The 144,179-nt window shown below is 35.5% G+C and overlaps 1 protein-coding gene across 1 annotated transcript; it reads left to right on the top strand.

Moving 5' to 3' along the window:
- The first annotated feature begins 65,195 nt into the window (after positions 1-65,195).
- LOC110646490 (non-symbiotic hemoglobin 2) lies at positions 65,196-66,799 on the top strand. Its single transcript, XM_058135206.1, has 4 exons — positions 65,196-65,312; positions 65,431-65,545; positions 65,779-65,895; positions 66,455-66,799. Exons 1-4 carry the CDS (start codon positions 65,218-65,220, stop codon positions 66,608-66,610), a joined length of 483 nt encoding a protein of 160 aa, XP_057991189.1. The 5' UTR covers positions 65,196-65,217; the 3' UTR covers positions 66,611-66,799.
- Positions 66,800-144,179: the final 77,380 nt, after the last annotated feature.

Below are 144,179 nucleotides of genomic sequence, written 5' to 3'. Positions count from 1 at the left end.
TACTCAACTTTTATTTATGAACACAATTTACAGATAATTTCATTAATATATAATCACATAAGTTCTATATATACATGATAAAATAAAAGTTAGTCACAAAATATACAAAAATACAAACACAAAATACAAAATATAGCCTAGCATCCTACCAATGCATTGTAGCTGTGAGGTGACACAGGACACTCGCAGATCTGATCCTCACCCAGACTGGGGTCTACTGGAATCACGCTCTGTATCTCCAGTACCTACAAGTAGCAAACGCAATGCTCTAAGCAATATTGCTTAGTGGTGCTAATAATAAAATAAAAAGAACTAAAAAGAGATAAACATGCAGTATATATGTTGATTTCTCATATGGATAAATTTTTGGTAAGTATTTATAGTATTATTTATTTGGTACTTTTTATATCAATAATTGATTAAAATTTATCAATATTTATTTTTTGTTGCCCAAGTAACTTATACCAGTTGACTGGACTAGATAACAGGTAAACTAGCATTGGGTACTAAGTACCTCAGGCCTTCACACCATCGGTCACAATGTGTCTCCCGGTGTGCAACTGAACAGCTAATAAGCTGTAATAAATATTAGACACAAGGCCAAGTATCATAATAAGGTCAGAATGGCTAAAAGCCATAAAATCACAGAATAATCATTTAAGCCATGAATCACAGAATGACATGATGGCATATGCAGTATTGCTAACAGAACCCTATTGGCATGTTAACCTATCCAAACCAATCACACTAGGCCTACTAGGGCATTTAACATTTTTAATTATGCAATTATTTGAAATTAAAATTTAATTGTTACTATTCATTCTATTAGTTAACTAAAATATTGACTTTTTCATAGACAATAGGTATATTGGTTCTAATATCCCCTACATACCACATTTTGCATTCTAAAATTATTAGCATTGGTTGCCAATATCATTGCAAAGCTTAGTATTGGTTATTTACAATTTTCAGATTTCAAGCACTAAGTTTACTGTTCCATTAGTCATTTGTACAGTAGGAATTTGACAAATTTCTCTTCATGAAAGTTGTTTGTTTATGTGTCTTCTTTAATTTCCTTTTTGAATCACTCCATTTGAAGTTTTCTAGCTCAAGATATGCCAATTTGAACAAGGCTGGCCGGATTGATATCTGCCCAGAGTTTCTGGGCAGAATCCCATTCTATCAGATTTGGTAGTTCAACTTTGGCTAACAATTTCATTTGGTTAAGTCTAGAATTAGAGTTTGTGTTCTACATGAAAGTTGTTATAAATTGTCTAAGCTTTTCATTGATATAAATTTCAGGTCGATTGGACCTTTCTACACTGAGTTATGACCAAATGAATGAACACTATTCATTTAATCATTTTGCCGAGGCAGAATGCGTGTCACCTGGATTTGATCAATTTTTAGGTCAGTCTATTATAGTTTTCTTGGCAGGGTTCCTTCATTAAAGTTGTCCCATTATGTATCTATTTCATGTCCAATTAGCCTTCCACCAATTGAACCTATACAACTCCAGTTATAGCTGCCCAAATCTGCTGGACTCACACCCAGTCCTGTAGGTCACACTAGGCAGCATACCTAACTTCAATTCCCATGGCACAAATCACTTCACTTCCTAATCACACATAGCCAAATGGTCACTAATTGACCATTAGAACTTCCTTTCACTGATAGATGAGCAAAATCTCAAATTGGTGCCCCAAACCTTAACTCCAACCATTTCAATTCTTCAAACACATACAATCAATGGATCAATTCATCAAATTCATATCCAATTTCATCCATCTACAACTATAATTCAATTTAATCATTGAAATCCTAATGTACCCTAAGGCTGCCAAAAATTTAAGGAGCTTAATCATGCAAATTTTGTTTAATTTCTCTCAAATTCACACTCAATTCATACTCCCAATGATGCATACACAAAGTTTAAAAGATTAATTGACACTAACCTTGAATAGAGTCACTTCTAAGCTTGCTAAACCTCACTTTTTCTTCTTCTAAATGCTGCCAAGTCTTGCTCTAGTGGTAAGAGAAATTTTTAGTGAGGGGAGGATGAGGTTTTGAGGTGAATTGGAGTGGGAAATGAAGCTTAATTAAGCTTTAATGGTGGATAGGGTTTTTGGAATGGGTTTCGGCTAGTTGGAGGTAAGGGAAGACAAAATGTTCTTTTTTTTTTTCCTGCCCAATTAACTCATTTTAAGTGGTTTATAAAGGCTTGGTTTAATATGATTGGTGGAGGCACTTTTTAATGACATAATATGATGTCATATTTCCAATATTAACTCATTTTCTTTTCTTTTCTTTTTTACTTATTTTTAATTAAATTTTTAGCATTATTTATTCATATTTTATATCATATAATTTATTTACTTAATTGGGCAAGTTGGTCAAAAATCATCTTTGAAGACGAAATGACCAAAATGCCCTCCATTTGGCTTAAGGAGCCAAAATCGTATGTACCGATTGATAAAATTCTAGAAGCATTTTCTTGGCATTCTAATGCCAGTGAAACCTCAATGACTCTTCTTTGGAGTTCTAAAAATTATTTCATGAATTTTTCCCCAGGTTTAGGGCTTCTAGCTGTGAAAACAGCAACATCCCGTTAGGTTACCCATCGCTAGGGCACTTGCTCATTTAACTTGGTTGTATTTTATTTCTAAAATTTTTCTTAGATTTTTCTTACTATTATTTGAGTTGTTTATGACTCTTCACTCTAGTCTAGATATAGTTCTAGACATTCTGGCTGTCCGGACTGACACCGGTCATCGGAACAGTAGAATGTATAAAATGACTATAATTAGGGTGTTACATTAGTACTTTCTTCGTGTATTTATTTAAACTTAAAGTGTATTACACATATCTGTGCCAAAGTAACCTATGATAGACTACAAAAACTGGATACACGGGAGTATACAAGTTAGATATCCGTATGCCTATCATGTATACATCTGTCATGTCACACACAAGGTCAGCGGGTAGGCATAAAGCCAGAAATAAAATCAGGCACAATGGCCAACGGGCAGGCGTAAAGCCTGTAGAACAATCATATTAGACATATATTGTCCATCAATGATTATTCCTATAAGCAGTACTGCAATCTGTAGTCCCTAATTGGTATACCAATCGATCCATGCTATATAAATAAGTCTAGGTATACGTTGGGCAAATTAGTATTATTAATTACTTATGATCTTATCATTTCATGTCATGCACTATTAGTGCTTTTGTCACACCTTACCTCTTTGTAAGTCATAACATGATCTCGTAGTATACTCAATGAATCACCAAACTTCGTCTACCGATAATTCATTAAATACACTATAAGGGATTTTAACCCATTTCAATTCATTTTAATTGGTAAAATAATGTTAAAGCATTATTTAAAAACCTTTAATTGGAGTTTAAATATGAAGTAAGAAATTTGGTAAATTTTGTTTTTCGCAAATTTTATAAAAATTTCGGCAGAGTGCCGTCTATAATTGGTAAAAATAATTCTTCTAACACCTGTAAAAATACTCCCAATAAATTTATTTTTCAATCTCAAACTCCAATATAGTCTCATTTCAACATAATTCAACACAATCTTAAGACAGTTTAGTAAAACTCATTATCATTTCATTTAACTTAATTTACATAAACAAGTCTCAATTTACAAAAAGAAAATCAAAAATAATATTATTACAGACTTTAATATACAACTGCTCAATTAATTACATTGATACATATGAACAAAATAATATTTACATCAACTAATTTACAAGGGTATAAAGCGATACCCGTACAAAAATCCTCAATGTAGCTCCCTTGGCAACGTAGCAGCTCACTTTGCTGCTTTGTCCTTTCCCTTATCTGCGACAGCAAATGAAAGCTATCGCTGAGTAATGATTACTCGGTGGTGCACAATAAAAATTTAAATCTATTGAATATCAAAACATACTTCCATAAACACAAATTTAAACCATTGTACAATATAATTCATAAAGTTCAAGTTAACTTTTGTAATACCATTTTGTAAAAATAATTCATAAATCACAATGTTGCCAATCCATATACAACTTAGGTCATGACACAAAATTTTCAATCAATGCCGTGTTGTACACCACGACAAAGCAATCTCAACCCCACTAATCGAAATCAATGAGGGAGGTGGCTAGCTAGCTATATGAGTACTCATCCGATCTCAACCTCAACTGGCAAGCCAGAGAGGGAGGAATATAATCGATCTCAACTCCATAAAAAGAGGAGAAACACAGTGATACTGTCATGCTAAGTATGAATCCAAACCAATTTAAAATCAAGTTATTCAAACATTTCATTCAAACATTAAATAAATTCCCATTTCAAATTTCAATTTACAAAGTGGGCAACACAGCATTTCTCAAGTCATTATTCAGTATAAATTATGTCAAAATATATTAAAATAAAATTTCTCATAGCAAAATCAAATTTGAAAAGGTATTGTACACAAACCTTGTATGAGTCGCCTCTAGGCCTTGACTCACTTTTCCTTATCTTCCTTCCCAGTCTCTTTTTCAACTAAAACACACAATTTACAGTGTTTCAGTATCATGTCTTATAATTATTCTAACAATTAATTTCATGCATACTTAATTGTACCATTAAATTTGCTTAAAATAGAATTATTTGAGTTTAGTAAATTGGGGTCACTATTCATTGCACTATTTAAGTCAAAATATTGACTTTTTCATGTTTAATAGGTATGTTGGTCCTAAATGCACTCACATACCACATTTTGAGTGTCAAATTTATTGGCATTAATTTCCATTCTAAATTCAAAGCTTCCTAAGATAAATTATAAATTTTCAGTTTTGGCTCACTGCTTTCTGCGACTCCATTGGTCTTGCTACAATGAGAGTTTGACTGAATGTCCTTCATCAAAGTTGTTCCTTATTGTGTCTAGTTTATTTTCCTTTTTGAATCACTCCATTTGGAGTTTGTAGCTCATGTTATGCCTATTTTTCTAGGGCTGGCCAGATTGGTTACAACCCAAAAGTTTTGGGCTATTCTTGGTTCTAGCAGTTTTGAGCAACTTTGGTTGATAATTTGACTTGGTTATGGGCAGAATTTGGGTTTGTATTCTTCATAAAAGTTGTAGTACCATGTCATAGCTTTCCAATGGTGTAAAAATCAGGTCATTTGGACCTTTCTATACCAAGTTATGACTATTTGAACAAGTACTGTTCATATGATCATTTCTGTACAGTGGCAGTGTGCCTAATCCGGGTTTGACCAAAATTTTCACTAACTTAAGTTCATTTTCAGGTCAAGGTTTCTACACAAAAATTTTTGCATTATGTCTTATTTTCATCTCCAACTGGCCTCACACCAATTAGAGTAGCAGAATTTTAATTTTGGTCCTTTAAGTGGACCATGGTCAGGCTATCCAGAATTGGACCCTTACCAACCAGCATTCACTTTCAATTCTCACCATTCAAACACACTCTAATTCACTCCAATTGACCAAATTGAGCCTCAATTAGGTCAATTTGCTTCAATTTCAAAAACCCCCATATTTTTTCCCAATTTCCCTAAGGTCAAGAACCCTAATTTCTCAAATGATTTAATTCATAAAATTAAAGTGTGCAATTCACATCTATATACTCAATTTAGTCTGCATACACATTTAATTCCAAAATTTTTCATCTAATCCAATCTCTCCCTAGGCTGGCCAAATTTTCATGAAGCTTCATACATGAGTAATTTCTTGATTTTCTACGCACTTCCTACTTATTTTAGTTCATTCCTATGCAATTTATTCAAAGTAAATTGGAAAGAAGAACTTACTTGTTGAGCAGAATTTTATCTCTAATTTTCCTCAAATTTCTTCAATTGTTCTCCTTCTAATCTTCCTCTTGAGGTTCAATTTGAAGTTTAAGCTATTTTTCCCAAAAAAATTATGGTAAATTTTGAGGTTTAAAAAGCTTAAATATAAGCTTTAATGGTGGAAACTATAAGAGAGGGAGAGGTGCGAGAAGGCTCACGGAACAGAAGGAAGAAGAGTAAATTTTTTTTTCTTTTAATTTCAATTTTTGTCTTTTTATGCTTTAATTATCCCCACAATTAATTAATGAGAAATTAAAATTATTTATGGGGTCATACTTAGATGACTTAATGATGTCATAAAGTTTTATCTTTAATTTCTTTTCTTTTTCTTTTCATTTCTTTTTCCATAACTTTTCAATTTATATCTAATTTTCATAAATTTAATTTCCAACAAATTAATGGATATTTAGGCCAACAGTCACCTCTAAGGGTGAATTAACCATTTTGCCCTTGCCAGTCTGATCCGATTTTCCAATAACACTATATTTCTTCCTGAACCCTGATCTAATTATTTGACCTAATTCTCAACTCTTTTCTGTGCTTTTCTCATTTCCACTAAATTTGCAATAATTCCTAGGACTGCAATGTCACAATGTCCCATACGAAATTAGAGTTACAACTGATCTCGCAGTCACTTCTCGGTGCGGTCACCCATCGCTGTGACCCCCGGCTCATTTAATTTTTTATTCTTTGTTTTCTGAATTTTCATTTCATCATCATATAGTAGCTATTTATTTTTATTCAGGGCTTTTCTATATGACTTAAACATGGTCCTAATTCTCTTAATTGTTCGGACCGACACCGGTCAACGAAATAGTGAAATGCACAGGACTATGAATGTAGGGGTGTTACAATTCTCCCTCCCTTAAAAGAAATTTCATCCTGAAATTTTACCTGGTCTTAGTCTCTGAATAGCTATGTGTGTTGTTTCCTCATATCCTTCTCGCGCTCCCAATTAGCCTCCTAGTCTGAATGATGGTTCCACAATACTTTCACTAATGTTATCTGCTTGTTTCTCAGCTGCTTCACCTCATATGCTAAAAAATCAGGAGGCTCTTCCTCATAAGTGAGGTCTAGATTTACCTCATTCTCTTCTACTGGTAGCACATGAGATGGGTCTGATTTATATCTCCTCAACATGGACACATGGAAGACATTATGTATCTTCTTTAGCTCTGGAGGTAGTGCCAATTTGTATGCCAAGGGACCCACTCTTTCCAGAACCTCATAAGGTCCAATGAAGCGAGGACTTAGTTTCCCTTTTCTACCAAACCTCACAATCCTTTTCCAAGGGGAAACTTTAAGGAATACTTATTACCCACTGCATATTCAATGTCTCTCCTCTTCAAATCAATATAGGACTTCTGTCGGTCTGATGTAGCCTTGAGTCAATCTCTGATAAGCTTAATCTTCTCCTCTGTCTGCTAAACAATCTCTGGGCCTATCAGCTTCCTTTCACCTACTTCATCCTAACACAGAGGAGTTCTGCACTTCCTGCCATACAAGGCTTCATATGGAGGCATCCCGATGCTTGATTGATAGCTGTTGTTGTAAGCAAACTCAATCAAAGGCAGATGTGTATCCCAATTACCTTCAAATTTAATCACACAAGCCCATAGCATATCCTCCAATATCTGAATGACTCTTTTAGACTGGCCATCTGTCTGTAGATGGAATGCTGTACTGAAGTTCATTCTAGTTCCTAGGGCTCTCTGAAGACTACCCCAGAATCCAGAAGTGAACCTTGGATCTCTGTCTGACACAATAGATACTGGCACCCCATGAAGTCTCACAATCTCATCAATATACAGCTTAGCCAATCTGTCCAGACTGTAGTTCATCCGTACTGGCAAAAAGTGAGCAGATTTGGTTAGTCTGTCCACTATGACCCATACTGCATCATGATTCTTTTGTGTTCTTGGAAGTCCCATTACAAAATCCATAGTTATCCTTTCTCATTTCCATTCAGGCACTGGAATGGATGTAGCAAACTAGCTGATACTTGGTGTTTTGCCTTCACTTGCTGGCAAGTTAGGTATTTAGATACATAATCAGCTATGTCTCTTTTCATACCCATCTACCAATGGTGCTCTTTAACTGTTCTATACATCTTAGTCCCACCAGGGTGCATAGTAAAAGGAGACTCATGTGGTTCCTTCATAATGATTTGTCTTAATTCAACATCATCAGGAATGCACATTCTACCCTGGTGTAGCAATAACCCATCATTATTCATAGAAAATTCAAATTTCTTGCCATTTCGAGCTTCTTTCATTAATTTCTGATATTCCTCGTGCAGCTGTTTTAATCTGATCAATCAATATTGGTTTCACTTGCCATGTAGCTACCATCTGTCCCTCATCATCAATCTCTAAACTAGAATGCAATGCTTTTAATTCATGCACCATGGACAAAGGGGAAACTCTTAAGTTAGCCATGGTTTTATGACTCAAAGCATCAGCAACCAAATTAGCTTTTCCTGGCCAGTAGTCTATCAAACAATCATAGTCTTTAATAAGCTTAAGCCATCTCCTCTGTCTCAAATTCAACTCTTTTTGTGTGCCCAGATACTTTAAGCTCTTGTGATTTGTGTAGATATAACACTTCTCCCCATACAGATAATGTCTCCAGATCTTTAGAGCGAATACCTGCAAGTTCCAAGTCATGTGTCGGGTAGTTTCTCTCATGTGGTTTCAACTAGCGTGATGCATAAGCAATGACATTCCGATCTTGCATCAGTACACAACCTAACCCTTTGTGAGAAGCATCAGTATAAACTATATATTCTTTACCCGGTGTAGGTAAAGTAAGGACTGGAGCTTCAGCCAAACATCTCTTCAATTCATCAAAACTCTGTTGACATTTATCAGTCCACTGAAATTTCACATCTTTCCAAAGTAGTTTGGTCAGTGGAGATGCCAACATAGAAAATCCCTTCACAAACCGACGGTAGTATCCAGCTAAACCAAAAAAACTACAAACTTCTGTAATATTCTTGGGTGGCTTCCAATTAAGGATAGCTTTTATCTTACTGGGATCTACCTTAATACCCTCTGCTGATACTATGTGCCAAGAAAGAAATTTCTTCTAGCCAAAATTCACACTTTGACAATTTAGCGTACAACTGTTTTTCCCTTAAAGTCTGTAGCACAATCCACAGATGTCTATCATGCTCCTCTGCACTCTTCGAATACACTAAGATGTCATCAACGAACACCATCACAAACTGATCTAAATATAGCCTGAAGATAGTGTTCATTAGGTTCATAAATGCAGCTGGACCATTGGTTAACCCAAATGGCATAACCAGAAACTCATAGTGGCCATATCGAGTTCTAAAAGCAGTTTTTAGAATGCTCTGCTCTTGCACCCTCAACTGATAATAACCCGATCTTAAGTCAATTTTAGAGAACACAGCTGCATCTTTCAACTGATCAAACAAATCATCTATGCAGGGCAGTGGGTATCTGTTCTTTATTGTCACCTTATTCAACTTTCGGTAGTTGATACACAGATAGAGAGTGCCATCTTTCTTCTTAACAAATAACACTAGCGCTCCCCAAGGTGACACACTAGGGCGGATGAAGCCCTTATCAAGCAACTCTTGCAACTGCACCTTCAACTCCTTCAATTCAGTAGGTGCCATTCTATATGGTGTAATGGAGATTGGTTCCACACTAGGTATAACCTCTATTTCAAACTGCACCTCTCTTTCCGGAGGTAATCCTGGCAATTCATCAGGAAACACATCCGAAAAGTCACATACTGTAGGGATGTCCCTCAATGCTGGACTCCTCACTTGGGTGTCTACCACATGGGCCAAGTATGCTTCACACCCCTTTCTAATCATTTTCCTAGCTAGTGCAGCTGAAATGAGATTTGATGGAAGTAGCTGCCTCTCCCCATGTATTACCACATCACTGTACTGAGGGAGACCAAAAGTGTAACTCCCTCATTGTAGCCATTCTGTACATTCTACTGTTCCAGTGATCGGTATCGGTCCGAATAGCCAGAATGTTTGAAATTATCTAGACTAGAGTGAGGAGTCATAAATAACTCAAATAATGATAAGAAAAATCTAGGAAAAATTTTATAAATAAATTACAATGAAGTTAAATGAGCCAGTGCCCTAGCGATGGGTAACCTTAATGGGAACTTGCTGTCTTCACAGCTAGAAGCCCTAAACTCAAGGGAAAAATTCATGAAATAATTTTTGGGACTTCAGAGAAGAGCCATTGAGGTTTTGATAGTATTAGAATGCCAAGAAAATGCTTAGAAAAAGTTTTAGATCGGTACAGACAATTTTAGTCTGTTAAGCAAAATGAAAGGCATTTTGGTCATTTTGTTTCATAGATGATTTTTGACCAACTTGTCCAGTTAAATAAATAATTATTATGACATAAAATATTAATAAATATTGCTAAAAATTAATTGAAAATGAATAGAAAAGAAAAGAAAAGAAAATGAAACAAAATGCAAATTATGACATCATAATGATATCATTTAAAAAGCTCCACCCAATCACCATTTGACAAACCAATTATAAGGGATAAAAATGACATAAAAATAAGATAAAAATAAAACAATTTCAGCAGCCATCTTCCCCAAAATGATGAACCAAGAGAAGAGAGAGAGAGAGAGAGAGAGAGAGAGAGAGAGAGAGAGAGAGAGAGAGAGAGACCTCTATTAAAGCTTTGATTAAGCTTGGTTCCACCCACCAAACCACCTCAAAACCCCTTCCTAGCTTCACAAAAATTTATCCCTACCACTAGAGCAAGACTTGGGCAGCAATTAAAAAAAGAAAAAGTGAGGTTTAGCAAGCTTAGAAGTGACTCCATTCAAGGTTAGTGCTACTTTCTTCCCTTTTCTCTTTACAATTGATGTTGGATATATGAATTGAGTTAGAAACTTGAAAATTTGAAAGAAAATACTTAAGGATGGGCTACTACCATTTTTGGCAGCCATGTGAAGGGTAGGGTTTTGCTTGTTTCCTTTGATCAAATTGGGTATTTAGGCAGTCCTTGATATGAATGGCATGGTTAGAACTTGATTTAGTAGTAGAAATGCAAGAATTCAAAATTTGAGAAAATTCGTGTTTTGAGCAAATTAGGGTTTGCTTGAATTGATGCTCTCTTGATGTTTAATTGTTCAATTAATGACCAATTGGTATAGTTTGGACAAGAATTTGAGTGAATTGTGCCATTAGTTAAGGAAAAGATTAAGCTGCCCTAAGTGTGCATTTTGGACCCTTTAAGTCCAGTGTACTCTTAGAGTTATAAATCAAGCTAGGTAACTCCAATTGGTGCAAGGCCAATTGGAGATTAAACTAGACACAAAATGAAACAACTTTAATGAAGGAACCTATCCCAAAAAATCAAACTAAGTGGCCCTAAAAATTGACCTAATCTGGATGGTATACATTCTACCTGGGCAAAATGACTAAATGAAAAGTATTCATTCATTTGGTCATAACTTAGCGTAGAAAGGTCCAATTGACCTGAAATTTATATCAATGAAAAGCTTAGACAATTAAGAGAAACTTTATGTAGAACACAAACTCTAATTCTGGACTTAACCAAATGAAATTATTAGCCAAAGTTGAACTACCAAAACTGGCAGAATGGGATTCTGCCCAGAAATTCTGGGTAGATACCAATCTGGCCAGCCTTGCTAAAACTAGTATATCTTGAGCTAGAAAACTCCAAATGAAATGATTCAAAAAGGAAATTAAAGAAGACATATAAAAGAACAACTTTGATTTGATTAAGAACATTTGGCAAAATTCTCGTTGTAGAATTGCCTAATGGAACAGTGAACTCTAGCACCTAAAACTGAAATTTTTGATTTATTTCCTATTGGTTTTAAGTATTGATTGGCAACCAATGCCAACACTTTTGTGAAACAAAATGTGGTAATTTCATGTGGTTAGAACTCATGTAACTATTATGTATGAGAGAGTCAATATTTTGACTCGAATAGTAAAATGAATAGTAACCTTACATGTTAAACACAAATATTCAATTAAGAGCTTTGTAATATACCCTAGTAGACCTAGTAAGATTGGTTTGGATAGGTTGGCATACCAATAGGGTTCTGATAACAGTACTGCATATGGCATCATGTCATTTTGTGATTTATGGCTTGAGTGGCCATTCTGTGATTTTATGGCTTTTAGCCTTTCTGATACTATTGTGATACTTGGCCTTGTGCCTAATATTTATTACAGCTTATTAGCTGTTCTGTTGCACACCGAGAGACACATTGTGACCGATGGTGTGACAGCCTGAGGTACTTGGTACCTAGTGCTAGTTTACCCATTTATCCAGTCCAGTCATCTAGTGTAGGTTACTTGGGAAACTGAAACAAATATTGATAAATTTTAATCAAATAATTGATATAAAAAGTATCAAATTAATAATACTACAAATAATTACCAGAAACTTGTTCGTATGAAAAATCAGCATACACTCTGCATGTTTAATTTATTTTAGCTCTTTTTATTTTTTTATTATTGGCACCACTAAGCGGTATTACTTAGCGCGTTGCTTTGGCCACGCGTAGGTACTGAAGATACGGAGAGCGATCCCAGAACATGGTTTGGCAAGGTGAGAGTTAGATCTACTAGTGTCCTATGTCACCTCTCAGCTATAGTGCATTGGTAGGATGCTAGGCTACATTTTGTATTTTGTGTTTGTATTTTTGTAAATTTTGTAATTAAACTTTTATTTTATCATGTATATTTAAAACTTATGTGATTATGTATTAATGAAATTATCTGTAAATTGTGTTCATAAATAAAAGTTGAGTATTTTATTTATGATTTGAGTATAAATATGATGTGAATTGAATGATTGGAAAGTTTGACAAATTGATGAGAATTTGTTGAGAATTGATGACATATTTGGAGTTGTGGATTTGAACAATTATTGGGAGTATCGTTTAACAGGTTCAAAAGAACTTTTTTTTTTTTAATTTAGAGCCGACACTCTGCCGAATTTTTTATAAAATTTGTGGAAATTTAAATTAATTAAATTTTCTTTTTAAGGGACTTATATATTTGAATTTTACATAAAAGTCTTTTTAATTAATACAATCAAGAATGGTAATGAAATAAGATAAAGGAAGTGGTTCGACACACTGTGTGGCATGTTTTGCTCAGCTATACTGTATACGGCTAAGGGGTGTCACAAAAAGTGACCATCTTCAGTCTACAGTCAATCATAGCGTAATGCCTGGCTAACCAATCCGTGTCCAAGATAATATCATAATCTTTGAAGGGCATTTCAATCAAATTGGACAGAAAAGTATGTCCTTGGATTACCAAAGGACAATCCTTATACACCCTATTTACCCTGACCTCCTGGCCTAATGGACTAGTCACTAGCACATCAAAGTTTATTTTTACACATGGAATAGCAGTAGAACAGATAACACTAGCACTGACATATGAATGTGTGGATTCAGGATCAAATAATACATATGCATCTTGGTCAAGGATAGAAAAAGTACCAGCTATAACATCTGATGCCTCAGCCTCCTCTCTTTGATGCATCGTGTATACCCTAGCCGGTGCACTACTCAATTCGGGCTGATTAACCGTAGCTTGACTGCCAAAGGAACTACCCCTGCCTCTGCATCTACTAACTGATGGAGAACCCCTCGGGGTAGAAGCTTGGGCTGATCCTTCTGATGTAATAGATGGTTTGGAATGGCGTGCACTGTATAGTCCTTAGCAAAGTGACCGGTCCCTCCACAGTTAAAACATGCACATATAGCTCTATAGCATACTCCACCATGTGTTCTACCACATGTCTCACATACACAGACTGATAGTGCACCTCTGGGTGTCTACTGGGTTTGCTGACTGGATCAGGGTGGTCTCTATCCAGAAGATCTACCTCTACCAAACTTACATGAGTTAGATCCTCCAAAATGCTTTCTCTTTCTTGACCCACTATTAGGAGCTTGATCACTACTCTTTCCAATTTTCTCTTTCTCTTCTAAACCCTTTTTAGGTGCCCCTTCTAATTCAATTCGTTCTAATTCCAGTGATTGAGATATCAGGTCGAAGAAATTTTCATGTTTGAATCCCACTACTTGCATCCTTAAACTAGGCTTCAAACCGGCTTCAAACATTTATACATCGATCCCTAGTGGTAGTGAGCAAATTTCCAGCATAATGACTTAATCTGGAGAAGTCTCTCTCATATTCTGTCACTGATATATTTCCTTGCTTCAACCCTAAAAATTCTTATAATTTCATGTCTATAAACGTGTTGGGGACCCATTTCTGTCGAAACTCCCTCAGAAAATATGACCATGTGAGGACTGGGGGCTCCACTAGACTGTGGGGATGGTTTTCCATCACTCATATGCATCCCCTTGTAACAGAGAGACCGAGTATTCAAACTTGAGTTCCTCTGTACAATGTAGCTCCTTGAACACTCTCTCTATCCTTTCGATCCACTGTTCTGCTTCTAGCGGATCCATAGTTTCTTTGAACTTAGTAGCCCCAAATTTCATTAGTTTTTCATATTGCCTAGATAGGGGATGTGGTTGTACTGCGGGTGCTTGAGTTTGAGCTTGTGTTGGCAAATTCCTAGCCATTTACTGAAACAGTGCAGCCATTTGCTGAGCGAACTGAGCAAAAAACTGCGGCATTGGAGGAGCTGAAGTGGCTGACCCACTCACATTCTAGAGAGCTGGGGCTTCCCCTTGTGCCTCATCCTCAACTGATTGCTCGACGAAATGATCTCCTTCTTCCATTCTGATTTCAAATGATTGATCTACTCCCTGATAATAAACACCAGGAGGTTTATCTCCATTAGTTCATATTCATGATGTAAATATCTCATATGTATCAATTAAGGACACGTGAGCAGTTGTACTTCTCAAAGGAAATATTCTAATGCATAGTCAAAAATCATTTCAAAATATGGCTCTGATACCACTAAAACATGTCACACCTTACCCCTTTGTAAGGTATAACATGATCCTATAGTATACTAAATGAATCATCAAACTTCGTCTACCGATAATTCATTAAATACACTACAAGGGATTTTAACCCATTTCAATTCATTTTAATTGGTAAAATAATGTTAAAGAATTATTTAAAAACCTTTAATTGGAGTTTAAATATGAAGTAAGAAATTTGATAAATTTTATTTTTCGCAAATTTTATAAAAATTTCAGCAGAGTACCGTCTATAATTGAGAAAAACAGTTCTTCTAATACCTGTAAAAACACTCCCAATAAATTTATTTTCCAACCTTAAACTCCAATATAGTCTCATTTCAACATAATTCAACACAATCTCAAGACAGTTTAGTAAAACTCATCATCATTTCATTTAACTTAATTTACATAAACAAGTCTCAATTTACAAAAAGAAAATAAAAAATAATATTATTACGGACTTTAATGTATAACTTCTCAATTAATTACATTGATATATATGAACAAAATAATATTTACATCAACTAATTTATAAGGGTATAAAGCGATACCCGTACAAAAATCCTCAATATAGCTCCCCTGACAACATAGTAGCTCACTTTGCTGCTTTATCCTTTCCCTTAACTGTGATAGCAAATAAAAGCTATCGCTGAGTAATGATTACTCAGTGGTACACAATAAAAATTTAAAGATATTGAATGTCAAAACATACGTCCACAAACACAAATTTAAACCATTGTATAATATAATTCATAAAGTTCAAGTCAACTTTTGTAATACCATTTTGTAAAAATAATTCATAAATCACAATATTGCCAATCCATACACAACTTAGGTCATAACACAAAATTTCCGATCAATGCTGTATTGTACATTACGACAAAGCAATCTCAACCTCACTAATTGAAATCAATGAGGGAGGCGGCTAGCTAGCTATATGAGTACTCATTCAATCTCAACCCCAACTGACAAGTCAAAGAGGGAGAAATATAATTGATCTCAACCCCGTAAAAGGAGGAGGAACACAGTGATACTGTCATGCTAGGTGTGAATCCAAACCAATTTAAAATCAAGTTATTCAAACATTTCATTCAAACATTAAATAAATTTCCATTTCAAATTTCAATTCACAAAGTGGGCAACACAGCATTTCTCAAGTCATTATTCAGCATAAATTATGTCAAAATATATTCAAATAAATTTTCTCATAGCAAAATCAAAATTGAAAAGGTATTGTGCACAAACCTTGTATAAGTAGCCTCTAGGCCTTGACTCACTTTTCCTTATCTTCCTTCCAGTCTCTTTTTCAACTGAAACACACAATTTATAGTGTTTCAGTATCATGTCTTATAATTATTCTAACAATTAATTTCATTCATACTTAATTGTACCCTTAAATTTGCTTAAAATGGAATTCTTTGAGTTTGGTAAATTAGGGTTACTATTCATTATACTATTTAAGTCAAAATGTTGACTTTTTCATGTTTAATAGGTATGTTGGTCCTAAATGCACTCACATACTACATTTTGAGTGTCAAATTTGTTGGCATTGATTACCATTCTAAATTCAAAGCTTCCTAAGAGAAATTATAAATTTTCAGTTTCGGGTCACTGTTTTCTACTGTTTCATTGGTCTTACTACAGTGGGAGTTTGGCTGAATGTCCTTCATCAAAGTTGTTCCTTATTGTGTCTAGTTTATTTTCCTTTTTGAATCACTCCATTTGAAGTTTTGTAGCTCAAGTTATGCCTATTTTTCTAGGACTGTCGGATTAGTTACAACCCAGAAATTCTGGGCAATTCTTGGTTCTAGCAGTTTTGAGCAACCAACTTTGGTTGATAATTCGACATAGTTATGGGCAGAATTTGGGCTTATTTCTTCATAAAAGTTGTAGTGCCATGTCATAGCTTTTCAATGGTGTAAAAATCAGGTCATTTGGACCTTTCTACACCAAGGTATGACCATTTGAACAAGTACTGTTCATATGGTCATTTCTGCACAGTGGCATTGTGCCTAATCCGGGTTTGACCAAATTTTTCACTAACTTAAGTTCATTTTCAGGTCAAGGTTTCTATACAAAAATTGTTGCATTATGTCTTAAATTTCATCTCCAATTGGCCTCACACCAATTGGAGTAGCAGAATTTCAATTTTGGTCCTTTAAGTGGACCATGGTCAAGCTATCCAGAATTGGACCATTCAAACACACTCTAATTCACTCCAATTGACCAAATTGAGCCTCAGTTAGGTCAATTTGCTTCAATTTCAAAGATCCCCATATTTTTCCCCAATTTCCCTAAGGTCAAGAACCCTAATTTCTCAAATGATTCAATTCATGAAATTAAAGTGTGCAATTCACATCTATATACTTAATTTAGTCTACATACACACTTAATTCCAAAATTTTTCATCCAATCCAATCTCTCCCTAGGCTGGCTGAATTTTCATGAAGCTTCATACATGAATAATTTCTTGATTTTCTATGAACTTCCTACTTATTTAAGTTTATTCCTATGCAATTTATTCAAAGTAAATTGGAAAGAAGAACTTACTTGTTAAGCAGAATTTTATCTCCAATTTTCCTCAATTTTCTTCAATTCTTCTCCTTCTAATCTTCCTTTTAAGGTTCAATTTGAAATTTAGGCTATTTTTCCCGAAAGATTTATGGTGAAATTTGAGGTTTAAAAAGCTTAAATATAAGCTTTAATGGTGGAAACTATAAGAGAGGGAGAGGTGAAAGAAGGCTCATGGCAATAGGAGGAAGAAGAGTAAATTTTTTTTCTTTTAATTTCAATTTTTGGCTTTTTATGCTTGAATTATCCCCACAATTAATTAATGAGAAATTAAAATTATTTATTGAGTCATGCTTAGATCACTTAATGATGTCATAAAGTTTTATCTTTAATTTCTTTTCTTTTTCTTTTTATTTCTTTTTCCATAACTTCTTCAATTTACATCTAATTTTCATAAATTTAATTTCCAACATATTAATGGATATTTAGGCCAACAGTCTCCTTTAAGGGTGAATTGACCATTTTGCCCCTTGCCAGTCTGATATGATTTTTCAATAACACTGTATTTCTTCCTGAACCCTGATCTAATTATTTGACCTAATTCTCAACTCTTTTCTGTGATTTTCTCATTTTCAATAACTTCGCAATAATTCCTAGGACTACGGTGTCACAATGTCCCGTACGAAATTAGAGTTACAACTAACCTCGCAGTCACTTCCCGATACGGAACCCATCGCTGTGATCCCCGGCTCATTTTTCTAAATTTTCATTTTATCATCATATAGTGGCTATTTATTTTTATTCAGAGCTTTTTTATATGACTTAAACATGGTCCTAATCCTCTTAATTGTCTGGATCGACACCGGTCATCGAAACAGTGAAATGCATAGGACTATGAATGTAGGGGTGTTATAGCTTTATAGTAGTTTCATATCAATTTATAGTGGAAAAATAGGTTCCCCCTTCATTTTAATATAACTTATACATTTAACAATTCATATAGGTAATTTACATGTCATGTATCAAATAATATCTTGAACCTTTCTTTAGGTCCAGATTTGGTATATCTTCTCCTAGCAAATTGGCCAAGATGTGGCCACTGTTTGGCTACACTTCCTTCATGGAAGTTGTCTCTATATGTATTGTCTTTGTTTTCCTTTTTGAATTATGTCATTTGGAGTTTTAGAACTCAAGTTATGGTAAAATAACCAAAACTGGTTCCTTAACTCACTCAAGTTCCAGAACCAGGTAGATTTTGGAGTCAATTTTTCCTAATTATTTGGGAATGTTAAAGCCACTTTTAGGCCTAATGTTATTTATAGAAGTTGTTATCCTATGTCTTATGATTACTCAGAATTTTGAATTATAATTTTTCAGATCTTGTAGAATTAATTATTATAAATTAACTGGCCTAGACTCAGGTACCCTATGTCTACAGATTCCAAGTTTAGGCTAGTGGCTTTGACTCCCATTTTAGGGTTCTTACACTCAAATTATGAGAAATATTTCTAAATCAAAGTAGAATCCCTATCTCTTAGGTTTCCAGAACAGTTTGTCTCATCCCATTTGGGATTTCTTAGTGGGAGATATGCTATAAATACTATTCAGGGGTCAAGTGGAGGTTTAGTCAAACTCCAGGTTTTGATGCACTAACTTTTATAACAATTTGACTTAGTTCCCTTGGGTTTTGGGTTCTGGTCAAAATATCAATATTGTAGATTTATGTCTTGTGGAAATTTTGCCACTGGTTGCATGGCATTTGGATTTTGTTAGACCAAGTTATGGCCATTTTGCTAAAACTGATCGGGTAAGCTTTAGTCTAGAATTTCTAGACAATGTTGTTCTAGATAGTTTTGTTAACCTAACTTGTGCTAACAATTTGATTTGGTTAGGGACATTTTTGGGTTTTGTGTTCTTCATGAAAGTTTTAGACCTATGTCTAAGCTTTCCAATGCCACAAAACTCATGTCATTTGGGCCTGTCTAGAGGAAGTTATGGCCAAATGAACATGTACTATTCATTCGGTTATTTTTCTGGGTTCAGGATTTGGTAGGCCAGATTGGAATAGTAATTAGGTCAAGATTTGGATAGAATTTGGGTATGGTTTCTTTATGAAAATGGAGTGTTTTGGGTCTAATTTCATCTTTAATTAGCCTCATACCAATTAGAGCCACACAATTTCAGTTATGGGTCAAAATTAAAGCTAGACTCAATGATTAAAGAAGGAGAAGTAGGGGAAAATGCACTAACCTCTTTGTAGTTCAATTCTTGACTTGTATAAACTTTAGATTTTCCTCACTTTTTAATAATCAAAACCTTCCTCTTGATGTGGGGATGAATTTTAGTGAAGGGATATTAGTATTTTATGGTGAAATTTAAGGAGAAATTTAAGCTCAATTTAAACAATAATGGAGGAAGAAAATTTTTGAGGTGTGCCGGCCATGAGAGAAAGAAATGGGGAAGATGACAATTTTTTATTAATTGGTCTGATTTTATATCTCCCTTATCCCTTAATACAACTTGTTAATTTCCCATTGGTTGAATGATTTTAAATGATGTCATTATGATATCATATATATACAATAATCTTATTTCTTATCTTTTCTTTTCTTTTCTCATTTTTTTTTCCATAACATAATTCATAACTTTAATTTATCTTAATGTATTTTAATCTCCCTCATTTTAATTGACACTTAGGTCAAAATTCAACTCTGAGGTTGAAATGACCAAAATGCCCCTTATTGTACTTATTAAGTTATAATTATCTGTACCGATTGATTAAGTTTTCTTGAATTTTTTTTCTTAGCATTTTTATTGCCTTTTTAAACCTCCTAAAGCCTTCAATTTAGTCACATGATTTGTCTTACAGGATTTCCCCATGAGTCTGGGATCGACAACTGTCTTTCACAGTTGCTTCCTGATACGGTCACCCTTTGCTGTGGCCCCTAGCTCATTTAACCCATTTGAACTTTGCTTGTTTTATTTTTCCTTAATTTTTCTTAGTCTTTATTCAGTCAATTTATGCCTTCTTTCTCTAGTTTGAGTGTAGTTTCAGACATCCTAGCTGTCCGAACAGACATTAGTCGTCGAAACAGTAGAATGCACAGACTACCTAAAGTGAGGGTGTTACAATTCTTCTCCTCTAATAAAAATTTCGCCCTCAAAATTTACCCAGTGTAAATAATCGAGGAACTACTATCTCCTTAGTCTGCCTTACTAGTTCTGGTTTTACGATCTTATTCTCAACTAATTCTACACCTATCTTCTCTCATCTCATTTACAGGGTCTATTAATACATATACTAAATTATTTAAGAGAAAATATACCTCTGCTAACATCTGCTGGATCTAGCTCCTCCCGAACCATAGCATATACTCAAGGTGCCACTCAGGCCTTAGGTCGCTCGACAGTCTCTGTAGCAGGTTTCTGTGAGGTACTCATCACCTCTAGCCTCGTGGGTCATCTACCCCTCTGTGCTGCGGGGGCAGATCTCTCAGTCGATGGTGGGGTAGTGAGAGCACTCTGGTGGGGACAATCTCGTAGAAAGTGATCAGTAGCTCCGCATCGAAAACATCCCTCGGTCAACAGTCGGCACTCTCCTCGGTGCCTCCTCTCACAATGGGTACATAATGGTACGGAGGCTAATCCCCCTATTGCTGTGTCTGGAGAACTCCCCACTGATGCTCTAGATTGTCCTCCTCTCTGACTAAATTGAGACCTCTGTCTCCAGCCCTGGCCCTGGGAACCCTTGGGCCTCTTACTTTCAGGAACTGATGTATTGGACTGGCCCTGTCCAGAACCTCTCTTCTGTTAGCTATCCCTCCTAGTTTGCTCATCATTTTGTACTCTCTCTACATTGAGAGCTGCAGCCACTAATCGGGAGAAGTCGGTATACCCATGTGCCATCACTATAAGTCTGATATTATTATTTAATCCATCCTCGAACCTACGGCACCTATCTGTCTCTGTAGGCATTATCTCCTGAGCATATCTACCTAACCTCACAAACTCCCTCTTGTACTTAGAGACCATGAGCTGCCTTTGCCTCAAGGTCAGAAACTCTCTCCTTCTAGCCTCTGGGTACACATGACTAATATACTTCTTTCTGAACTCAGTCAGAAAGAAATCTCAAATAAGTGCTATTGGCTGCACTGCCCTAGACACCGTATCCCACCACTTGTAGGCTTCCTCCTGTAGTAATAATAGAGCGCACTCTAGCTACTGCTTTGGTGTGCAATGTAGCTGCTTCAACACTCTCTCAGTCCACTCTAGCCAATGCTCAGCAGCGGCTGGGTCGTCTTCCTTCTTACCCATAAAAACGATGGCCCCATATTTTCTTAACTTCTGTAGTGGGGACCGTTGTACTGGTTGTGGCTGTGGCTGCAGCTGCGGCTGTGGCTGTGGAATGGCCTCGATAAACTAGCGAAGCATCTGGGTCATCTGCTCCAAGAAAGCCTGTTATGATCTAACCGCAGCACCATGTGACGAATCCTCTCTCCTATCTCGCTCCTGAGTAGGAGTAGGTATATGACTACCAACCTCCTCCTCCTCCTTGGGTCTGAAAGATCCTTACTCTGAAGGATCAGACTCCATCAATCCTATAAAATAGATAAAGAACAGATCTGCATTAGTGCCACCTTGACTTATAAATAAAGGCTCATGCATGTTATGCACACTATATCTTTCTGTCTACCTATGCCTAGGAACGTCTAAACCTTTGCTCTGATACCAATAAATGTAACACCCCTCACCCGTCTACAATGTAGTCAAGCAAAGTGTGCTATATTCGGTGCCGGAGTACCCTATCCTATCTTGTCATGTACAATATTAATTTAATTGTCTATTTAATTATATTATCTTATGTGTAGAAATTTTTTTTATCCCATTTCATTTTTATGGAGACCCAAACAGAGTCTCCTCTGTTTTATTAGTGCATGACGGGTTTCCTTATTTACCTGTTAAAATCAATTATACCTATTTCATCACATCATTTCTCATATCAATTATTCATGTACCATATCATATCATTACTTATAAAATTTTCAAGAAAATAAAATTTCATTTCATTCACATAACATTACATACAATAATGTACAATTATATACAATCCAAAATTTAATTACATGTCACAAAATAATTTACAACGTTTATTTATGTACAATAATCAAAATGCAAAAATCTAAATTTATATGAGCCCTACCAAAATGGATCACGAGGTGACATCGACATCGTGAAAGTGTGTCCGATCAAAATTCTATTAGGCTCTACTACTGCTGCTGCTACTGCTGGTGATGATCTCCTGTACCTACGTGAGGAAACAATCCATCGGGCTAAGCATTTCTGCTCAGTGGTGCAATAATTAAAAAAAAAACTAATAATTGAAATAATTATTCCATATAACATTTACTAAATTTTTGAATTAATTACTTAATTATGACACTTTGAGAGCAAATAATTTATCGAGATCTTTTTATTCATATATTACATATTTCTAACTTATTATACCCATATTAGTACTTTCTTCGTGTATTTATTTAAACTTAAAGTTTATTATACATATCTGTGTCAAAGTAACCTATGATAGACTATAAAAACTCGATATACGGGAGTGTTTAAGTTAGACATTCGTATATCTATCATGTATACATATGTCATGTCAGGCACAAGGCCAGCGGGCAGGCATAAAGCTAGAAATAAAATTAGGCACAATGGCCAACGGACAGGCATAAAGCCTGTAGAACAATCATATCAGACATATATTGTTTATCAATGATTATTCTTGTGAGCAGTACTGCAATCTGTAGTCCCTAATTGGTATACCAATCGATCCATGCTATATAAATAAGTCTAGGTATATTTTGGGCAAATTAGTATTACTAATTACTTATGATCCTATCATTTCATGTAATGCACTATTAGTACTTTATAGTAGTTTCATGTCAATTTATAGTGGAAAAATAGGTTTCCCCTTCATTTTCATGTAAATTATACATTTAGCAATTCATATAGGTAATTTACATGTCATGTATCAAATAATATCTTCAACCTTTCTTTAGGTCCAGATTTGGTGTCTTATTTTCTCCTAGCAAATTAGCCAAGATGTGGCCACTGTTTGGCTACACTTCCTTCATGGAAGTTGTCTCTCTATGTCTTGTCTTTGTTTTACTTTTTGAATCATATCATTTGGAGTTTTAGAACTCAAGTTATGGTCAAATAACTAAAACTGGTTCCTTAACTCACTCAAGTTCCAGAACCAGGCAAATTCTGGAGTCAATTTTTTCCTAATTATTTGGGCATGTTACAGCTACTTTTAGGCCTAATGTTATTCATAGAAGTTGTTATCCTATGTCTTATGATTACTTATAATTTTGAATTATAATTTTTTAGGTCTTGTAGAATTAATTTTAGCAAATTAACTGGCCTGGACTCAGGTATCCTATGTCTATAGGATTCTAGGTTCAGGTCAGTAGATTTGACTCCTATTTTAGGGTTCTTACACTCAAATTTTGAGAAAAGTTTCTAAATCAAAGTTGAAGGCCTATCTCTTAGGTTTCTAGAACAGTTTGTCTCATCTCATTTGGGATTTCCTAATGGGAGATATGCTATAAAAACTATTCTGGGGTTAAGTGGTGGTTTAGTCAAACTCCAGGTTTTGATGTACTAATTTGTTATAACAATTTGACTTAGTTCAGTTGGGTTCTGGGTTCTGGTCAAAACACCAATATTATAGATATATGTCTTCTAGAAATTTTTCCAATGGTTTCATGGCATTTTGATTTTTTTTAGACCATGTTATGGCCATTTTGCCAAAACTGGTTGGGTAAGCTTTAGTCCAAAATTTATGGACAGTGTTGTTTTGGACAGCTTTGTTGACCTAACTTGTGCTAGCAATTTGATTTGGTTAGAGACATTTTTGGGTTTGTGTCCTCCATAAAAGTTGTAGCCCTATGTCTAAGCTTTCCAATTCCACAAAAATCAGGTCATTTGGACCTGTCTAGAGGAAGTTATGGCCAAATGAACATGTACTATTCTTTGCTCATTTTTCTGGGTTTATGATTTGGTAAGCCGAATTGGAATAGTAATTAGGTCAAGATTTAGACAGAATTTGGGTATAATTTCTTTATGAAAAATGGAGTGTTTTGGGTCTAGTTTCATCTCCAATTAGCCTCATAGAGATTGGAGCCACACAATTTCAATTATGGGTCAAAATTCAAGCTGGACTCAATGAGTCCCTCAACCTACACAAAAGAGCACTCCCAATTTTCAATTTCCTCCAACTCCCTTACTTCAATTGACATACATAGCACTTCAATTAAGCCACAACCAATCTTAAGATGCCAATTTTCAACAATTCCACAAAAGCCCTAATTTATGGTCAAACCCTAATTCAAGATATAAATCTCAAGTACACTAATGAAAATGAACTCCAATTACATTTAATTCCATTCATCAACATCACTAATCAAGCTTAGGTAAGTCAAAATTATTAAACCTCTAAAGTTTTTTAAGTTGTCGAAATTTAGTGACCCCCATATGTTTAAATTTTTCTTTTAATTTCTTACAATTTCAACTTATCTCAAGTCATACTTAATGATTAAAGAAGGATAAGTAGGGAAAAATGTACTAACCTCATTGTAGTTCAATTTTTGACTTATATAAACTTCAGATTTTCCTCACTTTTTAATAATTAAAACCTTCCTTTTGATGTGGGGATGAATTTTAGTGAAGGGATATTAGGATTTTAAGGTGGAATTTAAGGAGAAATTTAAGCTCAATTTAAACAACAATTGATCCTTCTTTGGGAGGTTTCATTCCCAAAGCGCGCTTTTGGGAATGAAACCTCCCTGGACTCCTCTAGTACGGTGTGTGGTGCGAGTGGGCTTGTCACGACCGGGGATGGGGTTGGGGCGTGCTTGTTCAACGGGTGGAAACTTCGTGTCCCACATCGGAAACGGGAAGAAAAGATTTGGGCCATATATGAGAGAGCCTTCCTCACCTGGTTAGCGCGCTTTTGGGAATGAAACCTCCCAAGGGACAAATCCGTGAGGCCCATGGGCCAAAGCGGACAATACTAACTGGAGAAGGATCAGGCTGTTATAACAATGGAGGAAGAAAATTTTTGAGATGTGCCGGCCATGGGAGAAAGAAATGGGGAAGATAACAATTTTTTATTAATTGGTCTAATTTTATATCTCCCTTATCCCTTAATACAACTTGTTAATTTTCCATTGGTTGAATGATTTTAAATGATGTCATTATGACATCATATATATACAATAATCTTATTTCTTATCTTTTCTTTTCTTTTCTCATTTTTTTCCCATAACATAATTCATAACTTTAATTTATTTTAATATATTTTAATCTCTCTCATTTTAATTGACACTTAGGTCAAAATTCAACTCTAAGGTTGAAATGACCAAAACGCCCCTTATTGTACTTATCGAGTTATAATTATCTGTACCGATTGATTAAGTTTTCTTGAATTTTTTTCTTGGCATTTTTATTACCTTTTTAAACCTCCTAAAGCCTTCAATTTAGTCACATGATTTGTCTTACAGGATTTCCCAACGGGTCTGGGATCGATAACTGTTTTCACAGTTGCTTCCCGATAAGGTCACCCATCACCGTGGCCCCCGACTCATTTAACCCATTTGCACTTTGCTTGGTTTTTTTTCCTTGATTTTTCTTAGTCTTTATCTAGTCAATTTATACCTCCTCACTCTAATTTGAGTGTAGTTTCAGACATTTTAGCTATCCGAACAAACATTAGTAATCGGAACAGTAGAATACACGGACTACCTAAAGTGAGGGCATTACAGAGAATGGCAGACCAGAGACCCAAAGCTGATCCCGTACTAGAAATATCTCCTAGAGCTGATTAAGGAATTCGAAGAAATCTCCTTCACTCACTTGAGCCATGATAAGAACCAATTCACAGATGCTTTGGCCATTTTAGCAGTGATGACTCAAATGGGGGAGGGGCAAGTAACGTAGTTATTACAAATTAAGACAAGAAGTGAACCAGCATACTGCCTTATGATTGAAAAAGATATAGATGGTAAGCCCTGGTATCATGATATTTAGCTATCCATTAAAACTGGAGAATATCTGTAACGGCCTGGCCCACTAGTGATATTGTCCACTCAAAGCCGAAGCCTTCACGATTTTAAAACGCGTCATTAGGGGTTACGAACTGCCAACTTATAAATTCAGCATCTCTCCCGTGTTTTGCCGATGTGGGATTTACCTAGGGTGTTACAATCCACCTCCCTTATGGGACTCAGCGTCCTCGCTGAGGTTTGCCCCACCATCGCTCAAGGTTGCACGTGAACCAGGCTCTAATACCACAAATGTAACGGCCTAGCCCACTAGTGATATTGTCCGCTCTGGGCTGAAGCCTTCACAGTTTTAAAACGTGTCATTAGGGGTTACGAACTGCCAACTTATAAACCGAGCATCTCTCATGTGTTTTTTCGATATGGGATTTGCCTAGGGTATTACAATATCCTTCTGAGTCAAGTAGAAATAAGAAAAGAATGATCAAAAGATTAGCATTGGGATACTTCCCTATTAGCGAAATTCTATATAAGAGAAACTTTAATGGTGAACTGTTAAGGTGCATGGATGCAAAAGAGGCTAAAAGGATTCTTTTTGAAACCCATGGGGGGAACTGTGCCACTCATAGCAACAGACACATGATGGCCAAGCAGATCTTGTGGCGAGGTTACTTTTGGACTACTCTGCAAAGGGACTGTATTGAATACTTTTGGAAATGTCACAAATGTCAGATTTATGCTAATCGACTAAAAGTACCACTTCATCAACTTTACAACCTCGTACCCCCATGGCCGTTTGTGATTTGGGGTTTTGCTGTCATCGGTCCAGTTAATTCAAAGGCTTCCCATGGGCACAGGTTCATTTTAGTGGCCATCAACTATTTTACTAAATGTGTGAAAGCTACTTGATATGCCCACATTACTCAAAATGTGTTCATAAAGTTTCTCAGGAATAACATTATCTGCAGATACGGCTCCCCAGTGAAATTGTCACTAACAATGCTAAGAATTTGAATGGCCCAAATGTTTAAAAGTTGTGTGACCAATACAAGATCCGCCACCTCAACTCATCATCCTTTCGACCCTAAATGAATTTTGTCATGGAAGCTGCCAATAAGAACCTCAAATGAATAATTGAAAATATGACCATCACTTACAAAGATTGGCATGATATGCTTCCATTTGCTCTTCACGCCTATCGGACTACAATAAGAACGTCAACTGTGGCAACTCTATACTCATTGGTGTATAGAATGGAAGCTATTTTACAAATTGAGCTACAAATTCCCTCTTTGAGAATCTTCAAGGTGGCGGGGTTGGATGAGACTGAATGGATCCAATCAAGGTTGGATCAATTGAATCTAATTGACAAAAAGAGGTTAGCAGCGGTCTACCATGGGCAACTATACCAAAATAGGATGGCTAGAGCATTTGATAAGAATGTACAGGCATCAGAATTCCAGCCAGGAGATCTAATTCTCAAGAAGATATTCCCAAATCAAAGTGACCCCTGGGGCAAATGGTCCCCAACTTATGAGGGGCCTTATGTGGTTAAGAAGGCATTTTTTGGTGGTGCTCTGATCTTAACTCACATGATGGGGAAGAATTGCCAAGGCTGGTAAATGCAGATACTGTAAAGAGGTATTACACCCAAAAAAAAATGTAAGAGTGAAAACCCAAAAGGATGCTCCTAGCAAAATGTGAGAAAGAAGGAAAAAACCCGTAAGGGCTCTTTCTTTAAAATGAGTGAAGGATGAAAACCTGAGAGAGCATCCTGTAAAAGTAAGCTTAAAAAAAATTAGGAGTTACAAACTGAAAGGGCACTCCTAATAGAACTGATAATGGAGGAATAAGGAGTAAACGGCTTAAAGTTGGAAAGTAGTAAAGTTACCATAACCCAAGGGTTCTTTTGAAGATTGCTTGAATCCCTAGCAATTAAGGGGTCTTGAAAGTTAACTGAAAAGAATTTGTGAGATCTTTTGCTTTATCCTTTTCTCTTAAATTTGTACGCTTATCGTGTACTCCCTTTTCATCAAAACCATTATACAAATATTCTCATATTTTATGCATAATTCACCTCTAGTCTGTCTATTTTGGTTCATGCGCTATTAATTTATAAAAGTTTTATTATAGGGTAAGAATTTAAACACAGGTAACTTTATATATTGCTTTGAGTTTGCACGGGATAAATAACCAGCAGACAATCAGCGCGCTAATACGAGATACTTCCAAAGGGCACCTTGAAAAAGTGAGCCAAAAAAAAATCTAGGGGCAAAAACCTCAAAAGGCGCTCTTAAGAAAACAAGAAGAAATCACTCCCCATAACAGACGCTTTTAAATAATGAAATATGGATGGTTAACGAGCCATGTGTTTGGGTTTGTTCTTGCACCTCATGTCAATCATTTAGCTTCAGGATCACATTAAGTAAACTTTTGATTAGAGGAACATCTTGCATCAAGTCTGCTTTGTATTTTAAGCATCAAGGTATAATTACAAAAACTTGTTCATTGGCAAGAAATTAAAATTCAAAGTCAACATATTCGTTTATTTCATAGTAACAGTCAAGTATTTTCTTTACATTTATGTCTTAGCATTTACATTTTCTGTTATAAACCTCAGAATTCAAGATCTAAGTTGATTTTAATTTTCAGCAATTTACTTTTCTATTATCAACCTCAGGATTCAAGATCCAAGTTGATTTTAATTTTCAGCAATTTACTTTTCTGTTATCAACATCTGGATTCAAGATCTAAGTTGATTTTAATTTTCAGCAATTTAATTTTTTATTATCAACCTCTGGATTCAAGTTCCAAGTTGGTTTTATTTATTTTATCAACCCCTGGATACAAGATCCAAGTTGATTTTAATATTTAACAATTTATTTTTTCAGTTATCAACCTCTGGATTTAAGATCTAAGTTGATTTTAATTTTTAGCACTTTAATTTTCAGTTATCAGCCTCTGGATTCAAGATCCAAGTTGATTTTAATTTTCAGCAATTTATTTTTCCAGTTTTCAACCTTTGGATTCAAGATCCAAGCTTATTTTAATTTTCAGCACTTTAATTGTAACACCCTCCCTGTAGCAATTCCGTACATTTTACTGTTTCGGTAATTGATATCGGTCCGGACAGTTAGAACGTCTGGAAAAATATTTAAACTAAAGTGAGGAACCATAAATAAATCAAATAAGTGTAAGAAAAACTAAGGAAAAATTTTAGAAATAAAATACAACCGAGTTAAATGAGTCGGTGCCCTAGCGATGGGTATGTTAGTAGTATGCCCTAGAGCATATCATTTAGTATGTATCTTGTACATATTTTATTAATAAAAGGCATTTCCACTTTTCCGTTTACATAATATATTTATGTGTAATAGAAAAAGGTCCATTGATATTTTATTAGAAATTCTATTCTTAAGTTGTTAAGAATATGAGTGACAGTATTTCTAGTACAAAGTATCATAAATAGGTTCACAATCGAGGATACTTCATAATAAGGACATGGCTTATCTAGAAAGATTGTATTCATGTTTGTTACCAAGTTATTTATATGAGATATAAATAAGATGGAATGGTGAGTCTCATGCCATATGACAAACATGATAGGCACTTATAAATGATAAGTAGGCCGAACCAGTGACACTTATGACAAGCACATGGAGTTTACTCTTATCAATATATTGTCATAAATCATATCAGTGCATATAATCTTTAGACCTGAGATAGCACAGTTATCTTGTATATAGGTGGTTTGAGTTTGATACTGCTTTCATACTTGTACTATGTATGGGTATATGGGCATGTGTTGGCTCCTACTAGTTATATATGGAGGTAGGTGTTGATCAAGATGGAATCTGTTCCTCTAAGTAAATAGAGATAAAATCCTATGTTCATTTAATTGTTCTTAATGTTTCAAGTTCCTGGCCAAGACAGATAGATTTATTCAGAAAAGAGTTTCTGATAAGAAAATCTTTTTAATCAAGAACAGGTATTAAAAGAAAACATAATATTCATAGCAAATAGAGTTTGACATAAACCATGACTCCAGCTTGAGTTGGGATTTTGTAACAGAGAGATTCCAGTGCATGGCAACATATGATTACAGGTTCATTTAAGGTAAACCTTATTACTAATTGGGTGGCCATGGCATGCTATGCTATGTGTTAACCATGGTCTATGAGGTGCATAAAATGATTTAGAGAAATCATTTATGGTAAGAAAGAGTTCTGATGATATTAAGAGTTGATATCATGTCTCATTGCCAATTAGTGATGAGCCTAGTAAGTCACACACATATACAAGTTATCACCTAATTAAATATGATTTAATTAATTAATTAAAGAGTTTAATTGATTAATTAAATAGGTTTGGTTTGCAATTAGATTGCAAAGTCCCTAGCATGACTTGAAACCAAATCTAGATTATTGGATGTATAGTATGAGTTAAATTTATATTTAAAGTGTTTAAATATGAATTTAATTAATGAGAAATTAATTAATAGAGATTAATTAATTAATTTATATTTGATATAAATTGATTAGAAGAAGAAAAATAATTATTTTGGGTTGAGAGCTTAAAATTAAGACACAGGGGCATTTTGGTCATTTCACAGTGTGACACGTGGCACCATGAGATGGTGACACATGGGATTACACATAAGCTTGCCAAATGTTTTTTAATCATGTAAGATGATTAAAATTAAGATTAAATATAGGTTTAACACTTGGCACAATGTGATTAGGTCACTTAAACCTAGAGCTAATCAAAGGGTGACATGTGGCAAGGGTTTAATGTGTTAACCTAGCTATATAAGTGTTGTTATGAAAAAAAGAAAAACAACCAACAGCCACTCCTCCTTTGTCATGCCATTTTGAGGCTCTCCATCTATTCTTCTTCATCTCTCATCAATTCAAAGAGATTAGCCATCAATCTCTTGAATTAAGAACACTAGAAATTGTTTCTAGTGTCCTGTTTACATCTTTAATATCTTAAAAGGCAGAACTTGAATTTCTAATTAATAGAAAAAGCTTTAGAAGCTGTTCAAGGGTTGCCATAGGTGTTCTTGGTGTGGACAAGCTAGAGGGACAACATCTGGTGTCCTGAAGACGAATCTCAAAGGTGCAGACATACTGCAGTGCATCAAGAGGTTAGTGTAATCGTTCTTGATTTAATCTAGGGTTCTAAAATTAATCTGATTAATTTTAAAATCTTAAATGGCAAATACAGATCCAAAAACATATTAAAAGAGTTTTAATATGTTGTTTATCATTGAAATCAAATAGATAAAAATAAATCTTGTATGATGCATGTGACCCTAGGTGAAAATTTTTGAATTCAATGGTATAAACTTGTGTTTTTCACGCTTCCGTTCCTTCAGGGTAACCCAGTAGGAAGTTGCGGTCTTCGTAACTAGAAGCCCTAAACCTGGGAAAAAATTCATGAAATAATTTTTGGGACTCCAGAGAAGAGTCATTGAGGTTGCTATGGCATTAGAATGCCAAGAAAAGGTTTATAAAAAATTTTCAATCGGTATAGACAATTTTAGTCTGTTAAGCCAAACAGAGGGCATTTTGGTCATTTCGTCTTCAGAAACGATTTTTGACCAACTTGTCCAGTCGAGTAAGTGAGAATTATGACATAAAATATGAACGAATATTACTAAAAATTTAATTAAAATTAGTAAAAGAAAGAAGAAAGAAAAAGAAAACAAAAAGGAATTAAAATTCAATTATGACATAATGCATGATGTCATTCAAACCTCTCCCACCAATCACATTTAGACAAATCCATTATAAGAGATAAAATAGAGATAATTAAAACCAAGAAAATTAGCTTCTTCTTCATTTTTTTTCAAGATGGCCGAACCTCTTTCATGGTGAGCTTGCACCATTTTTGTCAAGCCTGAGCTTGATTTCACCTTCATTCTTCCACCAAAATCCATAACTCCTTCCATCAAAAATTAATTCCACACCTAGACTAAGCTATTGACAACCAAGAAAAGAGGAAAAAAGAAGGTTTTTCACAAGTCCAAGAAGTGTTACTTAAAGGTTAGTGCTTATTCTTCCTTTCTCCATTCATTAAACATTGAATTGAAGTTAAAATGAGTAGTTTTTGCATGAAAAATTAAGAAAAAAAGTGGATGTGTGAGGTCATCAAAATTTCAGCAGCCTTGAGACATGAGGACATAATGAGTTTAATTGATGATAAATATGCCTATGGATGGTGATTGATAGGTATACTTGATAGTCATAATGTTTAGATGTGAGTTACATGATTTGGGATATGTTGAGTTAGGGTTTTGACCTAACTATTAGGGGATTTGGTGAAAGTACTTGAAATTGACTAAATTGAGAATGATTTAATGATCATTAGAAGTGCCAAATATGTCAAATGAAGTTTGTGGAGTTGGGAGAATTGAATTTGGGAGTGTTGATTCTTATGCAGGAAATTCAAACCTTTGAGTCCAATGTATTTTTTGAGCTATAACTGGAGTTGTGTTGCTCTAATTGGTGTGAGGAAAATTGGAGATGAAACTTAGGACAAAATGCCCCATTTTTCATGAAGAAACTATGCCCAAATTCTGTCAAAATCTTGACCAAATTACTATCCCAATCCGGAAATCCAAACACTGAATCTAGAAAATTGACCATATGAACAGTACATGTTCATTTGGCCATAACTTCCTCTAGATAGGTCCAAATGACCTGATTTTTGGCCATTGGAAATATTAAACATAGGACTACAACTTTCATTAAGAACACCAAGCTAAGAAATGCCTCTAACCAAATGAAATTGCTGGCCCAAGTGAGGTCACCAAACTGACCAAAACCATTCTGCCTAGAATTTCCTGGACTAAAGCTCACCCGACCAGTTTTGGCAAAATGGCCATAACTTGGTCTATAAAAATCTAAATGCAATGAAACCAATGGAAAAAGTTTTATAAGGCATAATGGCACAACTTTAGTGAAGAAACCCTGCCCAGAAAACCAAACCAAGTTGACCTAAAAATTACCCTAATCCAGGTGACCAATAGGCTATCCCTGGAAAATGACCAAATGAACAGTGTTTGTTCAAATAGCCATAACTCAGTGTAGGCAAATTCAATTGATCTGAAATTTTACCAGCGGAAAGGTGAGACATAGACCTAAAACTTTTATGAAGAACACAAATCCAAATTCTGACCATAACCTAGTCAAATTTCCAACCAAACTTAAGTCACCAAATCTAGCAGAACCAAATTGCCCAGAAAATCTGGATATAGGTCACTCCGGCCAGTTATGGTAAAATGACCATAACTTGAGCTACAAAACTCCAAATGGAGTGATTCAAAAAGGGAATTAAAGAAGAAACAATAAGGAACAACTTTGATGAAGAAAAGTTAGCTCAGTTTCCACTGTAAAATTGTCTAATGGTACAGTAAACTTTGGTAATCAAAACTGAAAATTTAGAAATGCATCTAGGGGACTTTAAATTGCAATTGGCAATTAACACTAGCAAATGTAAAACTCAAAATGTGGGATCTTGGTGTAATTAGAATTAACATATCCATTAAGTATGAAAAAGTCAACATTTTGGTTGACTAGTAAGGTGAATAGTAATCAAAATGATTAGCAAACTAAGATGAAGACCTAGAATCAATTCTAAGCTTAAATGCTTAGAATTGTATGACAAATGTGGACTATGCATCCTAGTCAAAATTGTTAAAGGGAAATTAAGGCCATAAATTTAAAATCCATGAAATTTTCATGGATTACTTGAAACATGAAAAATAAGTCACCTAATTGATGTGAATAGATAGTTAGGGCTTATATGCCCATCACAAATAGAATTCATAAAATATTAGTAACTCAACTTGAAATATAAAATTTGTAATTACATAAGTAGATTTTTGAATGTATAAATGAGAAAAGGAAAAATGTTTTGAATACAATGGTACATGTGAACCATTGTTTAGAATTGTGATCAATATGAATAACATAATGAATAAATAAATGAACCATATTAATTTATGAATGAGAAATTAGTTCTCATTATTGTAGAAAGGAAAAGTACTTTGAGTACAATGGTATAAAAGGATAATTGATGTGAATTGTGATCATATAAATGATCAAATGAATGTATAAATTATAATTGAAATTTATCATGAAATAATGAAGTCATAAAATACAATATATTAATATTTAATGATATTATGTGCCCTTGTATTGACTAGACATGTGTGTCAGATTGGATAGATTGGCATGCCAATAGGGTATTGTTTTAGCAGTACTGCGAAAGGCTTTATGCCTGTATTCAAGGCTTTATACCTGTATTCATGGCTTTATGCCCGCACTCATGGCTTTTATGCCCGATTATGTGTTATCATGGCTTTTTAGCCATACTAACTGCATACGTGGTTGACGTTCTGTGTCCCATGGTATGACTGCTCGAGGCACCGTGATGTCCAGTGCCAACGACCCGTTATCCAGTTTAGTCAGCCTGTCGTAGGTTACTTGGGCAATGTAATTTATTGAAATAAATTAAGACTATTAGTAATTAAAAATATTAGAAATCAAATAAATGAGTTAATAAGACTTCAAAAGAATTAGTTAGAATTATGAAATGATTCAAACCACATAAAAATTGTTAAGTAAAATGATAAAAGAGTTGCAAACATAGGTATAACTTAACTAAATATTTTAAATGTACCTTCTACTGCCATATGAATATAAACTGAGTATTTTTATTAATTCTGTATATTGTACATCAACACTGTGAATTTAGGAATTAAACGCTTCCAAAGCGAAACAAATTAGAACAAAAGATAATTAATATTAGACACATTGTATTAAATTAAATTGATTCTTAAATATTCAAATTATGCTTCGTTCTTTCTTTATTTGCATATTTTATTTTCTTGTTATATTATTGCACCACTAAGTAGCAATGCTTAGCGCGATGGATTTGTTTCCTCATGCAGGTATTGAAGTTAAAGCCCAGCGAATACTAAATAGAAATTTTGGAGTCCGGATCTGCAGAGTGCCAAAGGTTGTCTCCTCCTCAGCAATGCATGTAGATAGGGCCCATAGAGATTATATTATGTATTTTGTACATTATAATTAGTTATTATTTATAATGTAAACTATGAATTGTATGTTGAAATATAGATCATGCAAATTATGAATTTATGTAGTCAGTATGTAAATCATATAAATTAATGAAATTTGAGAATTTTGATACATAAATTGAGTATGCATGGATATGTATGCAATTGAGATAGCAAGAATTGAATGTGTGATAATGATGATATGAGTATGCATGAATTATTTTAAGGAAAATATTGTTGAATTTCAAACAGGTGAATAGCAAAACACGTCAAACGATAATAAAATGGGGGAAACTCCATTGGTTTCTCCGTCGAAAAAATAATTGATATTAAAAGATAATAACTTAAAAATCATTAAAGGAATAAAGTAAGATAAGATAGGGTACTCCGACACCGAATATAGCACCCCTTGCTCGGCTACACTGTAGTCTGGTAAGGGATATTATATTAATTTTCAGTTATCAACCTCTGGATTCAAGATCCAAGTTGATTTTAATTTTCAGCAATTTATTTTTCCAGTTATCAACCTTTGGATTTAAAATCTAAGTTGATTTAAATTTTCAGCACTTTAATTTTCAGTTATTAACCTCTGGATTCAAGATCCAATTTGATTTTAATTTTTAGCAATTTACTTTTCTGTTATCAACCTCTGGATTCAAGATCCAAGTTGATTTTGAAGGAACGGAAGCGTGAAAAACACAAGTTTATACCATTGAATTCAAAAAATTTCACCTAGGGTCACATGCATCATGCAAGATTTATTTTTATCTATTTGATTTCAATGATAAACAACATATTAAAACTCTTTTAATATGTTTTTGGATCTGTATTTGCCATTTAAGATTTTAAAATTAATCAGATTAATTTTAGAACCCTAGATTAAATCAAGAACGATTACACTAACCTCTTGATGCACTGCAGCGTATCTGTGCCTTTGAGATTCGTCTTCAGGACACCAGATGTTGCCCCTCTAGCTTGTCCACACCAAGAACACCTATGGCAGCCCTTGAACAGCTTCTAAAGCTTTTTCTATTAATTAGAAATTCAAGTTCTACCTTTTAAGAGATTAGAGATGTAAACAGGACACTAGAAACAATTTCTAGTGTTCTTAATTCAAGAGATTGATGGCTAATCTCTTTGAATTGATGAGAGATGAAGAAGAATAGATGGAGAGCCTCAAAATGGCGTGACAAAGGAGAGGAGTGGCTACTGGTTGCTTTTCTTTTTCATAACAACACTTATATAGCTAGGTTAACACATTAAACCCTTGCCACATGTCACCCTTTGATTAGCTCTAGGTTTAAGTGACCCAATCACATTGTGCCAAGTGTCAAACCTATATTTAATCTTGATTTTAATCATCTTACATGATTAAAAAACATTTGGTAAGCTTATGTGTAATCCCATGTGTCACCATCTCATGGTGCCACGTGTCACACTGTGAAATGACCAAAATGCCCCTGTGTCTTAATTTTGAGTTCTTAACCCAAAATAATTATTTTTCTTCATCTAATTAATTTATATCAAATATAAATTAATTAATTAATCTCTATTAATTAATTTCTCATTAATTAAATTCATATTTAAACACTTTAAATATAAATTTAATTTATACTACACATCCAATAATCTAGATTTGGTTTCAAGTCATGCTAGGGACTTTGCAATTTAATTGCAAACCAAACCTATTTAATTAATCAATTAAACTCTTTAATTAATTAATTAAATCATATTTAAATAGGTGATAACTTGTGTATGTGTGTGACTTACTAGGCTCATCACTAATTGGCAATGAGACATGATATCAACTCTTAATATGATCAGAACTCTTTCTTACCATAAATGATTTCTCTAAATCATTTTATGAACCTCATAGACCATGGTTAACACCTATCATAGCATGCCATGGCCACCCAATTAGTAATAAGGTTTACCTTAAATGAACCTATAATCATATGTTACCATGCACTAGAATCTCTCTGTTACAAAATCCCAACTCAAGCTGGAGTCATGGTTTATGTCAAACTCTATTTGCTATGAATATTATGTTCTCTTTTAATTACAGTTCTTGATTAAAAAGATTTTCTCATCAGAAACTCTTTTCTGAATAAATCTATCTGTCCTGGCCAGGAACTTGAAACATCAAGAACAATTAAATGAACATATGATTTTATCTCTATTTACTTAGGGGAACAGATTCCATCTTGATCAACACCTACCTCCATATATAACTAGTAGGAGCCAACACATGCCCATATACCCATACACAGTACAAGTATGAAAGCAGTATCAAACTCAAACTACCTATATACAAGATAACTGTGCTATCTCAGGTCTAAAGATTATATGCACTGATATGATTTATGACAAAACATTGACAAGAGTAAACTCCATGTGCTTGTCATAAGTGTCACCGGTTCGGCCTACTTATCATTTATAAGTGCCTATCATATTTGTTATATGGCATAAGACTCACCATTCCATCTTATTTATATCTCATATAAATAACTTGGGAACAAATATGAATACAATCTTTCTGGATAAGTCATGTCCTTATTATGAAGTATCCTCGATTGTGAACCTGTTTATGATACTTTATATTAGAAATATTGTCACTCATATTCTTAACAACTTAAGAATAATATTTCTAACAAAATATCAATGGACCTTTTATATTACACATAAATATATTATGTAAACGGAAAAGTGGAAATGCCTTTTATTAATAAAACATGTACAAGATACATACTAAATGATATGCTCTAGGGCATACTACTAACAATCTCCCACTAGCACTAGAGCCATTCATTACAATACCTTAGACCCATCTTTTCAAGATATCGGTCTAACTGAGCTTGTGACAAAGGCTTAGTGAATGGATCAGCTGGTTTTTTCAGCTGATGCTATTTTTTCTGCATGGTTATATCGCCTTGCCCAACTATATCTCTGATAATGTGGTAGCGCCTTTCTATGTGTTTGGATTTCTGGTGAGACCTTGGTTTCTTAGCCTGTATGACTGCTCCATTATTGTCACAGTGTAATGGAACTGCTGACTCAATAGAAGGAACTACTGTAAGTTCTGTCACGAACTTCTTTATCCAAGCGACTTCCTTTGCGACATCGATGCGACAATATACTCGACCTCGTAGTGAAATCTGCAGTCCTACTCTGTTTGGAACTCTTCCAACTGACTGCACCTCCATTACAAATGAACACATATCCAGAGGTAGACTTTCTATCATCGATATCTGATTGGAAGTCAGAATCAGTATAACCATCCAATTGCAAGTCTGCACCTTCATAAATCAAGAATAAATCCTTAGTTCTTCTCAAGTACTTAAGGATATTCTTGACAGCTATTCAGTGTTCCAAACTTGGATTGGATTGATACCTGCTAGTCAAACTAACAGCAAATGCGATATCCAGCCTAGTACACAACATTGCATACATTAAACTTCCAATAGCCGAAGCATATGGAATCCTAGCCATCTTGTCTCTTTCTTCAAGTGTCTTTGGAGACATCTCTTTAGAAAGGTGGATACCATGTCTCACTGGTAACAATTCTCTCTTGGAATCAAGCATGTTAAACCTCTTTAACACCTTTTCCAAGTATAGACTTTGGGATAAAACAATTATTCTTTTCGCTCTATCTCTATATATGCGAATCCCAAGAATATAGGTTGTCTCCCCTAAGTCTTTCATGGAGAATGTATTTGACAACCATACCTTTATAGTTGCCAACATACCTGTGTCATTACCCATCAACAGTATGTCATCCACATATAAGACAAGGAAAGTGATAACACTGTCACTAACATTCTTATATACACATGGCTCATTCTCATTTTTTATAAAACCAAAGGATTTAATGGCTTCATCAAAACGGATGTTCCAACTCCTCGAAGCTTGTTTCAACCCATAAATGGATCGCTTTAGCTTGCATACCTTGGAACCATCTTGGGATTCAAAACCCCTAGGTTGTTCCATGAAAATGTTTTCTTCAATGTATCCATCGAGAAAAGCTGTTTTGACATCCTTCTGCCAAATCTCATTATCATAGTATGCAGCTATTGCTAATAAAATCCTAATTGATTTAAGCATGGCAACAGGCGAGAAAGTCTCCTCATAGTCTATTCCTTGCCTTTGGCGAAACCCTTTCGCTACTAGCCTTGTCTTATAGGTCTCTACCTTTCCATCAGAACCAATTTTCTTCTTGAAAACCCATTTGTTCCCTATAGGTACAATACCTTCAGGTGGGTCAACAAGATCCCAAACTTGATTCTTATACATGGAATCAATCTCGGATTTCATAGCATCAATCCATTTTGAAGATCCTATATCTGATATAGCTTCTTCATAGGTAAGTGGATCATCTCCATGATCTACTTCTTCATGAGTAGACAACTCTTGTTCTTCTTCATGAAGAAAACCATATCTCACTGGTGGGCGAGATACCCTAGTTGTTCTACGAGGAACAGCTGTAGATGTTTCATCAACGGGTATAGGTTGACTAGATGGATCTATATCCATCTGATCTGTTGGTTGGTCAGAATTCTCCAACTCTAACTCTATTTGCCTTCCTTTGCCTCCTTCTTGAACAAACTGTTGTTCAAGAAATGTGGCATCTCTACTTATCACAACCTTTTGTGAAGTAGGCAAATAAAAATAATATCCAAAACTATCTTTTGGATATCTAACAAATCGACCTTTTTTTGATCTGGTCTCCAATTTATCAGTGTTCAGCTTTTTGATATAAACTGGACAACCCAAAATCTTAACATGCTTAAGACTTGGTTTTCTTCCATGCCATATCTCATAAGGTGTGGAAGAAACTAACTTTGATGGAATCCTATTCAGAATATACAAAACTGATTCTAATGCAAATCCCCAAAAAGAGATTGGCATATCAGTATAGCTCATCATACTACGTACCATATCCAATAGGGTACAATTTCTCCTTTCAAATACACCATTCAACTGTGGCGTTCCTGGAGAAGTCAGCTGAGAAACAATGCCATGCGCTCTCAAGTATTCATCAGATTCAGTACTCAAATATTCAGCTCCACGATCTGATCGAAAAGCTTTAATACTCTTTCCTGTTTGATTTTCTACTTCAGATTTAAATTCTTTAAACTTTTCAAAGGATTCATGTTTGTATTTCATCAAATACAAATACCCAAATCTTGATTTATCATCAGTAAAGGTAATAAAATAATGAAAGCCCCCTCTAGCCATTTCTTTAAATGGACCACATACATCACTATGTATTAGCTCCAAAATATTTTCAGCTCTTAGCCCTTGTCCAACAAAGAGTGATCTAGTTATTTTGCCCTGAAGGCAAGATTCACAAGTTGGAGTAGGCTCAGAGCCCAATGAGGATAGAATCCCCATTTTCTCCAGTTTTGTAATCCTATCTTCTATAACATGACATAACTTTAAGTGCCAAATATATTTTGGACTTGAGTTGGTTTTCACCATGGCATTGCATTCATTTAGATTACTATACTCTGGCCAGTGGAAACACTTTCTTACTGGCAATGGAAACACTTTCCTATTGGCAATGGAAACACTTTCCTTTGCCTTTGTTAGCTTTGGTTTTCCTTTTCTGTTTAGCTATTTTCTTAGAAGGACCAGGAATCTGAGGTTTCTTTTTCTTATTGCCCTTCTTCTTGTTGGACTTTCCAGCAGAAAAAGATGCAATCAAAGCTACCTCTTTTCCTTTATTGCCCAGCATATTCTTTTGGGCAATAACCAGCATGTTGAGTAAACCAGCTAAGGTGCATTCCAGTTTAGTCATATGGAAATTTTTCACAAAATTCCCAAAAGACTCAGGAAGGGACTGAAGGATCAAATCCGTCTGTAGTTGGAAATCCATGTTGAAGTCAAGATGTTCCAACTGCTCAATCAGCCGAATCATCTTGTGGACATGATCCCCAACATTTTGTCCCTCAGACATCCTCATACGGAATAGCTGTCTAGATATCTCATACCTAGCATTCCTGCTGTGCTCACCATACAACTCTTGTAGGTGAAGGAGGATCTCACTCGTACTCTGCATGTTTTCATGTCATACGTCAGAACTCATTACTCATGGAAGCAAGCATGTAACACTTAGCTCTCATATCATGCTCCTTCCACTTGTCCAAAGTTTCATGTTCCTCTTGTGTGGCCTCTGGAGGTAAGGAACCAGGAACATTTGAATCTAGAACATATCCTATATGTTCAAGGTTCAGGACAAGTTTTAAATTTTTTAGCCAATCAGACAGATTAGGTCCTGTCAACCTATTGCGATCAAGTATGCTTGCAAGGATATTGGATGGTGGTGGTTGTTCTGTGCTCATTTTTATCAGAAAATTAACTGCAGAAAATAACCAGATTAATTAGTAAATGTATCATGTAATTAACCAAAATGATTATGGTCTTTTAATCAAATTAGTCCTCCCACTAACTTAGCGAATCCTACACTTCCAAAGTAGAAAACGGAAATCCTAGTTGGATGGATTTCTAGTGGGTGATTGAATTCTTATAATTCTATTGATCATCCTCAGGTACATCCATTATTGGAATTATAATAAACTATAAGTGAGCAACTCCTTGCCCATCACATCTCATGTGAGGTTCAATCCTTTACCTAGCCCCTAATGCTCAAAATCTCAAGTACATCCATTATTGACTTATCTTGCATTAGTTAAGTTGATCCCATTGAGCTAGTAATTATGCAAATAATTTTAATGTCCTCAGGTACATCCAATATTGGCCACTAAACCATTTACATATTTACAACATCTCATGCTTAACAATTATTCTTAAGAAAATCTCTTAAATTAATTGCATCTTATGCAACTATTTAAAATTTCTTAAAATAATTACCCCAATGGAGGGCCTATATTATAATTACTTTAATTATAGCATTTCCAACTTAATCATTTGTTAGGAAGATTTTATGGTCATTCTAATTACTATTAAGGTCTCACTTTGCACATTATCCAATTAGCATGCATATATCATATAATAGCTTACATTCCCATACATCTCATGCATTCATGGATAAGCAATAAATATGGTATGATCATGGACTTTCTAAGGGATTCAATTCTGAGCCACCAAGAATTGAATCAGGGCATTTCTAGGTGCATTTCATTCATTCATTTTACAAGAGTTGCTGAAGGAGTACATAATCAACACTTGATCTTGAATTCCTTCCACTGGTCCCACCAATGCTCTTGACCTCCTTGAACTTCTTGCAATCCAATATTATATAGTAATCCTTGGCATACCAAGGCGAATTTACAAGAACTTAAATAAATGAAATTACAATCCAAAAATTATTACAAACTTAATAATACATGCCCAAAATAAATTAAAATAAATTAATTAATTTACAATCCTAAAGAAACATAAAAGAAATAAATCCAATCACATTGGTCTTTTATAGTCCATGATCATCCATCATGGATATCACTATTTAACAATTAAATAAAACATACATACTTAAATTAAATTGAATATCTCATATTCAACTTAAATATCCAGATTTGAATATGATTCAAATAAATTTAAAAATTCAGATTTGAATCTCATTCAAATAAATTTAAAAATTCAGATTTGAATCACATTCAAACAACTTTAAAAATTCATATTTGAATCACATTCAAACATTTTTTAAAAAATCATATTTGAATCACATTCAAACATTTTTTAAAAAATCAGATCTGAATTTTATTCAATCAATTTTAAAAAATCAGATTTAAATATGATTCAAACAACTTTAAAAATGCAGATTTGAATCACATTCAAACAACTTTTAAAATTCAGATTTGAATCACATTCAAACAATTTTTAAAATTCTGATTTGAATCATAATTTAATTGTGTGATAAAAAATTCTAATTAAACAATTTAATTAGACATAAAATGGATCTTAGATCATACAATAATTGCACATTCACCATCCATTTACCTTTGCACACCATTGTGGTGCATCAACCATGCACACCATGGTGTTCATCATTTGTGCCGCCACCTTGGCTTTGCAACGAGCAATGAACTTTTGATCTCATGATCAAACACACAATTAAATCATATAAACATCAACCAAAATGGCAAATATAGTGGCTCTGATACCAATTGTAGGAACGGAAGCGTGAAAAACACAAGTTTATACCATTGAATTCAAAAATTTTCACCTAGGGTCACATGCATCATGCAAGATTTATTTTTATCTATTTGATTTCAATGATAAACAACATATTAAAACTCTGTTAATATGTTTTTGGATCTCTATTTGTCATTTAAGATTTTAAAATTAATCAGATTAATTTTAGAACCCTAGATTAAATCAAGAACGATTACACTAACCTCTTGATGCACTGCAGCGTATTTGCGCTTTTGAGATTCGTCTTCAGGACACCAGATGTTGCCCCTCTAGCTTGTCCACACCAAGAACACCTATGGCAGCCCTTGAACAGCTTCTAAAGCTTTTTCTATTAATTAGAAATTCAAGTTCTACCTTTTAAGAGATTAGAGATATAAACAAGACACTAGAAACAATTTCTAGTGTTCTTAATTCAAGAGATTGATGGCTAATCTCTTTGAATTGATGAGAGATGAAGAAGAATAGATGGAGAGCCTCAAAATGGCGTGACAAAGGAGAGGAGTGGCTGCTGGTTGCTTTTCTTTTTCATAACAACACTTATATAGCTAGGTTAACACATTAAACCCTTGCCACATGTCACCCTTTGATTAGCTCTAGGTTTAAGTGACCCAATCACATTGTGCCAAGTGTCAAACCTATATTTAATCTTGATTTTAATCATCTTACATGATTAAAAAACATTTGGTAAGCTTATGTGTAATCCCATGTGTCACCATTTCATGGTGCCACGTGTCACACTGTGAAATGACCAAAATGCCCCTATGTCTTAATTTTGAGTTCTTAACCCAAAATAATTATTTTTCTTCATCTAATTAATTTATATCAAATATAAATTAATTAATTAATCTCTATTAATTAATTTCTCATTAATTAAATTCATATTTAAACACTTTAAATATAAATTTAATTTATACTACACATCCAATAATCTAGATTTGGTTTCAAGTCATGCTAGGGACTTTGCAATTTAATTGCAAACCAAACCTATTTAATTAATCAATTAAACTCTTTAATTAATTAATTAAATCATATTTAAATAGGTGATAACTTGTGTATGTGTGTGACTTACTAGGCTCATCACTAATTGGCAATGAGACATGATATCAACTCTTAATATCATCAGAACTCTTTCTTACCATAAATGATTTCTCTAAATCATTTTATGAACCTCATAGACCATGGTTAACACCTAGCATAGCATGCCATGGCCACCCAACTAGTAATAAGGTTTACCTTAAATGAACCTATAATCATATGTTACCATGCACTAGAATCTCTCTGTTACAAAATCCCAACTCAAGCTGGAGTCATGGTTTATGTCAAACTCTATTTGCTATGAATATTATGTTCTCTTTTAATTACAGTTCTTGATTAAAAAGATTTTCTCATCAGAAACTCTTTTCTGAATAAATCTATCTGTCTGGCAGAACTTGAAACATCAAGAACAATTAAATGAACATAGGATTTTATCTCTATTTACTTAGGGGAACAGATTCCATCTTGATCAACACCTACCTCCATATATAACTAGTAGGAGCCAACACATGCCTATATACCCATACACAGTACAAGTATGAAAGCAGTATCAAACTCAAACTACCTATATACAAGATAACTGTGCTATCTCAGGTCTAAAGATTATATGCACTGATATGATTTATGACAAAACATTGACAAGAGTAAACTCCATGTGCTTGTCATAAGTGTCACCGGTTCGGCCTACTTATCATTTATAAGTGCCTATCATATTTGTTGTATGGCATGAGACTCACCATTCCATCTTATTTATATCTCATATAAATAACTTGGGAACAAATATGAATACAATCTTTCTGGATAAGTCATGTCCTTATTATGAAGTATCCTCGATTGTGAACTTATTTATGATACTTTGTACTAGAAATATTGTCACTCATATTCTTAACAACTTAAGAATAATATTTCTAACAAAATATCAATGGACATTTTCTATTACACATAAATATATTATGTAAATGGAAAAGTGGAAATGCCTTTTATTAATAAAACATGTACAAGATACATACTAAATGATATGCTCTAGGGCATACTACTAACAGATTTAAATCTTCAGCGTTTCTAATTTTCAATATTTTGTTTCGATATTCTATTTAGTTTCTTCAATCTCCCCAAAATACGATCCTATATCTTTACATGTTTCCTATAGAAGAGAATTTCATTCTCTTCAATAAAAAAAATATGTAAAGAGAGGCAGTTGTAGACACCATATTTTGGTTGACCATTAAATGCACAACTCGTGTAATTAATATACAATTTTCCCTTTAAAAGTTGTAATGCAGTTTTAATCTCATTAAAATGTTATTTTCTTGGATGGAAATCCCATCTAATCATTATTTGATCTCAACAAGTTACTTTAATTATGGCCCGATCACAGGTCACTTTTTTGAACTCAGCAATGGTCCAAGTTGTTTCCCAAACATATGTTCAAGTTTCAAGATTACTAGATCACACGTACATTTAGGTTAGGTTATTTTCCGATCTCTTCATCGTGTGTTCGAGTTTAAGGATTATTTGATCTAATGCACTTTTAGGTTAGGTTGTTTTCTGATCTTTTCATCGTGTGTTTATATGTTCAAGTTTAAGGATTATCTAATCTAATGCACTTTTAGGTTAGGTTATTTTTTTATCTTTCCATCATGTGTTCATATGTTCAAGTTTCAGGATTATCTGATCTTATGCACTTTTAGGTTAAGTTGTTTTCTGATCTCTTCATCTCCGTTCATCCTGTTCTGATCGATATCCGATCTTTGAATTATCTGATCCTACATTCTATTGTTTTCTAATCTCATTGTGTTCAAATACTTCAAAATTTCAAATTGCGATTAGTTTTGTGGTCAGTTATCTGGTCTTAATTATGCAAACACTTACTTTAACAAAGGTTAATATTTTATCTGATCTCTAAATAATTATTTGATCTTAGAAAGTACAAGATTGCTCAGGTAAAAAGAGTTATATTATTTATCTCAAAACTTTAACTACATTCATTTAGCAGGCAAGTCTTCCTCAGCCCGATCTATGGTTACAACTTAGTAGTTATTCCCTCCTCTCCCTCTTGTTCACGCTCACTCTCAGCTTTGACAACCGGGCCTAGCTTTTCGATCCAGGTGAAGTCCTCCTCGGGATAGCGCTTGACTAGCTTAGCTAGGAGATCACTGTGGGCATTCACGTAAGCGCCAGCTTCCTTCACTAGAGATTTATCCTCCTTTGCTTTAATCTCTTCGGAGAACTTCGCCAGATCAGTAGCTCAATAGGCCCAAGCATCTTCAAGTTCATTCTCTAACAGAGCTGTCCTCTCTTCGTGAGACCTCACTTATCCCTCCAGTTTGATGATCTGTTCATTTGCAGTAGAGAGTTGGGTCTTAGCAACCACTGCATCCTGGATCACCTTTGAGATCTCCTACCACCTCTAAACCCAAGCTCATTGTTTGAGTGAGGAGATCCTCCATGCTCTCTGGGCCCATCCGAGTTCAATCTTCAGGGAAGTGGATTAAAGTGCCTAAAACTTTGGCTAGGTCAGTGTTCCCCTGTACTGAGCGGTTCCTCTCTAGTGATTGAAGCAAGACTTGAGCACCTTAGGAGAGTGGTCGCCTAGTCGAGATTACCTACCCTGAGGACCCACCCTCTACAGTAGAAGAGATTAGGGGTTTGGAAGGAGGTTCAGCAGGTTGAGTGGGAGGCTCCGCAGTGAGGATTTGCACTTCTGAGGTTGGCTGCTCTTAAGTTCGGACTCGGGAGCTTGACACTTCCACTAGAACCCATCTCTGGGCCTCAACAGCTGTAGCAGCCTCCTTCATTTCCAACACCTTCTTGGAGAGCTCCCTCTTCCTTTTTTAACTTTTTTTTGCGGCCTCACCTCCCTCCATACCTGTACAGAAAAATAGCTTAGTGCATTCACTAGGACTAAGAGACTAAAGATTCAGGTTTTACCTGTCCGGGGACTGAGATCAGAGAATTATAGCTGGATGTTCTCATGAGCAATCACGTTCATTATCCACCATTTCAGCCTGGCTCTTAAGCTCCTTCATCATGGCACTCTCGACACCATTTAGGGCAATCCTTCTCTCTGGCCTTTCTGCCAAATAATTCTAACTTCATGGGATCCCCTCAAAGCCACAAGGATTTTTACTCCAAAGGATGAAGAACCAATCTTTCCAATTTTTTAGTGAAGAAGGGCGATCAGTGAAGAGCCACAGTGCGGTTTCGCTTGAAAGAACCAAAATTCACATCTTTTCACCGAGCAAGTCTGTGTAGCTCGGCGAAAACCTTCACTGTGGGCTTGAGTCCTTTAGCTTGGCATAATCCTCTGAAGGTTACCAGAGTTCGCCAGGAGTTCGGATTCACTTGGGTGACATAAACTTAGTGGTATGTCAAGATATCCTTGTAAAATTACTCTAGAGGAAACCGCAACTCGGCTTTCAATTGCTCCTCGTACACTATGATCAGATCTACTTCCTCAAAGAAGTGAACGACCTAAAGATCCCAGTGACACCGAATGAGCTCGAACGAGTCGGTTGGAAGATTGAACTCTTGGCTTATTAGTTTGAGATCGGATATCCCAAGGACTAAGGAGAGCTCGTCCATGAATAGAGGCTCTTTCCTTATGACCGGAGCCTACTGTCAGCTCAACCCGGTGAGCTGACTAGTGGTTGAGACGATAGCTATAACAGTTTCAGGTTACCCACTTAGTCCGGCCTCATCACTTTCTTCAAAGGACCAAGAAAAGTGAACGGAAGGTGGGGCTTGCAACTCTCTGACCCTCGGTGCTGCTCATTTTCAGGCAGTGAAGGTAAAAGTGATCGAAAAAATATAAAAACTATTACCTGAACACAAATCGGCACCGAAAAAGCTAAGAAGTTGAGAGAAAGTCGTCGAAAGGCTTGAAGAGAAAGATGAAAGCGAAAGTGAAAAATGACTGAGCCCTCCCCTATTTATACAGGTCCAGTCATTAAATGCTGGCGAGACTCTAGGCGGCACATCGGTCGGTGGAAAATTTAATTATATCCCAATTTTCAATGTGTACCAAGAGAAGATCGGATAGGAAAAGGTCCAGACATAAGAGATCAGTTGAATAAGGGTATGACTAGAGGTCGGATAGGAAAGGGTCAGGGCGAAAGAGATTGGTTGAAGAGGGTATTAGATAGGAGAGAGATCAAAAGGCTAATCAGAACAATGCAAACAATAAAGAACATAATAAAAATAGAATAAATAAATAAATAAAATCAAATAGAATTGAGCTTAAATAAAAGTCCATTTCATTTCCAAAAAATCAGATTACATCATTGGGTTGTCCTCCTCAACCTGATCATTAATTACAGGTGTACTTACATTCTACTCTACATTATACCCATCTTACTTCCAGAGTTCGAACACCTCCCGATCTCGTGATGTCATTTAAGAGATATGTGAAGATTGGGAAGGTAGCTCTCATCAACTATGGTAAAGGCTACAGAAAGCTCATTGTCATCATCGATTTCATCGACTAGAATCGAGCTTTAATCGAGACCCCTGAGATGGTTAGGAGCCAAATGAACTTTAAGAGGCAGTAACCGATATCAAGATTGAAATTAGCAGTCCCTTTGCTCGAGATCGGTCTTTGGCTCGGACCGGCAGGTCAACTAAAGATTAGAATGATGGTAATTTTTTCCTAGATTGGTTGTTTAGTCTAATTCCCTTGCCATCATCAAATAACATTATCATAATTCTCTGACCATCAGTGTCGTCCATTTTTAGGTGATAGGCAAAGGAAGTTATCGGAAAAAGATCAAGACGATTATCATGATGAAAATCGGCATCAGAAATGTAAGGCATGGAGAAAGAACACTTCGGAGATTGATCAAAGAAGAAAAGTGGAAATGTGAGAATGACGACCTACCCCCCTAGTATATATAGGCCTAGGCATTTAATGCTCGTAGAACTTGAAGCGGCTCATCAGTTAGCAGAGAATTTAATGCTTTCCCGATGTTTGATGTGCACCAACAGAGATCAGACGGAGAGATCAGATTGGGAGGGTTATAAGAGATCGGAAGTGAATGGAGGAACCAAGATTGGGTGGGTAAGTTTTCAAATAAGCAGACATTGAGACATCGATTAAAGGGGAACGAGATTAAGAGATTGGGCAGATCAAGAAAACGACCAATAAAGATCGAGGAAGTTGGGAAAATCAGAAATTTAGGAGTTACTTTGGATCTTGACCCTTGATTTACGAGGTTAAATTCCCCACCATCGGATTTCAGTTTGTTAAAGCATTTGGGGTATGATTTGACCTCCATCGTCCACTCCATTTGTAAGGAAGGATATAAACCGTCGGATTTGAGGTGGTTAAAGCATTTTGGTACACCCTAACCTATACCTTTGATTTCATCTGTAAGGATGGATTTTGGGCCATTGGATTAAAGTAAATAACAAATTCAGCACCGTTCATTCCTAGCCTTTGGATCCATTCTGTAAGGCAAAACCCCTAGCCATTAAACTAGAGAGAAAGGACAAAAGAATCCTGAGCTAAATCTCAGCCTTTAATTCTTGGTCTCTTTAATTCCTGACCTTCAGATTCAGTCCCTCTAAATCCACACCCTTCAATCTTGCCATCTGAAATCCTGATCGTTCATTTGAAGACCCCCATTCCCTATAAATACCTGAATGCTTCACCATAGAAGGGGTCTTTGGCTTGGAGGCTGTCTTTTGGTCTAGAGTTCTTGGTCTTTGAGGTTTCCTTCATACTTTGATCTTTCATATTCAAGTTTTAATCCTTAGTTTTTGTCTTTCACCTGAAATACAGAGTAACTAGTGCAAAAAGAGGCTTTAGAAACGTGTTTTCTGAATAATCTTGTCTCCAGAAGTCCCAATACTCTGGTCCCCTTCTTCAGTAGATTTGCTCAACAGCTTAGTGGTCTAGTCTTGGTTCATCATCAGGATCCTGCCCCCCATCGATTTTGTCATCTCAAAAGGTGCTCTTGGTCAGCCTAGCCTTAGCAATCCCATTTTGACGTGAGACATTAGCATTGGCTCTCCCGTTACCCTTATAGCTCTTTACAGGTAAATGCCTTAATAGTCCTTCCTCCGATTGAGTACAATTAGGCTATATTTGTTATGTAAGCTAGAATCCAAACTTTTAGAGCATCTAATCACACTGAACTTTTAAAGTAGATTAGGGTTAGATTGGCCTATCTCACAAATATTACTTTTTGAGCGTTATAGCAACACATATGTCATTTCAGAAGTATATTTCTCTTTACTTTTATTAGTGTAAGAATAAGAGTTCGAGTGGTATAAATGTCGCTTGAAGTTCGAAAGAATAGTGAAGAGCTCGAATAAGAGGAATGAGGTAAATATGAGAGGGTGTTGACATGGAGAGTTCGGATTTGATTGGAGAGATAAGGAACAATGAAAGTGGGGGTCTGACATAATGAGTTCGGCTCAATATAAATAGTTCGGATTTGATTAGAGAGATCAGAAATAACAAGGGAGAGAAGGCCGAATATAATAAGTTCAGGTAAATATGGAGAGTTTAGATGGCTAATTGGAGATTGGAAATAGAGAGAACAGAAAAGGAGCCCAGATAATGTTGAAGAGATCAAAAAATAGTGTAAATTTAGTCATTCGCGTGTTCGCACGTAAAAATTAGAAAGCGAAACTCTATTCTTTGTACCATTTCATAAACATTCCTGTCTTCTATCAAACTATAATGTTCAAATAACAAGAGTTTGGGATAAAGTCCTCTCCTGAAGTGCATATTTATAGAATTAGCATTCGGTAATGTTTTCTGAAAATATTTCAGGAGGGAGGGTCCTTCCTCTAAAATTCTCTTAAAAAGAAACTTGGCAATTTAACATTATGGGTTCACGGGAGAGTCCTTATGTGAGCCTCATACATTATAAATCTGTGTTTAGGTCTAATGGAGAGTCCTTCTTGGAGCCTTTGCATTTGTGATCCATCTAAATAGGAGGGAGAGTCCTCCCATAAAGAATATCCAATAACCTACTATTTTACAAACACAAATAATTTGGAAGTGGGTCAATGCCGGTAAAGCCTTATGAATAATTATGTCGATGATGGGACATTTCTTCATTAATAGAGAGTTCTCATTAATAAAGAAAACTCTCTAGACTATAATTAATACATCCCTTTTGAATTAGAGTCATAATTAAAAGAAATGAAAGTCTTTACCCGTATTAATCCTTTCCTTGCGCACGCGTCGCACCCTCAATTATTTGGATGTTACTCATGAGGTGAATGATGAATAAGCGGAGAGTCCTCCCTGCTCATCGTGAATCTCTAGGAACCAAATAATACCTCTTCTAAATTAGAGTCCTAATTACGGGGAGGGTATATAATAAATTAAACAAACACAATCTCAACTCACTTTAGGGCCGTCTTATTTACTCGTGTTCTTGGGATACTCAGAATAGTGAAATATCAAATGTTCCCATAATAAACATTAGGAATTAACATCATAATTTTAACCCCTAGAGTTATCGATTTTAAATTATAAAGAGCACATCATTAAATCAACTTGCCCTTATTAAGGGACGATATAGGGTGCCTAACACCTTCCACATACGTATACAGATCCCAAACTCAAAGTCTCTGATTTGAAGTGGTCAAATTCTTTCTAAAATAATAAATGATTTTCTTTAATTTGTCTCAAAATTAAAGTGACGGCTTTTTACTTTTTCACTTCGGTGAGAATTGTTTGGAAACCGCAAAACTCTTACGATACTATATATAATTTAAAAAAATATAATTATATAATTTTTTTAATTTTTAAATCTTAATTTTTGTGATGGTAATTTTTTCTTTCTTTTAAATATATTGATTGATAAAAAAAATTTAATTTAAATTAAAAAAATTAAATAATATATAAAATAAAAATATAGAACTTAATTAATATATTTTTTAAAATAAAAAAATTAAATAATTAATATTCTCCCAAAAGATATTTCCACCACGCTTTTCTCCATGACTTGTAATCTGTTCACCGAATGTCCACCGTTGAATTGAGATTACGACCGCATCTTATCAATTCCTTCAAAAACTAAGGTCGGGAGTTGGATTTGCGTTTCTTTAAGCCTAGGGAAGACAAAGTAAACAAGGGGCTCGCGGTCCCCCATAGACGTTTCATCGCAATTCTTAACTTTATTTTTTATTTTTATAGAAATAAAAATATTTTGTTAATTAATTAGAAATAAAATATAAAAAAATACAAATTAACATGTTGTACTTTTATATAAATAAAACTAATTATTCATTAAAAAATAATATAAAAAACTTAAAATATTCGATAATATTCACAAAATATTTAAGTTGTGATGTGCTTTACGAAGAAGAGAATGTAATTGATTAGTTATGAAGATGAGAAATTCTACTAGAATGAATAAAAAATAAGCCAAAATTAAGCAATATAACACTCAAATCAACTTCAACAGTAAAAAGAATGATTTCTTTTTATTTTTTATGAATTAAGATGTAATAGTAATAAAAGATAAAAATAAAAAGGATAATTATGGATATAAACGTTGATAAGAGTAATCTTGCTGCAAAGAATATAATTCCAATGAAGACATCACACAAGGAACTCTTATGATGAGTCAAAACGTTGCCACAAACAAATAATATTTGATAAGAAAGAAGAAGCAGTACATGTTATTGTGATTAAAATTTAGAATGCATTGAGTTTACAAGAGTTAACCTTTATATAGACTGATTACAAGCACTATAAAGGAAAGATAAAAATGTTACTAAATAGAAAGTTTGAATAGTTTTCTAAATAGGAAATAATATTGAATTTTTGAAAAAAAAAACACTTCAAAAATCTGCCCATATAGTGATGCACGAATTTGAGGAGATTTGGTGACCTCTCAACCTTATTTCCTTCCTTATTTGAAAAATATTTCAATCTTCTTCTGATTTCTTTGACTTGGTCAATTCCAAATAGCAAATGTGGGCCTCTTACACATATATGTGCTTGTTTTCTTCATACTCAACCTATTATCTTTATTTTAACTTGAGCTCAAATATTTTAACATGCCCCAATACACATGCCCCATGTACTTGCCAAGTCTTGTCCAACTTCTTTAATTCTGAATAAAAGTAAACAAAGTGATAAACTTGTTCTTAGACCTGGTCAACAGGCCCTCGTATGTCATGTCACTATGTGGCACATCATCTCCCCCTTGTTGATTAGGATTTGCCCTCAAATCTAATTCTTCCCAATCGTCAAAATCATCTTCCAAGTAAGGAGAAAGATCTTTCACATTGAAAGTAGAAGAAATATTGTACTCACCAAGCAAATCCACCTTATAAGCATTGTTATTGATCCTTGCTACCACATAGAATGGACCATCAACTCTTGGCAACAACTTAGACTTCCTCTGATTTGAAAATCTCTCTTTCCTTAAGTGAAGCCATATTAGATCACTAGGTTCAAACCACACTTGCTTCCTCTTCTTATTAGAGATTCTACTGTGTTGTTCATTTTTTTGCCTCGATGAGCTTTTTAACTTGCTCATGGATAGATTTTACCATCTTTGCCTTCTTTTTCCATTAACATTGGCTCTTTCTTGAACAGGAATTGGCATCAAATCCATTGGTGTGATTGGATTGAAGGCATAGACTACTTCAAAAGGAGAGTGCTTAGTTAAACTGTGCACACATTGATTGTAGGCAAATTCAATATAGGCCAAACATTCATCCTAACTCTTCAAATTCTTCTTGATAACAGTTCTTAGCAAAGTAGAGAGAGTTCTATTCACCACCTCCATTTGCCCATCTGTTTGAGGATGACAGGCTGTGCTAAAGAAGAGGTAAGTTCTAAGCCTCTTCCATAAAGTCTTCCAAAAATAGCTTAGAAACTTTGGCATCACCATCTGAAACAATGCTTCTTGGAATGCTATGCAACCTAATAATTATTTTAAAGAAAAAGTTAGCAACAAGAGAAACATCATCAGTTTTATGGCAAGGAACAAAATGAGCCATTTTAGAAAACTGGTAAACAACTAATATGGAATCTTTGCCCCTTTGAGTTCTGGGCAAGCCAAGTACAAAATCTATGCTCACATGTCCCCAGGGGTGATTAGGAACTGCAAGAGGCATATACAGCCTTTGTGCCATCTCCTTGCTTTTAGCCTTCTTACACGCTACACATTTCTCCACTACCTTGTGCACATATTTCATCTTACTTGGCCAATAGAAATGCTCCTTTAAGGCTTCCAAAGTCTTTTTTTCACCAAAATGGCTAGCAAGACTACCTCCATGTGCCTCCCTTACCAATAATTCTCTAATTGAATAGTTAGGAATACACAACTTTCCTATTTTAAAGAGGTAGCCATCATGTGGTAGAATTCCTGAAAGGCTTTCTCTTTGTAAGAATCATAGATAGAAAAAAAGTCGCTATCTGACTTATATTGCTCAATCATCAATTCAAATCCCAATAGCTTAGTATTTAGCAGAGACAGTAAGGCATACCTCCTGGACAATGCATCGACCACAATGTTGGAGTGTCCCTTCTTATACTTAAACACATAGGGGAATGATTCAAGAAACTCCAGCCATTTGGCATGCCGCTTATTCATCTTACTTTGTCCTTTTAGGTGCTTCAAGGACTCATGGTCAGTGTAGATAACAAACTCTCTTGGCAAAAGAGGTAGTGTTGCTAAGTCTCCAAGGCACGAATAAGAGCATAAAACTCTTTGTCATAGGTTGAATAGTTCAAACTAGCTTCATTTAGCTTTTTATTAAAATAAGCTATGGGACGTCCTTCTTGCATTAGAATAGCCCCGATTCCCACACCGAAAGCATCGCATTATACCTCAAAGGTCTTTGAAAAATCTAGAAATGCAAGTATTGGAGTAGAGGTCAATTTTGCTTTAATGATTTCAAAGCTCTTTTGGGCAGCTTCACTCCAACTAAATTTTCCTTCCTTCTTTAAGTATTCGATTATGAGGGCCATAATAGTGTTGAAATTCTTTAAAAACCTCCTGTAGAAAAAGGCTAGGCCATGAAAGCTTATCACCTCTGAGATTGTAGTTGGTATTGGCCATTCTTATATTGCTTGCACTTTCTCTTTGTCCACCTCCATGCCATGTTTGGATACCATAAAGCCAAGGAATATGACTTGATCATGGAAAAATTGCATTTCTTGATGTTCGTATACAACTTTTCTTGGTGTAGAACTTCAAAAGTAACCCTTAGATGCTTGAGATGATCTTTAAAACTCCTGTTATAAATTAGAATATCATTAAAATAAACAACCACAAATTTGCCAATGAAGTGGCGAAGTACATGGTTCATGAGTCTCATAAAAGTGCTAGAAGCATTTGAAAGGTCAAAAGGCATGACCATCCACTCATACAACCGAAACTTTGTTTTAAAGGTTATTTTCTATTCATCCCCCTCCTTCATTCGAATCTGATGGTAACCACTCTTTAAATCAACTTTTGAAAAGACAAAAGCACCATGTAATTCATCAAGCATATCATCAGGTCTAGGAATGGGATAGCGATACTTTACAGTGATTTTATTGATGGCCCTACTATCAACACACATGCACATGGAACCATCCTTTTTAGGCACCAACAAAGCTGGAACATAACATGGGCTCATATATTCACAAACACAGCTCTTTTTTAATAGCTCCATGACTTGCTTATGTAACTCCTTAGCCTCTTCGGGATTGTTTCTGTAGGTTGCTCTATTTGGTAATACTGCTCCGGGAATGAAATCAATCATATGCTTAATGCCATGAAGGGGAGGTAGTCCCTTTGGAATCTCTTTAGGAAAAACATCTCCAAATTCTTTCAATAGTTTGGCCACCATGGAAGGAACTGCAATGTGGTTAGATTCCAGCAGTTCTTTAACAATAAGCACAAAAATAAAATCATGGTTAGTGATATCCTTCAAAACATCCCCTTTGTTGAGGAACAGATTCTCCTTTTTTTCTTGCTTACTAATCAGTTGCTCTTAATGTATGCATTGGGGACTAAGAGGGGCTAATATAATTCTTTTCCCATCCTTCATAAAAGAATAAGTATTTTTAAAATCATCTTGCACAGTCCTTCTATCAAATTGCCATGGCCTCGCTAATAATAAATGACTAGCATTCATAGGCACAATATCACACACAACTTCATCTTTATACTTGCCTATGGAGAAAGGAATAACTACTTACTTAGTCACCTTAACATCGCCATCATCATTTAGCAATTGCAATTTATAAGGATGAGGATGCACTAAGGTGGGCAGATTAAGTTTCTCAACTAAGTTCGTAGAAGCAACATTAGTACAGCTACCACCATCAATAATGACATTACATACCTTGTTGAGAATAGTGCATCTGGTATGGAAGATGTTCTCTCTTTGGTCTTCTTCTTTTGTTGCATGTGCACTTAAGGTTCTTCTAACCACTAACATCTCCCCAACATTAGCATACTCTAATTATTCATCACCATATGCTTCATGATTCTTTTCCTACTCACGAGTCTCATCTTCACTCCCTAGCTCCCATAGGGCTTCCCTCAACACCATTAGTCTCTTGTTGGGACATTCAAAAGCAATGTGTCTATGGCAAGGCACTTGAAGCATTTTATGTCTCTACTTCTTTTGGGAGGTTTTGGATCTACTTCCTTCTCCATGCCCTTGCTCACTCCAATTGGTGCTTTGTCAGAGCTCTCCCCCTTTTTTACGCTTCTTCACTCTACCTTTATCACTAGTAAGTGGGTTACTAGTGTTAGAATGTTTTGTGAATGTTTTGGTAGTAGTGCCCTTGTATCCACCTTTCAACCTTAATGGCAAGTTTGATCACATCCTGCAAAAACACATATGGCTATAATTCAACAGTGTTAGCAATTTCATAATTCAAACCACTAAGAAAACAGGCAATGGTTTGTTCTTATGGTTCCCTTACATCACATCTCAACATCAACATCTTAAATTCTTTAACATAGTCTTCCACACATATTCCACCTTTCGCACAAACTTTGCAGTTTGATATACAACTCCTGTTTGTAATATTCAGGTACAAATCGCTTCTCCATGATTTTTTTCATCTCATGCTAAGTTTGTACATTGTCAAGCCCATCTCTATGACTTTGAGCCTTTACGTTCTCCCACCATAAGTTTGCATAATCAACAAACTCAATGGCAGCAAGTTTGCACTTCTTTGCTTCGCTATACTTCTAGCACTCAAAGATTTTGTCAACTCTTTATACCCATTCTAGATACTCTTTAGGTGAGCTGGTATCTCGAAAGGTTTGGATCTTCATCTTGATGTTGTCTCTTTGGCCATGTGGATGCCTAGGCGGGTGCTGGTCATGAGCACCTTCTTCAACTCTAGGTTCTTCATCATCATCACCAAGCCCTTATTGCCTAGGACCATTGCGCTCTCTTTGTGGCTGGAGTGCAACTAGTATTGCCAAAGCTTGTGTGATCTGAGCAATTTGCTCTTACATTGCATTTTGTTGTCTTTCAAGTCACAACATATGTGCTTGATCCAATGTGAGACCTCTTGGAACTGTGGAGGCACCTGTCCTTCATCAGACATGTTGCTACCAAAATCAAATTCACTAAGTGTTTCACTCGGTTAAAGGACAGGTTGGTTCACTCTCTCACGTGTTTACACTCCAAAGGCTTCAAAGTGCTGCTTAACCAAGGCTTTGATAACAAACTGATGTACTTTGTGAAGGAAAGAATGAAATTGATTAGTTATGAAGATGAGAAATTCTGCTGGAATGAAATAAGAATAAGCCAAAATTAAGCTATATAACACCCAAATCAACTTCAACAAAAAAAGAATGATTTCTTTTTGATATTTTATGAATTACGATGCAATAGTAATAAGGATAAAAATAAAGAGGATAACTATAGAATGTAAGCTTTGATAAGAGTAATCTCGCCGCAAAGAATACAATTCTAATGAAGACGCCACACAAGGAACTCTTGTGATAAGTCAAAACTTTGTTACAAACAAATAATGTTTGATAAGAAAGAAGAAACAACATATGCTATTGTGATTAAAATTTAGAATGCCTTGAGCTTACAATAGTTGGCCTTTATATAGGCTAATTACAAGCACTATAAAGGAAAGATAGTAAGGTTACTAAATAGGAAGTTTGAATAGTCTTCTAAATAGGAAATAATATTGAATTTTTGAAAAAAAAAAACACTTAAAAAATCTGCCCATAGATGCACGAATTTGAGGAGATTTTGTGACTTTTCAACCTTATTTTCTTCAATATTTGAAAGATAATTTCAATATTCTTTTGATTTCTTTGACTTGATCAATTCCAAATATCAAATGGGGGCCTCTTACACACATATGGGCTTATTTTTTTCATATTCAACCTATTATCTTTATTTTAACTTAAGCCCAAACATATTAACATGCTCCAATACACATGCACCATGGACTTGTCAAGTCCAGCCCAACTTCTTTAATTCTGAATACAAGCAAGAAAAGTGATAAGCTTGCTCTTGGACCTGGTCAACGGGCTCTCGTATGTCATATCACTGTATGGTACATCAAATTGGTCACGTGCTTAATTCTTCAGCTCTAATGATTCTTTTTATTTTAATTTTAATTGCTTTTAATTATTTAATTATTATTTTCATTAAAATAATTTTATTTTAATAAAATGAAATTCAATGTCTTAAGCATGTTGCCATTCTCTATTTTTGGTCTTTATATTTAAAAAATTTTATTTTATTACTCATATAAAAAATTTTCTTTTTAATTCTTATATGATATATCTTAAAATCTTTTCACATCCTATTCAATTTTTTTTCCTTTTTAATTAATTAAATTTTTTTAATTAGAGGGTATTTTATTTTATTATTTGAATTATATTATATATACTAAAATCAAATACCAAGTTACTGTTCACGAGAACAGTGATTTGGTCATACACCTTTTTTTTAACAACTTTTTGCTTTATTTTTTTTATTCTTTATATCCATAATATTATGTACGTGAATTAAGTGATTGATTCCAATATTTTACTGATTTTAATTTTAATTTTTATTTATTATTGAAATACTTAAAATTTTAACAAAAAATAACAAAAATTAAATAAAAATCACAATTAATTTAAGGCCTAATATTAAAAACTTTGAAACTTTATGCATTTTTTTTTTGTTAATTTATATCAATAAGTGATAAAAATCATGGAACAAAAAAATAAACAAGAGCAATTCTTGTTCAGGATGACGAAATCAAAGGATAAAAAAATAAAGAAAAATGAAAGTAATTGTTTTTGTTGGTGATGAAAAGGAAGAAAATAAGTCAAAAAGAACAAGAACATTTGTCGATCTTCTAGCTTCTCTGCGGCTAAAAAGCCAATCGAGTGAAAAATCAGGCATTCAGAGTCATTGGCGCCTACGGTTTGGGACAGGAGACCACACGATTTCTCGTAACAAATGCCGGGAAGGTCAGCATAAAATTAGTGGGAAGGATTGAGAGAGTGTGGCAGGGAGAGGAAGAAAGGAGCCGCACAAAAGGCAGATGGTAAAAAGCGCAGGTGAGACAGGGTAGTTTAGTATTTTCAATTATAATTAATGATTAAATTTATTTAAAATTATGGACAAAAATAATTAGAGTACTCATATGAATTTAAATTCGTTTAATATTTTTTATATACGAATTCTTAACACTCGAACTCGTTTTAAATTCTTTAAAATTTATCTTAAATTATCTAAATTTATTTAATTTTTATATATTTTAATTAATAATCTACATAAAATATATTTTTATTAATAATTTATATCTAAATTTTTTAATAATTTTATAAAATACTGAATTTTATTTATTATATATATAATATATTTACATTTATATTCAATAAATTATTTATATAAAGTAAATTTGAATAACGGGTACCTAATATATAAAATCTGAACCTAATATGAATATTATTTTTTAAAATTAAATTTATCCTAAATTTGATTATAGATTACCTAAAGTCATCCTCAAAGAATTTAATAGATCGAATACCTACAAGTTCCTAATCCATTACCATCCTTATTTGAAATGGATAAAACGACAATAAAATTTGATATAAGAAAAAATTAGAAATTTTTCAATTTATTTTTTAAAATATAGAGAAGAAATCATTATTAATATCAAAATACACATATTAAATAATAATTAATCAACATTTCACTCAATGATTTTGTAAAATTCCCCTTTATTGCTTAATTTGTTGAAATCCCTTTTTTTTCTTCCTCAAAATCAAATTTAAACTATTACAGTATATTTAACAGTGTTGCAAGAGCTGCTATTAATTAAAATATTAAAAATAACTGAAATTAAATTCAATATATTTTAGTTATAATAATATTAAACTATAATTTTTTGAAATGTTTTCTTAACTGTATTTCAAAAAGAGCTTTTTTCCTTTTAAATTTTGAAATTCAATTTCAAACAGGATCTAAACTTGGATTTACTTTTTCAAATCAATGAGGTTTTTTTATAATTAATGTATTTTTTTCAAAACTTTGCTCGTTAAAATCTCTCAAAATGAGGCTTTTACAAATCTTCATATGCAGGATGTGGAATTTTTTTTAAAAAAAATCCTTATTTATTAGAAATGAGTTATTTCACAATCTATTTTTCTTAAAAATCCACAATTTCTTCTTTAAGTTTAGGTATTATGTGATCTTGAGATTAGAGTGGTAAATTCAAACACAACTATGAACACAATACGAATGTGACACGATAATAAAAAATTTGGGTTTAACTTATTTGTATTCATGTAGAATTTATATCGACTTATTTATAACATGCCAATAATAGTATCGTATCGTAAGTTAACTCAATAATTCGATTTGACATATTTATATATGATAAACTTTATTATTTATGTCATGTATTGATCTGTGAATTATCAATCCATTTTTACTCGTCAATCCTTTTACTTCATCTTTTTGACCCATTAATCCGTAATTTATATTAAAATAATAAATTACTTTCTAATATGATTTGACATATTTTTGATAATTTTTATTATTTATATCGCTTTCATGACCCTACTAATTCATTTTGATTCGTATCCAACTAACTTTTTTGACTCATAAACTCATAAATTATATTATTAAAAAATAATGAATTAGTAAATATAAATTTAATTATTCATTATAGTAAAACTTTATTATAGATTATTTTTATTTTGTTTATTAAAATTTATTTAATTTATAAATTTATATAACAAGTAAAAAAATTATATTGTTTTATCGGTATTTATTTTTTTTAAATTTTTTATTAAAAAGTATTAGTTAAATATTGAAATATCACTTGTTTCTTTAATGTTATATAGCATGTTTTTATATAATATTTAATTCATATATAGTTAAAATTAATATATAAATTTTATATAATATATTAATTTATAAAAAATACAAATATTAAATTATGTCAAAACATTTTAAGTAAATTATACTAAGTCGTATCAAATTATGTTTAATAAATATTTACTTATGTTAAACATATTATATTATGTTAAATTAATTAAATATAATTTAATAATAATTATGTCATATAATTTATATAATAAAAGAATTACATTTAAATTTAAATTTATAATATAAGTTATTAATTATATTATTTTTATATTAATCCTTAATTATATCTGTGTCGTACTTATGTTGATACAAACACGATACCTAACGGAGTAGAGGGAATCATGGCGTACCTAATGGAGTAGAGGGAATCATGGCGTCACGATACCTAAGGGAGTAGAGGGAATCATGGCCTACCTAATGGAGTAGAGGGAATCATGGCGTTCTTATCTCTAATTGTTAGATATTCGGATTAGGACGGGATGGGGAAAAAAAATAAATCCAGGAGCCAACATGGATATGTTCATTTTTTTTACTAATTTTGCAAATTATTAAAATATTATATTTAATATTATATATTGCACTTACATATTAAATAAAATATATTAAATGATAACTTATATTTTTTATGGAAGTTGACAACTCCAACCTAGAAGGTTTCAGCAGGGGCCAGAAGTGGCTGTCCAGTTGCACCCAAATGTGGTTGATGGTCTTGTCACTCTTTACAACCATATTTTGTGAATTGTTTCAATATTTTAATATTTTTAGTAGAATTCAACAAAATAAATTAACAATAATATGAAATTAATTAAAAAAACATAAAAAAAACAATACTCATAAAAGGAGAGAAGACAAGCACGTTGAAAATTTAACTCCACACAGAAAAAAAAATTTTTCTACATAAAAAATAAAAATAAATCTCATTAAAATAATAAATATTTAAAGTTATCAAAATTTATTAAATTTGAATAGAATGTTGGTTAAATTATAATTAATTTATTTTAATTTAAATTTATATAAGTAATTAGATTATTTTACATATTAAAATAATTAGATAATTTAATTCATATCTTTTTGACGTGAGATTCTCAACACTCTCCTCTCAAGTGTAACCACATAGTTATCGTTTAAATTACAATTTAATTCATTTTTAATTTAAGCTTATATAAGTGATTAAATTACTTTATACATCAAAATGACTAGTCAATTTAATATTGTAACTCATCTACTTATATATTACCCGTTAACTTCATATTTTTTCGATGTGAGATTCCCAACAAAATCAAATAAATAAAGAATAAAAGGAGTTATAACTGATTTACAATAATAATTTTAAATTAATATTAAAATAAATTTTAAAAAATTTCTAAGGAGAAATTTGAGAGTATGTTGTCCATGTTTCTCAGGATCCCGAGCCAATCGACAAGAATCATACTGAATAAAAATTATTTTGATATTTTAATTTGATTTTATTTTTTTACTAAGAATCGAACTAAAATTATACCAAAACCGAATCGAAATCGTATTGAACTGGAATCAAACCGATAATTATATATATATATATATATATATATATATATATATATATATATATATTAATTTATAATTATATTTGTATCTTATAGTTAAATATTATATAATTAATAAATTGTTAAGATGTATATCATATGATATACTTATACTATTATATTATATAATATATTTAATTTTAATTATATACACACTTTATAGTTAAAAATTATATAATTAAAAAAATTTAAAAGATATATTATATGATATATAATATGTCAATAACTCAATTTAAAATTTAAATATTAATTTAAATGACTTTTTTTTAAGAAAATAATTATATAAAATTATTTTAAGAATTAAAAATTAAAATAAAATTCGACCGAATAAAACTAAAAGAATTAATAATCGTATCGAAGTAGAACTAGAATAATGAAAAATCGAATTAGAACTATACTGAAATTTCAGTTAAGTTCTATTTCCTTGATAGACTCTGAACTGAAACGGAATTACATACTCTTATTCAAGAGAGATCAATTAATTATATTCATAATTTTTAATTTCAAAAATTTTAATTTAAAATATAAAATTTAGTATTACTAAAATTATTTTTAAGATTAAAAATTTTGAATTTTAATTAAAATTAAATTAAAAATAATTATCCTTGTCAATATTCATAATGGATGATTTTTAAATAGATAATGGAAATACAATATTTCATCGAAACGACGGTCAAATTGGGTGGCGATCACACAGTAATTCTACTCCATGCACGTTTGCCCCTTAGGTTTCGTCAAGAGCTCAGCTTATCGTTATTATTATTATTATTATTATTATTATTATTTATTTTATAGTATAGAGAGCTTTTCATATGGTAAGCCATTCCATGTAAATAAGCTTTATTAATTCTTCTCTTGACCGTTGTTTAAGGATTTACACTGTATTAATGTGATTTCTGTGTGCATTAGATCGTATGGTCTTAGAGATTTTTTAATTGCTTAGGGATTTTTTTTCCCTTTGCTTTGGGATTTGCGAAGCAACGAAAAAATCTAATGTGATCTTCCAATCTCAGATGTGGCTTGCATTGCAAATATAAAATTATTCAGGGATTTTTTACATATTAAACATTAGAGTAATTTTTTATCAAATAAATAATTAAAAAAAATAAAATTTTCATGTTTATATGTATTAATTTTCTAAATAAAAATTAATTTTTAATTTTTAAAATTCAACTAAAATTTAAAAAATAATTTTAAGTTTATTTTAACTATTTTTATTTATAATAAAATTTTTGTTTTATTTTTATAATTATTTTCAAATAAAAAAATATTGTTATAATTTGACAAATAAAATTTTAATAATATTTAACAAACAAACCCTATTATATCCATCCCTTTAATTTTCCTACTATTTTATTTGTAAACTGATTTTATATTGAAATATTTTTTTCACTTACATATTTGAACTCTTGATCAATTAATGATTAAATTTTTAAATTTAAATGTCTCTAACTAATTCTTTTAAAAATTAAAAATATGTTCAGTGCTTTTTTTTGTTGTATAATTATTTACAATAGTTACAATGTCATAGTCATTGACTTTTTTGTTATAAAATTTTTATATCTTATTCATTTAATTATTGTAATATTTTATTACATTTCACTCATATATATATATATATGTAAAACCAAATAAAGAGCATAAAGCACCAGTATCAGTATCAGAGAGAGAGATGGTTTTCAGTGAGAAAGAAGAAGCTCTGGTGAAGGAATCATGGGAGATACTGAAGCAAGACATCCCTCAGTACAGCCTTCGATTGTTCAGCAGGTACACATACACTAGATTTTATTTTTATTTTTATTTTTATTTTTATTTTTATTTTTTTCTCCTTCATATCTCTCTCTATTCTTCTGAATTTAAACAATTCTATACTACGTGTTGATAGTATTATAGAGGTACAACCAGCTGCCAAGGATATGTTCTCCTTTCTAAGGGACTCTGATGAGATTCCTCAAAACAATCCTAAGCTTAAAGCTCATGCTGCTAAGGTTTTCAAGCTGGTTAGTGATCTTCTTTTTTACTCAACATCAACTACTCTTCAAAGCTTTCTTACTCAACACAATAGACATTGTAATTCACATATAAAATAAGTAAGATCTATGTAATTATTTATATCAGTTAATTTTAGAACATTTCAAAATGATATTTTTTTCATATTACAAAAAATTAAGAAATGAAATTAATTAACATCCTAAGTAATAAATTAATAATGCATGCATATATATGTGCTTAGACATGTGAATCAGCAATTCAACTGAGGAAGAAGGGAGGGGCAGTGATAGATGAAACCACCCTCAAACATTTGGGCTCTGTCCATCTCAAGAATGGAGTTCTTGAACCTCATTTTCAGGTACTTACTGATTACATTAAATATATTTAGGAAAAAATATAAAAAAAATTATCATGTGGCTTTGCACTTTGACACATGAGAGACTATGGTTTAATTTTTATTAAGTTGATACATTGTATTTTCCTCTATTAGTAAATGTGGTTAAAATCGTTAGTTACCGTTAAATGATATTAATATAGCAAATATGTAGTATTGACATGATGACACATAGCATATGTAGTGTTTATGTGGCGTTCACATGATGCTTATGTTGCAAACATGTATCGCTATGTCAATACTGTGTTCTCCACATTAGCATTATTTATTAGTAACTAACGAATGTGGATCACATTTGCTAAATGAGGAAAATATAAGATATTAAATTGACAAAAATTAAATCATGGTCTCTTATATATCAAAATATATTTTTTTCATATATTTATAGTATAATTTTTATTATTATTATTATTATTATTATTATTATTATTATTATTATTATTGTTACTGTTATTATTATCTTGTAATTAATATATATATATATATATATGTGTGTGTGTGCGTGTGTGTGTGTGTGTGTCAGATGGTGAAGGAAGCACTTCTAAGAACAATTAAAGAAGCAGTTGGGGACAAATGGAGTGAAGATATGGGTAGTGCTTGGGGTGAAGCTTATGATCAGTTGGCTGCAGCCATTAAGGCTGAGATGAAGAAAGAGCCTGCTATTGCTCACAAGTCTTAGATATTCATTACTTAATATAATAAAATGGTTTATTTTGGACAGTTGTAATATAATAAAATGTTGATCTATATTGTGTGTGAACTTTTTTTTATATGATATTTATGTCTATATATTTTGGAAGGGATGTAAAAATCTCTCAGACACCTGTTTGCTGTAAGTGACTTGAATAAATTTTAGTTTGGATGATGATGATGAAGAAGTTTTTTGAATTTATAATTTAGTTTAATGTTTTCAATTTTAATCGTTTTAGCCTATGTGTGTGTGTATATATATATATATATATATATATATATATATATATATATATATTAAAATTTTATTTAATTGATTAAATTAGCTTTTTATTTTTATCAATAAAATTATAGAATTACAATTTCAATTAATTAATTAAAATTACAATCAATTTATTTATGTAGCATGAGTTAATAAAATTAAAATTTTACAAAGTTAAGATTAAATTTTTTTTAGTGAGGCCTCAATATTATTAATGAATTAATTAAGAAAATGCTATTAAGGTTAACTATGTGGTGAAATTATTTAAAGGTAAGCAACGAAATTCAAACTACACTTATTAAATATAATCTCTCTTTTATAATATTAAAAAATTAATGAAATGGAAAATACGCCCGATTGCAAATCTCTTTGTGCATTATCAAGATTTAAAGGTCAGTAATTTTATTGTTATGAAGGAAAGTCAGCTCAGTGTTGTAATGTATTTGTATCCCTTCTTATTTCGGATAGCGTGGTATTAAGAGTCCCTTATGTGCAGGGGCTTCTATATATCCTAATTAGAATGGAATTGTAGGGAAATTGTATATATATACCTTGTTACTATGAATGAAAACTATTGAGTTTTGATCTCCAAAATCTACATGGTATCAGAGCCTTGGTTCCTGCTCCATTAGTCATCTGCCTTGTTTCTCTTGTTCTCTGTTTCTTTAGGTCACCAACAGAGGGTGACTATTTGAAGTCACAGTCCACCTGAGAAGGAGTGCCCACTATCGATAGGCATCCTCCCAATGTGCCTGTGGCTTACGCACTTCTTTTATCCAAACAATGATGAGATATGTGTCAGCACGTGGAGCTTATTCCAGCAATCTTTCCTACTCCAACCAACTTGCATTTGGTCGATGTAAGGTGGGTTATATAGCCCAGGGTAGTACCAACTCATCTGGGTTCTTCTTTGAGGAGTTTCTTTGTTAGGGTCCAGTGACCCTATTTGTGCAGGTTTTGCCTCCTGTCCCGTTTTCTTGTTTGGTATAGCTTTCTTTCACTTTTTAGCTAGTTTTTCTTCTGTCCTGGGCTGGAGATTGTTTGGGTTAGGTCAGAGGCTTGTTGATCTCTTTACTTCTTTTTCTGTGTTGCCTACTGGTTGTTAATATTTTATATTTGTGGTGCTTTTTTAAGAGACACTATGGCTGAAACTAAGTCAATAATATTTGATGTGATTCTTGTAATGATAAAAAATATGAAACACAAATTCAATGGGACAAATTTTTTGGATTGGAGTAAGACGGTCCATGTTTATTTATGGAGTACTGACAAGGATGATCACCTAACTAATGATCTACCCAAATATGATAAGAAGCAGACCTAGTTGAGGGAGGATGCTCGATTGTTTTTGCAAATCCAGAATTCCATCGACAATGAAGTAATTAGCCTAATCAATCACCGTAAAAATTTGTTAAGGAGCTTATGGATTATCTGGATTTCCTATATTCTAGCAAAAGGAATGTTTCCTGCATTTGTGATATATGCAACTCTTTTTATCTATCTGAAAAACAGGATAAACATCTTACTACATATTTCATGTATTTTAAGTGAGTTTATGAGCAACTTAATGTCCTACTTCCATTTAGTATGGATGTTAAAGTTCAACAGTTACAGCATGAATAGATGGTAGTTATGAGTTTTTTTGCTAGCTTACCTTTGAAGTTTGACAATGCTAGAACTCAAATTCTTTCTAGTTCGGAGCTCCCATCCTTACATGAGACCTTCACTTGAATTCTTCAAACTAAAACATCACAGTCTTTGCCACCTCAAGTGAACAGTGCTCTTGGAAGTCATGGTAATTGGAATGAGGTCGGCTATCAGGGAAACATAGGTGGTAGTAAGAGTAGAGGGACTATTAATAATGACATAGGAGTTGATAGTCATAATTAAGAGCCAGAAGGAGTTGTGTGTTATTATTGTCGTGAGCTAGGCCATACAAAGTGCTACTATAGAAAGCTCTAAAATAAGAATTAGCAAGCTTAGCCAATTAATGTTGCAGCTTTTTCAGATGCTCTATCTTCTGAGTAGACTGTTCTTGTTTCTGGAGATGGGTATAACCAATTTTCTCAATACTAGGCATCATTAAAGTCCACTGCTCCTCCTATCATTGCTATCGCTGAGTTAGGTAAATCCAATACATGTCTTGTTTCCTCATTATACAAATGGGTCATTGATTTTGGTGCCATAGATCATATGGCAGGTAATCAAAATATCTTTTCCACTTTTCAGTCTTATGCAAATTCCACTAATGTTACTAAAGCATATGTATCTACGCTATCTATTCCTAGTTCTAGAAGCATAAATCCAACTTCTTCAATTTCTTTATCTTCTGTGCTGAGTCTACTTGAGTTTTCTTTTAATTTATTTTCTGTTAGTAAACTCATCTGAGCATTGAATTGTGTTGTCTCATTCTTCCTTGATCATTGTTTTTTTTTTTTAGGATCTTACGACTAAGTGAATTATTATTAGAGGTTATAAGTCAAGCAATCTCTACATCCTTGATACAAAAATGCCGAGGTCTATTGCTTGTTCTAGTGCTTTAATTCCTTTAGAAGTACACCGTAGACTGGGACATCCTTGTTTATCTTCCTTGTCGAAACTATGTCCTTAATTTTAGACTATTTCTCCATAAGATTATGAGTCTTGTCAATTTACTAAGCATCATTGTCTTCCTAAATTATCTAGAGTCAATAAATGGGCTATGTTCCCTTTTGAATTAGTTCATTCTAATATTTGGGGTCTTTGTCCTATCGTGTCCCAAATTGGATTTAAGTACTTTGTTACTTTTATTGATGATTATTCTTGTGTGACTTGGTTATATTTGATGAAAAGTCATTCTGAGTTGTTTTCCATCTTTTGTGTTAAAATAAAAACATAATTTAACGTTTTTGTGCATACATTAAGAAGTAAGAATGTCAAAGAATACTTTTTAGCTACCTTTCAGTCTTATATTACACAGAATGGCATTCTTCATCAGTCTTTTTGTGTTGACATAGCCTCACAAAATAGGGTTGCAGAAAGAAAAGATAAACACCTTCTTGAGGTAGTTTGGACCCTTTTTTTTCCAAATGAAAGTGCCTACATAGTTCTAGGTAGATGTTGTGTTCACAGCCTATTTTCTAATCAATAGAATGCCCTCTCCAGTTCTTAATGGTGAAATTCTATACATTGTTCTCTTTTCTACTAAGTCACTGTTTCCCATTGAACCTAAGATTTTTTTATGTACTTGTTTTGTTTGTGATGCTCGTCCTCATGTCACCATACTCTCCTAAACTCTTAAATATGTTTTCCTAGTATATTCTCATCTACTAAAAGATTATAGGTGTTATTTTCCTACCCTGAACTAATATCTAGTCTCTGCAGATGTCACTTTTTCGAAAAGCACTATAATTTTTTTCCCATTTTTTTTGTTTATGAGAGTCAGGGGGAGGATGATGATATATTTATTTACACTATAACCAAGTTTGTTAGTTCTTCAAATATCACAATAGCTACTTCAATACTTGCTCGATCACCTACTGTTCATGTCTACTCTCGCTGACTACAGACTCATGATATAGAACCTCTACCAACTACTTCATTGTTAGATCTAGTATCCAATGATCATGATCCTAGTCTTGATCTTTCCATTGCTCTTTGGAAAGGTAAATGTTCAGTATTGGTCAAAATTTGGTTGAAGGGATGGGTGTTGGTCACTTCTTTCTCTCCTTCCCCTCCATTTTTGCTTTGTTTTTTAAACTAAAAATTCATATCTTTTTTTAGTTAAGGAAATCCTTTTCCTTTGTTGGTGAAAGGAAAAGCTAAGTCTTAATGTCCTAGGATCAAATTCAAGTGTTTTTCCTTTTGTAATTTTATTACCTCCAGATAAAAGGCAGAAAGCTGTTAACTGGAAGCTTAATCTCTGCCCCTTTATGCATGTGTGTTGGCATTTGTAAAAAAAAAATAAAAAAAAGAAAGTTAATTTGTGTAAACTTTAAAAAATCTGAAAATTGAATTCTCATAAAATTTAGATAAAATGACCAACATTTTTCTTTTTAACAAGGGTATTTTATAATTATAGTTAAAATTTTACACAATTACGACCAATATACTATTGGTTGTTATTTATATATCATTAACGAGGAAATTTTAATTCCATCATTAATACTTGGTTGTTAAAAGCCATAATTCTTATAGTGATGCTTTCTTAAATTATGTTTTACAACTATTTAATTAGAAGTATATATTACATGGAGGAATTGCTTTGTAATTATACAGTATTTAACTTATAAAGATGTTGCATTGTATTTATTTGTGTTGTGTTGGTTGCTATGTATGACCCAATGGTTCCCAATGGGAAATATAAAGGAAAAGTAAAGGAAAGAGCATGCATGCATTTTGAGCTCACATATGAAGAAAGAAAAGGAATGTCGGGTAAGGCAATTCTATGTTTAACATCCGGATACTAGGATTAAAAAAAATAGTTTCATGTAAGATATGAATTATGTGTCCCTGGTATTCTTTTTGTATGAATGTTAAGAGGATATCCTGAAGAGCTCCTATAATGGTCTGGACACATTTAATACATGATATGATATGAAAGTAATGGGATGGGGAACCATTAGTGATATAAATACTTTGTTATGACCTTTTTGTGTTGTGGAACCATTCATGTAGATGATGCATTCATATGATTGAAAATGTATTTTATTAAAGTATTTTCCTTTCCCCTATAGTTCTTTACTCATTAAGTTTATATACTCAATTCTTTTCTTCTGTCTATCCCTTTCAAGGACATGAGTAAGGGTAGCAGTCAGCAGATTTTTGGATAATTAAGCTCTAAGGTTTGATATAGTCAAGTTTATGCATTTTGTACCATTTTATGGAGCTAACTTGGGATATGCACGATTTTAGTTATTATGGTACTGTGTTGGTTATTATATTTTTGTAATAAGATTATATTAAAGAGTTATGAATTTATAAGAAAGTATAAAGTTTTCAAAGTAGCCAGTGAAGATATAAAAGAATGGAAAAACCCATTTACAAAGATTCTGACTTTAAAGAGAGAAAGTAATGAATGTGAAGAAAAGCTTTACCCAAGTCCTATGAGATGAGCTCCATAAAATGCAAGTAGAAGATGTTGGTAAATTAGGGCAAATTATAAATGAAATAATGTTTTATGAATAGCATATCAATGGGTCTCACCAATAAAGTTATAAAAATATATTATAAAAAAAGTTAAATGAAAGGTTAAGGTCAGGCTTGCTATAAGTCTTGGTGGCCTTATACCTTCTAGTATTCTAGTGCTGGTAACCATCTGAATTTGGGTCGTTATAGAAATCCACATCAAAATACCTAGCTTCCACACTGCTACTGGAAATATTAAAAGGTCTATGATTTGTCCAAATAATCTAGACATCATCCCCATTCAAGAACAATACCATCTGATGCAAAGAAGAAGGGAGACAAAGATTGGAGTGAATCAATCTTTTCCCAGCAACAGATGATAATTTGTCTTAGAATCCATAGCAAAGAAAGTGGCAAACATGGTATTGTTGCTGACAATAACTTCCATTGGGATAAAATCAATTGCTCTTATTGTTTTTCCAGTACAACTAGACATAGTAACCTTTATGCGCACCAGTTGCCTTTTTATTTTTTTGAGTGCCCAAAGCATAGTCAATGGCATGACATTCACTGCTGAACCATTATCCACAACATTCTTAAAATAGTTCTACAATTAACATGAGCCTTAATGTACAATGGCCTAAGATGTTTAGCTAATTATGCATCTAGCTTTTCCAAGATGAATTTATTTGCATTATTCCCACCCATGTTTTTAATTGTAGTTGAGCTCATGTGTCCATTTGAATTGCTCCTAACTATTTCTCCAACTGGCTCTGCCTGCTTACTTTTTGCCTCCCAAATCTCTGTCTGATTTTCTCTTGGGTGCTTGAAATAATACAGGTAGTGTCATTGAATTAGTTGTGCAACCAAATGGAATTGGAATCTTTCTAATCATATGAAACATTATGTCTCTAAGTTTCCACTTTATCTTGGGTGTTAGATGAACCATCATCCTTATCCCATATAGTAGGCTTGATTGACTCAAGTGGGATGTCAATTGATGGTGGCTTGGAATATTTGACATAGAAATTGAACTTGCCTAATAGTTTACTGAGCAAATCCCACTCCTTACCTTTCTGAGCTAAAGACAATTGTGGCTTGTCTATCCTTAATTTTTGATGGTCAGTACAATCTTTAGTGCTAAATTTGTAATGGTCGGGCTCCAACCACTAGAGAAATTGTCCGCTTTAGCCATAAGCCTCACGGTTTTGCCCCATAGGTAGAATGGAGAACTTCCCAGGAGGTTACCCATCCTAGGATTTCTCTGAAGCGAGCACGCTTAACCTTAAAGTTCTTCCAACTCTCCTGGCCATTTCACTAAAAGGCGCCTCTAGTAATTAGTTTCTCCATTTTATATATCATTACTTTTTGAACCCAAGACCATCTCCGTGCTTTGCTGATGTGGAATTTGCCTAAGGGACCTTTCTACCCCCCTTTCGGGACTCAGCGTTCTCGCTGAGGTTTGCCCCACCATCACCCAAGAGGACACGCGAGCTGCTCTGATACCAATTGTAATGGTCGGGCTCCAATCACTAGAGGAATTGTCTGCTTTGGTCGTAAGCCTCACGATTTTGTCCCATAGGTAGAATAGAGAACTTCCCAGAAGGTCACCCATCCTAGGATTTCTCCCAAGCAAGCACGCTTAACCCTGGAGTTCTTCAAACTCTCCAGGCTATTTCACCAAAAGGCGCCTCTAGTGATTAGTTCCCCCATTTTATATATCATTACTTTTTGAACCTAAGACCATCTCTGTGCTTTGCCGATGTGGGATTTGCCTAAGGAACCTTTGTTTGTAAGGGAAATGAGAAGGCAGCCGAGTGAAAGACTTGGAAACAGCATTTTGGTTTTGATTGTGGGTATATATCGTAGGTATACCCCTGTAATTTCTTTTTGATGTATTTTGTACCTATATGTATGGATGTACAGACATTGAGCAGTTTGTATTTAAAAGCATTACATTGCTATCACATTTTGAGTTTATAACTTTTGTAATATTTAGTCTATCATTATTTCTAATTTACATTGAATTTTAACTATTCCCATCCAGTTTCTGCAAAAGAATTGATAAGATAAAAAGCTAATGGCTAGCAAGAGAATAGGTGTGACATGTTTTAGTGGATCAGCTGAAATAGGATGTTCTCTGATAAACTGCATGATAGATGTGACATGTTTTAGTGGTGCAGCTGATGGAATATCCTATCATGCCTTACAAGAGAATAAGTGTGACATGTTTTAGTGGTATCAGAGCTTTGGTTTTCATACAAGTTTTGAAATTGCATATTTGAAAATTTTTGATAAGTACAACTGCTCAATTGTCATTAATTGATACATATAGTGCATTACATCATAAATATGGACTAATGGAGGGAAATCTCCTTGTGTTGGTTGTCCAAGGAGTAGAATTCTTTGTGATTTAGTATGGAAGAGGGGGATCACATCGTAGAGCAATCAGTAACAGCTGAGGTACAAGGGAACGCCCCAGCTCCTCAGAATGCCAGTGGATCAGCTGCACCCGTCTCACCCATACAGTTTTCTGCTCAGTTCGCTCAACAGATGGCTGCACTATTTCAGCAAATGGCTAGCAATATACCAGTCCAAGCTCCTGTGCAAGCACCTCCAGTGCAACCATCATCCCCAGCCAGACAATATAACAAGTTAATGAAGTATGGGGCAATAGAGTTCAAGGGTACAGTGGACCCATTAGAAGCTAAGCAATGGTTAGAACAGATGGAGAGGGTATTCAAGAAATTGCACTGCACTGATGATTTGAAGTTCGAATACTCGGTCTTTCTACTGCATGGAGATGCATATGAGTGGCGGAAGAGCATTCCCCACAATTTGGCTGAACCCCCAATATTGACATGGGATGACTTCCTCAAAGAATTTAGACAAAAGTATGTCCCTGATACCTATATGGATATGAAGCTACAAGAGTTTTTGAGTCTGAAGTAGGGTGATAGGACTGTGGCAAAGTATGAGAGGGAGTTCTCTCGCCTGAGTCACTATGCTGAGAGTTTAGTGACTACTAGCAGAGACAGATGCAAGCGCTTTAAACCCAGATTGAGGCCTAGCTTATGAATGCAAGTGGTTGGGTTTCGATATGAGAACTTCTCAGAACTGATATCCCAAGCCTTGGAATTAGCAAGGATTGAGTTAGAAGGGGCCGTTAGAAAGGGAACAGAAGAAAAAGACAAGAGTGGGAAGACTTCTGGTTAACTTTCTGGCAGCAGTTCGGGTGAGAGGAAGAGTTTTGGAGGACAAGTAACAAAGGATCTAGTAGGGGAAGATTTTCAGGGCAGAGGCCACCTAGATCCAGTCAGCACACATATAGGGGTTCCTTTCCTGTTCGTACATGTGAAACCTGTGGCAAGACTCATGGAGGAGTATGTTATAAGGCCATAGAAGCTTGTTACAAATGTGGTGGAAGTGGGCATTTTGCTAGAGATTGCACTAGTGCCCGCAAGTCTAGGCTGCCTACCACCACTGAGGGATCTGTTCAAGGTTCTGCTTCCAGAGGACAACAGACAGTTAGTAGAGGCAGAGGCAGGGATAGAGATAACACTTCTGGCAGCCAGGGCACAGTGAGCCAACCAGAGCAGAGTGGTGCACCAGCCATGGTGTACACCATATGCCAGAGGGATGAAGCTGAGACATCAAATGTTCTGGCTGGTACTATCTTCATCTTTGTAGAGATGTATATGTGCTGTTTGACCCTAGTTCTACACATTCTTATACTAGTGCTAGTATTGCATGCTCTGTTGCTATTCCTTGTATGAAATTGGATTATGATGTGCTAGTGACTAGTCCTTTAGGACAAGAGGTTAGGGTGAACAAATTGTATGAATATTGTCCTTTGGTGATCCAAGGACATACATTCCTGTCAGACTTAATTGAAATGCCCTTCCGAGATTATGATATCATCTTTGGCATGGATTGGTTAGCCAGGCATCACGCCATGATTGACTGTAGATTGAAAATAGTCACTTTTGGTCTTTTCGAGTATGCAGACGTAGTGATACATGGAGAGAGGCAGTTATTGCCATCCAACATCATTTCAGCTGCACTTGCTAGGACGATGAGTAGGAAGGGATGTGAAGCTTATCTAGCTCATGTGATAGACACCCAGGTGGGGAGTCCAAATCTTAAAGATATTCCTACAGTATGGGATTTTTCAGATGTCTTTCCAGAAGAATTGCTAGGATTGCCTCCAAAAAGAGAGGTGCAGTTTGAAATAGAGACTATGCCTGGTGTAGAGCCAATCTCCATCACTCCTTATAGGATGGCACCTGCTGAGTTGAAACAGTTAAAGGTGCAATTGAAGGAATTGCTAGATAAGGGTTTCATCCGCCCTAGCGTGTCACCTTGGGGAGCACCAGTATTATTTGTGAAGAAGAAGAAGGATGGTACTCTCCGTCTATGCATAGACTACAGATAGTTGAATAAGGTGACCATAAAGAACAGATATCCTCTACCACGGATTGATGATTTATTTGATCAGTTGAAGGATGTAACTGTATTCTCCAAAATTGATTTGAGATCGGGCTACTATCAGTTGAGGGTGCAAGAGTAGAGTATTCTTAAAACCGCCTTTATAACTCGGTATGGCCATTATGAGTTCTTGGTGATGCCATTTGGGTTGACTAATGCTCCAGCTGCTTTTATGGGCCTGATGAATACTATCTTCAGGCCATATTTGGATCAGTTTGTAGTAGTGTTCATTGATGATATTTTGGTATACTCAAAGAATGCAGAGGAACATGACAAGCACTTGAGGATAGTATTATAGACTTTGAGGAAGAAACAGTTGTATGCCAAACTGTCGAAATATGAGTTTTGGTTAAAGGAGATTACATTTTTAGGGCATATTATATCTGCAGAGGGTATCCAGGTGGATCCTAGCAAAGTAGAAGTCATTCTTAATTGGAAGCTACCAAAAAATGTCATGAAAATTTCGAAGTTTCCTTGGTTTAGCCGGGTATTATCGAAGGTTTGTGAAGGGATTCTCCATGCTAGCATCGTCACTGACTAAGCTACTTATGAAGGATGTGAAATTTTAATGGACTGATCAGTGCCAGAAGAGTTTTGATGAGTTGAAGAGGTGTTTAACTGAAGCTCCAGCCTTAACTTTGCCTACCTTGGGTAAAGAGTACACCATATACAGTGATGCTTCCCATAATGGATTGGGCTGTGTGTTGATGCAAGATAAATATGTCATTGCCTATGCTTCACACCAGCTTAAACCGCATGAGAGGAATTATCCTACTCATGACTTGGAGCTGGCAGCAATTGTCTTTGCCTTGAAGATCTAGAGACATTACCTGTATGGGGAGAGATGTTACATAGACATAGATCATAAAAGTTTGAAGTACTTAGGCATGCAGAAGGAGTTAAATTTGAGGCAGAGGAGATGGTTAGAACTGATAAAAGATTATGATTGCTTGATAGGCTATCAGCCTAAAAAAGCTAATGTTGTAGCTGATGCTTTAAGTCACAAGACTATAGCTGATTTGAGGGTTTCTCCATTGTCCATGGTGCATGAGTTAAGGGCATTGCATGCTAATCTAGAGATTGATGAAGATGGGCAGATGGTAGCTACTTGGCAAGTGAAGCCAATGCTGACAGAACAAATTAAAGCAACTGCACAGAATGATGATAAGTATGTGAAGTTGATGGAAGAGGCTCGGGATGGCCAGAAACCAGAGTTGTCAGTAAATGATAAGGGCTTGTTGTTATATAAGGGCAGAATGTGCATTCCTAATAATGTTGAACTGAGGCAGACCATTTTAAAGGAAGCACATGATTCACCTTTTGCGATGCACCTTGGTGGAACCAAAATGTACAGAAGTGTGAAAGAGCACTATTGGTAGAGGGGAATGAAGAAAGACATTGCAGAATATGTTGCCAAATGCCTAACTTGTCAGCAAGTAAAGGTAGAACACTAAGTGCCTGCAGGGTTGCTATAGCCATTGCCAATTCTCGAGTGGAAATGGGAAAGAATCACTATAGATTTCGTGACAGGACTTCCACGTACACAGAAGAATCATTATTCAGTTTAGGTTATTGTTGATAGATTGACCAAATGTACACACTTTCTGCCAGTGAGGATGGATTACAACCTGGAAAGACTGGCTAAATTGTACATTGATAAAGTGGTGAGGTTGCATGGAGTGCCAGTGTCTATTGTGTCTGATAGAGATCCTAGGTTCACTTCTAGATTCTGGGGTAGTCTCCAAAAAGCCCTAGGAACTAGATTAAACTTTAGTACACCATTCCATCCACAGACAGACGGCCTATATGAAAGGATCATTCAGATTTTAGAGGACATGCTTCGAGCTTGTGTGATTGAGTTTGAAGGAAGTTGGGATATACACTTGCCTTTGATTGAATTTACCTACAACAATAGTTATTAGTCAAGCATTGGGATGCCTCCATATGAAATACTTTATGGCAGAAAGTGTAGAACTCCCTTGTGTTGGGATGAAGTGGGCGAGAGAAAGTTGATTGGCCCAAAACTAGTGCAGCAAATGGAAGAAAAGTTTAAGCTCATTAGAGACAGACTCAAGGCTGCATCGGATAGACAGAAGTCCTACATTGATTTGAAGAGAATAGATATTCAGTATAATGTGGGTGACAAAGTATTCCTTAAAGTTTCTCCTTAGAAGAAGATCATGAGGTTTGGTAGGAAGGGGAAACTGAGTCCTCACTTCATTGGGCTATATGAGGTTCTAGAAAGTGTGGGTCCATTGGCACATAGACTTGCATTGCCTTCGGAGTTGGAAAAGATTCACAATGTCTTCCATGTCTCCATGTTAAGGAGGTACAGATTAGACCCCTGTCACATTTTGCCAGTAGAGGAGATTAAGGTACATCCAGATCTTAGCATATGAGGTGAAGTAGCTGAGGAACAAGCAGATACCTCTGGTAAAAGTGCTGTGGAACCATCATTCAGGCCAGGAGGCTACATGGGAGTGTGAGGAGGACATGAGGAGGCAGCACTCACAGCTATTCAGAGACTGAGACCAGGTAAATTTCGAGGACGAAAGTTTATTTTTAAGGAGGGGAAAATTGTAACACCCCGAACCATCGAGTTTTGAATAGTACCATTTTTGATCTGTGACTTGTACTATTCAAAGACACCTTGAGTACCAAAAATAAAATGAAAATTTATTGAGATAGACACAATAAAAAAATTCAAATGACCCAAAAATATAAGGACTCACCGGGTATATTGAAAAAGAGAGATTATGACCCGATGAGGGGCATTTTGGTCAATTCACCTCAAGAGTTGACTTTTGACCAAAATGTAAATTAAATTAAATGAAAAATAATATATTAAATTATGAAGAAATTTAATGGAAAAATTAAGTGTGAATGTAAAAGGAAAAGAAAAGGAATAAAAATTTAAGTTTAATTACCTTTATGACACAATTAAAATTTTAATTTAAATAAATTAATTTTTGGGGATAAATATATAAGAGACAAGACACTTAACTAAAAAAAAAAAGGCCATTTTCCTTCTTTTCCCCATTGTGCCGCCCCCATAGTTCTCTCTCTTCCTCTCTCTTTTTCTCTATTCTTCTTCACTCTTCCATTAACAAACCTCCTCAACCATTGATTCCCCACATTTCTTCCATTAATCTTCCACCAAATTAATAGAAAAAAAACCCTAATTAAGTATCAAAGTGAAGATTGGGAGGAAGAAGAACAAGTAAAGAGTGGAGGAGATTCAAGTTTGGGAAAAGCTTTCTTAAAGGTAAGTTATTTCTCTAGTTAATTCATTAGGTATGTATGAGATTAAGGTTAATTATGGAATTTAACTTAAGAAAATAAAAAAAAAATCATGCATAACACTAGAGATAGGAAATTTGGTCCACTTTGGGAAAAATTAGGGTTTTAATGTGCTTTAGTTAAATTGATGATGGATTCAAGTTTAATTGAAGTAGTAAACATATTTGGGATAGTGAAATTTCATGGGATTTGCATAAATTGAAAAATGGAAGATTAGGGTTTATGATGAAATTAGGACTTTTGTGCTAGAGAGTAAAATTGATGTATGTAATGTTAAATTATGACTACTTAGTATGAATTGAATGTGGGTTGATGTTGGTGGAAGAAATTAATGGAATGGCATGGATTAGGGAAAATTACAAACTTGGCTATTGAAAAATTGGGGGTTTTGTACTAGGAAGTGCCATTAATGTGTTTAATGTTAAATTATAGTCATTTGGGATGAATTAAATGTGAATTGAGATTAGTTAATGGAAGTAATTGAAGAAATGAAAAGTTTAACCGATGGCAGAATTTTGAACACTGAGTTTAGTGTGCTTGGCAGCCTATAAGTTGAGCTACACAACTCCAATTGGTGTGAAACTAATTGGAAATGAAACTTAAGATATAGGGCTAGAATTTTTATGAAGATACCCAACCCTGAAAATAACCATAAACTGCCCTAAATGAACCTTGAAACTAGAAGCCAAAATCTGGAAATCTGAAAATTTACCAAATGAATAGTAAATTTTGCAAGGCCATAACTCTCTCTAGAAAACTCTGATTTAGGTGATTATTGAACCGATGGAAATCTAAAATATAGTAGAACATTTCATATGTATAACTTAAGGCTAAATTATGGACTTAACCCAATCAAATTTCTAAGCAAAGTTGAGTCACCAAATTTGCCAAAATCTGGAAATCTGCAAATTGACCATATGAACAAAAAATTTGCAAGGCTATAACTCTCTCTAGAAAACTCCGATTTAGGTGATTCTTCAACCGATAGAAACTTAAAATATAGTAGAACATTTTGTATGAAGAACTTGAAGCCTAATTATAAACTTAACCCAACCAAATTGCTGAGCAAAGTTGAGTTGATAAATCTGCCAGAATAATGAATAGTAACATAAATATTAAACTTTAAACAGCCATAACTCTCTCTAGAAAACTTTGATTTAGGTGATTCTTGAACCGATGGAAGCCTAAAATATACTAGAACATTTTATATGAAGAACTTGGAGCCAAATTATGAACTTAACCCAATCAAATTATTAGCCAAAGTTAAGTCACCAATGCTGCCAGAATCAACCCCACGTGAACAATAAAATTTATTTGACTATAACTTTGGATACACAACTCCAAATGAGGTGATTCAAAAAGGGAAATAAAGATGAGACCTAGAGGGACAATTTTCATGAAGAACATCTCACCAAATTATGATTGTAACTAGGTAAAAATTGGATTCAAAGATTGGGGTACTAAGCTATCCAAAATCCAAAACTCTTTAAAATTTACAAAGCTAACTTGGAATGCATTAGACATTCATATAATGAGTACTTGGCAGCAATTGAGATGAGTATTGAGGTATTCTATTTGTGTATTTTTAGTAGAGAAAGAGGTTGAGACGGACAAGGAGAAGTAAGTAAAGATAAAGGAGTTCATTAAAGATTTGTGCACAACTAACCTTTTTCTTCGTTTTTAAACTTGTAAATTGTTTGGAATGTGTTTATTTGAATGAGTTTGCTTTGAATGAGTTTACTGTGAATGAAATATAGTTTTTCTCTTGCATTTGAGAAATTTGGGTGTTGCCACCTCTATATGGATTTTATGATGATTTAAATGTATTTATTGGGTTGCAAATGTGATTATTGAATGGGAAACTTTTGGAAACTGTTTTGAAACCACAGTTAGCATGACAGTCCCTTTCGAAACTCTCCAGTAGTAACAGCTACTTGGGGTTAATAATTGATATTGATTATGTCTCCCATTAATAACGGTTAGTAGGGTAAGATTATATAGGTACTCATTATCTAGCTAGCCCTTCCCTCATTAATAACGGTTAGTGAGGTTGAGATTGCTTTGTCGTGATGTACAACATGGCATTGATCATGAAATTTTGTATCATGGTCTAAACTGTGTGTTGATGTTGGCAACACTTATGCTTTGAGAATGGTGATTTGTAAAGTATGATTTCTCATTCGAAATGTCATTTCAATAAATGATTCTTATGGACTCAGAAAGTTTTGTGATGCTATCATGATTATTCAAATATATGTTTTCTTGTATTTTGACAAGTTGTGTTTTACCTTAAGTTTTAAAGTGATTAGTTGTGCACCACTGAGTAATATACTCAGCAATAGCTTATTTATACTATCGCAGGTAAGGGAAAGGAGAAGACTGCTGAGTGAGAGACTTGAAAACAACATTTTGGTTTTGATTGTGGGTATATATCATAGGTATACCCTTGTAATTTCCTTTTGATGCATTTTATACCTATATGTATGGATGTATGGACATTGAGCAGTTTGTATTTAAAAGCATTACATTGCTATCACATTTTGAGTTTGTAACTTTTGTAATATTTAGTCTATTATTATTTCCAATGAATGTTTACATTGAATTTTAACTATTCCCATGCAGTTTTTCGCAAAAGTTATGATTTGTTTAAAATCTCTTGTAGCATAATTAATGGGTTATCGGTAGGTGTAGTTTGGTAATTCATTAGGTATGCTACGGGAACATGTTATGCCTTGCAAGAGAATAGGTGTGACAAAATTCTTTTTTGTCGTGTTGTTTGGCTTTTAGCTACTGTAATCTCCTTTTCTCTGTCCTGGTTAGTGGCTTAAGGAATTTTTTTGTGTTGCACCAAATTTCATTCACTAGAAAGTGTATCTCTGGGTGGTACCATAAATTGAATCCTTTCTTTTATTGCATTTGGGTTTTGCTGACTAGTTCTTATGATATGCCTCATAAGTAAGACCTTCCCTGTTAATCTTATCAGTTGTCTATTAGGAACCTTATAATTCTGCTACTTGGAACCCAAACACATTTCAACTTTGCATCAGAATTTTCCTACACCTAATACCCAAATTTCCTTTTCTCCAATAGTGCCTTTAAATCAATATTAATGGTGTTGATGGTTGCTACTAATGGAAATGGGTCCTTATTAATCAACATTGAAGTTTCATTTTTCTCAAAAAATTTGAGAAACCCCTTATTGATCCTATCTGGGATCCAGTTTTTGAATGCTGAGCAAGAGTTGGCATGATGAGTCCATACGTAAAGATATTTACAGTACTCATTTCCCTTCACCTCCTTTTTAGATGGCATCTTGTGTCCCTATGGAAGATATAATAATTTTTCCTACAATAGAAAATCAATAATCTCCTCCCTCCTAGTTACATCAAAAGAATATTATTGTTGAGGCTTAAAAGAATCTTTCCTCAATAGATTTGAAGGTTTTACTAGTTTAGGTAACACAGGAAAAACACAATTACTTGCATTAACAAAATCAACAATACCAACATTATAAAAAGTTTCTTGAAAATAGTTACCCAAGGAAGTTTTTCTTTTTTTATTCTCATCCTTAAGTAGTTTTTAATAGCCTACCACTTTTGTAGCAAGCTCAAAGAAATCTCTAAATTCCATGCCTTGAAACCTTTTCCTAAGTTCAATTTAATCCACCTTGGGCTATATGGGTGGTGATGTTTCTCTACTCCATGCTAGTTTAGCTCCATCTTCCCATAACACCACCTTGGAACTTAGATATAAATCCCTTAAGAGATAGAGGATCCACTAGAGCTACCACCCAGATGATAATTAGGATAAAAACTTCAGATGGAGTGTGGATGATAAATTTACCCCTTGTAGAGGTCTACTACCCTTCTCTTACATTAGCCTAATGGCCTAGGTTCGGGATGGTTATGGAATAAGGGAGGTGTTAGGCACGCTCTCCGCTTAGGCTTATTTTAAAACAAGGGCCAACCTCATTTTGTGCTTCTTAGAGTTTGTCTTATTATTTCGTTATTAAAGTTCTTGGTCATTCAAGATGCATTTCAAAGTTAAACCTGCACACATTATCCATTTTAACATATTACATCAATCACATACGCATACAAGTAGCCCTATGTCATGCTCAATTTCTATGTTAGAGATTATTACCATGTTTATCTTATTGCCTTATTAACATGTTTCTGATTCTTTAATGCCTTGGGATAAGTTTGCACTTATAGTTAAGAACATAAATAACCCCTAAGCATGTATCCCATGTCTCTATTGTGCATAACTATTTTAATTTACTATCTTCACCTAAATTATTTTACAAAATTAATTACATGTTATTTGGTGGTTAAAAGCAAGTAAATAAATATCTATAAAAGGGGGGAGGAGAAAAGATTACAAACCCTCTTAAAAAGAACCTAAAACTAAAGAAAGGGGGAGGAGAAAAATAATTACAAAGCCCAAAATTATTAAATTAAAGACCTAATTCTATTACAACACCCATTAACCCATTTCCCCTTGTAAAGGTCTTGTAATCCTCTTTAGGCTTTGGTCCACCTTTTAGTGCTCCTTAGGATTACCTTGTCAGTCTTAGTCCACTAGCCTTATTTAGGTGGCCAGATACCTTATTTATAGAGATCCCCTTCCATGTTAGGGTATTTGCCTTATTGGTCTACTCACCATATTGGTTTACTTACCATATTAGTTTACTTGCCATGTTGGTTTACGTACCAAATCCAAACTTACCAAAATGAAAGGATTCAATTAAGGAAACAAATAAAGAATTAAGAACAAGTTAAGGAAAGGCAACCAAAAAATCTAATGACACACAAATTGGCTAGGGTTGCGATCCAACCATAGCCACCTTCTTCTTTAATCCAAATCATATTTTCAAAGTCCCATAAACACCAAACAGACAAGAAAAATGGGTTAGTATGGATTACACAATGAAAGAAATTAAATTGACAAAATGAAAATTAATACTTTACCTTTTCTACTTCGGTGGTAGCAATAATAAAAAATATGAAACATGCATGAAAATGGATAAAATTTTATGAAAAGGTTCCTAAAACATCACATAAGAACTTAGAAAAAAGAAACAACCAAAAAGAATATCAGAAAAAATAAATTCAAATTTTAAAAGTGTTATTGTTTTCATTTACCTAGATTTTATTACAAGTTCAATAAAGAGTTTGCATTCCAAACTGTAAGGAATTAAGGAAAACTCAAAAAATGAAATTTTCAAAGGACACTCTAAACTCCGTTTTAGGCACTAAAATCACCTCAAAAGGTGAAAACATCAATGAGGTATTGCCTCTCAAAATTAGAGTTCATGCAAAATCACATACAATCAGGTGCTAAACTTTGAAACATCATATCTCAAAAACTACAAAACAAATCATGATGAGTTATGGACTAAATTTGAACAGTCAAAACAAATCATGATGAGTTATGGACTAAAGTTGAACAATTTTGAATGTAGAATCTAGGAAAAGCAATTTTAGGGCTAGAAACATTGTCTAGTTATGAGCTTTAAACTAGGTAATAGCAATGACACCCTAGACTTACATAGAGTGTGTGAGTGTTGCCCTCAAACTATGATCCATATATAAATGAGAAGTTTTACCTATTATTTTGATGCTTTTAGAGGGTTTTACCTTTACAAAAGAAGAAAAAAACAAGAATAAGAAGAAAAGAGAGGAAGGTGGTTGCCTTAGGTGATGGTGGCGTGTGGGAGTAAGTGAGGGAGGGCAAGAGGATGTGTGGGAGAGAATGGTTATAGCTAGGTTTTAGATGTGTGTGGGATGCCTATTTAGGTCTTAGGCAGAGATATTTATAGAGTTTTCTCTATTTAGGAAGATCAAACCTTCACTAATTAGGTAAAAACTTAACTTTTGATGAAGCTTGCTAACTAGTGATATTACCTACCTATTTAATGTGATTCTTTCGCTTCTCACTCTCTCTAATTCAATTAGGCAAAGATATTTTTTGTCTAAAGTGTAGAATTTAGTCTAGATACATGCTTTACCTTCCCTTTTAGCTAAATTGGGCTTGAAGCAAGGTCCTAATGGGCCTTGCTTTAGTTGGCACTCCCTGGGCTCACTTTAGACGCAGCATTGGATTAAGTCCAACTTAAGCATAGGAGGTCTATGCCTTTGCTTGTAAGCCTACTGCTATTTTTTATTTTTTATTTTTATTCCATAAACCTATATATTTTTTATTTTAATCATGTAGAACATTATATTTCATTTCTCTAGTATTTTCAACATCCTTAAGGCCTTTTAAAGTTTTCATTATTGAGTTTCTCACTGCCTTAGATGCACATGTTCTAAGGGACTAAAAATTAGGGGTCTATAGGCTAGTTTGATAAATTCACATTGAGGAACAAATATTTTGCATATATATTATTGAACCTAGATATGTATGAATCTACAGACTCTCCTAGCCTTCGTTAGATTTAGACAAATTAATAATAGACACTTTACGTTCAGTATTATTATAACACCCACAAATTTTCAATGTCGAAATTCTTGTCATTGAAGGAAAATTCTTCTGAAACTTAGGGTTTCACAAGCAGGGACGATAGTGGTAAGTTTTGTATATGTGAAAATGATATGTTACAGAGTTATGTGAATTATTGTTTTTTTGTGTACTCTTGCTAGAATTATCACAAATGTCAACTGTGAAGTCAGTTGCCAACCCCAGACCCACGAGGAACTCTATGAAATAATTTTTGGGACTTAATTGAAGGTTTATTGAGATATAAATAGCATCAGAAATGTCACAGAAAATTCAAAAAAATTATTATTAACCATTATAGAAAAAATAACCCAACAAGCTTAACGAAGGGCATTTTGGTCATTTTAACCCTAGAGTTGAATTTTGACCTAAATATCAATTAAAATGAGAGAGAATAAAATATTAAAAATAAATTTAAATCATGAATTATGGAATAGAAAAAGGGAAAAAAAAAGAAAAAGAAAGAAATATAAATTAAAGGAATTATGAGGTAAGCATGATGTGTAATGACATAATTAAAATTGGTGACCAATTAAAATTTAACAAATAATTATAAAGGGATAAGAAGGAAGCAAAATGAGACAAAAATCAATTAAAAGTGGTCATCTTCTTTCTTTACCTCCCATGGCCGAACCTCTCATCCCAAGGCCTCCTCCATTTTTTCTTCTTCCAAGCTTAATTCTCCCTAAGCTTTCCACCATAAAACCTTAAATCGTCTTCATTAAAAATCATCTCCACACCTTAGAGAAGCTAGTAGTAGTAGTAAGAAGGGAATAAATTGGAGTTTGGCAACTTGAAGAAGTTGATCAAAGAGGTTAGTGCCTTTTCTCCTTTTCTTCTTCTTTTAATCATTGAATTTGACTTGAGATAAGTAGAAATTGTAAGAAATCAAAAGAAATTCATGAACATATGGGGTCACTAATTTTCGACAGCCCTAGGAAGTGAGTGAATTTGATGCTTTGATAGTTTTGATTTGGTTAGTGAAGTTGATTAATGAAGTTTAATGTATTAGAAATTGAATTGCATAGAAGTATGCTTGACATTGAAACTTTGAGTTAGGGTTTGACCTAACTATTAGGGCTTTTGTGAAATTGCTTGCAATTGACATTATTGAGATTGATTGTGGTTTATTAGAAGTGCCATGTATGCCAAAATAAAGTTTGGGAGATTGGAGGAAATGAAAATTGGGAGTGTGTTTTCATGCAGGATTTCTAGACTAATGTGTCTAGCATGCTTAGACAACCATAAGTTGCATTGTGTTGCTCCAATTAGTATGATGCTAATTGGGGATGAAACTATGGTCAAAATTCCCCATTTTTCATGGAGAAACTATGCCCAAATTCTGTCCACAAATTGACCTAAATCCTGCTTGAATCTGACTGTCCATACCCTAAACCCAGAAAAGTGACCAAATGAACTTCATTTGGCCATAACTTCCTCTAGAAAGGTCAGAATGACCTGATTTTTATACCATTTGAAACAATAAACCTAGGAACACAACTTTCATGAAGAATACAGGACCCAGAATTGCCTCTAACCAAATCAAATTGCTAGCAAAAATTAGGACAACAAAACTGTCCAAAACCAAATTGCCTAGAAATTCTGGACTTAGGCATACCCGACCAGTTTTAGCAAAAAGGCCATAACTTGGTCCACAAAATTGCAAATGCAATGAAACTAGTGCCAAAATTTTTATAAGACGTAGATCTACAATATTGGTGTTTTGACAAGAACCCAGAACCTAAGGGAACTAAGTCAAATTGTTAGAACAATTTAGTACACTAAATCCTAGAATTTTCCTCAACCACCACTTGAACCCAGAACAGTTTTTATACTATAACTTTCACTAGGAAATCCCAAATGGGATGAGCTAAACTGTTATGGAAACCTAAGAGACAGGGCTTCAACTTTGATTTAGAAACTTGCCTCAAATTTAGAGTGTAAGAACCCTAAAATGGGAGTCAAATCCACTGACCTGAACCTGGAATCCTGTAGACACAGGGTACTTGATCCAAGCCAGTTAATTGGCTATAACTAATTCTACAAAGCCTGAAAAATTATAATTCAAAATTTTTAGTGATCATGAGACATAGGGTAACAACTTCTATGAGGAATATTAGGCCTAAAAGGGGCTGTAACATGTTCAAATAATTAGGGAAAAATTGACTCCAGAATCTGCCTGGTTCTGGAATTAGAGTGAGTTAAGGAATCAGTTATGGTAATTTGACCATAACTTGAGTTCTAAAACTTCAAATGACATAAATCAAAAAGGAAAACAAAGGCAAGACATAGAGGAACAACTTCCATGAAGGAAGTATGGCCAAACAGTGGCCACATCTTAACCAATTTGTTAGGTGAACTTAAGACATCAAATATGGACCTTGAGAAAAGTTCATAAAATGACTTGTTATATAATATGAAGTTAATCAAAATGAATTGTTAAACATAAAAGTGACATGAATATGTATGTGGGACTTATGTTTCCCATCATAAGTACATGAAAATGTTATTAAATACAACTAGCACATAATATGAAACTAAAAATACTTAATAATATTAATTTGCCCAAAGTATACCTAGACTTATATATATATAGCATGGATCGATTGGTATACCAATTTGGGATTACAGATTCCAGTACTGCCCACGGGAATAATCATTGATAGATAATATATGTCTAAGATGGTTATTCTACTAGCTTTATACCTGCCCGTTGGCCATTATGTCTGATTTTATTTCTGGCTTCATGTCTGCCCGCTGGCATTGTGCCTGACATGACAGATGTATACATGTTAAACATGCGAATATTTAACTAGTATACTCTCATGTATCTAGTCTTTATAGTTTGTTATAGGTTACTTGGGCACAGATATGAGTAATAAGTCTTAAATTTAAATAATTACATGAAGAAATCACAAATACGAGCAATAAGATTGAAATGACATAAATGAACGAAGAAGATCTTAATAACTTACTTGCTCCCAAGAATTCATAAAATATGTAAATAACTTAGAAATTTGTGAAATTACACATAGAATAATTATTTTAATTATTTAGTTATTTTTCCTTTATTTTATGCACCACTAAGCGTTATGCTTAACGCATTGGTTTTTCCATTGCATAGGTACAGGAGACCAGCAGCAGCAGCAGTAGAGCTTAGACAAGACTTTAATCAGATCTACTACAGTGTAGATTGTCACCTCAACAGTCCATTTTGGTAGGGCTCATGTATAGTTAGATTTTGCATTTTGGTTATTGTATATAAGTAAACGATGTAAATCATTTTGTGATTCTAAATAAAATTGTAAATATTGTACTTGATTTTATATGAATGAAATGAAGTATTTTATTTACTTGAAATGATTATGAGTATTATGATGACATGACATGGTTTATGGAAAATGATATGGATATGGGATTTTAATAGGTAAATAATAGAACCCATCATGCTCTAATAAAAAAAAAAAGAGACTCCGTTCAGGTCTCTACAAAAATAAGATGTGATAAAAAAAAATTCTCCATACATGGAATAATATAAATAAATGGAATTTAAATTAATATGGTATAAGATAGGATTAGACAGGGTGCTCTGACACCGAATGTAGCACGCCTTACTTGACTACATTGTAGATCAGGTAAGGGGTGTTACATTTATTTGTATCAGAGCAAAGGTTTAGGCGTTCCTAGGTATAGGTAGATAGAAAGATATAGTGTGCATAACATGCATGAGCCTTTATATAGGAGTCGAGGTGACACTAATGCAGATCTGCTCTCTGTTTGTTTTATAGGATCGATAGAATCTGATCTTTCTGAGGAAGGGTCTTACAAACCTAAGGAGGAGGAGATTGGTTGTCATATACCTGCCCGCAGTCAGAGGCGAGATAGGAGAGAGGAGTCATCTCGTGGTGCTACAGGCAGAGAACAGCAGGCGTTCTTAGAGCAGATGGCTCAGATGCTCCGCCAAGTTACCGGAGCCATTCCGCAGCCATAGCCATAGCCATAGCCTGTACAGCGGTCCCCACTAAAGAAGTTGAGAAAATATATGGCCATCGACTTTAGGGGTAAAAAGGAGGATAACCCAGCTGCTGCTGAGCATTGGCTAGAGCCGACTGAGAAAGTGTTGAAGCAGCTAGACTATACACCAGAGCAGTAGTTAGAGTGCGCTCTGTCACTCCTACAGGAAGAAGCCTACCAGTGGTGGGATACGGTATCCAAAGCGGTACAGCCGACAGCGCTTACCTGAGACTTCTTCTTGGCTGAGTTCAAGAAAAAGTATATTAGTCACGTGTATTTAGAGGCCAGAAGGAGATAGCTTCTGACACTGAGACAGAGATAGCTTACAGTCTCTGAGGATGAGAGAGAATTTGTGAGGCTAGGTAGATATGCCTGAGAGATAATGCCTACAAAGGCAGATCGGTGCCGTAGGTTCGAGGATAGACTAAACGATAATATTAGACTTCTAGTGACGGCACATGGGTATACAAACTTCTCACAGTTAGTGGCTGCATCTCTTAATATAGAGAGAGTACGAAATGATGAGCAAACTCGAAGAGAAAGGCAGCATAAGAGAGGATCTGGATCAGGGCAGTCTAATATGCCGACTTCTGCTAGTAAGAAGTCCAAGGGCCAGAAAGGCTAGTCTGGAGTATCTATGGCCAGTTCTCCTGGCACAGCAACAAGGGGATCAGCCCCAGTGCCAGAGTGTACCCACTATGGGAGGAGGCACCAAGGAGAGTCCCAATTATTGACTGGAGGATGTTTTAGATGTGGATCTATGGATCACCTTTTGAGAGATTGCCGACAGAGGGGTGCTTCCACTGCCCCACCACAGACAGAGAGATCTGCCCCTGCGGCCCAAAGGGGTAGACGACCTACGAGGCCAAAGGTGACGGGAACCTCACAGAGACCAGCTTCTGAGACGATCGAGTGGCTCGAGGCCCAAGTGGCACCTCAAGTATATGTTATGGCTGGGGAGAAGCCAGATCCTGCAGATGTTAGCAGAGGTATGTTTTCTTTTATAATACTTTAGCATGTGTATTGATAGACCCTGTATATGAGATAAAAGAAGATAGGTGCAGAACTAATTGAGATAAGATTATAGAGCTAGATTTAGTAAGACAAACTAAGGAGAAAGTGAAGTTTTATAACATGAAAAAGAGGAAATGTCACACCCTACTCCTCTGTAAGGCATGACATGATTCCGTAGAATACCTAATGAATTACCGAACTTCACCTACCGATAACTCATTAAGCACACTACAAGGGATTTTAAAACCATTTTCTTACATTTTGCAAGTGGTAAGCATTTTGGTATAAATGAAAAACATTTAATTGAAGTTTGAAATTTAGTTAAGATTTTTGTCCTATTTTATTTTTTCGCAAATTTTATAAAAATTTTAGCAGAGTGCCATCTGTATTTTAAAAAAATAGTTCTTCTAATACCTGAAAAAAAAACACTTCCAATAATCATTTTTACAACTCCCAACCCAAATCAACTCAAGTCAACACAATTCAATTTAATTCCACAACTCAACCAAAATTTTGTCATCTCAAAATACTTCACAAATTCATTCATATTGCATATAGTACTTAATTTACAAATACATATTTTAATTTACAAAAAGAAAATCCAAAATAACATTATTACAATTTACTGTACAACTGCTCAACTTTACATTGATACATAAAATATTACAATATTTACATAAAATAACTATAAGGGTATAAACAAATACCCCGTACAAAAGATCAGCGAAGGCCTTGCCAATTTAGCAGCTCACCCTGCTGCTTTTTCCTTGCCCTTATCTGCGACAGTAAAATAAGCTATTGCTGAGTATAAAAATACTCAGTGGTGCACAATAAAGTATAAAATGCATAACATAAAATATTTATGAACAAATTATAATTCAAAAATCTCATAATCGCATTTCACAAATTTTCAAATCATATTTATAACAAATCATGATTTTCAAAGCTTAATATAACACAATTTTAATCAAATAATTTAATAAACACAGTGTTGCCAATCAATAACACAACTTAGGCCATGACTCAAAATTTCCGAACATGCCGTGTGTACATCACGACAAGGCAAACTCACCCCACTAATTGAAATCAATGAGGGAGGTGGCTAGCTAGCTAATGAGTACTCATCCAAACTCACCCCTCAGACTGAGAAGCCAAAGAGGGAGGAAAATGATCAAATATCAAACTCACCCCACAAGTGGAGGAGGAACATATTAATATTGCCATGCCAAGTGTGAATTAAAAATAATTTAAATCAAGTTATTCAATTGTTTTATACAAAATACAATCAATTTCTAAAGTCAAATTTCCATTCATAAAGTGGCAACACAGTAGTTCTCAAAACCCATAATTAACACAATAATTTTACAATGCATAACTAAATAAGTTTTCTATTAGAAAACGATAAATTAAGGTTTATTATGCACAAACCTAACGTGAGTCGTCTCGAGGAGACCACCAGCTTAGCGCGTTAATTTTTCCATCGCGTAGCTACAGGAGACCACCAGCAACAGCAATAGAGTTTAGACAAGACTTTAATAAGATCTGCTATAGTGTAGATTGTCATCTCAGCAGTCAATTTCAATAGGGCTCATGTATAGTTAGATTTTGCATTTTAGTTATTGTATGTAAGTAAATGATGTAAATCATTTTGTGATTGTAAATAAAATTGTAAATATTGTACTTGATTTTATATGAATGAAATGAAGTATTTTATTTACTTGAAATAATTATGAGTATTATGATGACATGACATGGTTTATGGAAAATAATATGGATATGGGATTTTAACAGGTAAATAATAGAACCTGCCATGCACTAATAAAAAATAGAGGAGACTCCGTTCAGGTCTCCACAAAAATAAGATGTGATAAAAAAAAATTTCCTATACATGGAATAATATAAATAAATGAAATTTAAATTAATATGGTATAGGACAGGATAAGATAGGGTTCTCCGATACTGAATGAAGCATGCCTTACTTAACTGCACTGTAGACCGGGCAAGGGTTGTTACTCTAATTCCCTTGCTAAGATGGTGTTTGGAGGTAAAACTTTTTACTACTTAAAACTGGAAAGCTAACCTGATGGTTTCCAGAAGCAGGACAACTAATTTTAAAAACTCATATCTTGTGCTACAGAACTTGAAATAGGGTGATTCTTGAACCGTTGGAAAGCTTAATGAATACCCTGAAACTTTGTGTTATGATTAAGAATTGATTTTACCGGCTACATAGTGATATTTTTACATTTTCTGTTACTGTTATGAATGTGATTGAAGTCTAGAGCAGGTTGTACATTACTATTCATAACTTAAAATGTAGACCTGATTTTGATATGATTCAAATTTGTGATAAAAATAGACATATGAAAGTTAAATTCTAGAAAATATGGCAATAAAACCCTGTTTTTATGATTTTTGATAGAATTTTAAATTTACTGCACCTGTTTATCCGAATTGACTAAAAAAGGAAATTGTGTGATTTTAATGATATTGATTATGAATGAGTTGTGAATAAAAGGGAATTGGTAAGCATGGCTTGATTGAATAAATTGCACGTAATATTAATAGTGTGTACACCCATTACAAGTCTAAAAATAGGTGGCATGAGGAAATTCACTAGTCTATAACTGAAATTTTGCACAATAACTTAGCTTTATGCCATGATGAGGATACTTGACTTTATGCCATGATGAGGATACTTGGTTTATGCCATGATGAGTATACTTATCACTTGAGTTGTCTAGACATTGTAATTAGGCTAAGAAAATAAATGAAAAGGGGTATGTGAAAAAATGTTATTCATGAAATGCTATACACCTTGATTGTAATTGTTATTAATTTTAACATTGCAAATATTTATGTAATCAAAAGCTATGTCATGTCATGTCATGTTAAAATGGTGTGGGATTGCACATTTTACTAATGAAATAAAATTATTGGAAACATATCTCATGAGAGTATGCATGATTTGCTCACATACATGTTGCATGACATAATATCATTAAGTTATAGCACCATTAAACAAATTTGCTTAGCAGAGAGTTGTTGAACTGTCCATAGGTAATAAAAGTAAGGATAAAGAGCCGGCATGAGAATGACGGTGAATGGATGGCATTTTGCTCAAGACTTGAGAAGACACCACATTATTTTCTACACATTAGGAGATTACATTGTATTAGGCATTTTGGTTATGTAATGTAATCCTTTAATGTGTAACTATTTAAATTCTACAAACTACACGGATGTTAAAACAAGTCTGGTATTTTGCAAATGCTTTCCAATGTATATATTGTAAATTTCCAAGTATGAAAATTTATCTTAAATGATGAGATGTTTGTTTAAATTATAGTTATTGTGAGATGAATTGTGAATGAAACCACATAGGTTTCATGTGTGTCTTGGATTAATGTGGTAAAAATTGACAAGTTACTTATAATTACTTAAAATTTCAAGGAAAACTCTGTCAGATTTCTGCTTGAATTTGAAATTAAATTTCATTATTTGAGAAATTCTAAATAGATGAAAAACTTATAAATTTTCTTTTCCTTATTACTTAAATAAAATTAAAATTTTTAAATCTTCCACTGTTTTTCCCTAATATGAAGCTTAATTAGAGATAAGGAAATTAAGATTTGTCAGAGGGATTATTAACCCTTGAGATATACTCTTGGGTGTGTCTTTAGGGCATGTACACACTTTTCTAGCTGCAGATAGGGTTTGGGTGTTACAAAAAGGGCAAAAACTATGAGTTCCAATTTGATGGGAAAGGAATTTTGAGGTATGGCTGCAGATTGTGTGTACTCGATGACATTGGACTAAAGGAAGACATTATGAGAGAAGCTCATAATGCTATGTACAACGTACATCCTGGAGCTACCAAAATATATCAGGATCTGAAGAAAGTGTATTGGTGGCCTTCCATGAAGAAGAAGATTGCATAATTCATATCTGCATGTGAGATGTGTCAGAGAGTGAAGGTGGAACATCAGAAACTGATAGGGATGCTTAACCCCTGCCCATTCCATAGTCGAAATGGGAAAATGTGGCCTTGGATTTTGTTATGGGGTTACCTGTAGCATCTAATAGACAGGACTCAATATGGGTAATAGTAGATAGGTTGACCAAGATTGCCTACTTCATTCTTGTGAGAGCTAACTATTCTATGGATAAGTTAGCTCAAGTGTATGTGGCTGAGATAGTAAGATTGCAAGGAGCTCTAGTGACAATAGTTCTAATAGGGGACCACAGTTCACCTCAAGGTTTTGGCATTCTCTTCAAAATGAATTGGGCACCATGTTGGATTTTAGCATGGCTTTTCATCCTTAGACTGATGGGCAGTCAGAAATAAATTTACAGACTTTGGAGGTTATACTAAAAATGTGTGTACTTAACTTTGGAGGATCATGGAAGAAGTATCTTCCTCTAGTTGAGTTTGCATATAGCAATAGCTATCACTCTAATATCATAATAGCACTATATGAGCTTTGTACAGGAGGAAATGCAAGTCTCCTGTGTGCTGGGAAGAAGTTATTAAACAAGCTTTAGTAGGTATTAGGTTGGTGGAAATCAACAATCAAATGATGCCTTTAATTAAGGCAAGGTTAAGGACATCAGCTAGTAGGCAGAAGAGTTATGCAGATCTCCACAGAAAGGAAGTGGTTTTCAAGTGGGGCACATGGTGCTTCTCCAAGTATCTCCAATGAAGGGTGTTATTTGGTTTGGAAAAAAGGGTAAACTAGCTCCAACGTATATTTGACTATATGAAGTACTACAAAAGGTGGGGAATGTATCTTACAAGCTAGCTTTGCTACTAGAAATGAAAAGGATCCATCCGGTTTTTCATGTTTCTATGCTACGAAAGTTTATGTCAGATCCGAACAAGGTTATTAGTGAATCTGACATAGAAATTTTAGAAGATCTTTCTTATGTCAAATAACCTATCTGGATTATAAACAAGTAGTTCAGAAGGGTAAGGAACAGAGAGATACCTATGGTTAAAGTCTTGTTGAGTCCCCATAACATGGAAGAATGCATATGGGAAACCCATACTCCATGTTATAATAATATCCTCACAAATTTTAGGTCTGTTTATGCTTATTTGTTTTAATATTTAGGGACGAATGTTCTTGTAGGGTGGGGGGGGGGGGGGAGAGGAATGTAATACCCACCATTTTCTATTATCAAAATTCTTGTCGATAATAGGAAATTCTTATAAAACTTAGGGTTTCAAGGACAGAGGAAATAGTGGTAAGTTTTGTATGTGTGCAAAAAATATGCTATAGAGTTATGTGAATTATTTTTTATCTTTGGGCAGCATGAACTTCTGCAGTCGAAAGTTGGACTTTTGGTAGCCAAAGGTCCCTTTTTACTACCAAGGTGTCCTTCTAACAGTATGAACTTTTGTAACGCCCTCACTTTACATAGTCCGTACATTCTGTTACTCCAATGACCTAATGTCTGTCCGGACAAGTCAAGATATCTGGAACTACACTTCGGTGATAGTGAACAGACATAAAATGATGAAATGAATAAAAATAAAATACAAGAAAAATTAAAGAAAAATAAAAGAGAGAAAATGAAACTAGGCTAAACGAGCCGGCACCATAGTGATGGGTAACCACACTGGGAAGTTACGTTGAAGGCAATTGCCTACGCCAGGACCGCGGCGAACCTCGAAATTAAATTTCGGGACACAATTAAAGGTTTATTGAGGTTTAATTGACATTATAAAAGTCAAAGAAAATTAATGAATTAGTACAAAGAGAAACGAAAAATCAAGAAAACGATAAAAATCGGTGTTATCGAAAAATCGGGAATACAATCCAAAGAGGGGCATTTTGATCATTTGACACCTAGAGTTGTCTGTTGACCTCAATTTCCATTAAAAATAAGTGATATTACACTTTGAAAATATCATTAAATATAAAAATGAGGTACATAATGTAAATAGTGGAAGAATGGTGGTATAATTGAAAATTCAATAACTTTGGGATTAATTAATTCATAACCAAGGTTAGTGCTCCACTAACCATGCTTAAGTGTCCATATATAAGCCTTAGTGGACAGAAGTTAAACTCATCTTCAACCTCTCAACCCTTGGCCGAAACCAATCCACCATGAAAATACCATGGCCGAACCTCATTCTACCTCCATGCACTCCACATTTAGCCCTCTTTTACACTAAGTTTCTTCATTAAAGCTTGCACACTCACCTTGAGGAAGCTTTTAGGAGCAAGAAAGGAAGAATTTGGTGAGGTTTGGGGAAAGCTCTTAAGAGGTAAGTGTCCAATTTCTCTTCCTTTCTTTAGTAAAGTGATGCTTAAGTTAATGGAAGTTGTTTGGTGAAGGAAATTTGAGGAATTGTTGAGTATTTGAATTGAGCCATTTTTGGAAGCCATGAAAACATGATTTTCTTGAGCTTTTCTTATCTCTAATGGATGGAAATTAATGTTGATTAAGTCAATTTGAAGTTGTAGCAAATTAATTTCCATGTATATGTACATTAAGTATTTGAATTTAGGGGTTTGGAAGGAAAATTTGATACCTTAGCAAACTACCACTTTTGGCAGCCTTGGAGTTCATGAATTAATGTGTGATTTTATGAAATTTATTGATGAATTCTAGTAGCAATGGTTTGAGGGCAGTGTGTATGAATGATAGTGGAAGTGCATGTACAAATCAAGTGATTATGTGCATTGATATTGTGTTGAATTAAACTTTGAGAATTAAGGGTGTAATGTGTGCATTGAGCACTTGTGTATTCTACCCAAATTGCCTTAATTGAGTTGTGATGAATGGTATAGAAGTACCATAAATGCAATATTGTAGTATTGGGAGGAGGAGAATTGCCAAATTGGAAGTGAAATTTTCATGTGCAGGTTGTGTTATTGTTGGCAGTACCTAAATTGAGCTATAAGTGCAAATTTGTGACCCCAATTGGTATGAGACTAATTGGAGGTAAAACTAGACATAAAATAGGCCAACTTTTATGAAGAAATGTTGCCGAAATTCTGTCCGGAAATTGACCTTAAAATTTACCTAATCCGGAATTACAACTTTGCAAACCCAGAATTTGACCATATAAATAGTAGTCAGTCTTTTGGCCATAACTCACTCAAAACAGGTGTAAATGACCTGAAATTTATACCGTTGGGAAGCATAGACATAGAGCTACAACTCTTATGAAGACACTAAAGCCCAAAAATGACAAGAACAAAATCAATTTGTTTGCACAATTCGGTTACAAAAACTGGCAGAATTGAATTGACCTAAAAATGACCTAACCTTGCCTTAAAAATGCAATCTTTCCAGCTTTAGTAAATTAACCGTATCTTGGTCTATACAACTCAAAATGACTTCAAATTAGTGGAATAAGACATAGACCTACAAATTTGCTCTTTTAACCAGAAAAAACCAAGGGAAACAAGACAATTAGCTAGATCAATATAGCATACAAAATTTAGAAATTTACCATTACTATACAATAAAGCCTTAGAAATAAAATTGGTAATAAATGTCAACTTGTGAGAATTATAAAATGTACTATATTGGCAACATGTTGGAATTATTATGAGATTTGATACTGAAATACTGTAAATTGTGTGTTTTAGTTGAAAAGGATATTGAGAAGCATAAGGAACATTAAGTCAAGGCCTAAAGGTGACTCAAATCAGGTTTGTGCATAACATTTTAAATTCATTGTTTTTACTAAAAAGCTAATTGAATAAGAGTTATGAGTAAATTTTTTATTGTTTTGGCCTTGGGAATTTTATTTGAAAACTTGTGTGTTGCCTATGTTGTAAATAGAAATTTTGAGATATTATGTTATTTGTGGTTTGTATGAAATATTTAAATATTGTTATTTGAAATTGTTTTTGATTCACACTTGGCATGGCAATATCACTATGTTCCTCCTTTATTTATGGGGTGAGTTTGACTATATTCCTCCCTTTCTGACTTGCCAGTCTGAGGTGAGTTTGGATGAGTACTCATTAACTAGCTAGCCACCTCCCTCATTGATTTCGATTAGTGGGGTGAGTATGCCTTATCGTGGTGTACAACACGGCATGTTTGGAAATTTCGTGTCATGACCTAAGTTGTGTTATTGATTAGCAACACTGTGTTTATTAAATTGTTTAATCAAAATTGTGTTAGATGAGCTTTGAAAATTGTGAAAAGAAATTGTGAAATATTTGAATTGTGATTTGTCAATGGATGTTTATATTAAGCATTTTAAATTATAGTTGCGCACCACTGAGTTCACCACTCAGTGATAGCTTTGCATGCTATCACAGGTGCAAAGAGCATAGAGCAGTTGAGTAAGTTTCCTTGAAGACACATTGGGACTAGCTACGGGTGTATCATAGATATACCTTTGTACATAGATTTTGATGTATGCATGTAATTATATGTATGTAAATTATTTGAGCAGTTGTACAAAAACTTTTAAAATGTTATTTTAGTGTGTAATTGAAATGAAAATTTTTGGTAATATTAATTTTAGTACTTTAATGAATATACTATTTAATTTCTTCTTGAGTGTGAATATATGTATGGTTTCCTTTATGATGAGTTTGGGTTAAAAATGAATTGAGATAGTTGATGCAAATGATTTATACATTTTTGAGATTGAATTGTGTTGAGAAATGATTTGAAATGGAGTTATGGTTGAGTAAAAATATTGGAAATGTGTTTCTTTACAGGTTTTGAAGAACTGTTTTCTCAAAAATACAGCCGGCACTCTGCCGAAATTTTTGTAAAAATTGCAAAAATTTTAATTACCTGAAAATTTGATTTCTAACTTAGTGTCAAATAAAGGTTTTTAATATTTATGAAAAATTTACCCACCACTTTCAAAATGAATGAAAATTGTTTTAAAATCCCTTGTAGTATATTTAATGAGTTATCGGTAGGCGAAGTACGGTAATTCATTAGGTGTACGACAAGATCATGTTATGCCTTTCAAAGGGGTAGGGTATGACATGTTTAGTGGTATCAGAGCAATGGTTTTAAAGTAAATTTTGAATTGTGAAATTGAACTAATTTTATCGATAAATACAACTGCTCGAATGTTTGATACATATAGTACATTTACATCATAAATATGAACTAATGGAGTGAAATCTCCTTGTGTTGGTTGTACAGGAAATAGAAAATCCTGTGAAAAGATATGGAAGAGAAGAATGAGACAATAGAATAGTCTGTGACGGCGGAAGTACAAGGTGAGGCCCCAGCTCCTCAGAGTGTTGAAGGCCCGATTGTACCAGTTCCACCAGTACAAATTACCGCACAAATGGCCCAATAAATGGCCACTTTCTTTCAATAAATGGCTTATAGTCTGTCTGCCCAAGCCCAAGTACAAATCCAACCCCCACAAGGACAGTGTGAAATAGAGAAAAGGGAGAAACCTATGAGTCTGAACTCGAGCAGTAATTTGGGGAAGAGAAAAGAATTTGAGGAGTCCCGAGATCAGGGAAATGACAGAGGCAGATCATCAAGGCAGAGGCCACTAAGATCTAGTCGTCGAACAACCAGAAGTGCCTATTCTGCTCGTATCTGCCATGTTTGTAGCAAGTTACACAGGGGTATTTATCGTAGGGCCATTGGAGCCTGCTATAATTGTGGTGAACATGGACATTTCGCTAGAGATTGTACTAGAGCACCTCGATCTGCTCTTCGGAGTTCATAGACAGTCGGTCAGAGTCAAGATAGAAATAGAGTTGGTACTCCTCACAACCATAACACAGTGAATCAACCCGAACATAGTAGCGTATTAGTCAGAGCGTCCACTATGCGCCAAGGAGAAAGAGCAGAAACTTCGGATTTAGCTGCTGGTAAGTTCTTAATTTTTGAAAGAAACAATTAGTTATTATTTGATCTTAGCACTACTTATTTGTATGTTAGTGTTAGAATTATATGTTCTGTTACTATTCCTTTACAGGAGAATAAATTTTGATGCATTAGTAACTAATCCTTTAGAATAGAAAATATGATAACAAGTGTAATTGAAATTATTTTTGAAAGACTTTGTCAGCAAAAATATTTGCTAGCATACAATAAATTGTGAAGCTAATTGATGAGCCTATTTAATACAAGGCAAGAGGACCTACAAGGCAAGAGGACCTAAAAGTAAGTTACAGTAATGGAATTGCTCTAAATGAGGGCAAAGATGTTACTGCTAGTAATTGTTAATGGATATTGTAATCAGAATAAGTTTAGGATATTAGTGGATACGAAAGGATAAAATATAGAAAAAGTTGATCTATTGGAATGTATTGTAGTAATTATGCAATATTCTTAATGTTTGTACTATAAGCTGCAGATTACAGTACCGACTTAAGATTATTGTGTAGAGCTACGTACTACCCGATAGTGCACTAAGATGAGGATTATTGCAAACGGCATCTATTTTGGTAAAATTTTGCCAAGACAGAATTTTATTATTGAAAGGGAGTTTGAAAATCCTAACTCGGGATTTAAAACTCTAAAGTTATAGAATATTGATAGATAAAAAGAGTTATGGAAGTGAAAATTTGAATAGCTGGTTCAAATGTAACAAAGAAATGTTACGAATATTAGTAAAAGGGTTGGCTAGAATGGTTAGAGGGCCAAATCAGAGTAATACCAAAGTATAGCAGATTTCTTAGGGGTGATAAGCGGTGCTAAATTTTGACTCGACAGTCGAGTCAAGGAATTGAGTCAAGGTGGAAGATAAGATTGAGGAATGAAATAATTAAAGTTAAGTTGTGGAATGTAAAGAGAAGTAAATAGGAAAGTAAGTATGAGAATTGATAAGAATAGAACCTGGAGGGTGTTGTGTCTCTACTCCAAGATGATGCGTATCAATGGTGGGACACAATATCCAGTAAGGTGCAGTCAGAGCAGAGAAGACTGAGATTGCACAGAAGGCTATTTTTGAGACGGTAAAAAGGCCTGAAGTTAGGGTGACACCACGAGTGTATGCCATAAAGGTTAGAGAGGAGCCGAACCTAGATATTGGTGTAACAACACAAAGAAATGAAGAAGTAAGGAAGTAACAGATACATCAAGTAAATTTTGAGAACGAAATTTTGATTTAGAGGGGAAGAATTGTAATGCCCTCACTTTACGTAGTCTGTACATTTTGCTACTCCGGTGACCTAATGTCTGTCTGGACAAGTCAGGATGTCTGGAACTACACTTCGGTGATAGTGAACAGACATAAAATGATGAAATAAATAAAAAAAAATACAAAAAAAATTAAGGAAAAATAAAAGAGAGAAAATGAAACAAAGTTAAACGAGCCGGCACCGTAGCGATGGGTGACCGCATCGGAAAGTTACGGCGAAGGCAATTGCCAACCCCAAAACCACGGAAAACCCTCGGAATTAAAATTTGAGACATAATTAAAGGTTTATTGAGGTGTAATTGACATTAGAAAAGTCAAGGAAAACTAATGAATTAGTACAAAGAAAAATGAAAAATCAAGAAAATGATAAAAATTGGTGTTATCGAAAAATCGGGAATACAATCCGAAGAGGGGCATTTTAGTCATTTGACACCTAGAGTTATCTTTTGACCTCAATGTCCATTAAAAATAAGTAATATTACACTTTGAAAATGTCATGAAAAATAAAAATGAGATACATAATGTAAATAGTAGAAGAATGGTGGTATAATTGAAAATTCAATAACTTTAGGATTAATTAATTCATAACCAAGGTTAGTGCTCCACTAACCATGCTTAAGTGGCCATATATAAGCCTTAGTGGACAGAAGTTAAACTCATCTTCAACCTCCCAACCCTTGGCTGAAACCAATCCACCATGAAAATACCATGGCCGAACCTCATTCTACCTCCATGCACTCCACATTTAGCCCTCTTTTACACTAAGTTTCTTCATTAAAGCTTGCACACTCACCTTGAGGAAGCTTTTGGGAGCAAGAAAGGAAGAATTTGGTGAGGTTTGGGGAAAGCTCTCAAGAGGTAAGCGTTAGTAGTATGCCCTAGAGCATATCATTTAGTATGTATCTTGTATATGTTTTTATTAATAAAAGGCATTTTCACTTTTCCGTTTACATAATATATTTATGTGTAATAGAAAAGGTCCATTGATATTTTGTTAGAAATTCTATTCTTAAGTTGTTAAGAATATGAGTGATAGTATTTCTAGCACAAAGTATCATAAATAGGTTCACAATCGAGGATACTTCACAATAAGGACAGGACTTATCCAGAAAGATTGTAATCATGTTTGTTCCCAAGTTATTTATATGAGATGTAAATAAGATGGAATGGTGAGTCTCATGCCATATAACAAACATGATAGGCACTTATACATGATAAGTAGGCTAAACCAGTGACATTTATGACAAGTACATGAAGTTTACTCTTGTCAATGTATTGTCATAAATCATATCAGTGCATATAATTTTTAGACCTGAGATAGCACAGTTATCTTGTATATAGGTGGTTTGAGTTTGATACTGCTTTCATACTTGTACTGTGTATGGGTATATGGGCATGTGTTGGCTCCTACTAGTTATATATGGAGGTAGGTGTTCATCAAGATGGAATCTGTTACCCTAAGTAAATAGGGATAAAATCCTATGTTCATTTAATTATTCTTGATGTTTCAAGTTCCTGGCCATGACAGATAGATTTAATTAGAAAAGAGTTTCTAATAAGAAAATCTTTTTAATCAAGACCTGGAATTAAAAGAGAACATAATATTCATAGCAAATGGGGTTTGACATAAACCATGACTCCAGCTCGAATTAGGATTTTGTAACAGAGAAATTCTAGTGCATGGTAACATATGATTATAAATTCATTTAAGGTAAACCTTATTACTGATTGGGTGGCTATGGCATGCTATGCTAGGTGTTAACCATAGTCTATGAGCTACATAAAATGATTTAGAGAAATCATTTATGGTAAGAAAGAGTTCTGATGATATTAAGAGTTGATATCATGTCTCATTGCCAATTAGTGATGAGCCTAGTAAGTCACACACATACACAAGTAATCACCAAATTAAATATGATTTAATTAATTAATTAAAGAGTTTAATTGATTAATTAAATAGGTTTGGTTTACAATTAGATTGCAAAGTCCCTAGCATGGCTTAAAACCAAATCTAGGTTATTGGATGTATAATATAAGTTAAATTTATATTTAATGTGTTTAAATATGAATTCAATTAATGAGAAATTAATTAATAGAGATTAATTAATTAGTTTATATTTGATATAAATTGATTAGAAGAAGAGAAATAATTATTTTGGATTGAGAACTCAAAATTAAGACACAGGGGTATTTTGGTCATTTCACAGGGTGACATGTAGCACCATGAGATGGTGACACATGGCACTACACATAAGCTTGCCATATGTCTTTTAATCATCTAAGATGATCAAAGTCAAGATTAAATATAGGTTTGACACGTGGCACAATGTGATTGGGTCAATTAAACCTAGAGCCAATCAGAAGGTGACATGTGGCAAGAGTTTTAAGTGGTGACCTAGCTATATAAGTGTAAGGATGAAAGAACAAAAAATACAAGCTGCTGTATTCTCTTGGAGCCACCACCCTTGGAGTGTTCTTCTTCTCATCCTCTTCATCTCTCATTAATTCAAAGAGATTTGCCAAAAATCTCTTGAATTAAAAATACTAGAAATTGTTTCTAGTGTCCTGTTTACATCTGTAATCTCTCAAAGGCAAAACCTGATTTTTTAATTGATTGAAAAAGCTTTAGAAGCTATTCAAGGGGCTGCCATTGGTGATCTTGGTGTGGACAAGCTAGAGGGACAACATCTGGTGTCCTAGGCGCATCCCAAATGTGCCAAACACACTGCAGTGCATCAAAAAGTTAGTGCATTTGTTCTTGATCTAATCTAGGTTTCTAATGAATTAATCTGTTAATTCTAAAATCTTAAATGGCAAATATAGATCCAAAAACATATTAAAAGAGTTTTAATATGCTGTTTATCATTGAAATCAAATAGATAAAAATGAATCTTGCATGATGCATGTGACCCTAGATGAAAAATTTTTGAATTCAATGATCTAAACTTATGTTTTTCATGCTTCCGCTCCTTCAGTAAGTGTCTAATTTCTCTTTCTTTCTTTAGTAAAAGTGATGCTTAAGTTAATGAAAGTTGTTTGGTGAAGGAAATTTGAGGAAGTATTGAGTATTTGAATTGAGCCATTTTCAGAAGCCATGAAAACATGAATTGCTTGAGCTTTTCTTATCTCTAATGGATGGAAATTAATATTGATTAAGTCAATTTGAAGTTGTAGCAAATTAATTTCCATGTATATGTACATTAAGTATTTGAATTTAGGGGTTTGGAAGGAAAATTTGATACCTTAGCAAACTGCCACTTTTGGCAGCCTTGGAGTTCATGAATTAATGTGTGATTTTATGAAATTTATTGATGAATTCTGGTAGTAATGGTTTGAAGGCAGTGTGTATGAATGATAGTGGAAGTTTATGTATAAATCAAGTGATTATGTGCATTGATATTGTGTTGAATCAAACTTTGAGAATTAAGGGTGTAATATGTGCATTGAGCACTTGTGTATTCTACCCAAATTGCCTCAATTGAGTTGTGATGAATGGTATAGAAGTACCATAAATGCAATATTGTAGTATTGGAAGGAAGAGAATTGCCAAATTGGAAGTGAAATTTTCATGTGCAGTTTGTGTTATTGTTGGCAGTACCTAAATTGAGCTATAAGTGCAAATTTGTGACCTCAATTGGTATAAGACCAATTGGAGGTAAGCTAGACATAAAATAGGCCAACTTTCATGAAGAAATGTTGCTGAAATTCTGTCCGGAAACTGACCTTAAAATTTACCTAATCCGAAATTGCAACTTTGTAAACCCAGAATTTGACCATATAAATAGTAGTCAGTCTTTTGGCCATAACTCACTCAAAACAAGTCCAAATGACTTGAAATTTATATCGTTGGGAAGCTTAGACATAGAGCTACAACTCTTATGAAGACACTAAAGCCTAAAAAGGACCAGAACCAAGTCAATTTGTTTGCACAAGTTCGGTTACAAAAACTGGAAGAATTGAATTGACCTAAAGATGACCTAACCTTGCCTTAAAAATACAATCTATCCAGATTTAGTAAATTGACTATATCTTGGTCTATACAACACAAAATGACTTGAAATCAGTGAAAAAAATTCAATAAGACATAGACCTATAAATTTGCTCTTTTGACCAGAACCTAAAAACTAAGGAAAACAAGACAATTAGCTAGATCAATCTAGCATACAAAATCTGGAAATTTACCATTACTATACAATAAAGCCTTGGAAATAAAATTGGCAATAAATGCCAACTTGTGAGAATTGTAAAATGTATTATATTGGCAACATGTTGGAATTATTATGAGATGTGATACTGAAACACTGTAAATTGAGTGTTTCAGTTGAAAAGGATATTGAGAAGCATAAGGAACATTAAGTCAAGGCCCAGAGGCGACTCAAATCAGGTTTGTGCACAACATTTTAAATTCATTATTTTTACTAAAAAGCTAATTGAATAAGAGTTATGAATAATTTTTCATTGTTTTGGCCTTGGGAATTTTATTTGAAAACTTATGTATTGCCTATGTTGTAAATAGAAACTTTTAGATAAAATGTGATTTGTGGTTTGTATAAAATATTTAAATATTATGATTTGAAATTGTTTTTGATTTACACTTGGCATGGAAATATCACTATATTCCTCCTCTATTTATGGGGTGAGTTTGACTATATTTCTCCCTTTCTGACTTGCCAGTCTGAGGTGAGTTTGGATGAGTACTCATTAACTAGCTAGCCACCTCCCTCATTGATTTCGATTAGTGGGGTGAGTATGCCTTGTCGTGGTGTACAACACGGCATATTTAGAAATTTTGTGTCATGACCTAAGTTGTGTTATTGATTGGCAACACTGTGTTTATTAAATTGTTTAATCAAAATTGTGTTAGATGAGCTTTGAAAATTGTGAAAAGAAATTGTGAAATATTTGAATTGTGATTTGTCAATGGATGTTTATATTAAGCATTATAAATTATAGTTGTGCACCACTGAGTTCACCACTCAGCGATAGCTTTGCATGCTATCACAGGTGAAAAGAGCATAGAGCAGTTGAGTAAACTTTCTTGAAGACACATTGGGACTAGCTCCGGGTATATCATAGATATACCTTTGTACATAGATTTTGATGTATGCATGTAATTATAATTATGTAAATTATTTGAGCAGTTGTACAAAAACTTTTGAAATGTTATTTTAGTGTGTAATTGAAATGAAAATTATTTGTAATATTAATTTTAGTACTTTAATGAATATACTATTTAATTTCTTCTTGAGTGTGAATTTATGTATGCTTTCCTTTATGATGAGTTTGGGTTGAAAATGAATTGAGATAGTTGATGCAAATGATTTATACATTTTTGAGATTGAATTGTGTTGAGAAATGATTTGAAATGGAGTTATGGTTGAGCAAAAATATTAGAAATGTGTTTCTTTGCAAGTTTTAAAAAACTGTTTTCTCAAAAATACAGCCGGCACTCTGCCGAAATTTTTATAAAAATTAAAAAAATTTTAATTACCTGAAAATTTGATTTCTAACTTAGTGTCAAATAAAAGTTTTTAATATTTAAGAAAAATTTACCCACCACTTTCAAAATGAATGAAAAATGTTTTAAAACCCCATGTAGTATACTTAATGAGTTATCGGTAGGCGAAGTATGGTAATTCATTAGGTTTACTACGAGATCATGTTATGCCTTATAGAGGGGTAGGGTATGACAACTTTGATAGTCGAAAGCTAGGCTTTCAATAGCTGAAAGTCCCCTTGACAGCCAAGGGTATATATAGTCTTTCACTTTGGTTTTTGAGAAAAAAATAAAATAAAAGAAACAGTTTTCCCTTTTCTCTCACTTCATTGTTACATGCAAAGAGTCAAGGGGCTCTCTGTTGGAAGCAAGTTGAAATCAATTCATATAAACTTGCTTGTTTTGGATGCTAGAAGATCCTTTAGGAAGTTCTAACATTAAGAGTTGAGTGGATTCTTGGGTCTGCCAAGTTCCTTCAAATTCATTTTTCAAGGGAGAAAGGTACCCATTTTTCTCATTTTAATCTTTAAACTAGCTTCCTTGATTGATGTTGTATAGGGTGTTGTGTAAAGTGTTATGCATGTAAGAGATGAAATTGATATTCTTATTCTAAAATAAATTTGTGAAGTTTCCTTTTCTCCTCCTTCTTTTCAAAATGATCTTGCATGTGGCTCATTCTCACTTCTTTTGTTTTGGAAGTAAAAGATAGTTAGGGAAGTATAGAAATGTGGGAGTCTATGAGTTGATTTTACAATCAAGGCTATGGGTTATTTTAATTAGGACAAGTTTGAATTGTGCTTGGATGAATGTTCTTTTCGCATGCATGTTAAATTTATGAGTCCAAAAGTGTTAGTTGTTGAGAATATTGCATGAATGAATGGTTGCTTTGAGTTTTTAGAGCTTTGGACATGAATGATGGGTTTTGGGAATGCAAGTTCCATAGAGTTCGAATTAGAAATTCTAGAAATTCCTAAGTTTGGCTGCTGAAAACCATTATTTCGATTGCCAAAGTAGTTGCTACTTCTCAAGAGTTTTTGAAGTTCAGGACTTCACTAGTCAAAGTTCCCTACTTTGATAGCCAGAGTAGCTACTACCCAAACAGGGCATTTAAGGTTCAGGACTTCAATAGCCAAAGTTTCTTACTTTAGCAGCCGAAGTTGGTTCTACCTGTCTTATTTCCCTTTTTGTTTTGAGATTCCAAAACTGTTTTTAGACTTCTTTTGGACCTAGAACATTTTGTATGATGTATGTGTAGAGTTTTAGAGATTCGAATAACTCATTTGTGTCCATCTTTCATAGGATTAGACGTGAGGAACTCGAAAGGATATAGTTAAGGATTAGCTGCTATTTGTGATTACAGTATTTGATAGGCTTCAAGAGGTGAGTAATACTAATCTAAAAAAATGCAAATCTTTTAATGATTATTAATGAGAACCATGGTCATTCACATGCATTATTTCATGATATTATTAGGTTGTATGTATCTAGAACACGAATATGTTACATTATTGCATAATTATTATTGATGCACGATGGATGTTGGATGACCCACTGGTGTCCCCATGGTACAGATATGTTATATGTTATGATCATGCATTATGTTATGTGGTAAGACCAGGTGAGGCCTAATAAGTCCCTAGCTCACTATTTGTGATAGAGGAAGACCTAAGGTGTTTCTTTATGAGCCGAGCATATTGTTTAAGTTATGAATTTAAGAGGAAGTCCTAAGGAGCATATATATGAGCTGGACAAATTAGTTATGGGAAATCAATGGTGTATGTGAATTGTTTATGATGTGTAAACTCATGTAACTAATGCATTGCATTTGTATGAACTGAATAATATGATAAATGTTTTGAATAGTTTACTCACTAAGCTTCCCTAAGCTCACCCCTTTCCCTTAACCCCAGGTGAAGCCTTGCAGGATTAGAATTATATTCTGAAAGAGCTAGCAAGTAGCAGAGTTTTAGCAAGTTCCTTTATATACTTGAGTTGTGTAGTGGCCATGTGATGTATGAAATGTTAGATACTATGCTTGGTTTAAAAGGACTATAAAATGCAATGTGTAAGGAAAGGAATAGTTGTGTGTACACTTAAATCCATAAGCACTCTTTTGTACTATGTATGAATGGAATTATGAATTACATTTTAGCATTTTGTGAGAAATGTGATAAGGCTGAAATTCTGAACCATTTTTAAAAGAAAATGTTTTATGTTATGATGGAAATGCTAAAGTATAATTACTTGTGAGTTGCTTAGGTTTTTGGTTATATGAAATGACTATATTTTAATAGGTTTTCAAGCTTGTCGTGGGTTCTGGTAGCCATAAGCTGACCCATTCCCTAACACTAGTAATGACCCCCTAGTTGGGTTATTACAATTATAAAACTATATGTGAAACAAGTGTTCCATGTCCTATCAAGTGTGGACTGAGTCTCTAGGTAAAGAGGCATACCAAGTGAATGTAATTGTGGTTAGGGAATTGAGAAACAATCTTAATTTGAACATGTCAAAGTTCTCATAATTAGCAAACTTGCACATTGCATAGTAAACCTATGTTCTAAAGTAGATTGTATCTCATCTCCTGCGAATAAAATGAACTCAGGGATTTTATAACCCCTAGGATAGGGATTATTCCTATCCACCCAAGTAAGGTAGGGTTTGTGAAATTTTGAATCGCCTATCTGATAAAGTCCAGGTCCATATAACTCCTGAATTATTATTCTAAGGGATCAATGTGATGTTTTAGCTGTGGACACATAAGTGCATTTATAAGAGGTGTTTGTGGTGCTACATTCATCCTAACATTACCCATGTTATTCATTGCGTTGTTATGAACATTATTTACAACATTATATACATGTGGGTGAGTGATAGGATTTGTAGTAGCATAAAAGTTACCTCTCTTTCAACCAATGAATGACCTTACTGCTTGTGTAGGTGTGGTAGCTGCCATCGAAGTTGTTTCTCTCTGGTGAGGTGGTTGGTAGCATTGCTCTTCCTAGGCTAGCGCTCCTTTCACCTTATTGGACTCTTGATGGTTAGTTGCTATGTAACTAACTGAAGTTAATACCTGCCCCCTAGGTGGTATAGCTTTAGGTAAAGCTCTCCTTAATCCTTTGCTAGCTTGTTCCAACTAAGTAGACAATGATTTGAAGCCAAGCAACTAGGGGTGGCCATGGTTCAGGAACCGCCGATTACAGTTCCTGAACCACCGGTTCAAGTTCAATGAAATCATGAATCTGAACCAAACCGTCATGGGACGGTTTGGAAGAAGGTTCTTGAACCGCCGGTTCCGGTTCGAGCCCCGGTTTAAAACGGTTTAGAGGACAGTTCAAAAAATAACAATTCAAGACGGTTTGAAAGCGGTTTAGGGACGGTTTGAAAGCGGTTTAGGGGAAAAATTAGAGGAAAATTTTATTAATTTAGAATTTAAGTTATATTTGTAAAAATATTTTAATTTTTCTTAGAAATCTTTCAATCAAAATAAAATAAGAAAAATAAGAATAAATGTCGACACCATATTTTGGCCGATCCCCAAAATACTTTGAAACCGATCCCCGGTGCTAAGTTTCCTCGGAGTAGCTAATCACGTTTCCGATCCCTCTTTGGTAGGCGGTCACATTTCCGACCTCTCCTCGCAAAGACGTGAATCAATGATAAGTCCTACGCATCCCTTGAAACTCAGCCGATCTCTCAAATCATTTACCGATCCTTCAAACCCGTTGCCGGATTTCCGGACCTGTCAAGAATATTCCCGATCTCTGTTGATAAATGAAGTGAACTAGCACTAGATCTTTTCCTACCAGTTTTATTGCCGACCTCCTTTCCGAAAGTTTAAGAGCTAAAGTTTTGGTTCGATTCCGATCTTAAGTGTTCGAGTTAAATTTTCGGTCAAGTTCTGCTCAAAGATTTCTTCCCTACCGATCTCATGTTCAGAGTGCTTTCCGATCTCTCATACTTAGATTAATAATCACATTTAGTTTTTGTTTTGCTGTGCTCATACAATCAAATACTCAGACAAATAATGGTTTAAAATTTTCCGATCACAATCATTCATTGAACAAAAGGCATTTCATTTCATGTCATAATTTGTACAAAGTTATTCTACCGGTGAGGATCACCCCACCGATCTACATTTGGATCACTCCCTCTCTCCCTCTCACCCTCGGCTTCATCCTCACTATCTTCACCATCGCCCCCGGGTGCCAGGTCGTCCATCCAAGAAAAGTCTTCTTCTGGGTAACGCTCCTGGAGTGCGGCCAAGAGATCCTTGTGAGCCTTCACATAGGCCTCAGCTATTCCCGTCACCATCTCCTCATCCCTCTCCTTAAGCTCCTTATCCTTCGCCTCGAGTTCCTCTATAAGTTGAGCGACCTGAGAGGATGCATTGGCGTGGAGCGCCTGGACTTCCTTAAGAGCGCGGTCCCTCTCATCCGAAATACGATTCTGTTCGGCCAACCGGTCTTCATGGAGCTTTGCCCGTCCCTCGACCTGAGATATATAATCCCGAGCCGATGAGAGTTCGGATCGGAGGGAATCCACTTCCTGGTTCTTCTTCCCGATCTCCTTACCCAGGCGCTGAATCCTTTCCCGGATCATGGTCTGGTTCACCAGACACTCCACGTTTAAGCTCATGGTCCGAGTCAATATGTCATCAAGGCCACTCTGGGATAGCCTGTCCCGATCCTCCTGAAAGAAGATGGTAGACCCCAGGACTTTAGCAAAACCGGGGTTCTCCTTAACAGTTCGGTTATCCTTCAAGGAGTCGATCAGTATCTGGGCGCCCCGAGAGGAGGTCCTCCCAGAAGCTTGAGTAGGTCCCCTTTCCGCGCTTGGGACAACTGCAAGAATCTGAGGCTGCTCTTCCGATCTAGGAGGAGATCGGGTAGCTTCAGTGGTCGAGGGACCCGAAGGTTGGGGAGGATCTCTTTGTATCTCCCCAGGCTCGCGACCAGGTGTTTGGAGTCGTTCTGAACGCTTCATCTCCTTTACTTTCCGGAAGATCTCTCTTTCCTTCTTCCGCTTCCTATGACCTTCACCACCCGCCATACCTGCACAAAGAAAAGGTTAGTGAGATCACTAAGGTCGTGAGAATTGAGATATAGAAAATACCGATGCCGAGGTTAGAGAGCGGAAGTTCGCGGTCTTGGCCGGTGAGCAGTTGAACAGTCCAATGGTGCAGCTCGGCAGTCACCGAATCCAAACAAGAATACTTTTTAGTGGCAGCTTCACTCTTCAGATCCATCACTATCAAAATTTCCTCTTCTCTCATGGTAATATGGTTCGGAAGCAAGGGTCCCTGGTACCACCAGCTGCGGGGGAAATCCTCAAAGCGGCTCGGATCTTTGCTCCTCACAATGAAGAAACGATTCTTCCAGTTCTTAAGGGACGAGGGCAGATCGGAAAAGAGCCCGCAACTAGGCTTCGCCTGAAAGAACCAGTGGTCATCGTCCTTTCGGTGAGTTAGCCGGTGCAGCTTGGCGAACACTTTAGCCGTAGGTCTGATTCCCTTAGCTCGCATAGACCTCTAAAGCTACCAAGATCCGCCACGAGTTGGGGTGAATTTGAACAATGGATGCTCGATGAAATTTTAAGACCTCCTTGTAGAAGTCATCCAGGGGGAACCGAAGGCCGGCCTTTAATTGTTCCTCGTACACCATAACCATGTCGTTCTCTTCAAAGAAGTGATTGACACGAAGGTCGTCATGGCACTTGATTAGCTCGTACAAGTCGGGCCGAATGTTATATTCTTGGCTAAACGATCAAGATCGGATTCTCAAGAACCGATCGTAGCTCGCCTATAGGGAGATTCTCCCTACCGGCGGGCGCCAGACGCCTTAATGGTACGACCCGCCCCTGACCTGGAGCAGGGACCCTAAGAGGTTCGGGTTGCGTGCTTGGCCCGGCCGCCTCTTCCTCATCAGACGATGACCAAGAGAACTCAATGGAAGGAGGGCTCGCCGCTCTCTGACCTTCGGCACCGCTCATTTTCAAAAGAAACAAAGAACTTAAACAAAAAAAGAAGATCAAAGTCCTTACCAGAGTCTAATCGGTGTCGGAGAAACCGGAGAAAATGAGAGAACTTCGAAGCTATGAGCAGAGACGAAAATGAAATGAGAAAACAAGCGCTAACCCTCCCCTATGTTTACTTGTCCGAGCATTTAATGCTCGCGAGGTTCTAGGCTCATCGATTGGTGAGACTCGACTGTTTCTGACACTTTTCTCAAATATCCGAATGTACAGAGAACGTATAATCGGAGATCGGCATAACAAGTTAAATATTTTGAATAAAGGAACACTCAAGTGTCAATCAAGTAAAGAACCAGATCGGATAACCACCTTAGAGATCGGAAAATAATCAATGCAAAAATAATAAGATGATAACTGCAAAATAAAGTCTTTATTTGCAAAAAGATCGGATTACATCATTTGGGCGATCTCTAGGGATCGGATTACAATAAAGGTCTAGCTACATCATGTGGCCGATCTCTAGAGATCGGATTACATTGAAAATTACATCATTTCGTGATCTCTAGAGACCGATGAAAATCCTATCTGAAGAGGTGATCTAAGGACCGCTTTATAATCGATCCCAAGGATACTCCCAGGAGATCCATGGATCAGTTTATAACTAATGCCAAGGATACTCCCAGGTGTTCCAAAGATCAGTTTATAACTGATCCCAAGGATATTGCCGACCGGATGCTTCATCCGCTGTCGGAACACCCAATGTGGATCAGAATCGCTGTCGGAACACTCAATGTGATGAGAAGCCGAATGAACTCGCTTGAGCAACTCGAGATCGGTACATAACCGAAGCCCGCAATACGGATCGGTCAAATTCAGTTCTCTCACCAACGCGAATTAGGACCATCAAATCACCGCTAACGTAAAATTTCCGTCGAGGAAAATGGAATTCCATCGGAAGAGGATCAAAACCACAGCCAGCCTAACTTTCCCGAATGTAGAACCAAGAAACAAGGAGAAAGAGAGAAAATCGAATGAAGGAAATGCCACTATCAACGAGGGTATATATAGGGGAAAATGGGCATTTAATGTCGAAGGAAAACGGCTTGACGCTCAAAATCGAGATGTAATTAATGCTTGGACCGAATCCAGACTGATCAAGGGATAAAAGAGATCGGGAGATAGGAGATCAGCATGAGAGATCGGAATGGGAGCTAGGGGAGGGATCGGAAGACAAAAAGAATAAGACAAATTCCGATAACCGTCGTCAGAATCAGAGCCGAGGTAGTTAAAGCGTGGCAGACGAGATCTCCACCGCACGCCTAAGAATCGCCCGCACGCCGACAGTGCCGTGGTATGTCATGACAGTCCTGTACATCCCAATCCCCACCGTTGATCTCACTTGTAAGGATGAATCCGGAACCCTTGGATCAAGAGAGAAGACGACAATACCAGCGTCTTTCACTCTCAGCCCCCAGATCGTTCCGGACAAAGGATTCAAGACCGTCGTATTAAAAGAGTAAAACGACAAATATTTTGAGAAGCGATCTCACCATTCGCTTTGATTCTCTTTAATTCCTGAACATCCGATCATGTACTTCAAAATCCTGACCCTCCATCTCCCTCAAAATGAATCCTGACCCTTCATGGGGAGCACCCGATTCCTATAAATACCTGCATGAAAAACTGTTCAAAGGGGGGAAAAGGACGGACGAAAAAAAGAAAGGCTGTTATTATAGCGGAAGAACTCTGAAAATTTCATTCAGTTTGTTATTCTGCTACTTTGAAGTATTGATTTGAAAGACTTTTGAAACTAGTTTTCAAGTGTTTCTTGAAAAGGATTTTGAACACTGAACTCTACATTTCCACTTGTTCATCACCCGATCACGCCTTCACTTTCAACTCTTTATCATCTCTATTTTCATCCCTTCGTTGGAGCTCAAATCCCACTCGGTTGTTATCTTGACCTAATCACATCATAGCTAAGCTCCTCCAGTTCACGGTGAACATCAACTCTCGTGCTAATCACCATGGTCTTGTTTCTAGTGGCCACCCCATAATTATTCCTCTGATTCAGCTCCTCCGGTGCAAGAGCTCACGTCTGCTTTTATTAAGTGTTTGCGTTCATTTCTTTCGTAGTCTCTCTGTCCTTTTACGTATGTGATTTTTCTCCAAGTTCATCTCGTGCAAAGAGACCTAAATGTTATTCTCGTGTCATCTCTTTAGTGATTAGTGTGCCTTTTATTAATCTTCGTCATTTCGAATACAAGCTTTTCTCGGTTCCTAGTAGAGTGTAAATGGTCGAGTAAGACGAGGTAATCGCAACCTAAAGATCTCTCTAAAGGGAAAATCTGAATAATACATAAGGAAGATAGTCAAACTATTAGCCGACGAAACGCATAGCTTCGCAAAGATGCCATAAAATGGAAGTAAAAGAAGCGAGTAGATTGGTCATAAATAAATATTGGTAAAATAAATACATGAGAGGTCGGTAAATCAGTCTCATTTTCCCCGTCCTAGCCGAAGGATATTGATAAGTCCTATCCCCAACCTCTTTAAACTTCAGGATCCTTATCTCTAGGTTCTTAGGGCACCAAAATTCTCGAGATCGGAAAAATACCTTTCGTGCACCTTTCTAATTTAAAAGAGATCGAGGAGAGTTCTTATCCTGTCTTAACTCAAATTCTAATAAACATTTAAAAGAGATCGGAGGAGAGTTCTTATCCGGTCTCAACTCAAAATTTTATTAAATAGGGATCGGAGGAGAATTCTTATCCTGTTCCCATCTCGAAATTTTAATAAATACCTAAAAGAGATCGGAGGAGGACCTCACCCGACCTCCAATTAGAATTTTAATAAATAATCCAAGAGAGATCGGAGGAGAGTTCTTATCCTGTCTCTATTCAAATTTTAATATATATTAAAAAGAGATAGTAGGATAATTCTTATCCTATTCTCAAAAAAATTTTAAACCCGTATGAAAGATAATCCCAAAAACCAGAACAATTCGTAACGCCAACTCACTAAGGCTGTCTCATTTACTTATGTATCTGGGTAATCCTAATTAGTGAAAAATCAAACATTCCTTTTACCAAAAGGATTAACATTCCCACTATAGCCCTTCTAACTAATTTATAAAGGACACAAAATTAAATCTACTTACCCTTGTTAAGGGACGAGGTGGGGTGCCTAACACCTTCCCCACCCGTTAATGGACCGAACCTAGAATCTCTGTTTTGAAGTGGTTTCATTTTTAATTTAACTCCTAAAAGGTTTTCTTTAGTTTCCCTCAAAACTAAGGTGGCGACTCCTCACTTTTCCCACTTCGTCGAGTGATCGTCCAGGCGTGCAAAATCCGTTCACGGCTTAGCGACTCCAATCGGGAAATGTATCCTAACTTGATCTAGAGGTCCAAAAGTAGGCTTAATTTTTGTCTGATCAAATTATAGTTAGAGGGGCTCACTCGGCAATGTCTTATATGCTAATTATTATTGCTGCTAACTATTTTGTTTTGCCTGTTCTATCTCCTACAGTGCTCTTCATTTCAAAGAAAAAGGAAAAAAGGAAAAATGGAAAAATAAAATCCCCCTGAATTGGGAAGAGGTAAAAGTGTCCCTTCACACACCGAACACTTACACAATGTCCTCACACACTATAGTCCTAACCCGGGCTTTCTTACCCTTTTAGGAAAGTAGGAGGGGGTCATGTAGCGGTGCCCGTGGGTTTTACCCCGTTAGTATCCGTGAAGGCTCCTGCTCAAATTGAAACTCGTTCTATCCATTGTGATACTCGTGGAATTTTCCCGACAATATCATGGGGGTAGAATGGGGCTCTACTGTTTACAGTAGGGGCAATTTGGGAACCTGTGGCTATTAGAAAAATTAGATCCTGAGCTAAACCGTCACAATAGCTGAAAGCCGTAGTAAACTGCCTCATAAGATAGAACCATCCAGATAGGTAGCGCTTACTCGGTATCAGGAGTCTCCCTATTATAGGACAAAAAGGGACATGTTTACTCTTACCTTACTCTCTTTCGATTTCTTTTCGTTCATTTTGTGAGGGTAATCTTGAATTCTACTGAAACACTTACACATTTTCCTACTTTGATAAATGTGTACGTGTCACTCATCAGATATGATTCAAAATTACCTAATTTGTCTTACTAACGAATCTTCCGAGGCATCACCAAACCGAAGTGCAGTAAAAGGATGGGCATCATTTTTATCATGGCATCCTCGAGTCGATCGGTAAAAGGTCTGAATGCTAAACTTTGGTCTGAATCGGCTCATGTTCCGGTACCCTCCCAAAATGATGCTTTCAAGGCGCCTGCTAGCTCGCTACCTTCACTGGATTTGGATGAAATAGAGGTCAAAATGAACAACCTCGAGGGTCTGTCTAGTAGATGGAGGTCGCTTCCCGATCAGGTCAAGGTACAGTTTGAAGAAAAGTACGGAAGGATTGCAACCTTAATGCAAGTCAAGGTCCAAATCCCGGCATTAAAAGCCATGTTGTCGGTTTGGAATCCTGGCACGAGTATTCTCTTTCAATGATATTGACACGGTCCCCACTATGGAAGAATATCAGGCATTGCTAGGGATCCCATACTCCTTGCAGAACCGGATCTACTTACACCTCGAGCATAGACAGACCTGGAAACGGTTGGCACACATGTTGGGTTTTCCCCCAGAAGAAGTAAAGTCCAGAGAAACAGTCAAAGGGAACACGTATGGATGGTATTGGACGTACCTTGAGAAGCGGTTAGATCATCGCCTCCAAGAGAAACGATGGGATCAAGCTTCCGTAGCACTCGCCTTGGGAATCTATGGTCTGATCCTGTTCCCGGGGCCATTGGGGATCATCACTAGCTTGCAAAGAGAGGTATTTTGGACAAGAGAAAGCGGGGATCAACCCGATACCGGCAATCCTTGCTGAAACCTTGTTAACCCTAACTTACTGCAGACAACAGGGGAAAGGGTCCATTAAGTGTTGCTCTCAGTTATTATACCTCTGGACTATCAGTCACATGTGTCCTGAGGAGACAAAAGGATTGACTTGGTACCTTGACCAGCCTCCCATTGAGAAGATGATCCGGTTAGTGATAAGCCCGAAGAATGAAAAACAGTGGCGGGAACGTATTCTGAGTTTCAATAGCCATGATTACTGTTGGAGGAAGCTGTGGACGTCAAGCCAACCTGTCTTGATTGGTACAGGAGGTATTCAGTCGGTGTCCCTAATTGGAATAACCGGGTATACAAATTACACTCCAGCGCTGGTAACAAGGCAGTTTGGCTCAACACAATCTGTGATCAACATTGAAGAATACCACCAAGGACACTTCTACCATGAACTCAAGGAAGAAGAAGGGTTGAAAATGGCTCGCAAGTCTTGGGAAAGCATCGCTCTGATAGAGAAATCACCCAAAGGCCCAAGTGCCTCGGACGATTATCTTAAATGGAGGACTGACAGGGACCGAGAACACTCTACTGTAGAATTCAAGGACGACAACCCTCGCCAAGACGCCTTATTAGAGGAAGCTGATAATCGCCTGGTTGACTCGCTACAAAAGGCAAATACCGAGAACTCACAATTGCAGGAACAAATAAAACAGCTGGAGGACCAACAGCAGAAACTTAAGAGAAGGGTAAGAAAGCTCAAGGAAGAGGCAAGGGCCGAAAGGATAGGGTTCGAAGAGCAAGAGGTACAGTGGGAAAAAGAAAGAAACTCTCTCCAAGCTGAGGTCAAAGAAATGAAAGGGCAGAATAGTAAGCTTCAGGAAAGGATGAAGTACCAAGAGGTGCTCGTTGAAGAGTATAAACAGGAAAACAAGAAGAAGAAGCTTGAATTAAAAGAACAGGCACTCCTCATCAACGATATCTTGAAAGAGTGTGCTAAAGAAAGAAAAGAAAAAGAAAAACAAGCTGCCCTCTATCAAGAACTGAAAGAGAATGTAGACCAGCTGGAGAGGACAATAGCACAAGGAAAACAAGAATTATTACCAGAATCCGAGTACGCCCTGAAAGCATTCGATCCTGCCAGGCAAGAAGGAAGGTTATATGAGTATCTCAGAAAATGTCATCTCATTATAAAGAACCTCCCAGAGCTTAGGCCGATGTAAAAGATACGATGTACAAATTATTCAGTTAATGAAGTGATTTTTGGACCATTGTTTAGCAAAATTTGTGAATGAATAGTATGACTCCCGTAGGAACTTCCTCGCTAGGGTTATGTGAAAAATTGAAATGCGTTGTATGGACAAGTATCATAAATGCGCACTCAATCTCGTCATTCACGGTCAGACTATCGAACGATGCCATGATAAAGCTGAGGCAATTATCCTTTTTACAGATTTCAACTTGGCTCTCAAATGCCACTGTATCCTTCGGCCCGCACTGTGACTTTTTAGTTTCTCTGCAAAAATCCAAATTTTATTTCAGATTTTCTTTTTTTTACTCCTCCCAGGAAATCAATATTGATTCAAACAAGGCAAGTCTGACCAAGCACACAGTTCAACCCAAGCGAGTGTACTTAACAAGATCTCGAACAAGAAAGATAATGGAAAATCAGGAGCAAGTACAGAACCTACAGGGGCAGGTCTCCGAATTGAAAGATCAGCTTTCTGAAATCATGAGACTAATGAAGGAAATGTCTCAGAACAAACCTACTTCAGAACCTAACCCACCATTACCTCCTCCGCCTCCTACAACAAATGATCCTCATCAAGCTTCAACCTCTTCCGGACCCGACAGTCACTGTCAATCCGGTGAGCATGAATAATGACCCACCTTTCTCCTATTACCCGGCTATCTCAAATGCCGAGCCTCACCCTTCAATCCCGATCCATCCAGTTTACTCCACCCCTCAGCTCCCGGTTAGAGGAGCATATCACCTGATGGAAGGAGAACATAGGGCGAGAGATAACGAGAAACTATACGCCTAGAAGAAAGACTGAGGGCAATAGAGGGGCTGAACATGTATGGTTCAGTAGATGTGTCGTCACTAAGATTGGTGCCAGATGTGGTGGTACCACCCAAATTCAAGGTTCCGGATTTCGACAAGTACACCGGAAACTCGGATCCCCGCATCCACCTGGCAACCTACATTGCCAAAATGTCTGCCTTAACGGAAGACGATAGACTTCTCATTCACTTCTTTCACGAGCCTCTCGAGGAGCGGCTCGAGATGGTGCATACAATTGACAGAGCAAGCTACACTCGGAAGGATTTAGCCGATACTTTTCTCAAGCAATATAAATTCAATTGTGATGCGGCACCCACAAGGAGGGACCTCGGAACCTGCACAGTAAAGACCGGGAAAGTTTCAAGCGACGCCCAACGATGGAGGAGAAGGCTGCAGAAGTATATCCTCCAGTGACCGACAATGAACTTTGCTCCCTATTCATCGAAACGTTGAAGGCTCCCTACTTCAACTTGATGATCGGAAATACCTCCAACAGCTTCTCAGATATCATCCAAGCCGGTGAGAGAATCGAAGCCAATCTGAGAATAGGAAGGCTACAGGAGTTGGCTGAGAACCTCAGAAAGAAAGCGCCAATTTTGGCAAGAAAAAGGAGGGTGATGTACACTCTATCACCCGTCAGAATAATTACCCCCAATTTCCCCAAAATAACTACCGGCCATATTCCCCCTCTCATGGCCAAACCATCGCCAACATTCCACCTCCTTTCCCTAATTATCCACAAACACGCCCACAATACGCCCCACCCACAAATTTCCAACCAAGACCACCTCCTCCACCAACTCAACCACGACCACCACAAAATAACCCGAGACCTCCAAGAAATCCTGATCCACCCCTTCCCCTCCCTCTCAGTGAAATATACCGATACCTTGTCGGTATAAACCAAATCGCATCACCCCTTTAGACCCAATCCACCGCCATATCCTGGTGGTATGATGCCACGTTGTGAGTATCATGGAGGAGCACAAGGGCATTCAACTGACAACTGCGGGGCACTCAGAGGGAGAGTGCACGCTCTAATCCGGAACGGGTGGTTGAAAATTGAGGGGAATGGTTCCCTCCCCAATGTCACCTCAAATCCACTGCCCAACCATAATGCGGGTAGTGGTGTAAATATGATCGAATCTAAGGGAAAGGGATCAACACCTGAAGTGGATGAGCTGGTTCCATACTTTGAGGAGATTTTTGCTATAGCAATGAGGGAAGGTTATCTTTCCCTGTGCAACGGGATTAGAGGAGAATACGGGTGTCCTTACCATGGAGGCGGTGATCATGAGTCTGCGAGATTGTGAGGGGTTGAGCAAGAGGTCCGAACTTATTGTCTTTTAAGGTTGAGATGTCGAAGAGGTCAAAACGGAAGGGGAAGTGAACACCACAAGATTCAGCCAAACCGCTTCTACCTCCAAGCCTAATCACCTTCTCACCCCAAGAGCCTCACCACGATGCTTATTCAGACTCCGCCACGCCTCCCCATCACCAACACTCATGCTGTCCCTTGGAACTATAATTTCCAAGTTTTTACTCGAGGAGCGCTGGCAAAGACATCCGCTCCTAGCCTCGCCTCACCTCGGCACTACCAAAGCCATGTTTCGCTCCTCACGAGCACTTCAGATGACTTATGCTGGACTCCGCCAAGAACATCGCTCCCAAACAAGTCCTCCTATTATTGCAATAAAACCCTCTCCCGAGCAAGAAGTCAAGTTTATAACCCAAGTGGGAGGTGTTACTGAACGAGGAAAGAGAAAAGAGAAAAGGGAAAGTAAAGATGGGAGAGTCATCGAGAAACACTAAGAGGAGGTTGAGAAAGCAGGGGAAGCAGAGCTCATTGAGCATAGAGAAGATGAAGAATCGTTGCTCCAAATAATGAAGCAGAGCGAGTATGACGTGGTGGAACAGCTTGAGAAAGACACCCGCTGGATTTCATTGTTATCGCTGATTTTGAGTTCTAAGTGCACCGACAAGCCTTGCAGAGAATCTGGATCAGCCTTTGTCAACCCCGACATTACTCCGGCGCTTTGAGAAGTTAGTGGGACAAATCCAGCATCCACTCGTAGCCTTTTCTCAAGAGGAGGTAGACCTGCAGCTTAGGGCATAATAAAGCTCGCATATAACGGTAAAATGTAAAGGCTGTATAGTGGCCAAGGTCCTCATCGATAACGGATCAGCCCTCAATGTATTGCCTAGCGCTACCTTGGCTAGATTGCCAGTTGACCAATCAGACATACGTCAAAGTACTATGGTGGTGAGAGCTTTTGACGGAACAAGGAGAGAGGTGCTGGGGGATGTTGACTTGCCAATCCAGGTCGGTGCATGTACTTTCAATATCACGTTTCAAGTGATGAACATTGAGCCAGCTTACACCATGCTGTTAGGGAGGCCTTGGATCCATTCTGCGAATCGTTCCTTCTACTTTGCACCAGAAGATCAAATACATTAAGGACGGCAAAATCATCACGGTGAAGGGCGAAGAGGCCATACTAGTCACCAAGCCGCAATCACTCCCTTATGTGGAAGCAGCCGAGGAGTCATTAGAAAGTTCTTTCCAGGCCCTTGAATTGCAAGATACTGGGAAGGAGGGGGCCATGGCTATGGTGGCCAAAGTAATGTCAAGAAGCGGGTATGAAGAGGGTAAAGGCCTAGGCGCCACTTTACAAGGGATTGTCAAGCCTATACCGGCCATTCAGAAGATAGGCCGTTGTGTTTTTGTATATGAGGAGGTTGCCCTCGTGGATGGGCGATTCGATGAGAAAATGCTTCGGATCGAGATTTGACCGTAAGATAGGAAAGGTGAAAGTAGTCCCGAGAATCACGGAAATCTTCACTAAACCGGTCATTCAACATCCGGCAAGTACAGAAGAATCACCTGATGATCCATCCATAGATGTCATCCAACTGGATTCCTTGTATGAGGCCCTAACTTCGCCAATGGCTGAAGAGCAGAGCTTGACAACCGACAACGGAGGATATCCCCGTACTCAATCTCGAGTAAAGTACCTCGGTTATCTACACTTGATCACTTTGTCCATGGTGACAAGTGTAATATCAGAATGGACCTTTTCTTATGGCATTAATATTAATGAATTAATAGCGCATTTTTAATTCAATACTATTTTTCTTTCCATCATTATAACATGTTATATTCTTTATTCCTTCAGACAATTCATCAATTAACACCTAATAATCCAATGACTCGTAAATTCCTCCGTTAATTTTGAAATCCCCATAACTGCCATTACTTCAAGTAATTCTGAGGAAGACCTTACAGAAGAAAGCAATGAAAAAGATGAACCCTCCCTCGTGCCTTGTGAAGACGAAACGTGCACAATAAACTTAGGCACGGAAGAAGTAAAAAGGGAACTTAAGATAGTGGAGAGTGAGGAGTTGGGAGATATGATCGGTCTGCTTAAGGAATTTCTCGACGTGTTCTCTTGGAGCTATGATGACATGGTCGGTTTGGACCCTCAGATAGTGACGCACAAGATTCCTTTAATTCCGGGAACGATCCCGGTGAAGCAGAAACTGAGGAGAATGAATCACGATACACTGCTCAAGGTTCGGGATCAAATCAAGAAACAAGATGACGGGGTTCTTAGAAGTGGTCAAATATCCCCAATGGGTGGCTAACGTCCCAGTCCAGTGATGAAGAAAGACGGAGAGTCGTGGTGTGTGTTGACTACAGGGATCTTAATAAAGCTAGTTTGAAAGACGATTTCCCTCTCCCCCACATTGATGTGTTAGTTGACAATGCCGCGGGTTTGGGCAGATGTTCGTGTATTGATGGGGCATCAGGGTACAATCAGATCCCAATGGACGAGGAAGACAAGGATAAAACTGCTTTTATCACCCAATGGGGGGTATTCTGCTATCGGGTCATGCCCTTCGGGTTGAAGAATGCCGGGGCTACTTACCAGCGCGCAATGGTCACATTATTCCACGATATGATGCATAAAGAAGTGGAGGTGTATGTGGATGATATGATCATCAAATCCCGGGGAGAGGAGAGCCACGTTCAGGTGATAAGGAGGGTGTTTGAAAGACTCATGAAATACCGTTGAAGCTGAACCCTGCTAAGTGCATATTCGGAGCTAGATCGGGAAAACTGTTGGGATTCATAGTAAGCGAGAAAGGGATAGAAGTAGATCCAGACAAGGTTCGAGCTATTCAAGAAATGCCGTCCCCAAAAACAGAAAGGGAGGTGCGCAGTTTTCTGGGAAAACTGAACTACATTTCGAGGTTTATTTCTAATCTCACTGCCAAAGCTGAGCCTATTTTCAGATTACTCCGGAAAAACAACTCTACTCAATGGGATTCAGTTTGTCAAGAGGCTTTTGAGAAAATCAAGCAGTATCTGTCAAACCCACCAGTATTGGTCCCACCTGTGGCAGGTAGGCCTCTGATCCTGTACATGGCAGTCCAACAGAATTCCATGGGATGTGTTTTGGGACAGCATGATGATACCGGCCGAAAAGAGAGGGCCATTTATTACCTGAGCAAGAAGTTCAATGATTGTGAGTCAAGGTACTCTTCCTTAGAAAAGACTTGTCGCGTTGGCACAGACAAAGAAATCGCCTTAAGCACTACATGTTAAATCACAAAACATGGCTCATCTCCGTGGATGGACCCTATCGATATGTATTTGAGAGCCCCTTCGTGCTGGAAGAATAGCCAAGTGGCAGTTATACTCTCCCAATATGATATAGTCTACATGACCGAAAGCGGTGAAAGGTAGCGTGATTGTCGACTCCTAGCGTAAAAACCCTATCCCGGATTATGAAGCTCTGAATTTTGAGTTCCCTGATGAGCATATTAATGAAGTAGACTGCGAAGAAGGGGAACCAGCCAATGTATGGGAAATGTATTTTGACGGAGCGGTCAATTTATCCGGGAACGGAATCGGAGCCGTACTAGTATCCCGGATGAAAGCACTTCCCAATAGCCGCTAAGTTGGGATTTGACCGCACCAAAAATGTCGCTGATTATGAAGCTTTTTTGATGGGTCTACATGCGTCTTTAAAGTTGAATATCTTAAAGTTGGAGGTGTATGGAGACTCGGCTCTTATAATTTATCAGGTTATGGGAGAATGGCAAACCAAGGATCCCAAGCTAATCCCTATCGAAGCACTTACCGGAGATGATCAAGGAATTCAAGAAATCTCTTTCACTCATCCGAGTAGAGACAGAATCAATTTGCGATGCCTTAGCTACTCCGGGCTGTTATGGCTCAAATCGAAGACGGACAGACGTTTCAGACGTTCAAGATTAAGGTAAGGGATGAGCCAGCCTATTGTCTCTTGATTGAAGAAGAGCCCGACAGAAAGCCTTGGTATCATGTCATCCGGCTCACGGTCACTGTAGAACTGCAGAATTCCTTCGGGGCAAGCAAGAATGAAAAGAAGATGATTCGAGATTAGCATTAGGTACTTTCGGTGGAGAGACCCTATACAAGAGGAGCGCCAACGGCGACCATCGAGATGCGTAGATGCAAAAGAAGCTAAGAGAATCCTCTTTGAGACGCATGAGGGAAATTGTGCCACTCACGCCAATGGTCACATGATGACGAAGCAAATCATGCGACGTGGGTATTTTTGGACCACAATGGAAAAGGATTGCATCGAGTATTTCCGGAAGTGCCACAAGTGTCAGATTTACGCAGATCCGATAAATATGCCACCTCACAAGTCGCTCAATCTCGTCTCACCGTGGCCTTTTGCAATGTGGGGCATAGATGTGATTGGTCCCATCAATCCCAAGGCATCCAATGGGCAGATTCATCCTTGTAGCCATCGACTATTTCTCCAAGTGGGTCGAGGCGACATCCTATGCTCACATCACGCAGAACACGTTTCTCAAATTCTTGAAACAATATCATCTGCCGGCATGGTCTCGAATGAAATTGTCGCGATAACGCCAAGAACACGAGGGTCAGAAGATTCGTGGCGTGTGATCAATACAGAATCCGACATCTCAATTCCTCCCCATACCGTCCCGGATGAATGGAGCGGTTGAAGCGCGAACAAAAACCTCAAGAGAATAATCCGGAAAATGACGGTCACATATAGGGATTGGCATGATATGCTTCCTACGCTCTCCACGCATACCGGACTTAGTAAGAACCTCGGCCAGGGCAACACCATACTCACCGGTCTACGGGATGGAAGTCTGTATTGCCTATTGAGGTTGAAATCCGTCCCTAAGAATTTTGAAGGAATCGAGGATCGATGAGTCGAGAATGGATCGATCAAGGTTGGATCGATTGAATTTCTTTGGATGAGAAAAGGTTAACAGCAGCATGTCACGGACAATTATACGAGAAGAATGGCGGGGCATTTGATAAAAGCGTGCGCCGGGAATTTCAACACAGGGACTTAGTTACGAAGAAAATCGCCAAACCAAAAGCGATCCCCGGGGCAAATGGTCACCAACCTACGAGGGTCCTTATGTGATTAAAAAGGCGTTTTAGGAGGCCTTGATCTTGACTCACATGGACGGTGAAGAATTCCGAGACACGTGAATGCCGACATTTGTAAAGAGATACTATGCATGAAAAGGAGAAAGGATGAAAACCAGAAAGGGCGTCCTAAAAAAAAAAAAAAAAATCTTGGGGTGAAAACCCAAAAGGCGTCCCAAGAACCGAAGTGGAGGAATAAGGAAGGGGGCATGAAACCACGGATAGAAAAGAGACCGTTACAACATGCAGCTTCAAAGAACTCGAAATAATGGCAGTTAAAAGACTTCAAAATTAACCATAAGGAATATGCGAGATCTATCCCTATGGCCTTTCCCTTTGAAAGTTTATCTTCGTTTTTCAAGACCATAATAAAGTTATACTTTATTCCTTCCGCTCTTATTTTTACGCTGCCCGCTTTTATCTGCCTTTCTCTTTGTTTAATGTGCTATTAATTAGTTAAATTTTTGCCATAAGATTTGAATTAGAATTGATAACCTCACGTACTTTGCTATGAGATTTGCAGGAATGACGGCCTTAAAAAAAAAAAAAAAAAAAAAAGAAAAAAAAGGCTTCTAGCCGAATGGACGAAGAAAGTGAAAACCATGAAGCGCTTTCCGTAGAATAAGAAGAAAGTCGGGAATGAAAAGGGGCATCAGAAAGAATGAGATCATAGGTCGAGTCTTGCAACTCCTCCTCCATTAATCGTCGCCGTTATCTTGTTGATTACAGTCTTTCAGGGAATAACTTCATACGCGAAAGACAGACTTGTTTTGTATGTTGATTTTAATTTCTGTCAATTTAACTTTCCACCATCAATCTGGATCACGATCCAAGTTGATTTTATTTTCTGCAATTCCACCATCAATCTACGGATCCTTGATCCGAGTTGATTTTATTTTCTGCAATTCCACCATCAATCTCTGGATCCTTGATCCAAGTTGATTTTATTTTCTGCAATTCCACCATCAATCTACGGATCCTTGATCCAAGTTGATTTTATTTTCTGCAATTCCACCATCAATCTCGGATCCTTGATCCAAGTTGATTTTATTTTCTGCAATTCCACCATCAACCTCTGGATCCTTGATCCAAGTTGATTTTATTTTCTGCAATTCCACCATCAACCTCTGGATCCTTGATCCAAGTTGATTTTATTTTCTGCAATTCCACCATCAATCTATGGATCCTTGATCCAAGTTGATTTTATTTTCTGCAATTCCACCATCAATCTACGGATCACGATCCAAGTTGATTTTATTTTCTGCAATTCCACCATCAATCTATGGATCCTTGATCCAAGTTGATTTTATTTTCTGCAATTCCACCATCAATCTATGGATCCTTGATCCAAGTTGATTTTATTTTCTGCAATTCCACCATCAATCTACGGATCCCCGATCCAAGTTGATTTTATTTTCTGCAATTCCACCATCAATCTATGGATCCTTGATCCAAGTTGATTTTATTTTACTTCAATTCCACCATCAATCTATGGATCCTTGATCCAACTTGATTTTATTTTCTGCAATTCCACCATCAATCTCGGATCCCGATCCAAGTTTATTTTATTTTCCTGCAATTCCACCATCAATCTATGGATCCTTGATCCAAGTTGATTTTATTTTCCTGCAATTCCACCATCAACCTCTGGATCCTTGATCCAAGTTGATTTTATTTTCCTGCAATTCCACCATCAATCTCTGGATCCTTGATCCAAGTTGATTTTATTTTCCTGCAATTCCACCATCAATCTCTGGATCCTTGATCCAAGTTGATTTTATTTTCCTGCAATTCCACCATCAATCTATGGATCCTTGATCCAAGTTGATTTTATTTTCCTGCAATTCCACCATCAATCTATGGATCCTTGATCCAAGTTGATTTTATTTTCCTGCAATTCCACCATCAATCTCTGGATCCCTGATCCAAGTTGATTTTATTTTCCTGCAATTCCACCATCAATCTATGGATCCTTGATCCAAGTTGATTTTATTTTCCTGCAATTCCACCATCAATCTATGGATCCTTGATCCAAGTTGATTTTATTTTCCTGCAATTCCACCATCAATCTACGGATCCCCGATCCAAGTTGATTTTATTTTCTGCAATTCCACCATCAATCTATGGATCCTTGATCCAAGTTGATTTTATTTTCTGCAATTCCACCATCAACCTCTGGTTCCTTGATCTAAGTTGATTTTAATTTCATGCAATTTAAATTTCTGTTATCAACCTCTGGTTCCTTGATCTAAGTTGATTTTAATTTCATGCAATTTACATTTCTGTTATCAACCTCTGGTTCCTTGATCTAAGTTGATTTTAATTTCATGCAATTTAAATTTCTGTTATCAACCTCTGGTTTATAGATCTAAGTTGATTTTAATTTTCTAGGTCATTAACTTAGGTGTGCTTTAGTTCCCTAATTTCAAATACCTAATCGTCCAAAATATGAGTCGGAATCTTTACATAATTCCTATACGGAAATTTTTCCTTTAATAGAAATTACGTAAAGAGGGGCAGCTGTCGACACCATATTTTGGCGATCTCAAAATACTTTGAAACCGATCCCCGGTGCTAAGTTTCCTCGGAGTAGCTAATCACGTTTCCGATCCCTCTTTGGTAGGCGGTCACATTTCCGACCTCTCCTCGCAAAGACGTGAATCAATGATAAGTCCTACGCATCCCTTGAAACTCAGCCGATCTCTCAAATCATTTACCGATCCTTCAAACCCGTTGCCGGATTTCCGGACCTGTCAAGAATATTCCCGATCTCTGTTGATAAATGAAGTGAACTAGCACTAGATCTTTTCCTACCAGGTTTATTGCCGCCCTCCTTTCCGAAAGTTTAAGAGCTAAAGTTTTGGTTCGATTCCGATCTTAAGTGTTCGAGTTAAATTTTCGGTCAAGTTACGTTGACATTTCTTCCCTACCGATCTCATGTTGAGTGCTTTCCGATCTCTCATACTTAGATTAATAATCACATTTAGTTTTTGTTTCTTTGTGCTCATACAATCAAATACTCGGACAAATAATGGTTTAAAATTTTCCGATCACAATCATTCATTGAACAAAAGGCATTTCATTTCATGTCATAATTTGTACAAAGTTATTGGTGGGGATCACTGACTGATCTACATTTGGATCACTCCCTCTCTCCCTCTCACCCTCGGCTTCATCCTCACTATCTTCACCATCGCCCCCGGGTGCCAGGTCGTCCATCCAAGAAAAGTCTTCTTAGGTAACGCTCTGAGTGCGGCCAGAAGATCCTTGTGAGCCTTCACATAGGCCTCGGCTATTCCGTCACCATCTCCTCATCCCTCTCCTTAAGCTCCTTATCCTTCGCCTCGAGTTCCTCTATAAGTTGAGCGACACGAGAGGATGCATTGGCGTGGGCGCTGGACTTCCTTAAGCGCGGTCCCTCTCATCCGAAATACGATTACGTTCGGCCGGTCTTCATGGAGCTTTGCCGTCCCTCGACACGAGATATATAATCCCGAGCCGATGAGAGTTCGGATCGGAGGAATCCACTTCTGGTTCTTCTTCCCGATCTCCTTACCCGGTAGCTGAATCCTTTCGGATCATGGTGCAGTTCACGGACACTCCACGTTTAAGCTCATGGTCCGAGTCAATATGTCATCAAGGCCACTCAGGATAGCTGTCCGATCCTCTGAAAGAAGATGGTAGACCCGGGACTTTAGCAAAGCGGGGTTCTCCTTGATTCGGTTATCCTTCAAGGAGTCGATCGATGTCTGGCGCCCGAGAGGAGGTCCTCCCGAAGCTTGAGTAGGTCCCCTTTCCGCGCTTGGGACAAGCTGCAAGAATGCGAGTGCTCTTCGATCTAGGAGGAGATCGGGTAGCCGGTGGTCGAGGACCGAAGGTTGGGGAGGATCTCTTTGTATCTCCCTAGCTCGCGACCGGTGTTTGGAGTCGTTACAACGCTTCATCTCCTTTACTTTCGGAAGATCTCTCTTTCCTTCTTCCGCTTCCTATGACCTTCACCACCCGCCATACTGCACAAAGAAAAGGTTAGTGAGATCACTAAGGTCGTGAGAATTGAGATATAGAAAATACCGATGCCGAGGTTAGAGCGGAAGTTCGCGGTCTTGGCGGTGAGCGGTGAAACAGTCAATGGTGCGGCTCGGCGATCCACCGAATCCAAACAAGAATACTTTTTAGTGGCAGCCTCACTCTTGAGATCCATCACTATCAAACTTTCCTCTTCGCTCAGGGTAATATGGTTGGAAGCAAGGGTCCACTGGTACCACCAGTGCGGAAATCCTCAAAGCGGCTCGGATCTTTGCTCCTCACAATGAAGAAAGCGATTCTTCCAGTTCTTAAGGGACGAGGCGGTCGGAAAAGAGCTCGCAACTAGGCCGCTGAAAGAACCCGATGGTCATCGTCCTTTCGGTGAGTTAGCGGTGCGGCTTGGCGAACACTTTAGCCGTAGGTGCGATTCCCTTAGCTCGGCATAGACCTCGGAAAGCTACCAAGATCCGCCACGAGTTGGGGTGAATTTGAACAATGGATGCTCGATGAAATTTTAAGACCTCCTTGTAGAAGTCATCCGAGGGGAAGAAGGCGGCCTTTAATTGTTCCTCGTACACCCGAACCATGTCGTTCTCTTCAAAGAAGTGATTGACACGAAGGTCGTCATGGCACTTGATTAGCTCGTACAAGTCGGGCCGAATGTTATATTCTTGGCTAAACGACCGAAGATCGGATTCTCGAAGAACCGATCGTAGCTCGTCTATAGGGAGATTCTCCCTACCTGAAGGGCGCGTACGCCTTAATGGTACGACCACGACACAGGCGAGGACCCTAAGAGGTTCGGGTTGCGTGCTTGGCGCCGCCTCTTCCTCATCGACGATGACCAAGAGAACTCAATGGAAGGAGGGCTCGCCGCTCTCGACCTTGGCACGCTCATTTTCAAAAGAAACAAAGAACTTAAACAAAAAAGAAGATCAAAGTCCTTACGAGTCTAATCGGTGTCGGGAAACCGAGAAAATGAGAGAACTTGAAGCTATGAGCGGAGACGAAAATGAAATGAGAAAACAAGCGCTAACCCTCCCTATTTATACTAGTCCGAGCATTTAATGCTCGCGAGGTTCTAGGCGGCGCATCGATTGGTGAGACTCGGCTACATTACGACACTTTTCTCAAATATCCGAATGTTCAGAGATCGGTTAATCGGAGATCGGCATAACAAGTTAAATATTTTGAATAAAGGATCAGTCAAGTGTCATTCAAGTAAAGAACCAGATCGGATAACCACCTTAGAGATCGGAAAATAATCAATGCAAAAAATAATAAGATGATAACTGCAAAATAAAGTCTTTATTTGCAAAAAGATCGGATTACATCATTTGGGCGATCTCTAGTGATCGGATTACAATAAAGGTATAGATAAATAATGTGGCCGATATCTATAGATCTGATTACATTGAAAATTACATCATTTCTGTGATCTCTAGAGACCGATGAAAAATCCTATCTGAAGAGGCTGATCTAAGGACCGGTTATAACTGATCCCAAGGATACTCCCAGGAGATCCATGGATCAGTTTATAACTAATGCCAAGGATACTCCCAGGTGTTCCAAAGATCAGTTTATAACTGATCCCAAGGATATTGCCGACCGGATGCTTCATCCGCTGTCGGAACACCCAATGTGGATCGAGAATCATTTGTCGGAACACTCAATGTGATGAGAAGCGAATGAACTCGGTTGAGCAACTCGAGATCGGTACAACGAAGCCCGCAATCTGGATCGGTCAAATTCAGTTCTCTCACCATCGCCAATTAGGACCATCCAATCACCGGATCGTAAATTTTCCGTCGAGAAAAGGGAATTCCATCGGAAGAGGATCAAAACCACGATTGTAGCGGAACTTTCCCGGAGCAGCTAGAACCAAGAAACAAGGAGAAAGAGAAAAATCGAATGAAGGAAATGCCACTATCAACGAGGGGTATATATAGGGAAAATGGGCATTTAATCTGGCGGAAAGCAAGCGGGCGCTTGAAAATCGAGATGTAATTAATGCTTGGACCGAATCGGTCGATCAAGGGATAAAAGAGATCGGAGATAGGAGATCGGCATGAGAGATCGGAATGGGAGCTAGGGGAGGATCGGAAGACAAAAAGAATAAGACAAATTCCGATAACCGTCGTCGAATCGAGCGAGGTAGTTAAAGCGTGGCGAGCGAGATCTCCACCGCACGCCTAAGAATCGCCATAATCTTGGCGAGTGCGGGGTATGTCATGACATCCTGTACATCCCAATCCCCACCGTTGATCTCACTTGTAAGGATGAATCGGAACCCTTGGATCAAGAGAGAAGACGACAATACGGCGTCTTTCACTCTCGGCCCCGGATCGTTCGGACAAAGGATTCAAGACCGTCGGATTAAAAGAGGAAAAGGACAAATATTTTGAGAAGCGATCTCGACCATTCGTTTTGATTCTCTTTAATTCTGAACATCCGATCATGTACTTCAAAATCGACCCTCCATCTCCCTCAAAATGAATCCACGACCCTTCATGGGAGCACGATTCCTATAAATACCTGCATGAAAAACTGTTCAAGGGGAAAAGGACGGACGAAAAAAAAGAAAGGCTGTTATTATAGCGGAAGAACTCTGAAAATTTCATTCAGTTTGTTATTCTGCTACTTTGAAGTATTGATTGGAAAGACTTTTGAAACTAGTTTTCTGAAGTGTTTCTTGAAAAGGATTTGGAACACTGGAACTCTACATTTCGGCTTGTTCATCACGATCACGGCTTCACTTTCAACTCTTTATCATCTCTATTTTCATCCCTTCTGTTGGAGCTCAAATCCCACTCAGTTGTTATCTTGACCTAATCACATCATAGCTAAGCTCCCTCCAGTTCACGGTGAACATCAACTCTCAGGCTAATCTGTCCGCGGTCTTATTTCTAGTGGCCACCCCATAATTATTCCTACAGATTCAGCTCCTCCCAGGTAAGAGCTCACGTCGCTGTTTTATTAAGTGTTTGCGTTCATTTCTTTCGTAGTCTCTCTGTCCTTTTTACGTATGTGATTTTTCTCCAAGTTCATCTCGTGCAAAGAGACCCAGAAATGTTATTCTCAGGTCATCTCTTTAGTGATTAGTGTGCCTTTTATTAATCTTCGTCATTTCTGAATACAAGCTTTTCTGGTTCCTAGTAGAGTGTAAATGGTCAGGTAAGACGTAGGTAACTGCAACCTAAAGATCTCTCTTAAAGGGAAAATCTGAATAATACATAAGGAAGATAGTCAAACTATTAGGTGTATAAGCAACGATTCGGCAAAGATGCCATAAAATGGAAGTAAAAGAAGCGAGTAGATTGGTCATAAATAAATATTGGTAAAATAAATACATGAGAGGTCGGTAAATCGGTCTCATTTTCCCGTCTAGCCGAAGGATATTGATAAGTCCTATCCCCAACCTCTTTAAACTTCAGGATCCTTATCTCTAGGTTCTTAGGGCACCAAAATTCTGGAGATCGGAAAAATACCTTTCAGGCACCTTTCTAATTTAAAAGAGATCGGAGGAGAGTTCTTATCCGGTCTTAACTCAAATTCTAATAAACATTTAAAAGAGATCGGAGGAGAGTTCTTATCCGGTCTCAACTCAAAATTTTATTAAATAGGGATCGGAGGAGAATTTTTATCCGGTTCCCATCTCGAAATTTTAATAAATACCTAAAAGAGATCGGAGGAGGACCCTCACCCGACCTCCAATTAGAATTTTAATAAATAATCCAGTAGAGATCGGAGGAGAGTTCTTATCCGGTCTCTATTCAAATTTTAATAAATATTAAAAAGAGATAGGAGGAGAGTTCTTATCCTATTCTCACACCAAATTTCAACCCGTTTGCAAGATAATCCCAAAACCCAGAACAATTCGTAACGCCAACTCACTAAGGCTGTCTCATTTACTTATGTATCTGGGTAATCCTAATTAGTGAAAAATCAAACATTCCTTTTACCAAAAGGATTAACATTCCCACTATAGCCCTTCTAACTAATTTATAAAGGACACAAAATTAAATCTACTTACCCTTGTTAAGGGACGAGGTGGGGTGCCTAACACCTTCCCCACCCGTTAATGGACCCCGAACCTAGAATCTCTGTTTTGAAGTGGTTTCATTTTTAATTTAACTCCCTAAATGGTTTTCTTTAGTTTCCCTCAAAACTAAGGTGGCGACTCCTCACTTTTCCCACTTCGGTGAGTGATCGTCCGGGCGACCGCAAAATCCCGTTGCGACAATAAAAATAACTTATTTTTAAGAAAAATTTAATAAGCAAAGACTTGAACTTATTAAAAAACTAGAGATAAAATTAATTTAAAAAAAATAGAAAAAGGAGCATGAACTTAATTTTGCCTATGTATCCCTTTAGGATTTAAAGGAATCAAAATTTTCAGTTATAAGTTGAGAGAAGGGAGATTGAGGTGGTTTAGTCATGTGAAGCATAGACATAGGAAAGCTCCAATTAGACAAGTAGAGCATATTGGGTTGAGGATAGAATGAAAATAATAGGTAGACCTAAACTGACTTGGAGGAGAATAGTACAATATGACCTAGAAGCATTACACATTTTTGAGGATTTAACCCAAAATCGTTTAGAGTGGAGAAAGAGAATCTATATAGCCAACCCCAATAAATTTTTGGGATAAAAGCTTAGTTGAATTGAGTATTATTTGCCATTTTTAAAAAAATTATATGATAATTGATAATTAAAAAAAAATAAAAGAAAAAAAATCAAAATAGAGTGTATTGAAAATTTTATTGAAGATATAAAATAATAACAGAGTAATTGAGATAGTATTAAAAATTTCAGTGAGTATAAAAATAATAAAGTAGGGGAATTGTGAAAGTACTGAGAATTAGAAGGAGTGTAGAAAATAATTATTTAAAAAATTTGAGAGAAATTGAAAGAGTATTAAGAATTAAAGAGAGTGTAGAGAATAATTGTGTAGAGAATTAATGATATATATATATATATATAAATTAGGAGTAGAGTGAAGTATTTATTGAATTTTTTTGTATTTAAATCGCCGGTTTGGTCCGGTTCGGAATCGTCGGTTCAATCCGGTTCGGAATTGCCGGTTCACGGTTTCTAAAAATTATGAACCTGAACCAAACCGTAGAAGCACGGTTTTGGTCCAGTTTGAAGCCGGTTCTAGTTTTGATCGGTTTCGGTCCGGTTTTGACCGAACCGGTTCCTGTTCGGTTCCGGTTCGAAACCGGACCGTGGCCACCCCTACAAGCAACTTTGATGCTAACTCTAATTTGTTTAGTAACTTATGCGATATATGCATCAATGCTCTGTATGCCAAATGTAATCAAAGTTACCTCTTGTGTCAAAGGTGGCTCAGTATCAAGTATTTATTATTCATTTGCATTGAGTTCAGTATTAGGTATTTGTTATTCATTTGCATTGAGTTCAGCTTCTTCAGCCACTCCTTTAGGATTTGACCCTATAAATTTTTTTCCATATTAACTTCTTGTTTTAGGCATGATGAAGATGTCCAAAACTTTTGTGTGAAAATATGATTTGAGATTGAGTAGTAGAACTAGGTCCTACTAGGCGTGCAAAAGAACTGGTTGTGCACTAAATGGATTTTACTCCACACTAAATGGATTTTACTCCACTAGGCATGTCAAAAAGTTGTGTGGCCTTTTTATCATGTGTGTATAGAACTGCAGGCGTGCTCGGTAGGGGTGTAAATGAACTAAGCCATTCGTGAGCTACTCAAAGCTTGGCTTGATAAAAGCTTAACTCGGTTCAACTCATTTTCTAAACAAGCCAAGCTCAAGCTCGAATTATAGGCTCATTTAATAAACGAGTCGAGCTCGAACTTAGTAGTATTTAGCTCGAACTCGTGTTTGAGCTTAGCTCATTTGCAAGCTCTAGCTCGTTGAACAAGCTTGCAGTCTGGCTCATTAAACAGGCTGGCGATCTGGCTTGTTAAACAAGCTTGTGAACTAGCTTATGAATAAGTTCGTAAATAGGCTCGTTCATAAGCTCGTAAATTAGCTCATTTATAAAAACAATTATATTTATACTTGCAATCTATAATGTTATAAATATATTTATTTTATTTTTGATTTTTTAAAAATAATATATAAAAATATATTATTTAAAATTATAATATAATCAATACATAAAATATAGTTATTTGTAATTTATTTTTTAAATAAAGTTAATTTGTATAAAAATAGAATCAGAATATTAAATATATAGCCCCAATACAATAATATATTATTAAATATTTTATTATTATATAAAATTATGATATAATCAAAATAAAAAGTGCATTTATAAAATATAATTATTTTTATTTTAAATATAATATTTATAAAAAATGAAGTTAAATTTTATGTGAGAAATAACTTTAAAATATTATAAAATAAATACATAAAAATTATTTTGAACTATTTAATCTATATTAAAGTACTAAATAAACTAGAATTTATTTTTGAACTATTTTATATATATATTGAAGTAATAAATAAATCAAAATTTAATTGCATAGTTTTGGTGATAGTCATTAGACTTAAAATATGAATTCATCTCTCTCTTCCTCTTTCTCTCTATATTTTGAACTTTTAAAAGATTAAATTTCAAGTTTAATACTAATCCATCTAACCATTATTATTATTTTTTCTCTTTATAGTTTCTCGCTTTTTTTTTTTTCTGTTAACACTGACTAACCTTTCCCAGTATCTATTTTTATAATATCTCTCTTTTTAAACTGTAAACTTTTAAAAGGTTAAGATTTAAGTTTAGCACTAGTCCATCTTCCCTATATATAACCTAGATATGTGCTTTTATAATTACTATTGTATTTAGTATTAATTGTCTACTTATTCCATATAAATTAATTTATTCATTTCTTAAATAGAGTATTGGTTAAAGATATAAAGCACTGAATATAATTTGATAAATTAAATAATCTAACATATTTAATCTTTTTAAACTTATTTAAATAAATTAAATATAAAAATAGTAAAAAGTTCAAATTATAATATATTGATATAAAAAAATTGATAAAATTTATTAACAATATGAATTAATTAATAATGCAAAAAGTAATATATTTTATCAGAATAACATTAGGAAAATAAAATAATAAACCAATTATAATTACATAAAATTTATAATGTAATTTTAAAACTATGTAGTTTTGATTTAGAATTACGTAGTTTTGAATTAAAACTATGTAGTTTTGAATTGAAAGAATAAAAAATAATTAATTTTATTTGAATTATGATGGTATTGTAATTTGTGTTGTAACACCCCTATATTCGGTAGTGCGTTCTCCTGTTCCGGTGACCAGTGTCTATCCGGACAGCTATGATGCCTAGAACTACATTTAGATATGGGTGAGGAGGCATAAAATAATGAAATACAAGAAAAACAAAGAAAAAATATTAGCAATGAAATGTAACCAAGATAAACGAGCCGAGAACCATAGCGATGGGTGACCGCACCGGGAAGTTGCGGCGTGGACCGTTGACTAGCCCTGGACCGCGGGAAACCCTGGAAAATATTTTTTTAGACATAATTAAAGACTTATTAAAGTATAAATGTCATTAGAAATATCAAATAAAAATTAAATAATTAGTACAAAAAAAGACAAGAAATAGAGAAAACGACAAAACTCGGTATTACCGAAAAATTGGAAATGCAACCCGAACAAGGGCATTGTGGTCATTTGACACTCCGAGTTGTCTTTTGACCTAAATTTCCATTAAAAATAAATGATATTACACTTGGCAAATGTCATGAAAAATTAAAATAGTGGTACATAATCTAAATAGCAAAAGATAGGAGGAAAATGTGAAAAATTGGAAAGTTTAACATTAAAATATACTTTTATTCAATTAGTGCTCCACTAACTTAATACATTTGACACATAATCAAACTTGGGATAGCTACCTCCACTAACAGCCTTCTTCCTCATCTATTCTTCTCCATTGCCGAATCTATTTCTCCCAAGCTTCCATCCATGGCCGTCCACCATGCAAGGGCAAAACCACCATCATCAAGCCATCAATCCTTCTAGGTCTCTTCACTAAAGTTGTTCTATACAACTTAGGCAGCAATTAGGGAGCAAGAAAGTTAAGTTTTGGTGAGGTTTTGAAGAACTTCAAAAGTGGTATGTGTGTATTTTTTATTCTTGTTTCATTAAACTTTGAGTGGATGTTGTGGTGAGTTGATTTGTGGAAGAAGTTTTGAAGTTTGATGAGTTAATGGTGGTGCACCATTTTGGCAGCCATGAAACCTCACTATAAACAGCTTGTTCTCGCATGTAAATAGTGGTTTGAATGATGATTTAAATGTTTGATTGTATTGTAGTTGAATTCCATGTGTAAGGTCTGATTTGTAAGCTTGAAAAGTGAAAATGGAAATTGATGGGTATGTGTAAACTTGTGGCAGCCTCATGAAGAAGATTGAAGTGTTTGAGTTCATTTCTATTGTTGAATTATGTTTTCATTGAGGGCAGCAAGTGTATATGAATAATTGTTTGAATTTGGACATGTAAATGAGGTATGTCATGTGGTTGAATTGTTGTAAATGGGACTTTAGAAAATTTTGTATTATAGTGTGTATGTTGAGAGTGGTTACAAGCTACCAAAATGACCAAAAATGTGAAGTAAAATGTGTTAATGGTATGGTACAACCAGAATTGGCATGGAAGAGTTAACTTGGTAAGTGTTGAATGTGTAATTGGTAAAGAATGAACAATGTGTAGTAGGGCAGTGTGTGTTTTGGCTTAGAATCTTAAGTGTGTGACTCCAATTGGTATGACACCAATTGGAGGTGAAACTAGGCACAAAATGTGCCAACTTTCATGAAGGAAGCTTACCAAAATTCTGCCTAGAAGGTGACTTAAAAAATGACCAAATCCGGATTAGTGATTTGAAAGCCTGAAAATTGACCATTTGGGCAGTAGTTAGTGTTTTGACCATAACTTACTCAAAACAGGTCCAATTGACCTAAAATTTTTACCATGAATAGTTGAGACATATATCTACAATTCTTATGAAGACACCAAAGCCCAGAAATGGCCAGAACCAAGCCAAATAGCTTGCACAATTTCAGGTCCAAAAACTGGCCGAACCAAATGTGACCTAAAAATGACCTAAAGTTACCATTTTGGTACATTCTATCCAGCATTGGTAAATTGACCATAACTTGGCCTACACAACTCAGAATGACCTGAAATTTTGCCCAATGAAAATTGATAAAATTAGTATCTACAGAAGGGTAAATTTCAATAACTACCCTGAACTTATATGGTTTTAACACTACAGTCCTTAAACTTTAAAACGTAATATAAAACTCCCTAAACTTTTAAATTTTACACAATAAAATCTCTCTAACTTTTAATTACTGATTTTTCAGTTGAAAACTAACGTGAATAGCTCCCACATGGCTCTTAGTCAACATTTCTCTCTCCTCTCTTATTCAAATTGTAAAATTATTCTCTCTACACCTAAAAAATCATTCTGTTTACAGTGAGAAAAAGGATTCAATTTATACATAACTTGAGAGAGAAAAGAGAAATATTGATTAAGCTCCACGCTAGAACTGTTCAGATCAGCGTCTAACTGAAAAACTGACAATTAGAGGTTAGAGGGATTTTACTGTGCAAAATTTAAAAGTTGAAGGGGTTTTATGTTACATTTTTAAGTTGAAGGACTATAATGTTATACTAGATAAGTTCAGAGACAGTTGTCAAAATTTATCCATCTATGGAAAGCTCTCGAGGAGTAAAACACAATGGGGACAAGACTCAATCCAATTAGTTGCCAGAATCGCCAAAAATGGCAAGAGAAGTCGAAAAGGCGCACTTGAAGGAAAGGGAACTTTAGGTAGCAATTCTAGCCAAAAGAGGAGGCAGAGACGACGGCTGCGGGGAAGGGTGGCCGATGGGGCGCTGGCGAGGGAGAAAGAAGGGGGAAGTGGTGGCCGGCGATGGGAGTGAGGGAGGAGAGAGAAAAATAAGAGAGAAGGAGGAGAGCTCAATGTGCAGAAGAAAGGGGAGGGGAAAAAGAAATGGGCCTATTCGATTCAATCGGTCCAATTGGGTCTAGTTCGATTTGATCGATTCGATTTAAGACACTCGAAATTTAATTTTTGCTCTGCCTTGAGACCTAAAACGAGGCCTGAAAATTTTGAAAAAATTATAGAAAACTCAAAAAATTTTATGAAGTTCAAAAATATTTTCAAACTTGCCACATGATTTTTAAATTATTTTTTCAAAATCATTAAAATCAATTATCTTGAAAAATAAAAATTCGATTTTAAAAACCCAAAAAACTCAAATTAAATACCACAATATTTAATAAACTAAAATATCAAAATTTACACATAAAATAATTATTTAAAAATTCGGAATATTACATTTACAAAAGAAGTTCTTATGTTTATTATTTAAACATAAATATCTTTAGTTTGTTTATTTGGGTCATTGTACATGGGAAGATAATGACTAATTTTGAAAGAATTTGTGGAGGATTTATAGATGATGGGGCTATATATGTTGCGGTGCTACTGAGGAGACCATAAATCACATTCTTCAAGAATGTTGGTTCGCTAGACAAATTTGGGAAAGAATTTGGTCACTGCATTCTCTTGCTAGTTTTCTATGGATACATGTGATTGGTTTCTTAATTTAGATGTTTTGTTATCTATTGTTTAGTGTAATGCTAGTCCTTTGCAACTTTTGTGTATCACTTGCTAGAGGATATAGCGACGGTGTAATGAAAGAATACTTTAACAACATGCTACTTTGTTGGATAGCAAACTCTGTGTATTGAAGGCACAATTTGTGGCTAATTCTTTTGCATGGGATGGATCAACATTAGGATGTTAGTACAGGTTAAAAAACTATTGCTTTCATTATATGGAAGTGTCCTAAGGCTAGTTGGGTGAAGCTTAATGTGAATGGTGCAATACTCTATTTAGGAAGAGGTAGAGTAAAGTAATATTTTATAAAATAAAGTTTTTCAAAGATTTTTCATGGTTTTCAAACCCTCATAATTTTTAGTGAATGGGAGAAAGGGAATATTTTTTTTAAGTATTTAGATATTTTAAAAAGAAAATCTTATTAGCCCACTAAAGGAAAATTATAAACATCCAACACATGGATTCAAATACATGGATCATAACCCATGTTTATGCAAAGTACCCTAAGATATCTACCATATTTGTTTCACTAGTTTACCATATAATCACATGAATAATATGAACTATATAGATTAACTTACAGTCTAAGTGTGTAACTTATTATTCAGAAAGATAAACTGCTCCAAATTATTGAGGTTGAGAATATCTTTAAAAGAAGTCCAAGAACCAATGCCAAATAACAAACACCTTTGTTACTATTTTAACTAACAACCTTTTTTCTTGAGAAGGTTGGCTATTTATACATTTAATATAGCCACCTGTTAGCCAAAGGACACAATTCTTTGTATGGATACATCTCCATGTATGGATACAATTCTTTATAAAGATACAACTCTTTGTAGTTACACAGGTTTATTGCTTCCTTTTAACATATATTTCTATTTCACAAAATAGAAAACCATGGATCCAGGTTGACCCACATAGGTGACCGAGTCCATATTTCCAATATCTACTACTTGCACATGATGGGTCAACTCTCAATTTAATTCTGTAATTTCATACTTCATAAATAGACCATGTAGCCAGTGCATACTTCAAGAGCTTGTTTGCTATATACCTATTAGAGTAATATAGCATCTCGACTAATTGAGCTTAAAGTAGATGCAGTATACAACATCCTAGATCATTTATCACATTCAGATCTCTTTCGATCTCATTCACATATTCTAAGTTCATAATTATGTCTTCATCGCAAATATAAACATAATCGACTGGCCTATGAACACAAATTAATGTGATAAGTCCAATGATCTTCCTCTTTTCATGATACTCTTAACATTAATTTAACTCGGTTTTCTAGAAATGCCCCTCTAGACCAAATCTTTCATACTCCTTTGGCAACACTCTAAGATAGCGATCATTAAACTAAGTCTTGAGTAATGATTAGAGTCAGAGTGTAACACCCTCCCGGTAGCAACTCCGTACATTCGACTGTTCCGGTGACCAGTGTCGATCCGGACAGCCAGAACGTCCGAAAAAATATTTAAACTAAAGTGAGAGACCATAATTAACTCAAATATTAATAAGAAAAATTTTAGTAAAAATTTTAGAAATAAAATACAACTAAGTCAAACGAGCCGGTGCCCTAACGATGGGTAACCTAGTGAAAAGTTGCGGTTCTCGCAACTAGGAGCCCTAGACCCGGGGGAAAAATCATAAAATAATTTTTGAGACTCTAGAGAAGGGTCATTGAGGTTCCTATGGCATTAGAATGCCAAGAAAATATTTAGAAAAATTTTTCAATCGGTACAGACAATTTTGGCCCGTTAAGCCAAACGGAGGGCATTTTGGTCATTTCGCCTTCAGAGGTGATTTTTGGTCGACTTGTCCAGTTGAGTAAATAATTATTATGACATAAAATATGAATTAATGTTGATGAAAAACTAATTTAAAGTTAGTAGAAAAGAAAAGAAAAGAAAAATCAATATAATGCAAATAATGACATCATTATGAGGTCATTTAAAAGTTCCCACCAATCATAATTAAACAACCATTTAATTAACTAATAAAAGAGACAAAAAAAATACCAAAGAAATTAAAAAGCAAACAGCCATCTTCTTCCCCAAATTCCAACCGCACCATAGCCAAGGAAATCCTCCATTTTTCTTCTTCATTCAAGCTTGACAATCTCTCAAACCTCACCCCAAAACCCTAAGTCACCTTCACTAAA

Source organism: Hevea brasiliensis, chromosome 14 (assembly GCF_030052815.1).
Source record: "Hevea brasiliensis isolate MT/VB/25A 57/8 chromosome 14, ASM3005281v1, whole genome shotgun sequence".
Lineage (NCBI taxonomy): Eukaryota > Viridiplantae > Streptophyta > Magnoliopsida > Malpighiales > Euphorbiaceae > Hevea > Hevea brasiliensis.
The sequence above is the reverse complement of the archived record's forward strand: the minus strand, read 5'-3'. Positions and strand labels throughout refer to the sequence as shown.

Bases quoted from the DNA above. Each gene is read 5' to 3' on its own strand.
- LOC110646490 (XM_058135206.1), top strand. From the start codon at position 65,218: ATGGTTTTCAGTGAGAAAGAAGAAGCTCTGGTGAAGGAATCATGGGAG. The intron at 65,546-65,778 runs GTTAGTGATCTT...ATATGTGCTTAG, and splicing joins CTGCTAAGGTTTTCAAGCTG to ACATGTGAATCAGCAATTCA. The intron at 65,896-66,454 runs GTACTTACTGAT...TGTGTGTGTCAG, and splicing joins TTCTTGAACCTCATTTTCAG to ATGGTGAAGGAAGCACTTCT.